At 51.1% G+C, this 137,234-nt stretch overlaps 14 protein-coding genes across 23 annotated transcripts in view; 3 read left to right on the top strand and 11 right to left on the bottom strand.

The window, feature by feature from the left end:
* The window catches only part of CNGB1 (cyclic nucleotide gated channel subunit beta 1), a 34,075-nt gene extending 25,443 nt beyond the window's left edge, over positions 1-8,632 (bottom strand). The window contains exons 1-11 of the mRNA XM_053449823.1: positions 8,446-8,632; positions 7,899-8,011; positions 7,700-7,739; positions 2,372-2,414; positions 1,630-1,747; positions 1,448-1,472; positions 1,092-1,134; positions 784-907; positions 657-693; positions 283-412; positions 1-56 (exon numbers count right to left, since the gene is read on the bottom strand). The exon at positions 1-56 is cut by the window's left edge and continues 38 nt beyond it. Coding sequence (XP_053305798.1) covers positions 1-56; positions 283-412; positions 657-693; positions 784-907; positions 1,092-1,134; positions 1,448-1,472; positions 1,630-1,747; positions 2,372-2,414; positions 7,700-7,739; positions 7,899-8,003 — 721 coding nt within the window. The 5' untranslated portion in view covers positions 8,004-8,011; positions 8,446-8,632. The remainder of the gene's footprint in view (positions 57-282; positions 413-656; positions 694-783; positions 908-1,091; positions 1,135-1,447; positions 1,473-1,629; positions 1,748-2,371; positions 2,415-7,699; positions 7,740-7,898; positions 8,012-8,445) is intronic.
* A 5,549-nt stretch (positions 8,633-14,181) lies between these two features.
* Positions 14,182-16,383, bottom strand: ZNF319 (zinc finger protein 319). Its single transcript, XM_053448434.1, has one exon. The coding sequence runs from the start codon at positions 16,047-16,049 to the stop codon at positions 14,361-14,363; it is 1,689 nt and encodes a 562-aa protein (XP_053304409.1). The 5' UTR covers positions 16,050-16,383; the 3' UTR covers positions 14,182-14,360.
* Positions 16,384-22,411: 6,028 nt separating this feature from the next.
* On the top strand, positions 22,412-26,098 carry USB1 (U6 snRNA biogenesis phosphodiesterase 1). Its single transcript, XM_053448453.1, has 6 exons — positions 22,412-22,697; positions 22,853-23,036; positions 24,798-24,851; positions 25,250-25,355; positions 25,529-25,612; positions 25,749-26,098. The coding sequence occupies exons 1-6, from the start codon at positions 22,583-22,585 to the stop codon at positions 25,851-25,853; spliced, it is 648 nt and encodes a 215-aa protein (XP_053304428.1). The 5' UTR covers positions 22,412-22,582; the 3' UTR covers positions 25,854-26,098.
* A 241-nt stretch (positions 26,099-26,339) lies between these two features.
* Positions 26,340-31,309, bottom strand: SETD6 (SET domain containing 6, protein lysine methyltransferase). 2 transcript variants are annotated; one of them, XM_053448435.1, is made up of 8 exons: positions 31,041-31,309; positions 30,468-30,612; positions 29,370-29,511; positions 28,993-29,187; positions 28,378-28,501; positions 27,920-28,100; positions 27,058-27,200; positions 26,340-26,778 (listed from the first exon to the last, which is right to left on the bottom strand). In XM_053448435.1, exons 1-8 carry the CDS (start codon positions 31,230-31,232, stop codon positions 26,464-26,466), a joined length of 1,437 nt encoding a protein of 478 aa, XP_053304410.1. In that variant the 5' UTR covers positions 31,233-31,309; the 3' UTR covers positions 26,340-26,463. The 2 variants fall into 2 exon arrangements, with proteins under 2 accessions (XP_053304410.1, XP_053304411.1); XM_053448436.1 differs by lacking the exon at positions 31,041-31,309 and having other exon boundaries at positions 29,370-29,506; positions 30,468-30,601.
* A 2,259-nt stretch (positions 31,310-33,568) lies between these two features.
* On the bottom strand, positions 33,569-49,822 carry NDRG4 (NDRG family member 4). 5 transcript variants are annotated; one of them, XM_053448440.1, is made up of 17 exons: positions 49,653-49,822; positions 47,190-47,281; positions 45,486-45,530; positions 42,552-42,657; positions 42,354-42,474; positions 42,219-42,281; positions 42,065-42,125; positions 41,706-41,792; positions 41,237-41,293; positions 40,274-40,377; positions 40,130-40,186; positions 39,940-39,991; positions 39,595-39,642; positions 37,222-37,257; positions 36,755-36,806; positions 35,186-35,224; positions 33,569-34,464 (listed from the first exon to the last, which is right to left on the bottom strand). In XM_053448440.1, the coding sequence occupies exons 2-17, from the start codon at positions 47,247-47,249 to the stop codon at positions 34,310-34,312; spliced, it is 1,143 nt and encodes a 380-aa protein (XP_053304415.1). In that variant the 5' UTR covers positions 47,250-47,281; positions 49,653-49,822; the 3' UTR covers positions 33,569-34,309. The 5 variants fall into 5 exon arrangements, with proteins under 5 accessions (XP_053304415.1, XP_053304413.1, XP_053304414.1 ...); XM_053448438.1 differs by lacking the exon at positions 49,653-49,822 and adding an exon at positions 49,031-49,261; XM_053448439.1 differs by lacking the exons at positions 35,186-35,224; positions 49,653-49,822 and adding an exon at positions 49,031-49,260.
* Positions 49,823-51,985: 2,163 nt separating this feature from the next.
* Positions 51,986-54,163, bottom strand: GINS3 (GINS complex subunit 3). Its single transcript, XM_053448454.1, has 3 exons — positions 53,941-54,163; positions 52,832-53,065; positions 51,986-52,389 (listed from the first exon to the last, which is right to left on the bottom strand). The coding sequence occupies exons 1-3, from the start codon at positions 54,106-54,108 to the stop codon at positions 52,159-52,161; spliced, it is 633 nt and encodes a 210-aa protein (XP_053304429.1). The 5' UTR covers positions 54,109-54,163; the 3' UTR covers positions 51,986-52,158.
* Positions 54,164-55,998: 1,835 nt separating this feature from the next.
* On the bottom strand, positions 55,999-63,810 carry CCDC113 (coiled-coil domain containing 113). Of its 2 annotated transcripts, none has more exons than XM_053448448.1 (9): positions 63,459-63,810; positions 59,387-59,513; positions 59,108-59,272; positions 58,867-59,025; positions 57,567-57,647; positions 57,269-57,421; positions 56,750-56,857; positions 56,286-56,441; positions 55,999-56,126 (listed from the first exon to the last, which is right to left on the bottom strand). In XM_053448448.1, the coding sequence occupies exons 1-9, from the start codon at positions 63,572-63,574 to the stop codon at positions 56,037-56,039; spliced, it is 1,155 nt and encodes a 384-aa protein (XP_053304423.1). In that variant the 5' UTR covers positions 63,575-63,810; the 3' UTR covers positions 55,999-56,036. The 2 variants fall into 2 exon arrangements, with proteins under 2 accessions (XP_053304423.1, XP_053304422.1); XM_053448447.1 differs by having other exon boundaries at positions 57,269-57,424; positions 63,459-63,809.
* Positions 63,811-63,986: 176 nt separating this feature from the next.
* Positions 63,987-69,859, top strand: CSNK2A2 (casein kinase 2 alpha 2). Its single transcript, XM_053448450.1, has 12 exons — positions 63,987-64,239; positions 65,139-65,250; positions 65,600-65,701; positions 65,804-65,854; positions 66,058-66,117; positions 66,218-66,301; positions 66,391-66,501; positions 66,580-66,681; positions 67,617-67,717; positions 67,800-67,948; positions 68,041-68,130; positions 68,367-69,859. Exons 1-11 carry the CDS (start codon positions 64,136-64,138, stop codon positions 68,112-68,114), a joined length of 1,050 nt encoding a protein of 349 aa, XP_053304425.1. The 5' UTR covers positions 63,987-64,135; the 3' UTR covers positions 68,115-68,130; positions 68,367-69,859.
* Positions 69,860-70,985: 1,126 nt separating this feature from the next.
* On the bottom strand, positions 70,986-84,052 carry MMP15 (matrix metallopeptidase 15). 2 transcript variants are annotated; one of them, XM_053448432.1, is made up of 10 exons: positions 83,799-84,052; positions 83,107-83,255; positions 82,354-82,476; positions 81,977-82,281; positions 81,658-81,819; positions 81,192-81,412; positions 80,891-81,029; positions 73,182-73,332; positions 72,311-72,426; positions 70,986-72,083 (listed from the first exon to the last, which is right to left on the bottom strand). In XM_053448432.1, the coding sequence occupies exons 1-10, from the start codon at positions 83,925-83,927 to the stop codon at positions 71,686-71,688; spliced, it is 1,893 nt and encodes a 630-aa protein (XP_053304407.1). In that variant the 5' UTR covers positions 83,928-84,052; the 3' UTR covers positions 70,986-71,685. The 2 variants fall into 2 exon arrangements, with proteins under 2 accessions (XP_053304407.1, XP_053304408.1); XM_053448433.1 differs by lacking the exon at positions 83,799-84,052 and having other exon boundaries at positions 83,034-83,158.
* Positions 84,053-85,996: 1,944 nt separating this feature from the next.
* On the bottom strand, positions 85,997-104,447 carry CNOT1 (CCR4-NOT transcription complex subunit 1). Of its 2 annotated transcripts, none has more exons than XM_053448415.1 (49): positions 104,272-104,447; positions 100,914-101,170; positions 100,557-100,664; positions 100,364-100,462; positions 100,052-100,120; positions 99,919-99,973; positions 99,602-99,805; positions 99,226-99,394; positions 98,957-99,083; positions 98,764-98,874; positions 98,427-98,597; positions 98,218-98,349; positions 97,869-98,105; positions 97,464-97,583; positions 97,245-97,367; positions 96,836-96,987; positions 96,419-96,569; positions 96,034-96,232; positions 95,765-95,893; positions 95,430-95,554; positions 95,032-95,318; positions 94,864-94,942; positions 94,550-94,777; positions 94,306-94,446; positions 93,875-94,054; positions 93,675-93,791; positions 93,371-93,481; positions 93,220-93,297; positions 92,781-93,033; positions 92,550-92,680; positions 92,100-92,396; positions 91,637-91,777; positions 91,276-91,380; positions 90,932-91,051; positions 90,644-90,838; positions 90,413-90,552; positions 90,138-90,246; positions 89,865-90,034; positions 89,311-89,542; positions 88,899-89,147; positions 88,652-88,815; positions 88,420-88,537; positions 88,247-88,348; positions 87,999-88,172; positions 87,501-87,650; positions 87,235-87,415; positions 87,024-87,156; positions 86,788-86,922; positions 85,997-86,680 (listed from the first exon to the last, which is right to left on the bottom strand). In XM_053448415.1, the coding sequence occupies exons 2-49, from the start codon at positions 101,013-101,015 to the stop codon at positions 86,602-86,604; spliced, it is 7,182 nt and encodes a 2,393-aa protein (XP_053304390.1). In that variant the 5' UTR covers positions 101,016-101,170; positions 104,272-104,447; the 3' UTR covers positions 85,997-86,601. The 2 variants fall into 2 exon arrangements, with proteins under 2 accessions (XP_053304390.1, XP_053304391.1); XM_053448416.1 differs by having other exon boundaries at positions 90,644-90,835.
* Positions 104,448-106,735: 2,288 nt separating this feature from the next.
* SLC38A7 (solute carrier family 38 member 7) lies at positions 106,736-113,348 on the bottom strand. Of its 2 annotated transcripts, XM_053448443.1 has the most exons (11): positions 113,327-113,348; positions 112,343-112,625; positions 111,970-112,168; positions 111,474-111,615; positions 111,167-111,265; positions 110,506-110,563; positions 110,274-110,388; positions 109,008-109,155; positions 108,545-108,744; positions 108,305-108,359; positions 106,736-107,723 (listed from the first exon to the last, which is right to left on the bottom strand). In XM_053448443.1, exons 2-11 carry the CDS (start codon positions 112,580-112,582, stop codon positions 107,621-107,623), a joined length of 1,359 nt encoding a protein of 452 aa, XP_053304418.1. In that variant the 5' UTR covers positions 112,583-112,625; positions 113,327-113,348; the 3' UTR covers positions 106,736-107,620. The 2 variants fall into 2 exon arrangements, with proteins under 2 accessions (XP_053304418.1, XP_053304420.1); XM_053448445.1 differs by lacking the exon at positions 113,327-113,348 and having other exon boundaries at positions 112,343-112,676.
* A 579-nt stretch (positions 113,349-113,927) lies between these two features.
* On the bottom strand, positions 113,928-120,683 carry GOT2 (glutamic-oxaloacetic transaminase 2). Its single transcript, XM_053448446.1, has 10 exons — positions 120,523-120,683; positions 118,071-118,227; positions 117,323-117,451; positions 116,948-117,007; positions 116,466-116,627; positions 115,811-115,915; positions 115,325-115,475; positions 114,976-115,141; positions 114,703-114,853; positions 113,928-114,569 (listed from the first exon to the last, which is right to left on the bottom strand). The coding sequence occupies exons 1-10, from the start codon at positions 120,600-120,602 to the stop codon at positions 114,447-114,449; spliced, it is 1,284 nt and encodes a 427-aa protein (XP_053304421.1). The 5' UTR covers positions 120,603-120,683; the 3' UTR covers positions 113,928-114,446.
* A 2,555-nt stretch (positions 120,684-123,238) lies between these two features.
* On the bottom strand, positions 123,239-133,830 carry CALB2 (calbindin 2). The gene is made up of 12 exons (XM_053448451.1): positions 133,697-133,830; positions 131,667-131,743; positions 131,044-131,133; positions 130,882-130,962; positions 130,610-130,666; positions 130,413-130,490; positions 130,075-130,130; positions 127,221-127,260; positions 126,779-126,832; positions 124,204-124,275; positions 123,351-123,686; positions 123,239-123,300 (listed from the first exon to the last, which is right to left on the bottom strand). Exons 1-11 carry the CDS (start codon positions 133,785-133,787, stop codon positions 123,564-123,566), a joined length of 819 nt encoding a protein of 272 aa, XP_053304426.1. The 5' UTR covers positions 133,788-133,830; the 3' UTR covers positions 123,239-123,300; positions 123,351-123,563.
* Positions 133,831-136,497: 2,667 nt separating this feature from the next.
* Positions 136,498-137,234, top strand: part of CMTR2 (cap methyltransferase 2) — a 3,213-nt gene continuing 2,476 nt past the window's right edge. The window contains exons 1-2 of the mRNA XM_053448427.1: positions 136,498-136,512; positions 137,131-137,234. The exon at positions 137,131-137,234 is cut by the window's right edge and continues 2,476 nt beyond it. Coding sequence (XP_053304402.1) covers positions 137,187-137,234 — 48 coding nt within the window. The 5' untranslated portion in view covers positions 136,498-136,512; positions 137,131-137,186. The remainder of the gene's footprint in view (positions 136,513-137,130) is intronic.

Below are 137,234 nucleotides of genomic sequence, written 5' to 3'. Positions count from 1 at the left end.
GAGGTACCACCTTCCCAATGCCCTGCATGAGCCAGTTCAGAACCCCTGCTCCGGACCTGGAGAGACACCGACACAACATTATTTTACATGATAACTGACCTCCTCAGGGTGTCCTCAGTGGGATGGGTGCAATGCTGCACCACGCATGGTCCGAACCCTAACACACGCACACACACACCATGTAGCACATATAACAACATCCTTATTCACGGTTCAGACCTCCAGAACCTGGGGTATGAAAGCCAAGCACTGAAAACACCTCTGCTAGGACTAGACTCATACCCTTTGTCCGAAGCCATTGCCTGGGGTTCTGAAGTGGGCGCTGGATGAACCTCAATGATGGCTGGCGCAGACACAATCACCGGGGTCGGAGAAGGACTTGGGGGTGGAGAGGATGGTACAACAGCTGCTTCTAACAAGGAAAACAATAACTAAACACATCTAGGATTACAAATGATTTTCAAATAGCAGACCCCTCAGCCCATCCTGAGACACTACCCTTACTTGCTATATAAAAGCTGTCCGCACTCTCTTTTGCAACCCTATCTGCTCATGTCTCTCAGTAATGAGACTCTGCGTCGCCGTCTGCTCCTGCCTCCCCCTCCTAAATTTGTCTGACCCATCTTGCTCTCCTTTTTAAAAAAAAAAAAACTAACCTTCACTTTTTGAGGGTTTCTCCTCTATGTGAGCTTTCTGGTGGAACAAGCATATCTTGCATTAGCCATAATTTGTAAATCAGCATATTTTCAGTTACAGGTTTTACCATTCTGTCTAATCACTCACCTGCTCAACACTCACTGAACTAGCCCCAGACCCCCCACTGACACTCGTCCTATGGATCAAAGCTGGCTGAGGAACCACCTTCTCCAAGCCTTGGGACAGCCAGGAAAGGACTCCTACTGAAGAGCTGTCACATGGGAAAGAGATATCGTGAAAACACTCCATCGCATTGTGTCACTGATACATGTCCAGACACCCTTTAGAAACAATGTAATATCCCTACAAAGACTAAGAAAATGAAAGTTACATAGGACTGTACACAAATGATTCCTTCCTTTCTGCAGGTGCACATGTAAATGAGGTGAACTTACACTTCAGTCTGCTCTGTAGGTCCATTCTCGGTTCTTTTTTCCACTAAAAAATAAATACACAGTGATATACAGAATTATCATGTCAGACAAAGACTGGGGGAACAGCTATTGGCACAAAATCTACTGTACAGCTATAGCCATCATACACAGTCCTTACTCTTCATACTGACTCGAAACCAATGCATTTATATGACCTCACACAAATAAAATAGAAAACACAAATTACACACACACACACACATAGATATATATACACACACACATATATATATATACACACACATATATATATATATATACATACATGTGACATGAGAAGGGTAGCTACCACTTCTAAGAAGAAACCGCATCCTTACCTGTCTCATTGCCTGCCGTTTGCTTCTGGAAGATAAAAACACACACCCATTAGACATAAACAGCCAATAATGCCAGTGAATGGCAGGAGGCATACGGCTCTTAATGCCAGCTCTCACCAGTCTTGCACCAGCCTCACAGAACAGGGATGACACCCCTCCAAGGAGAAGCAGAGTCTAAGTACCTGTTGTTCCACTGCTTCGGTGCTCTCTTTGCTTGCACGGGTCAGTGTGGGGCTCTCCACAGGCTGAGGGACAACTCTACCCAAACCCTGAGCCAGCCAGCCGAGTACTCCTCCAGGACTGCATTCAAAAACAAATCCATAGACAAAGAGAGAAATAATAAATGTAGACTTTGTCCGCACAGGAAGACCCAACAGCCTCTGATAAACTTTAGCCTAAACCGTGTCTGGAACACATATCTAGAAAATGTTTGTTCTTGGCATGTATCTTCAGACAACATTTATGCCGGATCGGCTACAAAATACCAAAGGACAACATGAGATTATGGCTTTAAGGAACTATCGGAAAAACAACTCTGCAGATTCTCTCCCTCCTCTGCTCCCAAAGTGCGGAAGGTTTGGGTTATGAGGTAAAGGGACTAGATGACACCACAGCCATCATAATGTCCATCTACACAATAAAGATAACATTTAAAGTCATGGCCGTTTCATTTCTATTAACGTATTAGAGGAGCTGCCATGGGGGCTGACTATGGACTAACCTACATACCTGAACATGAGCATCTTGTGAGTGAACCAATTCTAGGTTTAGAAACCCCCAAGAAAACAGCAAGGTTTAAATGGGATACAACTAGATTATGGCCTGGCAGAGGTAGCCCAGCTGCTAAACATTACTGCCATTTTACATTGCCGTCCATAAATGTGACCACTCCGTGCCATAAAAATTATGAAAGCTACTATATACCTTTTCTCGGCCTCCAGCGGGGGCTCCTGTTGTTTTAATTCAACTGTAAAGAAAGAGGAAGCCAGATTCTGCTTAGTTTTTTTTGGGTTTTTTTGTTACAGAATCCTTGTATTAATACATTATTCAGCATGTCAACAGTATCCCGTTATAAAGCACTAACCAATATCCCGTGTAAAGCACTAACCATCAGGCACTAACCAATATCCCGTGTAAAGCACTAACCAATATCCCGTGTAAAGCACTAACCATCAGGCACTAACCAATATCCCGTGTAAAGCACTAACCATCAGGCACTAACCAATATCCCGTGTAAAGCACTAACCAATATCCCGTGTAAAGCACTAACCATCAGGCACTAACCAATATCCCGTGTAAAGCACTAACCATCAGGCACTAACCAATATCCCGTGTAAAGCACTAACCATCAGGCACTAACCAATATCCCGTGTAAAGCACTAACCATCAGGCACTAACCAATATCCCGTGTAAAGCACTAACCAATATCCCGTGTAAAGCACTAACCATCAGGCACTAACCAATATCCCGTGTAAAGCACTAACCATCAGGCACTAACCAATATCCCGTGTAAAGCACTAACCATCAGGCACTAACCAATATCCCGTGTAAAGCACTAACCAATATCCCGTGTAAAGCACTAACCATCAGGCACTAACCAATATCCCGTGTAAAGCACTAACCATCAGGCACTAACCAATATCCCGTGTAAAGCACTAACCAATATCCCGTGTAAAGCACTAACCATCAGGCACTAACCAATATCCCGTGTAAAGCACTAACCATCAGACACTAACCAATATCCCGTGTAAAGCACTAACCAATATCCCGTGTAAAGCACTAACCATCAGGCACTAACCAATATCCCGTGTAAAGCACTAACCATCAGGCACTAACCAATATCCCGTGTAAAGCACTAACCATCAGGCACTAACCAATATCCCGTGTAAAGCACTAACCATCAGGCACTAACCAATATCCCGTGTAAAGCACTAACCAATATCCCGTGTAAAGCACTAACCATCAGGCACTAACCAATATCCCGTGTAAAGCACTAACCATCAGGCACTAACCAATATCCCGTGTAAAGCACTAACCAATATCCCGTGTAAAGCACTAACCATCAGGCACTAACCAATATCCCGTGTAAAGCACTAACCATCAGGCACTAACCAATATCCCGTGTAAAGCACTAACCATCAGGCACTAACCAATATCCCGTGTAAAGCACTAACCATCAGGCACTAACCAATATCCCGTGTAAAGCACTAACCAATATCCCGTGTAAAGCACTAACCATCAGGCACTAACCAATATCCCGTGTAAAGCACTAACCATCAGGCACTAACCAATATCCCGTGTAAAGCACTAACCATCAGGCACTAACCAATATCCCGTGTAAAGCACTAACCAATATCCCGTGTAAAGCACTAACCATCAGGCACTAACCAATATCCCGTGTAAAGCACTAACCATCAGGCACTAACCAATATCCCGTGTAAAGCACTAACCAATATCCCGTGTAAAGCACTAACCATCAGGCACTAACCAATATCCCGTGTAAAGCACTAACCATCAGACACTAACCAATATCCCGTGTAAAGCACTAACCAATATCCCGTGTAAAGCACTAACCATCAGGCACTAACCAATATCCCGTGTAAAGCACTAACCATCAGGCACTAACCAATATCCCGTGTAAAGCACTAACCATCAGGCACTAACCAATATCCCGTGTAAAGCACTAACCATCAGGCACTAACCAATATCCCGTGTAAAGCACTAACCAATATCCCGTGTAAAGCACTAACCATCAGGCACTAACCAATATCCCGTGTAAAGCACTAACCATCAGGCACTAACCAATATCCCGTGTAAAGCACTAACCAATATCCCGTGTAAAGCACTAACCATCAGGCACTAACCAATATCCCGTGTAAAGCACTAACCATCAGGCACTAACCAATATCCCGTGTAAAGCACTAACCATCAGGCACTAACCAATATCCCGTGTAAAGCACTAACCATCAGGCACTAACCAATATCCCGTGTAAAGCACTAACCATCAGGCACTAACCAATATCCCGTGTAAAGCACTAACCAATATCCCGTGTAAAGCACTAACCATCAGGCACTAACCAATATCCCGTGTAAAGCACTAACCATCAGGCACTAACCAATATCCCGTGTAAAGCACTAACCATCAGGCACTAACCAATATCCCGTGTAAAGCACTAACCAATATCCCGTGTAAAGCACTAACCAATATCCCGTGTAAAGCACTAACCATCAGGCACTAACCAATATCCCGTGTAAAGCACTAACCATCAGGCACTAACCAATATCCCGTGTAAAGCACTAACCATCAGACACTAACCAATATCCCGTGTAAAGCACTAACCAATATCCCGTGTAAAGCACTAACCATCAGGCACTAACCAATATCCCGTGTAAAGCACTAACCAATATCCCGTGTAAAGCACTAACCAATATCCCGTGTAAAGCACTAACCATCAGACACTAACCAATATCCCGTGTAAAGCACTAACCAATATCCCGTGTAAAGCACTAACCATCAGGCACTAACCAATATCCCGTGTAAAGCACTAACCATCAGGCACTAACCAATATCCCGTGTAAAGCACTAACCATCAGACACTAACCAATATCCCGTGTAAAGCACTAACCAATATCCCGTGTAAAGCACTAACCATCAGGCACTAACCAATATCCCGTGTAAAGCACTAACCAATATCCCGTGTAAAGCACTAACCAATATCCCGTGTAAAGCACTAACCAATATCCCGTGTAAAGCACTAACCAATATCCCGTATAAAGCACTAACCAATATCCCGTGTAAAGCACTAACCATCAGACACTAACCAATATCCCGTGTAAAGCACTAACCAATATCCCGTGTAAAGCACTAACCATCAGGCACTAACCAATATCCCGTGTAAAGCACTAACCATCAGGCACTAACCAATATCCCGTGTAAAGCACTAACCATCAGGCACTAACCAATATCCCGTGTAAAGCACTAACCATCAGGCACTAACCAATATCCCGTGTAAAGCACTAACCATCAGGCACTAACCAATATCCCGTGTAAAGCACTAACCATCAGGCACTAACCAATATCCCGTGTAAAGCACTAACCAACAGGCACTAACCAATATCCCGTGTAAAGCACTAACCATCAGGCACTAACCAATATCCCGTGTAAGGCACTAACCATCAGGCACTAACCAATATCCCGTGTAAAGCACTAACCAATATCCCGTGTAAAGCACTAACCATCAGGCACTAACCAATATCCCGTGTAAAGCACTAACCAATATCCCGTGTAAAGCACTAACCATCAGGCACTAACCAATATCCCGTGTAAAGCACTAACCAATATCCCGTGTAAAGCACTAACCAATATCCCGTGTAAAGCACTAACCATCAGGCACTAACCAATATCCCGTGTAAAGCACTAACCATCAGGCACTAACCAATATCCCGTGTAAAGCACTAACCAATATCCCGTGTAAAGCACTAACCATCAGGCACTAACCAATATCCCGTATAAAGCACTAACCAATATCCCGTGTAAAGCACTAACCATCAGACACTAACCAATATCCCGTGTAAAGCACTAACCAATATCCCGTGTAAAGCACTAACCATCAGGCACTAACCAATATCCCGTGTAAAGCACTAACCATCAGGCACTAACCAATATCCCGTGTAAAGCACTAACCAATATCCCGTGTAAAGCACTAACCATCAGGCACTAACCAATATCCCGTGTAAGGCACTAACCATCAGGCACTAACCAATATCCCGTGTAAAGCACTAACCAATATCCCGTGTAAAGCACTAACCATCAGGCACTAACCAATATCCCGTGTAAAGCACTAACCATCAGGCACTAACCAATATCCCGTGTAAAGCACTAACCATCAGGCACTAACCAATATCCCGTGTAAGGCACTAACCATCAGGCACTAACCAATATCCCGTGTAAAGCACTAACCAATATCCCGTGTAAAGCACTAACCATCAGGCACTAACCAATATCCCGTGTAAAGCACTAACCATCAGGCACTAACCAATATCCCGTGTAAAGCACTAACCATCAGGCACTAACCAATATCCCGTGTAAGGCACTAACCATCAGGCACTAACCAATATCCCGTGTAAAGCACTAACCATCAGACACTAACCAATATCCCGTGTAAAGCACTAACCAATATCCCGTGTAAAGCACTAACCAATATCCCGTGTAAAGCACTAACCATCAGGCACTAACCAATATCCCGTGTAAAGCACTAACCAATATCCCGTATAAAGCACTAACCATCAGACACTAACCAATATCCCGTGTAAAGCACTAACCAATATCCCGTGTAAAGCACTAACCATCAGGCACTAACCAATATCCCGTGTAAAGCACTAACCAATATCCCGTATAAAGCACTAACCAATATCCCGTGTAAAGCACTAACCATCAGGCACTAACCAATATCCCGTGTAAGGCACTAACCATCAGGCACTAACCAATATCCCGTGTAAAGCACTAACCAATATCCCGTGTAAAGCACTAACCATCAGGCACTAACCAATATCCCGTGTAAAGCACTAACCAATATCCCGTGTAAAGCACTAACCATCAGGCACTAACCAATATCCCGTGTAAAGCACTAACCATCAGGCACTAACCAATATCCCGTGTAAAGCACTAACCAATATCCCGTGTAAAGCACTAACCAATATCCCGTGTAAAGCACTAACCATCAGGCACTAACCAATATCCCGTGTAAAGCACTAACCATCAGACACTAACCAATATCCCGTGTAAAGCACTAACCAATATCCCGTGTAAAGCACTAACCATCAGGCACTAACCAATATCCCGTGTAAAGCACTAACCATCAGGCACTAACCAATATCCCGTGTAAAGCACTAACCATCAGGCACTAACCAATATCCCGTGTAAAGCACTAACCAATATCCCGTGTAAAGCACTAACCATCAGGCACTAACCAATATCCCGTGTAAAGCACTAACCATCAGACACTAACCAATATCCCGTGTAAAGCACTAACCATCAGGCACTAACCAATATCCCGTGTAAAGCACTAACCATCAGGCACTAACCAATATCCCGTGTAAAGCACTAACCATCAGGCACTAACCAATATCCCGTGTAAAGCACTAACCAATATCCCGTGTAAAGCACTAACCATCAGGCACTAACCAATATCCCGTGTAAAGCACTAACCATCAGGCACTAACCAAAAAGGCATAAAAGTGCCATTTACTTACCTGGGGGGTTGCTGGTTTCTTTCACCATAGCCTCCACATTCTGAAATAGAAGCAGAATTATTCGCACATAGATAAGACAGTCACCATGTGCCTTACATTTTGGAGAATAAAACAAAAAGCAAATGGAGAAAACAAAAATGAGCCGTAGGGCTTCATGCGCACACGTACGTTGCACCCCTGCCCCAGGAAGTCCTCTCACCTGGACGCATTTTGCTGGTTCACTGCCCCCCTCCTGAGGGTCTGCAGCAGTTCTCGTCGGTGTTTCTGGGGGATGCGGGATGACTTTTTCAATCCAACCAAACATTGCAAGTCCTGCAGGAAAAGCAAATCATGTCCTGAAGTCAGAGAAGCCACGAGTGCTTAAAAAGGGCAACGACAGAGAATGGGTGCTTCCTCACATACTTTTTACATTTACAGAACATATAAATGGAACCTGTAGCACTATGACTCCTTGTCTTCTCCTTGGGATGTTGCCCAGGCTCCTACCGAGAATCAAGGCGTAAGCTAAGGTCTGTGCCTCGGTGCTGAAAGGATAAAGAACCACCATACAGAGGCACCTATCACCAATGTAACATACACCTCTACAGGGAACACTGCCAACCATTTACAGCACATGGGGACTCCTGAGCCTGCCGCTTACACTGAGTGACCAGATGTATGTGAAATGTCCTAGAGCAGACCCAGGAAACTCCTCTTTTTACTGCTGACATCTCTTCATCATGTTACGGCATATACATTGTCTTTACCTGCCACGCGTTTTAGGTGAGTATCTTCTCCACGGATGCAGGAGTCACTCAGGCACCCAGGCGAGGCAAGCAGGAGGACATGCGTCCTTGGACTTAATCTCCCTTGTGCAGAGTCAGCCGATTATAGCCTGATCTCGTTAAGTGACACACGAGTTAACTGGATTTCATGCTTACAGCCGTTCATAAACCCACGCTGGACAGCACTATGCAGGAGCTGGATATGTGTTACTATGATGCAATGGAGAGTTAAACACTTCCACTCTATCATATCATATGTGCATCATCAAGGGCTAATTCCTGTATGCCTGGCCCTGCATAATGCATTGGTAAAACACGCCTCACTGATTGCACTATACATTACACAGGGCCGGCTCAATGTCTTATCTATACATTATACAGGGAAAACACAGCCCACCCTGCAGGAAAAGCTCCCCTGGGTCAGTTCTTTCCCCAAGGAGGGGAAAGGTTTGCTACAAACTCCCCCTGGACCGACAGACATCAGCGTGATTCACATCTGCATGACTTTCACCCTAAGAGAGGTGCAAATTCTGTCATACCTTCCCAAAGTGACTTCCGCTTCATAATAATAAGCCCTGAGAAAATAGGCAGAAAGAAAACAAGTTTTATGGGTAAATTATATCTTGTATTTTCCTATTAATGCAAACAATTATTAACGCAGCCTGGATGGGCTTCACAAAGGGAGTAAAAAGGAAAGCTCTCGTGCATTTTGTTTCGGATAAAATACAAACTTTTTTGTAAACACTTACCATCCGGGAAACAGTAAACCTCTAGTGCGTTAAGCAGTGCAAAAACATATGACTTTGTAATTCTTAAAGGTATTCCGACGCGTTTCATTCTGCTTCTGTAACACAGGTCACTGCACGCGGTTACGTGCCCACAGCGGCTACGGCCGTTCTCAAGCATTGGAAGCTCGTTTGAGCAGGGCCTTCCTCACCTGTTGTCTCTGTAAGTCAATTTGTTATGTTACACACTACTTGTTATGTCCTGTCCACCCATTGTACAGCGCTACGGAATTTGATGGCGCTATATAAAAACAATAAATAATAATAATGTGTCCCTCGCAGCTCACTGCCTGGGAGTAACAGTCTCCAAAAATGCCAGCGACACACTGTCCAGACAGACACAAGGAGAGCAAGAGGTAAGCAAGACTGACGCAGGATCCCCGTCAACGAGACAACATCCTAACCGGCAACCCATCGATGCACGCAATATGCATATAGCAGAACTTCTCTTACCCAATTGTGAAGGCTTATTAACTCAGGAGGGCATTTAATCTGGCGTGGCCATCACTCAGACAAGGACCAGGGCTCGCTCGGTTCACATGGCCCACAAGTTGGCTGGATGACGCAAGCATTATAGCACCCATTACTACCCATTCTCCACAGAATGGGAATGGTCAGTACAGGGCATAAGCTGAGTGATGAACACTTAAGAACGAGCACGCCATATACCAGAGCTGAGAGGCTGGCAGAACAGGCTGCGGTTACACCATCGTTCTTTCCTTCAACATATGCTAAAAAAAAAAAAAGCTTACGACTTTGTGTCGGTTTGCGATATGCATCCCTCGGGTGATTAGTAAACCCTAATCGTCCTAAGCCCATTGAACGCTGCCTGAGCCTCACAAAGTATTTATTTGTACATCCTGGATAGATCAGCAACGCCACACATCACACGAGCTCTGGAATATCACCTTCTTTCCAACCTAAACACAACCATCTCGCACACACACACAATACGGTAACCTACCCATCTCAGGAGGTTACAGACATGGCAAGGCACGTCACACAGCCAAGGGGCATGGTGGGGCCGCTATTCACAGGTATACCTGAGAAAGAATGGACCAGCTTCACCAAAGCAGACAACAACTGGTCTAAAACTGGTTACTGATGGACAACAAAACATTTCCGAGTTTGAAAAAGTGGTCTTATTACCATGGCAACACATGGAATGGATGGCTTCTCAATGGACAATTCCATTGCATAGGACCACTCTTCAAACATGGCACAATTAGAGAAAAATATTATCTGCCGCCTCTATGGAAGAGAGCCCGGCCTGTGTCAGTAAGAGGAGGCCAACGTTATACCAACGTTATACCGGTGTATAGACTGACATGGACTTCATAGATGTAAAACACTTTGGTTGGGTGTATTCAACATAACAAAATCAGAGAAATGTCTGAATTAGGTTGCACACCGAACGTTCTATATCAGGCTCACTTGTTTCAATAATAATAATTATAATAATAATAATAATAATAATAATAATAATAATAATGTCTGAATTAGGTTGCACACCGAACGTTCTATATCAGGGTCATTTGTTTCAATAATAATAATAATAATAATAATAATGTCTGTATTAGGTTGCACAGAACATTCTATATCAGGGTCATTTGTTTCAATAATAATAATAATAATAATAATGCCTGTATTAGGTTGCACAGAACATTCTATATCAGGCTCACTTGTTTCAATAATAATAATAATAATAATAATGTCTGTATTAGGTTGCACAGAACATTCTATATCAGGCTCACTTGTTTCAATAATAATAATAATAATAATAATAATAATAATAATAATAATAATGTCTGTATTAGGTTGCACACCGAACGTTCTATATCAGGCTCACTTGTTTCAATAATAATAATAATAATAATAATAATAATGTCTGTATTAGGTTGCACACCGAACGTTCTATATCAGGGTCATTTGTTTCAATAATAATAATAATAATAATAATGTCTGAATTAGGTTGCACAGAACATTCTATATCAGGCTCACTTGTTTCAATAATAATAATAATAATAATAATAATGTCTGAATTAGGTTGCACACCGAACGTTCTATATCAGGCTCACTTGTTTCAATAATAATAATAATAATAATAATAATGTCTGTATTAGGTTGCACACCGAACGTTCTATATCAGGGTCATTTGTTTCAATAATAATAATAATAATAATAATGTCTGAATTAGGTTGCACACCGAACGTTCTATATCAGGCTCACTTGTTTCAATAATAATAATAATAATAATAATAATGTCTGTATTAGGTTGCACACCGAACGTTCTATATCAGGGTCATTTGTTTCAATAATAATAATAATAATAATAATGCCTGTATTAGGTTGCACAGAACATTCTATATCAGGGTCATTTGTTTCAATAATAATAATAATAATAATAATGTCTGTATTAGGTTGCACAGAACATTCTATATCAGGGTCATTTGTTTCAATAATAATAATAATAATAATAATAATGTCTGTATTAGGTTGCACAGAACGTTCTATATCAGGGTCATTTGTTTCAATAATAATAATAATAATAATAATGTCTGTATTAGGTTGCACACCGAACGTTCTATATCAGGCTCACTTGTTTCAATAATAATAATAATAATAATAATAATAATAATGTCTGTATTAGGTTGCACAGAACATTCTATATCAGGCTCACTTGTTTCAATAATAATAATAATAATAATAATAATAATAATAATGTCTGTATTAGGTTGCACAGAACATTCTATATCAGGCTCACTTGTTTCAATAATAATAATAATAATAATAATAATGTCTGTATTAGGTTGCACAGAACATTCTATATCAGGCTCACTTGTTTCAATAATAATAATAATAATAATAATAATAATAATGTCTGTATTAGGTTGCACAGAACATTCTATATCAGGCTAATTTATTTCAGTAATAATAATAATAATTATTGTAATTAGTTTGTATTAGGGTGCATGGAGCCCTGTATATAAGGCACATTTGTTTCCTTTATTAGTAATTATTATTAATGTTATCGCTATTGTTATACCTTGAGAGAAAATGTGACCGGGCAATGCCAGGAACTGGGTGAGGGTCCTTACTGCAACTTGCCACAACGTAAATGGGCATAGCTGCTCTCAGGGTGACTCTCCCCGGGTGCCCCTTCCTCTCCTCACACAGATACGCTTCTCTTTCAACGGTGACTCCTCAGTCCTCCTCCCCATGGGCCCTCTCAGGTAATGCCCCAGCCAACTATCACCAAGAAAATGGGGTCGCCTGTGGCCTCGGGTACCTACCCAGAGCTCTCTAGTGCCCTCCAGCCCTCGCAGGTACCTTCCAAGACCCCGCTCCGTCCCCCGTGGTGGTTCCTCCGGGGCCGGACGTTCTGGCGGGAAAACATATTACCTCAGATTGTCCTGCAGCCGGGCGTCACATGCACGCGCACACTATGCTCTCCAATGGCCAAGCTGCGTCCGCAGTGCGGCATGTGAGAACACGCCTAACCTCCGACCGTAACGCAACGCACTCACAGCAGTGCGGAGCGGTACGTGTATAGTAACGATTTTCTATACATAATATATACCGTATATATATATATATAATAGTATTCCACCTCACACTTCACATGTACGTGAATGACCAAGGGGGGCCTTCGTCTCCGCACACACATACCCCGATACCCCCGGGTGCCCCTTCCTCTCCGCACACAGATACCCCGGGTGCCCCTTCCTCTCCTCACACAGATACCCTCCGGGTGTCCCTTCCTCTCCACACATATAACCCAGGGGCCCCTTCCTCTCCTCACACAGATACCCCCGGGTGCCCCTACCTCTCCTCACACAGATACCCTCCGGGTGTCCCTTCCTTTCCACACATATAACCCAGGGGCCCCTTCCTCTCCGCACACAGATATCCCGGGTGCCCCTTCCTCTCCTCGCACAAAGACCCCCGGGTGCCCCTTCCTCTCATCACACAAAGACCCCCGAGTGCACCTTCCTCTCCTGACACACATATACCCCCGGGTGTCCCTTCCTATCCTCACATAGATACCCCCGGCTGCCCCTTCCTCTCCTCACATAGATACCCCCGTCTGCCCCTTCCTCTCCTCACATAGATACCCCCGGCTGCCCCTTCCTCTCCTGACACACAGATACCCCGGGTGCCCCTTCCTCTCCTCACATAGATACCCCCGGCTGCTCCTTCCTCTCCTCACATAGATACCCCCGTCTGCCCCTTCCTCTCCTCACATAGATACCCCCGGCTGCCCCTTCCTCTCCTGAGACACAGATATCCCCGGGTGCCCCTTTCTCTCCTCACATAGATACCCCCGGCTGCCCCTTCCTCTCCTCACGTAGATACCCCCGGCTGCCCTTTTCTCTTCACACATATAACCCAGGGGCCCCTTCCTCTCCTCATACAGACTGCCAAGGGGATCCTTCTTCTCCAGAGTCGGGCAGTAGGTGTTTGTCTGTACTCATAAAGACATAGCCTAAAACACAGGGGTTTGTTTCTGTGTTCACACAGAGATAGCCTAAAACACAGAGTGGGGCAGGGGTTTGTCTCTGTGTTCATACAGACATAGCCTAAAACACTAAATGTGGGGCAGAGAAAGTGTGTGTGTGTGTGTGTGTGTGTGTGTGTGTGTGTGTGTAAATATGTGCCAATGCATATGTCAGTTACCAAGGGGGGCCGATGGGGTCACTTGGCTTTACCCAACACCCCCCCCCCCCCGCCAAGCTTCAGCCCTCCCCATTTGTTTTCTGCTCATTCATAAATACATCTTGTGAAGATCAGACTTATGGACACACGCTGGATACGTATGTCTCAAAGGACAAAAAGAAATCTACAGACAGCCCCTGAAGCCGTCTCTTTTGCAGGTTAACGTGTGCGGTATCTTAAACCTCTCTCACTTATTTGGCACTCAGTAAATGGCGGCTGTTAAAAACTGTTTTCTTTTTTATTTAAAAAAAAAACCCTTTAAAGCGATAAACACAAGGACAGGCAGACATGGGGTAACAGTGCAGGGTGTTTGTACATGTCATGTGCCGACAAGGTGCATTTAGCATTAAACAGGACAGGGTGTAGAGGGTTGGTCCCTTTGACGGTAACGGTCTGTTAGGACAGACAGGAGGCCACCTGGTAGCCTCCGTCGGCAGTGTGCTGAGCGCTGTGTTCCTGCAGCAGGCCCAGCTCGTGGAACCGCTCGCCGCACCACAAGCACTTGTACTGCTGCTCCCGGTTGTGAACACTTTGGTGTTTGTTTAGATGCTCTCGCTGTTTGAAGCTTTTGTCACACGATGGGCACTTATAGGGCTTTTCGCCCGTGTGTACCCGCCGGTGCCTTTGCATGTCCGAGGCGTATTTGAAGCGTTTTTCACAGTCTGAACACTTGAGCGGTTTCTCCCTGGCTGGATCGCAGCGGTGCTGTACAAACTCTGAGGAAGAGAAAAAGCGGTGCTCGCATGCAGTGCATCGCAGAGGTTTCTCCGTGCAGTGGGACGCCTGGTGCTTCTGCAGGGCTGAGGACCGCTTATAAGCCTTGTGACAAACCCCGCACTGGAAAGGCCGCTCTGAGCTGCTCTGCCCACACTTGTGCCGCAGAAGCTCCTGCGACTGGCTGAAGCCGCGCTGGCAAGCGTTGCATTTGAAGATGCTCTCGGCCCCGTGCTGGTGGAAGAGGAGCTGCGTCGGCTGGCCCAGACCTTTCTCGCACACGGTACATTTGGCTGGATCGTCTGCTTTGTGCGTGCGTCGGTGCCTCATAAGCGCGTATTGCTGCTTGAAGCTCATTTGACACAGGTCACAGTGGAAAGGCCGCTCTTCGCTGTGGGTGCGCTCGTGCTGCCTCAGGTCTGACGGCCGGCGAAAGGTTTTCTGGCAGGCGCTGCACTGGAAGGGTCTCTCTCCAGCAGGAGTACAGGGGTGCTGCATGAGCTGTGCCGACTCCTTGAAACGCAGCAGACAGGTCTGGCACTGGAACAGCTGCTCGCCGGCGTGGGCATACATATGGCGCAGCAAGTGCGAGCGGTGCTTAAAGCTCTTCTCGCAAACAGTGCACTTGTAGGGCCGCTCTGAGCTGTGAGTGCGCTTATGGTGCACGAGGTGCGAAGACTGGCTGAAGCTTTTGTCGCAAAGGGTGCATCTATAGGGCTTCTCTCCTGTGTGGACGCGCTCGTGCCGAGACAGCTCGGAGAGGTGCTTGAATGGCTTCTGGCAGAGGGTGCAGCTGAACGGTTTGTCGTGGGAGTCCTGGCTAAGTACGGAAACGCTGGGGACTGGAGGCCGCTCTGCCTCAGAAGCCTTGTATGTTTTCTCACAGATGGAGCATTTGAGGGAGCTGCCGTTATGGACATTGTGGTGCTGGGCAAGCGAGGTAAGTAGCGAGAAGCCCATTTTACAGACACCGCACACAAATGGCTTTTGCTCAACCTGTGTGCATTGGTGCTCAAGGAGATCGGTGGCTTGATGAAAGATCTTCAGACACTGCGTGCACTGAAACGAGCGGTCCTGGCTCGCCGGGGCCACACACTGATGGTCCTGTGGATTTGCCAGATGGGATAGGTCATGTCCGCACAGCCCGCACTTGTGTATAGGCTCACTGGATGGTATTGGAGGGTGCGGAACCCCAAGGTCTGCTTGAAGCAGGATGCCATAGACAGCACAACCTAATGTGTTCTCAGTAGAGCCTGTAGTGGTGACGGGGTGCTCGCCAAGTGTGATGGCCCCAGGATGCTGTGCTGGTTGTTGCTGGTTGGGCTGGAGCGAGGCAGAGGGGGCCTGGGCTTGGGGCCAGCCCTCCGACATACTGAGAACACAGGGGGTCTCAGGGTGTCAGAGGCAACACAGAAAATGGGACTTAAGGAAAGAGTCAAGACAGCAGAACCATCCTATACAGCTACGAGCCGCTCGGCATGGATGGAGCGCAGAGAACCCTGTAAAAGAACACACAGTGTGAACACGCAGCGTGTGCTGCAGCGAGACAGCATCTATGAACCCTACGGTGTCCCCGACTGCCTGTCTGTCACCAGAGCTCTATCACACGGACACCACAAAATACTAAACAACGGGACCCGAAACCTCCCAGCCGCATGCACCGTATTACCAGCACAAAACACAGCAGGTAATCCATACGAGAAGCACAGACCATTTGTTTACAAATCCACTGCACTGTGGCCCCCGCAGCCCACATCAGGAGCCAACATTCCCTCGGACCCACCAGCAGCCACGGGTTCGAGTCCCTCCACATGTCATATGGCTCTGCACCTGCCACCCTCCAGTCTTTACCCACAGACACCATGCATAGTGGATAGAAAGATACCTACATACCCGAGTGCTAAGTGTGAGGGACCCCTGCGTAGGAGCTGGAGAGCGCTGCTCTATTTGGAAATGAAGCAGCTCAGTGTGAAGGCATCTGGTGCAGGGGTAGTTGGGTGTAGTGGCATCAGTAGGTGCTGGGTGAGGAGGTACACCCCCATTATTTGTGTGGGATCTCTGCTACTTCTTATTGGGGAGCCTAGTGCTAGTTATGTGTGCGTTTAGGTGCAGTTTTATTTTTTGGAGAGGAAAACAGTCCTAGTTTGGAGACCTCTGTGCAATTTGGGGGCAGTCATTCTGAGAGCCCATAGCAATTGAGGGGTGTTATTTTAGGGACCACAGAAAAAGAGGGGGGTAGTTGGAAGGTTTTCTATTGGACATCAGTGCTAAATTATTTTGCTGTTTAGGGGTCCTAGTTAGAGGCCAGTGTGTCGGATTATCAGTGCCGTTTAGGTGTTGGGGGCCCGTATGCTGGATTATAAACACCGTTTAGGTGTTGGGGGGCCGTGTGCCGGATTATCAGTGCCGTTTAGGTGTTGGGGGGCCCGTGTGCCGGATTATTAGTGCCATTTAGGTGTTGGGGGCCCGTGTGCCGGATTATCAGAGCTGTTTAGGTGTTGGGGGGCCGTGTGCCGGATTATCAGAGCTGTTTAGGTGTTGGGGGGCCCGTGTGTCGGATTATCAGCGCCGTTTAGGTGTTGGGGGCCCGTGTGCTGGATTATCAGTGACATTTAGGTGTTGGGGGCCCGTGTGCAGGATTATCAGCACCGTTTGGGTGTTGGGGGGCCCTTGTGCCGGATTATCAGCGCCGTTTAAGTGTTGGGGGGCCGTGTGCCGGATTATCAGTGCCGTTTATGTGTTGGGGGGCCGTGAGCCGGATTATCAACGCTGTTTAGGTGTTGGGGGGCCATGTGCCGGATTATCAGTGCCGTTTAGGTGTTGGGGGCCGTGTGCCGGACTATCAGCGCCGTTTAGGTGTTGGGGGGCCGTGTGCCGGATTATCAGTGCCGTTTAGGTGTTGGGGGGCCGTGTGCCGGATTATCAGAGCCGTTTAGGTGTTGGGGGGCCATGTGCCGGATTATCAGTGCCGTTTAGGTGTTGGGGGGCCGAGTGCCGGATTATCAGCGCCGTTTAGGTGTTGGGGGACCGTGTGCCGGATTATCAGAGCCGTTTAGGTGTTGGGGGACCGTGTGCCGGATTATCAGCGCCATTTAGGTGTTGGGGGGCCGAGTGCCGTTTTATCAATGCCGTTTAGGTGTTGGGGGGCCGTGTGTCGGGTTATCAGTGCCGTTTAGGTGTTGGGGGGACGTGTGCCGGATTATCAGTGCCGTTTAGGTGTTGGGGGGCCGAGTGCCGGATTATCAGTGCCGTTTAGGTGTTGGGGGGCCGAGTGCCGGATTATCAGTGCCGTTTAGGTGTTGGGGGGCCGTGTGCCGGATTATCAGTGCCGTTTAGGTGTTGGGGGGCCGTGTGCCGGATTATCAGTGCCGTTTAGGTGTTGGGGGGCCGTGTGTCGGATTATCAGTGCCGTTTAGGTGTTGGGGGGCCGTGTGTCGGATTATCAGTGCCGTTTAGGTGTTGGGGGGCCGTGTGCCGGATTATCAGTGCCGTTTAGGTGTTGGGGGGCCGTGTGCCGGATTATCAGTGCCGTTTAGGTGTTGGGGGCCCGTGTGCCGGATTATCAGTGCCGTTTAGGTGTTGGGGGCCGTGTGCCGGATTATCAGCGCCGTTTAGGTGTTGGGGGGCCGTGTGTCGGATTATCAGTGCCGTTTAGGTGTTGGGGGGCCGTGTGCCGGATTATCAGTGCCGTTTAGGTGTTGGGGGGCCGTGTGCCGGATTATCAGTGCCGTTTAGGTGTTGGGGGGCCGAGTGCCGGATTATCAGTGCCGTTTAGGTGTTGGGGGGCCGTGTGCCGGATTATCAGCGCCGTTTAGGTGTTGGGGGGCCGTGTGCCGGATTATCAGTGCCGTTTAGGTGTTGGGGGGCCGTGTGCCGGATGATCAGTGCCGTTTAGGTGTTGGGGGGCCGTGTGCCGGATGATCAGTGCCGTTTAGGTGTTGGGGGCCCCGTGGGGTACGTGCACAGTACCCCGAGCCACACGCTGAAAGGATGCGCTGCACGGACGGCTGGATTCCCAGAGATATTCGAGCCGAACCATGTAGGCCATACTCGAAGCAATGGACTTTCCTGCTCCCTCCAGCCGCCTACCACACGCGAGTTCCCGCGCCACTACCCGTTACCTGTCTGGGAGCTGGACCGGTGGGGCCTGCAGAGTTGAAATGGGCACATCCGGACGGGCGACAAGAGGCGGGGCGAGAACCATAGACAACTGCCCCCTATCGGCCACCAGTGGGAGGAACGACAGCACCGCGACCGGGCACATGGAAGTGACAATCACTCGCATGTAACGTACGTTCCCCCCATAGTAACAAGCGTCCACGGGGTGATAGAGGTAAAACCACTGGGGTATTGGGGTACGGCCACTGAGTGTAGTTGACGGGACTGTGTCTGTGGGCTACGGCCACTGAGTGTGGTTGACGGGACTGTGTCCGTGGGCTACCGTCCCTGAGTGTGATTGACGGGACTGTGTCTGTGGGCTACCGTCCCTGAGTGTGGTTGACGGGACTGTGTCTTTTACGTACGGTCCATGCAGGATGTTCGGGTAAGGGGGGCGGAACTCTTCGAGCTGCTTGGTTTCCAGGAGGAAGAGATTGTGCGGACTCCGCTCTCTCCGCGTGAACAGTGGCTTTAGTAAGTTACAGCAGCTCTGACGATGAGGAGGAAGTGGCCGGATCTGCTTGCAGGTGAGCACCGGGCTGACATTGGGGCATATTTCTACGCAGTAACATTATCAACGGTTCCAGTATACACTGCCACCTGCCCCAGTGTACATTATCAGCCGCTCCTTCATAGGTGTGCAGTGCCACCTGCCCCATTGTACATTATCAGCCGCTCCTTCATAGGTGTGCAGTGCCACCTGCCCCAGCGTACATTATCACCCGCTCCTTCATAGGTGTGCGGTGCCACCTGCCCCAGCGTACATTATCAGCCGCTCCTTCATAGGTGTGCAGTGCCACCTGCCCCAGTGTACATTATCAGCCGCTCCTTCATAGGTGTGCAGTGCCACCTGCCCCAGTGTACATTATCACCCGCTCCTTCATAGGTGTGCAGTGCCACCTGCCCCAGCGTACATTATCACCCGCTCCTTCATAGGTGTGCAGTGCCACCTGCCCCAGTGTACATTATCACCCGCTCCTTCATAGGTGTGCAGTGCCACCTGCCCCAGTGTACATTATCAGCCGCTCCTTCATAGGTGTGCAGTGCCACCTGCCCCAGTGTACATTATCAGCCGCTCCTTCATAGGTGTGCAGTGCCACCTGCCCCAGTGTACATTATCAGCCGCTCCTTCATAGGTGTGCAGTGCCACCTGCCCCAGCGTACATTATCAGCCGCTCCTTCATAGGTGTGCAGTGCCACCTGGCCCAGTGTACATTATCAGCCGCTCCTTCATAGGTGTGCAGTGCCACCTGCCCCAGCGTACATTATCAGCCGCTCCTTCATAGGTGTGCAGTGCCACCTGCCCCAGTGTACATTATCAGCCGCTCCTTCATAGGTGTGCAGTGCCACCTGCCCCAGTGTACATTATCAGCCGCTCCTTCATAGGTGTGCAGTGCCACCTGCCCCAGTGTACATTATCAGCCGCTCCTTCATAGGTGTGCAGTGCCACCTGCCCCAGTGTACATTATCAGCCGCTCCTTCATAGGTGTGCAGTGCCACCTGCCCCAGTGTACATTATCAGCCGCTCCTTCATAGGTGTGCAGTGCCACCTGCCCCAGTGTACATTATCAGCCGCTCCTTCATAGGTGTGCAGTGCCACCTGCCCCAGTGTACATTATCAGCCGCTCCTTCATAGGCGTGCAGTGCCACCTGCCCCAGTGTACATTATCAGCCGCTCCTTCATAGGCGTGCAGTGCCACCTGCCCCAGTGTACATTATCAGCCGCTCCTTCATAGGTGTGCAGTGCCACCTGCCCCAGTGTACATTATCACCCGCTCCTTCATAGGTGTGCAGTGCCACCTGCCCCAGTGTACATTATCAGCCGCTCCTTCATAGGTGTGCAGTGCCACCTGCCCCAGTGTACATTATCACCCGCTCCTTCATAGGTGTGCAGTGCCACCTGCCCCAGCGTACATTATCACCCGCTCCTTCATAGGTGTGCAGTGCCACCTGCCCCAGTGTACATTATCAGCCGCTCCTTCATAGGTGTGCAGTGCCACCTGCCCCAGTGTACATTATCAGCCGCTCCTTCATAGGTGTGCAGTGCCACCTGCCCCAGTGTACATTATCAGCCGCTCCTTCATAGGTGTGCAGTGCCACCTGCCCCAGTGTACATTATCAGCCGCTCCTTCATAGGTGTGCAGTGCCACCTGCCCCAGTGTACATTATCAGCCGCTCCTTCATAGGTGTGCAGTGCCACCTGCCCCAGTGTACATTATCAGCCGCTCCTTCATAGGTGTGCAGTGCCACCTGCCCCAGTGTACATTATCAGCCGCTCCTTCATAGGTGTGCAGTGCCGCCTGCCCCAGTGTACATTATCAGCCGCTCCTTCATAGGTGTGCAGTGCCGCCTGCCCCAGTGTACATTATCAGCCGCTCCTTCATAGGTGTGCAGTGCCGCCTGCCCCAGCGTACATTATCAGCCGCTCCTTCATAGGTGTGCAGTGCCGCCTGCCCCAGTGTACATTATCACCCGCTCCTTCATAGGTGTGCAGTGCCACCTGCCCCAGTGTACATTATCAGCCGCTCCTTCATAGGTGTGCAGTGCCACCTGCCCCAGTGTACATTATCAGCCGCTCCTTCATAGGTGTGCAGTGCCACCTGCCCCAGTGTACATTATCAGCCGCTCCTTCATAGGTGTGCAGTGCCATCTGCCCCATTGTACATTATCAGCCGCTCCTTCATAGGCGTACAGTGCCACCTGCCCCAGTGTACATTATCAGCCGCTCCTTCATAGGCGTGCAGTGCCATCTGCCCCAGTGTACATTATCAGCCGCTCCTTCATAGGTGTGCAGTGCCACCTGCCCCAGTGTACATTATCACCCGCTCCTTCATAGGTGTGCAGTGCCATCTGCTCCATTGTACATTATCAGCCGCTCCTTCATAGGCGTACAGTGCCACCTGCCCCAGTGTACATTATCAGCCGCTCCTTCATAGGTGTGCAGTGCCACCTGCCCCAGTGTACATTATCAGCCGCTCCTTCATAGGTGTGCAGTGCCACCTGCCCCAGTGTACATTATCAGCCGCTCCTTCATAGGTGTGCAGTGCCATCTGCCCCATTGTACATTATCAGCCGCTCCTTCATAGGCGTACAGTGCCACCTGCCCCAGTGTACATTATCAGCCGCTCCTTCATAGGCGTGCAGTGCCATCTGCCCCAGTGTACATTATCAGCCGCTCCTTCATAGGTGTGCAGTGCCACCTGCCCCAGTGTACATTATCACCCGCTCCTTCATAGGTGTGCAGTGCCATCTGCCCCATTGTACATTATCAGCCGCTCCTTCATAGGCGTACAGTGCCACCTGCCCCAGTGTACATTATCAGCCGCTCCTTCATAGGTGTGCAGTGCCATCTGCCCCAGTGTACATTATCAGCCGCTCCTTCATAGGTGTGCAGTGCCACCTGCCCCAGTGTACATTATCAGCCGCTCCTTCATAGGTGTGCAGTGCCACCTGCCCCAGTGTACATTATCAGCCGCTCCTTCATAGGCGTACAGTGCCACCTGCCCCAGCATACATGTCACCTGTAATGTGTAACTCACGTTAAGTATACATTGTTCAGGGCCGGCCGCGTAGGAGAGGCTGTCTGGGTGTCATGCTGTTTGAGTTTCTCTGTTGGGAGGGCCAGTCTGGAGAGCGTGTTGGGATAGAAGTGATCATGGAGATGGGTATGTGACATCACGTGTGTAACGTGTCTCTGTCCCCCTAGAGTGGCCCCTCTTCTCCAAGTACCAGAAAGCGTATTATGCATGTTTCAAGACCCAGACGATGTAAGGAAATCCGATGATGTCACTCAACATGGCGGCCGAATCCGCAGTTTTAAACATGAACGGGGCAATTGGGCCACACATGTGTATGTTCCGTGTAAGTATCAGATGCACGTTACGGATTCCCGTGATGTCTGATTATCCAGCGTGCTTATGGAGCGTGTGAGAAACTGCTGCCGCGTGGTCTCAGCTAAGCGCCACGTATGGCAGCAGGTTGGGGTTCCAGGCCAGTTACCCGCGTTCTTCTTTCAGGTCAGCCACATGAGGAATTTCAAGACCTGCTTGAAAAAATGGGCTCACTGTTGGTAAAACACGGAGTTGCATTGACTACGATGAAAGAGTTTCACATCAGCCAATCACAGACCGTTGTATTACGACATCACTGGATCAATCCATTTGTGCAATCGCTCAGGGTCCGCCTGGGCTCCATGCACCGGTGAGTACCTTTTCTATATGGTGTGTTGGGCCGGTGCTGGACTGTATGCAGTGCTCGGTGCCTGTCCCGCATGGCATTTCTTTCTTATTGTCTGAGATTCGATGAGCACCTCGACAAGGGGGAGATGGCGCCAGTTTATGTACTGTGTTGGGGCAGATGATAGGGTGCGATATTATGCTGGCGCCTTGGCAAAGGGTGGAACGCTGAATTGTTCCATTGCTCTCTCCATACTTCTCTATGGAGATGGTCGATTCATGAGAGGAGCAGCCATCTATTTCCAGTTCCCCCGAGGGAAACACTCCCATCACACGCAGTAGCATTCTTGTGGTGATGGGGAATGCTCTGCTGGTACTTGGGGAGGGCCCGATGCTCGTGTGGTAGGGTCTGTCGAAGGGTCCATAGTGGTGGGGTACGGTACTTGGATAGTGTGTAAGGGTGGACCAGGGTGTGTGCAGTACTTAGTGGAGAGGGGGTCAGATGATGCATATAATTTGGTGGGGGTGTTATGGGGCAAAGTACTCAGTGAGTGGGGGGGGGTCAGATGGGTGCAGTGTTATGCGGGGATGGGTTGGTGATGCCAGGGCTTGGCGGGGGATTAGTTGGGTGCACAGTATTCAGTGAGTGGGGGGGCGGTCAGATGGGTGCAGTGTTATGCGGGGATGGGTTGATGATGCCAGGGCTTGGCGGGGGATTAGTTGGGTGCACAGTATTCAGTGAGTGGGGGGGGCGGTCAGATGGGTGCAGTGTTATGCAGGGATGGGTTGATGATGCCAGGGCTTGGCGGGGGATTAGTTGGGGGCACAGTACTCAGTGAGTGGGGGCGGTCAGATGGGTGCAGTGTTATGCGGGGATGGGTTGATGATGCCAGGGCTTGGCGGGGGATTAGTTGGGGGCACAGTACTCAGTGAGTGGGGGGGGTCAGATGGGTGCAGTGTTATGCGGGGATGGGTTGGTGATGCCAGGGCTTGGCGGGGGATTAGTTGGGGGCACAGTACTCAGTGAGTGGGGGGGGTCAGATGGGTGCAGTGTTATGCGGGGATGGGTTGGTGATGCCAGGGCTTGGCGGGGGATTAGTTGGGGGCACAGTATTCAGTGAGTGTGGGGGTCAGATGGGTGCAGTGTTATGCGGGGATGGGTTGGTGATGCCAGGGCTTGGCGGGGGATTAGTTGGGGGCACAGTATTCAGTGAGTGTGGGGGTCAGATGGGTGCAGTGTTATGCGGGGATGGGTTGGTGATGCCAGGGCTTGGCGGGGGATTAGTTGGGGGCACAGTATTCAGTGAGTGTGGGGGGGGGTCAGATGGGTGCAGTGTTATGCGGGGATGGGTTGGTGATGCCAGGGCTTGGCGGGGGATTAGTTGGGGGCACAGTACTCAGTGAGTGGGGGGGGTCAGATGGGTGCAGTGTTATGCGGGGATGGGTTGATGATGCCAGGGCTTGGCGGGGGATTAGTTGGGGGCACAGTATTCAGTGAGTGTGGGGGGGGGTCAGATGGGTGCAGTGTTATGCGGGGATGGGTTGGTGATGCCAGGGCTTGGCGGGGGATTAGTTGGGGGCACAGTATTCAGTGAGTGTGGGGGGGGTCAGATGGGTGCAGTGTTATGCGGGGATGGGCTGATGATGCCAGGGCTTGGCGTGTGGGGGGGGCAGTATTCAGTGAATTTGTGGGTGGGTGCGATACTCTGCAGGATGCTGGGGATTATTGACCGTAAGATTTCATGGCTGCTGTTCATTAATTCATTGTTTTTTTGGCGGCCTAAAGGTTTCTCTGCATCGCTGACAGGATACAGGTTTATACCAACAAGGAAAGAACCCGGTGAGTGGTGAGAAGCTATCACATTCCTGTGTGTTGTGTCCAAGGGGGCTGCTTTAGGGCCACACTGTCAAGGAATTTAGCTGTATATTCTGTTAATTGCCGGCTCTGGGTCATCGCTGTGCAGTGCGTATGAGACAGATTTGGGATAATGTGTGGGAATTATCGCTCCCCATGTGAGTTGCTTTCCTAAAGCAGGAGTTCGTATCTCAACTGTACATTATACAGGGCCGGCTGCCTGATTGGACTATACAGAGCTGGCGTATCTACCACGTGGTTATCTCTCTAGCAGCCGCCTGTATTCTAGGCAGAGCCTAAACACTGAACTGAGCCATGTTATCCGTGGTTTCGCTCATTCAGGCGGCAGCCGTGTGCGTGACCTCTTTCATCTCTCTGCCTAGAACGTTTGTGGGCTTAGAAGTCTCCGTGGGAAGTGACCATCTGCTGGAGGTTGTGTCGGAGGTGGACCAGTCCTTGAAGGAGTTTAATCTGGAGACTTTCTACCAGGTGATTGTTTCTCGCATCATGTAACATGACCGTTCCTTCGTTTTCAGTACTAGGTTTATGAAATGCAGAGTCCGCGCTCTGTTGTTTTAATCCCTGTGGCTACCACCGTTGCAGTTATAATTCACCATGCCGTTCAGACGTTGCTTTAACATGTTCCGGGGCTGTGTCTGTAGGACCCTTCCTTCCATGTGAGTCTGGCCTGGTGTGTGGGAGATGCTGCCGGGAAGATAGAAGGACCCTGCCTGGAGGAGCTGCAGGTAGGATTCTTACACTAGCCCTCCAGTCTTAAACGTCTCTGGAATGAAGCCTGCTGGGGTCCCCCTGTCATTCAGATTAATCTATCAACCCAGGGAAATGCCTGCTTTATTTACAACGTTCTTCTGATAACCGCAGAAAGCGCTGGACGCTCACGAAGACGCTGAGAGACTGACACGCTTCTACGCTGAAGAGATTCGATGCAAAGCTGGGAACAAAGTCTTCTGTATTCCTCTAAAATAAGACAGACGCTGGCGGAGAAGGTCTGAGCGGTGTGAAGGACAGTGAGGGGTTATGCAGCTAAAGCCAAAAATCCACACAATAGACCAAACTGTCGCAACTGATGCAACTTGCAGCAAAGCTAACAGACTGGCAGGTCCATTCCGTGCCGCTCTATGACCGTACGGACTCTAGCCGGCAGGAAGTATGTCTAATGTTGTCTGTAAGTTTATCCCCTAACCTTTCTAATAAAACTCACTGAAACGATGGCCCGTGGTGCAGACGTCTTACTATCATCAGTGCTCCTAGTTTAGGAAATCCTCCTCATACTAGACATTTGTTAAACATTTCCATGTCCGCTTTGCGTTCCGGTTTTGTGGGAAGATTTAAGTCATTGATTTAGCTATAGATTAATCGGGGGGCTGTATAAACCCCGCTGTAACAGGAACAGCTCTCCTGCTAACTCCCCATACTCTGTCCCCGAGAGAAATCAGGTATTCCACGCTGCGATTTTGGCTATATTGGTGTTTATTTAAAACGGATCTCATTTCATGTTATAAACTACACGGAAAGGCGCGTTCCTCCGCTCCACAGCTTCGGGCCCCAGGTACACGTAGCACGGATGGAACAGTTCCTAGCAGGCTGTATGCTCCAGGATCTGCTGTAAGATGACTTTCTGGCCGTATCGAACCTGCAGAGCGTGCTTCTCCCTGGAGCTCAGCTTGGAATATGCCGCAGCATCTGTTATCGCGGAGTGGTCTGTACCCAGGTCCGTCGCGTACGTTTCGAGGGTGAGCGTTGCACTGATATGCAGTAACTTGCGCCAGCATACTGGCAGTCTAGATAGCATCTGTATTGTCATTGTCTGCTCTTCCTCCTCCTCATCATCTTCCTCCCAGCCCTCGTTCTCCTTGAACTCCTCAAACTCCTCGGCAGTCATACAGAGCACCTGGTCGGGGAGAGAGCACAGCATGGAGTCACACACCTTACTAGACAGGCAGCGAAGACATGACTGAAGGTGGACACAAATGGCTGTGTCTGTTCCAAACTCGACCGGTGGAAGATAACAGCTGGCCTGACTGTCCTGTCTTAGGCCGGGTCACCTGCTCAGAGTTTAACCGCCGCCAGTAAGACAGGACCTCGCTGCCAGTATAGGTTGGGGGCCGAATACGTTCTGTCCACTCCCAGGTCGCACTGTAACGGGGCAACTATGTTTTTTTCGCGTCACCTTCAGACACATTTGCAGTTCCTCCTCAGTCATGACCTCCTTGGATCCAAAGACGAAGGCCCTGTCTTCTCCCACCATTTCTATGAGGCGCAGGAATTCCCAGCGCTCGTTCACGCGGCATCGCTCCGCTTCTGAGCCTGCAACTGGAACACAGCACAAAATGCTAGCTGCTCCGGAATAAGACTACGCATCTTGTATGCGTGGTTGGTACGGGTGTCTGAGCATGAAAACAAATGCAGAATGTGTGTAGGTTCAGCCGGGAGTTGAGTACGCTGTGAGGACTTTACCAAACGAATAAATAAAAAGCACGCGTGAGGGAGAAGCTGCAGCATTACAGCAACCCGCTTCCGCAAGGTCTGATTCCTGCCAGCTGCTAATCAAGTCAGCCGGTGCGCTTTCCACATATGGGGGTCTCCCCTGAACCGTGACCCTGGAATCAACTGGCGGCAAGCATATCGTGTACGGAGCTCCTGCATCTTCACCGAAAATAGCTTGGGGGCTGAAGGGGCAAATAGGGAATGCTGCAGATCCCCTCTGTGCATTTGCAAAAGGGACACGATGGAACTTTAAAAAAGGTATCTTTGGCCTTTTTTTTTTTTTTAGGGTATATTAACGCCTGTCACTGCGGCAGCCGATAAAGCGTTCACCTGCTCAGTCAGCTGCTGTGGTGGCAATAAACCCCCTTTATATATACACATTACGGGAAGGTTAGCACAGAGCTGCAGACAGCGTATCCTGCACGCCTAGCAGCAGCTTCGTTTGGTGTTTAACTCAGATGCTGGAGTCATGTGGAAGACGTATTGTGAGTGCGGGTGTGGGATAGGGTAGATGTGAGTGTGGGATAGGCCACGCTTCCACTAACCTTGCAGGGCAGCCTCCCGGAGGGTCTTCATCTGAATATCGGCAGTCTCATTGCTGTTCTGTGGATGTTCCTCTGAGAAGCCGTACATGTGCAAGAGCTGCCAGTTTGCCATCTGCCCGTACGTGTTGAAGAGCTCCTGCCCGGCCTGGACCGGGCGCGTGGTGGTCATGCGGAGGCATTCCTGCGGGTACAGAGCACGGTCAGTGGGGGTATAGGGTACAATCAGACTGCCCCAGGCAGCTTACTGTCAGTCATGAGATATTTTGGGGGACTTTCACGGGTCAAACACCCTTTTAACGGTGGGCGGCAAGAGAAAGAATCCGAATTCTGCCAATTCCAAGCAAAGTCATGCAAAAAAAAACAAGTCTCCAAGGAGGCAAAATCACCCGACTTCCCAAACGATCAGTAAATCAGAAGCTGCGACCCCTTGGCGCGTCACACCGTACGCCAGAACTCACCGGCGTGAACTCTAACTGCGCGTTGTGCTGCGCCACGTGATTTAATAGGTCGGCCACAGGAACCATCATGGGCGGATGGACGTCGTTCTCAGAGTCCTCGTCCCCTTCCAGCGGCTCCTGGAAACTAAACAAATCCTCGTGTTATCGGAAGTCGACGGAGCCCACCAGCAGATAAAAAGCATCGTACTTCCAGTGGGCAGCAGATTATTTATACAGCTGAAATACACCCCCTCAGCCATATCACTATTACAAAAATAACAGGGCACCGCGCATCTACCCGAATACTGCCCACGGGGCTTCTTCCTGCGCTGGCAGAGCTCGTTTACGATAATGTGATTAATATCGTAAAAACGATTCATTGCTTTTATCTCATTTGACCCCAGAAAAACGGCGCCCCGCTGCACGGTCGTGGTTACCCCACTGGGGTATTTTAGCAAAATAGCACCCCTGAAGCAGTAAAGTGATTGAGTGACGGGAGCCCTACCCCGACTGTCCACGGTGGGGCTGCTGGTAGAAAGAGTTACCCCGTGGTGGTAACCGTGCAGGATCGTCTCACCGTCTCACACATGGTGTTGGTAGTAACGTATTTAACCTCTGACCTCTGCGACCTCTCACCTGTAAGCCATTACGAATGCCACCAGCCTCTTGTACAGATCCAGCGAGTGCTTCTCCGCGCAGAACGTCTCTGGGTGTCTCCTGATAAAAGGAAGGACGACGGAGTCGTATTCACGTTCGATGTTGCGCAGGTCTTTCTCCACAGCTTCCGCCACCCCGGTGCCCTGCAGGAGCTGCCTCCTCTCGTCCTCTGACCTGGAACATGCGCGGACCATCCCGGGGGTTACATTTACACAGAGACACATATGAGAAGGTGGCGCAGGCAACGGATACTCGATCGCCACATTCTACTAGCAAATAAAACTAAACGTCCTCGAGGCATTAACATGGCAGGCGTCACGGGCCACTAAGCGGAAGAAAGGCCGCAGGTCGCTCACCAGAACATCGGCAGATCCGGAGGGTTCAGTTCAGGCCACAGGCCAAAGTAAGGAGCCCATGGCGAGGTGCTGTCTGTCGCTTCATACATGAGTGCGAGGAGAAGGGGCACCCAGCCAGAGGTGCTGTCCAGGACCGTCTGTTCTGGGAAGCGGGAGAACAGTTAGGAACAGCCGATGCCCCCGATACGTACAGAGAGAGGCACCAGGAACAACGCTTCCGGTACGTGACGGGCAGAGAAACTTCCGGAGAGCAGGCTGCAGGAAGCAACGCGCGACTAACTCGCTATAACATGTTACCCGTAGCCTGGATTCAGCAACTTACCGCAAACTAACCCTACAACACGGTCACTCGGGTCCCTGGTAGCGCGCCGTAGACATGTCACCGTCCCTCGTGTCACCCAGTCACTCGGGTCCCTGGTAGCGCGCCGTAGACATGTCACCGTCCCTCGTGTCACCCAGTCACTCGGGTCCCTGGTAGCGCGCCGTAGACATGTCACCGTCCCTCGTGTCACCCAGTCACTCGGGTCCCTGGTAGCGCGCCATAGACATGTCACCGTCCCTCGTGTCACCCAGTCACTCGGGTCCCTGGTAGCGCGCCATAGACATGTCACCGTCCCTCGGGTCCCTGGTAGCGCGCCATAGACATGTCACCGTCCCTCGGGTCCCTGGTAACGCGCCGTAGACATGTCACCGTCCCTCGTGTCACCCAGTCACTCGGGTCCCTGGTAGCGGGCCGTAGACATGTCACCGTCCCTCGGGTCCCTGGTAACGCGCCGTAGACATGTCACCGTCCCTCGTGTCACCCAGTCACTCGAGTCCCTGGTAACGCGCCGTAGACATGTCACCGTCCCTCGGGTCCCTGGTAACGCGCCGTAGACATGTCACCGTCCCTCGTGTCACCCAGTCACTCGGGTCCCTGGTAACGCGCCGTAGACATGTCACCGTCTCTTCTGTCACCCAGTCACTCGGGTCCCTGGTAACGTGCCGTAGACATGTCGCCGTCCCTCGTGTCACCCAGTCACTCGGGTCCCTGGTAGCGTGCCGTAGACACGTGTCACTGTCCCTCGTGTTAACCATGCTTGGGACGTGGCAGTTTACCTCTTTCCAGTAGTTTGCAAATCCTCGCTGTGTTTTGGGATAGAAGAGCAGATCTGGGAAGACGGAACAAAACCTCCCCGGCAGGTAGATCGTCCTCTGCCAGCATGCCATACTGCGACACGGTGCCATACGTGCTGATATATACCTAGGGGCACAAAGCAAACATACATCCTGTACCGGGGCCATGTGTACCCACACAGATACACAGTGACCCCCTGTACCGATGCCTTGTATACCCGCACAGATACCCAGGGACCCTCACAGACACGCAGGGACACCCTGTACCTGCACCAATGCCCCATATACCCTCACAGATAACCCGTAACACCTCGGACCAGTACCGATGCCCCATGTAGCCTCAGATACCCAGGGGCACCCTGTCCCCTCACAGGTACCCCATGTCCCCTCACAGGTACCCCATGTCCCCTCACAGATACTCGGAGCCACTCTGTACCGATGCCCCATGTGCCCTCAGGGGCACCCTATACCCTCACAGATACCAGGGGCACCCTGTACATGCGCCGATACAGTCACCCCCAAGCATTTTCTCCAAGGGCCGGGCGTGATGCTCACCTTGTGGTTCAGATCCACCCCCATTTTCTTGCACCAGTCCAGGAATCCCGAAACAGCACAGGCCCCCCCGGTCTCCTCCGCTCCCCCGCCGGCCTGGATCAGGGGAGGAAGCCTGGGCGGACAGGGCGCTCGTTGGGAATTACCGGGTGCCCCTGAGTCCCCCATCTTCCGTTTCTTGTTCTCCGGACCCATCTCACCAACTCTTTGCAAATCTCTATGCAACCCACGTGTTCCTCCGCGTCCTGAGTCTGATTACTTCCGGGACGGTACGTAGCCCCGCCCCCTAAAGGAGCCGCAGCCGTCCTCGGCAGGCGAGACTGCAGCTGCCTCTAAGGAGGGCAACATCTGGAGGCGCAAAAGGCCCCAATATAAAGAGCACCCCCCACCCCCCGCATGTTAGGTGGCCACTAACGGGCACTTTTGTTTTGTGGGTGTGGTTAGATGTGTGGCTAGGGAGGGGTTATATGTGTATGGGCGGGGCTTTAGGGCTGTAGAACCCTGCGATCCCCTCATACCCAGCAAACATTCTGACCTCCTAGAAAAGAGGGGCATCAGAGGAAGAGAGAGGGGGGGAATCAAGGGAGGAGAGAGGGGGGAAATCAAGGGAGGAGAGAAGGGGCATCAGGGGAGGAAAGAGGGGGGCCAGGGGAAGAGAGGGGGGGGGAAATCAAGGGAGGAGAGAAGGGGCATCAGGGGAGACATGTCAATATTATGTATTCCGTGTTTATGGGAACACGTGCTGTAATAATATTATATATTCCGTGTGTATGGGAAGATGTGCTGTAATATTATTATATATTCCGTGTTATGGGAACACGTGCTGTGATAATATTATATATTCCCTGTTTATAGGAACACGTGCTGTAATAATATTATATACTCCGTGTGTATGGGAAGACGTGCTGTAATATTATTATATATTCCGTGTTATGGGAACACGTGCTGTAATAATATGATATATTCCGTGTGTATGGGAACACGTGCTGTAATATTATTATATATTCCGTGTTATGGGAACACGTGCTGTAATAATATTATATACTCCGTGTGTATGGGAAGACGTGCTGTAATATTATTATATATTCCGTGTTTTTGGGAACACGTGCTGTAATAATATTATATATTCCGTGTTATGGGAACACGTGCTGTAATAATATTATATATTCCGTGTTATGGGAACACGTGCTGTAATAATATTATATATTCCGTGTTATGGGAACACGTGCTGTAATAATATTATATATTCTGTGTGTATGGGAACACGTGCTGTAATAATATTATATATTCCGTGTGTATGGGAACACGTGCTGTAATAATATTATATATTCCGTGTGTATGGGAACACGTGCTGTAATAATATTATATATTCCGTGTGTATGGGAACACGTGCTGTAATAATATTATATATTCCGTGTTTTTGGGAACACGTGCTGTAATAATATGATATATTCCGTGTTATGGGAACACGTGCTGTAATAATATTATATATTCCGTGTGTATGGGAACATGTGCTGTAATAATATTATATATTCCGTGTTTTTGGGAACACGTGCTGTAATAATATGATATATTCCGTGGTTATGGGAACACGTGCTGTAATAATATTATATATTGTGTGTGTATGGGAACACGTGCGTAATATTATTATATATTCCGTGTTTATGGGAACACGTGCTGTAATAATATTATATATTCAGTGGTTGTGGGAACACGTGCCGTAATAATGATATATTCCGTGTGTATGGGAACACGTGCTTTAATAATATGTATTCCGTGTTTATGGGAACACGTGCTGTAATAATATTATATATTCTGTGTGTATAGGAACACGTGCCGTAATAATATGATATATTCCGTGTGTATGGGAACACGTGCTGTAATAATATTATATATTCCGTGTTATGGGAACACGTGCTGTAATAATATTATATATTCAGTGGTTATGGGAACACGTGCCGTAATAATATGATATATTCCGTGTGTATGGGAACACGTGCTGTAATAATATGTATTCCGTGTTTATGGGAACACGTGCTGTAATAATATTATATATTCAGTGGTTATGGGAACACGTGCTGTAATAATATTATATATTCCGTGTGTATGGGAACACGTGCTGTAATAATATGTATTCCGTGTTTTTGGGAACACGTGCTGTAATAATATTATATATTCCGTGTGTATGGGAACACGTGCTGTAATAATATTATATATTCAGTGGTTATGGGAACACGTGCTGTAATAATATTATATATTCCGTGTGTATGGGAACACGTGCTGTAATAATATGTATTCCGTGTTTTTGGGAACACGTGCTGTAATATATTATATATTCCATGTTGATTGGAACACGTGTCGTAACAGTATTCTTTATTCCGTGTTTAGCTCTATAGATTTGCAATGTATAAAGTAACGGGTGGCGTTGGCTGTCATGGCGGGTCAGTAACATGCGCCGGCTCATCCGGTCTCCTGCAAATACCCCCAGAGCCTGCACAGCGCATTCAGTAACGAGTCTGAAGCCAAACCAGCAGATCCGAGACGTTTATTTTTCTCTTATCTCTTCACGGGATATTGTAATGATGGCTTTTACTGCAACTAGAAGCATCAACCACCACAATGTACACACCAAAGAGTATTCCTATAGATTATATATGATTACAGAGTCACTGCATACAGAGACAGGAGAAAGATTAACCAGGAACCATTCAATTCCACCAAAAAAAACCAAAACGTACAGAGTACACGGAGTGGGGTCACAGAGATGGGCGACGGAAGATCTCTCTATGTATCACGTGTGGGTATTAATACAAATAAATCCGCAAGGAGCTGGAGCGGAGACACTGAGCCGGAGCGGAGGCAGACAGGACACGGACGATGACTCTCACATGGTCTCATCTCCAGTAACCCCTTCCCTGCCTGCTTCACCTACACTATACAAATCCTATTGTTTAACCCCCACGTAATCAAACAGCGTACGCTCTTGTCTGCAGAGCTGACGCTCTGCCAGGGTTTACTGGTCTTGGTCATACTCGTGTTATTACGCAACCCCCTCGACTAACATGGGGGGGGTGCCCTTACATCCAATCTGGGGAACGAACCCTAAAACACTGAACCACAGCCATTCTCATTACAGGATCCCCAGAAACGCCAGACGCTGTTTAAAGGGGGTGCAGTGAGTTGGAAACAGGAAGCAAAAGCGGGGAGAGAGGGAATGAGAGATGACGGGGTAAGAAGAGCAGAGGTGGCTTCAGGGTCCCAGCGCCAAGTGCTCAGCAGGACACCTCCATGGTGTGGTTCATCTGCCCGATGCCCTCGCTGCTTTCTGACTGGGTGCAGGGCCGGGGACGGCTTCCATCCACAGAACTGGCGCTGGTGAGAGATGCCGTGCGGGAACGGGCAAGACGAGTCATACTGGCCGACGGCACTGATGGCAGAGAGGGACAGAAAGTCAAACTCAAAGCTACGTGGCACTTAGCAAAAACATCCAAACCCAGTCCAGGTCCTCCATCCCGACGGCAAACAGGGGCGGCGTGTCACCCGCAGGAAACGCCGTCCACCCGGGACAGAGACATCAGCATGCACCGGGGAAGATGTGGAGCTGGGCGCCCTGCTGCTGCTGCTCCAGCCTGGCGACCATTAAACTATGGTAATCTTCCCACGTGTTACATGCCATGGAAGCCAACTATCCCCTGACCTTTCTCTGTGGGGTAGATGCTGCCAGCCGTTCTTTACCCCCTGTGGTAACCCGCGTCACAGAGTGCCTGCGTTGCCATGCTCTTGGGACGATGCTCTGGGTAACGCTTTAGAAATTCTCTCCCCAACACTTTGCAGTTAATGTACATTTTGGCCAATTTTGGATGGCTGGAGCTGCACAAAGTAGCGTAGGCCCTGCCACCCTTTGTCACCCTTTGTGCCTGAATCATGGGGGGCATTCTTCCTGTTCCCTTGCATATACATATTTTTTTTTCTATAGCGCCATTATATTCCGTAGCGCTGTACAAGAGGTAGATGGGGCAATACGCAGAGGTGGTTGCAGCACACCCTGCGTTTGTGGGTGAAACACAAGGACGGGGTGACATGCACATTTCTGGGGCCACAGAGAGCATAACACAAACGGCAGAGCAGGTGATGGGGCACGTGGGTACCTGCGCTGGCACTCTGCCTCCGATCCTTCAGGGAAGCAACTGGGAGAGAGAGAGAGGGGGACGGGAGACAGAGACAAGGGGAGAGATGGCTGAGAACGAGATAACACATAACGAAGAGAGACAGAGATCTACAGCATCATCGCAGAACCAGGGAGACAACTACAGACCCCCAGAGAATCAGCACCGAGCCTGCGCGAGACCGTCAGGGCCAGAAAACACGAGCAGAGAGAAGACGATGGCAAAGGTGAGGGTAACAGGGGCAATGGACAAAGGTGAGGGTAACAGGGGTGATGGACAGAGGTGAGGGTAACAGGGGTGATGGACAGAGGTGAAGGTAACAGGGGCAATGGACAGAGGTGAGGGTAACAGGGGAAATGGACAAAGGTGAGGGTAACAGGGGAAATGGACAAAGGTGAGGGTAACAGGGGAAATGGACAAAGGTGAGGGTAACAGGGGAAATGGACAGAGGTGAGGGTAACGGGGGCAATGGACAAAGGTGAGGGTAACAGGGGAAATGGACAAAGGTGAGGGTAACAGGGGAAATGGACAAAGGTGAGGGTAACAAGGGTAATGGACAGAGACGCGAGGGCACAGGAACAGAGACGCGGGGGGCACAGGAACAGAGACGCGGGGGCACAGGAACAGAGACGCGGGGGCACAGGAACAGAGACGCGGGGGCACAGGAACAGAGACGCGGGGGCACAGGAACAGAGACGCGGGGGCACAGGAACAGAGACGCGAGGGCACAGGAACAGAGACGCGGGGGCACAGGAGCAGAGACGCGGGGGCACAGGAACAGAGACGCGGGGGCACAGGAACAGAGACGCGGGGGCACAGGAACAGAGACGCGGGGGCACAGGAACAGAGACGCGGGGGCACAGGAACAGAGACGCGGGGGCACAGGAACAGAGACGCGGGGGCACAGGAACAGAGAGGCGAGGGCACAGGAACAGAGACGCGGGGGCACAGGAACAGAGACGCGGGGGGCACAGGAACAGAGACGCGGGGGCACAGGAACAGAGACGCGGGGGGCACAGGAACAGAGAGGCGGGGGCACAGGAACAGAGACGCGGGGGCACAGGAGCAGAGACGCGGGGGCACAGGAGCAGAGACGCGGGGGCACAGGAGCAGAGACGCGGGGGCACAGGAGCAGAGACGCGGGGGCACAGGAACAGAGACGCGGGGGCACAGGAACAGAGACGCGGGGGCACAGGAACAGAGACGCGGGGGGCACAGGAACAGAGACGCGGGGGCACAGGAACAGAGACGCGGGGGCACAGGAACAGAGACGCGGGGGCACAGGAACAGAGACGCGAGGGCACAGGAACAGAGACGCGGGGGCACAGGAACAGAGAGGCGGGGGCACAGGAACAGAGACGCGGGGGCACAGGAACAGAGACGCGGGGGCACAGGAACAGAGACGCGGGGGCACAGGAACAGAGACGCGGGGGCACAGGAACAGAGACGCGGGGGCACAGGAACAGAGACGCGGGGGCACAGGAGCAGGGAGGGATGAGAGACAGACGTTCACACAAGCAGTCTATCCAGCCCACTCTCGCAGGCACTTACTGTATCCCATGCCTTGCAGGAAATACTTAAAGGCTTCCGTGAGCTTCCCGGGCTGGAAAATAAAAGACAATTTCACGGCTCACGGGATGTAACGATAATAAAATAATCGCAGCAATCAGAAGCCTCCCAGCCGCTTCACGCATCTTATTACCCTCCATCCGGCAAAGACACGCGAACACGGGATGCTGTGCGGGAGTCGGGCGCTTCACGTGGCCGGTGAATGCCTGCGTGGGCCTGGTGGAGTTTTAACCCTAATTACCCCACTCGCCTAACACACCGAGACTGAGACAGGGGCGCGGTGCCGCAAATAAACCCACAGACACAATGAGAGGCAGAGGGTGTAACTTGCCCTTTTCAGCCACCGGTACTAGAACCATGGCCAGCTTCACATTCTCAGAACACAAGCGCATGACTCTATGACCCCGCGCTGGCTGTGTCAGAATGCACACGCTAAAGAGATGGGTTACCTGTGTGACCTGGGGAAGCCCACCGGAGTCGGCCATCTGCAAAGGAGAAAGAGAAGCACATTAGAGAAGGATACAGGGGGAGACATAGAGAAAAACGCAGGAGGAGGATGATGAAGGCTGGGCTTAGAGTAAAGTGGGAGAGGATGATGAAGGCTGGGCTTAGAGTAAAGTGGGAGAGGATGATGAAGGCTGGGCTTAGAGTAAAGTGGGAGAGGATGATGAAGGCTGGGCTTAGAGTAAAGTGGAGGAGGATGATGAAGGCTGGGTTTAGAGTAAAGAGGAGGAGGATGATGAAGGCTGGGCTTAGAGTAAAGTGGGAGAGGATGATGAAGGCTGGGCTTAGAGTAAAGTGGAGGAGGATGATGAAGGCTGGGCTTAGAGTAAAGTGGGAGAGGATGATGAAGGCTGGGCTTAGAGTAAAGTGGGAGAGGATGATGAAGGCTGGGCTTAGAGTAAAGTGGGAGAGGATGATGAAGGCTGGGCTTAGAGTAAAGAGGAGGAGGATGATGAAGGCTGGGCTTAGAGTAAAGAGGGAGAGGATGATGAAGGCTGGGCTTAGAGTAAAGTGGAGGAGGATGATGAAGGCTGGGTTTAGAGTAAAGAGGAGGAGGATGATGAAGGCTGGGCTTAGAGTAAAGTGGGAGAGGATGATGAAGGCTGGGCTTAGAGTAAAGTGGGAGAGGATGATGAAGGCTGGGCTTAGAGTAAAGTGGGAGAGGATGATGAAGGCTAGGCTTAGAGTAAAGTGGGAGAGGATGATGAAGGCTGGGCTTAGAGTAAAGTGGAGGAGGATGATGAAGGCTGGGCTTAGAGTAAAGTGGGAGAGGATGATGAAGGCTAGGCTTAGAGTAAAGTGGGAGAGGATGATGAAGGCTGGGCTTAGAGTAAAGTGGAGGAGGATGATGAAGGCTGGGCTTAGAGTAAAGTGGGAGAGGATGATGAAGACTGGGCTTAGAGTAAAGTGGGAGAGGATGATGAAGGCTGGGCTTAGAGTTTAGTGGAGGAGGATGATGAAGGCTGGGCTTAGAGTAAAGTGGGAGAGTATGAAGGTTAGGCTTCGAGTAAAGTGGGAGAGGATGATGAAGGCTGGGCTTAGAGTAAAGTGGGAGAGGATGATGAAGGCTGGGCTTAGAGTAAAGTGGGAGAGGATGATGAAGACTGGGCTTAGAGTAAAGTGGGAGAGGATGATGAAGGCTGGGCTTAGAGTAAAGAGGAGGAGGATGATGAAGGCTAGGCTTAGAGTAAAGTGGGAGAGGATGATGAAGGCTGGGCTTAGAGTAAAGTGGAGGAGGATGATGAAGGCTGGGCTTAGAGTAAAGTGGGAGAGGATGATGAAGGCTGGGCTTAGAGTAAAGTGGGAGAGGATGATGAAGGCTGGGCTTAGAGTAAAGTGGAGGAGGATGATGAAGGCTGGGCTTAGAGTAAAGTGGGAGAGGATGATGAAGGCTGGGCTTAGAGTAAAGTGGGAGAGGATGATGAAGACTGGGCTTAGAGTAAAGTGGGAGAGGATGATGAAGGCTGGGCTTAGAGTAAAGTGGGAGAGGATGATGAAGGCTGGGCTTAGAGTAAAGTGGAGGAGGATGATGAAGGCTGGGCTTAGAGTAAAGTGGGAGAGGATGATGAAGGCTGGGCTTAGAGTAAAGTGGGAGAGGATGATGAAGGCTAGGCTTAGAGTAAAGTGGGAGAGGATGATGAAGGCTGGGCTTAGAGTAAAGTGGAGGAGGATGATGAAGGCTGGGCTTAGAGTAAAGTGGGAGAGGATGATGAAGACTGGGCTTAGAGTAAAGTGGGAGAGGATGATGAAGGCTGGGCTTAGAGTTTAGTGGAGGAGGATGATGAAGGCTGGGCTTAGAGTAAAGTGGGAGAGTATGAAGGTTAGGCTTCGAGTAAAGTGGGAGAGGATGATGAAGGCTGGGCTTCGAGTAAAGTGGGAGAGGATGATGAAGGCTGGGCTTCGAGTAAAGTGGGAGAGGATGATGAAGGCTGGGCTTAGAGTAAAGTGGGAGAGGATGATGAAGGCTGGGTTTAGAGTAAAGAGGAGGAGGATGATGAAGGCTGGGCTTAGAGTAAAGTGGGAGAGGATGATGAAGGCTGGGCTTAGAGTAAAGTGGGAGAGGATGATGAAGGCTGGGCTTAGAGTAAAGTGGAGGAGGATGATGAAGGCTGGGTTTAGAGTAAAGTGGGAGAGGATGATGAAGGCTGGGTTTAGAGTAAAGTGGGAGAGGATGATGAAGGCTGGGTTTAGAGTAAAGAGGAGGAGGATGATGAAGGCTGGGCTTAGAGTAAAGCCAGGGCTGAGGGGAGAGCCATGAGGTGGAGGAGAGCTATAGACTGGCAGAGAAGCGGAAACATTCACAGAGAGGCTTCAGATACCTTCAAGAACGTTGTGTTTGTTGGATCCAGTTTGGAGTTACATTCGACCTGAAAGACACACAGGATGAGTGCTGCCCACGTGAGTGGAATCAGTGACAATACTCAGTATGTCTCCCACACTCGTTACACACCCCAGTACTAGTCCTATCCCAGCATCGTTATTTCCTACTCCCCCCGCTAGACACCAAGGGCAGAGGACCAGAAAAATGGGAATCAAAGCATTGTTCTGCCGCCCTGTGCTGTGCTGAACGTCCCAAGCTTGGACCTCAGCGCATAGACCACCGAATCCAGTGTGTGGAAGGAGAGGGCAGCTGGAGGGAGACCGTTACTGCGAGTGCCACTCACCACACCGTCTTCAGCCGGGGAATTATCTCCAACGACCAGCATCACCGGAGCCCTAAGAAACACACAGGTCTCAGCGATGGTGCAGGAGAAATGGGTGTACTTTGTGCTGTACAATGCGGAGAGGCGTGGGGAGACGGGGCATGATACATCACAGACTGACAGAGAGACAGATGCATGCGCAGGCACTCACCTCAGTGTTTTGGCGTTTGGTACAGTGCCGGGGCGGTTCATCTCGAGATCTCTGCGACTGAAGGAGACACAGAGAATGTAACGTATCGCTGGCAGCAGGTCAGATGGGAGGTCACTAGGCAGACTGGGGAACCTGCGCAATTACCTGATGTACATGTTCCACAGGAGCTGTAGATTGTTGTGATTCACACAGCTGGCAATCTGCTGGCGGTAATTCTGGACGAGCTCTGTGTTATTCATCAGCTCCTCCTGAGAGTTTGCGAAAAAATACACCCACGTGATAAAACTGCCCCGACACCCTGGGGCTACACCCTCCCGATACCCTGGGACTACACTCTACTGATACCCTGGGGCTACACCCTCCCGATACCCTGGGACTACACACAACTAACACCCCCTGGTGCTACACCCTCCCGATACCCTGGGACTACACTCTACTGACACCCCGGGCTACACCCTACTGACACGCCCTGGGGCTACACCCTCCCAATACCCTGGGACTACACCCTACCGACACCCTGGGGCTACACCCTACTGACACGCCCTGGGGCTACACCCTCCCAATACCCTGGGACTACACCCTACCGACACCCTGGGGCTACACCCTATTGATACCATGTTATTCTGCTGAATTATTATCTCAAATCTACAAAGTATTGAAATATTGTCCACATTCAGCTATGTGATCTTCAAGCCACATAAACAATTTCACCACGTCGCAGCTCAAAACAGACCACGTCTCATCCACACACAGACCACGTCTCATCCACACACAGACCACGTCTCATCCACACACACAGACCACGTCTCATCCACACACACAGACCACGTCTCATCCACACACAGACCACGTTTCATCCACACACAGACCACGTCTCATCCACACACAGACCACGTCGCAGCCACACACAGACCACGTTTCATCCACACACACACAGACCACGTCTCATCCACACGCACACAGACCACGTCTCATCCACACACAGACCACGTTTCATCCACACGCACACAGACCACGTCTCATCCACACACAGACCACGTCTCATCCACACACAGACCACGTCGCAGCCACACACAGACCACGTCCAAGACGATTGTCATTTTGTACCTGGCTGAAGAGATGGGACAATATGGTGTCTGGCAGGGAGCTGGTGAGTCCAGAGAGCTGAATACAAAGAATAACATTTAAAAAGGACATCAACCCCAGACCCCTTTACCCCTCCCACTGCCCCACCCCAGACTCCTTTACCCCTCCCACTGCCTTACACATCACTCATTTACCCATCCCACTGGCCCACCCCAGACTCATTTACCCCTCCCACTGCCCCATCCTACACTCATTTAGCCCTCCTACTGCCCCACCCCAGATTCCTTTACCCCTCCCACTGCCTTACGCATCACTCATTTACCCCTCCCACTAGCCCACCCCACTCATTTACCCCTCCCACACTCATTTACCCATCCCACTGCCCCACCCCAGGCTCATTTACCCCTCCCACTGCCCCACCCCAGGCTAATTTACCCCTCATTAAGACTCTGCCCCAAACACCCCCCTGGACCCGCACATGCCCCAATACCTTAGAGGCTGCCCAGTCGATCCAGCCCTTCCCATTGGGATCAATATTGATGAGAACCAGACCTTCGACCGACTCCGGGAATATCAGCTGCGGACGGAGAGCCACAGGTCAGAGTGCTGCGTAAAGCAGACACGGCCCGCAAACCGGCCCCAGCCGCTCAACCGCACAGTGGCAACCGGCATTCGCGTGGACAGTGGCCACCGGCAGCCATGACGTGGCGGGAAGAGGCCAGGTTGTTCACGAGACCGGGGCGCTCGTGGATCTAAACTGGCACGCGCTCGCACATTCATTACCGCTAACTGATCTGCACTGATGGTATACCTCCGCGCAGCCGCACACCCTCACCGCCGGACACTTACAGCAAACTTGGCCAGAACATACGCTCCCGCTCCAACACCGATGCCGATGATGCTCTGAAACCTGCAAAACACACGCGTGTCAGGCTCTGCGGTACTCCCCAATCCCCACCACCGCAGGTGCACGGCACTGTACATGCGCAGGGACGTGTCTCACCCGAAATGCTGCATCACGCTGGGTAACATGGCTGCCAGCTGCTCCATCGTTGGGTACTGGTACCTAGGAGAGAGGCTGTCAGGAGCGGCCGCGATAAAACTGCCCAAAGTGTGCTCAGCACAGTACTCTACTTACCCCTGCGGGAACTGGGAGGCCCCCATCTGCTGCCCCGGGGCATCCACGTGGCACACCACAAAATGCTTGGTTATTTCCTGCATGTCTTCATAGTTGAAGAATGTGTTGAAGCAAAGTTTATCTGCAAGAAGAGATCAGTGAGCCGGGGCCGGGCGGGAAACTGACCCAAACTGCCCCGGCGCGTCACCCTGTACTTACGATTCAGCCCCACGTCGTGGTACGTGAGTATCGCAGGGCGATTCCCCTTTGGGGTTCCACGGATGACGACATGTAACATCCCGTACGAGGTCTCAATGTCATGTTCCTACCGCAAACGGGACACGCAGTCAGTGCACAGAGAACACGGGACACGCGTGTGCGTTCACACGCCCAACATACAGAGCCGCCCCGGGGAGAAAAAAGTGTATCTGCCGCAATTATTTTACACCTTTCCATAAATATCGGCCTGTTGACTGTTTTTACCCCGGCTGCAGTTTTTACCCCATAATATAATCTTTTCAGGCAGCTGCAAAGCTCTCGCTCTGCTATCTGAGCCCCGATCTACCCCCTGCCAGGGCAATAAATACGCAGGTTCAAGAAACCATTAATAAATGTGGTGCTTCATGCCGGGGGGGGGCGCATGCCGGGGTGCCACATGCCGGAGGGGCCGCATGCCGGGGTGCGGAGGGCCATGAGCCGCATTGCCCCGCTTTCATTAGCTCAGCGGGGTCCAGTTGTGCCGGGGGTAGGAGGTGAGCGCACATACCCCACACCTGCACGGCCCTTGGGGCATCTGTGTCTCGCAGATTCCAGGGCCCCCGACTGGTCTCATCACACCCTGAGCACTGGCTGCCACCCCTTGCCTGTGTCCTTCTCAAGGTTACAGCCACATACAGGGTCACTGGAACCAGCAGAGCATCGCACCCCCCTCCCCTCGCTGCCAGGCTGCAGAGCATCTCGCTAATCCCTCCTCTAATAAAATGCAGAGCATCCGATCCCTCACGGACTCCGGTACTGCAGAGCATCAGCTCAAAGCTCCGGACACAAGCCTTCCTCCTTTACACTAAAACAAATCCCCCCTTTCTAACCCACGAGCGCAGAGCGTTGCACCTATTGGGATTGCGTCCTAATGCTGCTCTGCATTAACACTTTCCGCTCCATTCTAGCAGAGACGCGCAGAGACTAGGCGCAGACCGGTCATGTCTCATGGTTGGAATGGTCTTGGTTGATCTGTAGAGCATTGCCTTACGTCGCAGGTACAGGTAGTTTGCAGAGCGTCGCTTTATCTTATAGAGAGGAGTTCTCTGCAGAGCGTCGCTTTATCTTATAGAGAGGGGTTCTCTGCAGAGCGTCGCTTTATCTTATAGAGAGGGGTTCTCTGCAGAGCATCGCTTTATCTTATAGAGAGGGGTTCTCTGCAGAGCATCGCTTAATCCTACAGATACTCTGCAGAGCATCATTTTATGACATGCGCGTCCTCCCCGCATCTGCCTGGAGCTGCGACGTTCCCGGTGACCTTGGGCTGCTGGCGACGCTCCCAACGTGAGCCCCGCAGACAGGCGCAGACAGGCGCAGCGCGGCAGCTCCGGGGGAGGAAAGGGATTTTCACCTTCAGCGACACCTAGCAGCGCAGCCACGGGGCAAATCACACCTTCTTCTTACATAGATGGCACGCGTGATCAGCACACGCTACACGCCAGGACGTTACTCACCCCATCCCAGCGCTCCGGCATCCTGACCACAGAACAGTCGCTGAATCAGAGTGTTGTGCTGGACGGCAGGGAGAGCGATGGAGAGATGCAGGCGGAGGGACGCAGGCAGAGGCACATGCAGCTGTGCGGGCAGCAAGACCACCCTCCTCCACCCCTCCCTCCTTTTACTGCAGAGACTGCAATGCCGTGATAGGCTGAGCAGCCATGTACCCGCCCCCTGCTCCTACCCTATCACACAAATCAATACAGCCAGAATATAGAGTGCGCACCGCCACGGCAACGACACATGCCCCCAGATCAATACACGCATGCATAGTCTGCACAGTAACCTACCCCCACAGCCCAATCCTGATAACTGCCCCATGCAGCCCAATCCTTAATCCTGATAATTACCCAATGGGGCCAAATCCTCAATCCTGATAAATACCCCACAGCCCAATCCCCAATCTCCCTCTTCTCCTAAGATTGTAAAATCGCAAGAGCCTCTTCTCTTTTGCATCAGTTTGTTATTGTATGGGTTATTGTGTGGGTTATTGTGTGGGTTATTGTGTGGGTTATTGTGCGGGTTATTGTACGGGTTATTGTATGGGTTATTGTGCGGGTTATTGTGCGGGTTATTGTATAGGTTATTGTACGGGTTATTGTGTGGGTTATTGTGTGGGTTATTGTACGGGTTATTGTGTGGGTTATTGTGTGGGTTATTGTACGGGTTATTGTACGGGTTATTGTACGGGTTATTGTACGGGTTATTGTACGGGTTATTGTATGTTATTGTACGGGTTATTGTGTGGGTTATTGTGTGGGTTATTGTACGTGTTATTGTATGGGTTATTGTGTGGGTTATTGTGTGGGTTATTGTCTGTGTTATTGTACGGGTTATTGTACGGGTTATTGTACGGGTTATTGTATAGGTTATTGTACGGGTTATTGTATGTGTTATTGTATGGGTTATTGTGTGGGTTATTGTATAGGTTATTGTACGGGTTATTGTATGTGTTATTGTATGGGTTATTGTGTGGGTTATTGTACGGGTTATTGTATGTGTTATTGTATGGGTTATTGTGTGGGTTATTGTATGTGTTATTGTATGGGTTATTGTGTGGGTTATTGTACGGGTTATTGTATGGGTTATTGTACGGGTTATTGTACGGGTTATTGTACGGGTTATTGTATAGGTTATTGTACGGGTTATTGTATGTGTTATTGTATGGGTTATTGTGTGGGTTATTGTATAGGTTATTGTACGGGTTATTGTATGTGTTATTGTATGGGTTATTGTACGGGTTATTGTATAGGTTATTGTACGGGTTATTGTGTGGGTTATTGTGTGGGTTATTGTATGTGTTTATAAATTGTTCTACTGACTGTAACAGCGCTGCAGAATCTGCCGGCGTTTTATAAATAAATGTAAAGTAGCGTAACTACCCCCACAGCCCATTACCTTCCAGTCGGTGTCAGTGGCAGATAGAAAAGTATCCGCAGATTCCTGAAACACAGACACAAACCTCATGTAACCACCGACGGGCTGAACAAACCGCACCGCGTGCCGGGACCCGATGACCTTGCATGTAACTGTCCTCTAATAAACAGATAAATGCCAGGGAGCAGTCACACACGCCAGGGAGCAGTCACACACGCCAGTGAGCAGTCACACACGCCAGGGAGAGAGCAGTCACACACCGGGCAGCAGTCACACATGCCAGGGAGCAATCACACGGACCAGGCAGCAGTCAAATTCCAAAGTCATACACACCAGGGAGCAGTCACCCTCCACAGTAACACACACCTGGGAACAGTCACGCTCCACATTAACAAAGGCCAGGGAGCAGTCACACTCCATGGTCACACACACATGCCAGAGAGCAGTCACACACACACAGTCATACATATACACAAGGGGGCAGTCACACTCCACAGTCACACACATCCAGCAGAGGGCAGTCACACTTCACAGTCACACGCATACACCAGGGGCAGTCACACGCATACACCAGGGGCAGTCAAACTCCACAGTGACACACATATACCAGGGGACAGTCACACTTCACAGTGACACACATACATCAGGGGACAGTCACGCTCCACAGTGACACACATATACCAGGGGACAGTCACACTTCACAGTGACACACATACATCAGGGGACAGTCACGCTCCACAGTGACACACATACATCAGGGGACAGTCACACTTCACAGTGACACACATACATCAGGGGACAGTCACACTCCACAGTGACACACATACACCAGGGGACAGTCACACTCCACAGTGACACACATACACCAGGGGACAGTCACACTTCACAGTGACACACATACATCAGGGGACAGTCACACTCCACAGTGACACACATACATCAGGGGACAGTCACACTCCACAGTGACACACATACATCAGGGGACAGTCACACTTCACAGTGACACACCACACATACATCAGGGGACAGTCACACTCCACAGTGACACACATATACCAGGGGACAGTCACACTTCACAGTGACACACATACATCAGGGGACAGTCACACTTCACAGTGACACACCACACATACATCAGGGGACAGTCACACTCCACAGTGACACACATACATCAGGGGACAGTCACACTCCACAGTGACACACATACATCAGGGGACAGTCACACTTCACAGTGACACACATATATCAGGGGACAGTCACACTCCACAGTGACACACATACACCAGGGGACAGTCACACTTCACAGTGACACACATACATCAGGGGACAGTCACACTCCACAGTGACACACCACACATACATCAGGGGACAGTCACACTTCACAGTGACACACCACACATACATCAGGGGACAGTCACACTCCACAGTGACACACATACATCAGGGGACAGTCACACTCCACAGTGACACACATACATCAGGGGACAGTCACACTCCACAGTGACACACATACATCAGGGGACAGTCACACTCCACAGTGACACACATACATCAGGGGACAGTCACACTCCACAGTCACACACTGTAATATCTATTAGTAATGCATAGAGAAGCCTGAAGAACTACCGTTTCAACTCTCTACAATAAGGTCTTCATCAGGCACTATCACGAAAAAGCAGGCGTGTTAAACCAGACCAGCTGAAACTACCTGTAGCACGTACTCACCATCTCAGTATCCTGTCCTCTTAAAAGAGGCTTCTCCTCGGGAAATCGAAGTTCACTCATTCCGGATAAACTGACCTCAGGCAGCAGCAGACCTGTACAAAGAACAGCAATAAGGTATAGATCCCCATAAAACTGCGCACAGTCACACCATCACAGAAAGGCTAAGAAGTGGAGAATGCGGCTGGATTCCTGGCTGAGGAGGAGTAGAGGACAAGGTTGGATTATTATCTGAGAAGCAGTGAACGGTGAGGTTGGGTTCCTGTCTGAGCAAGAGTGGAGGAAGAGGTTGGGTTCCTGTGTGAGAAGGAGTAGTGGCTGAGGTTGGATTCCTCTCTGAGGAGGAGTGGAGGATGAGGTTCTGTCTGAGTTAGAGTGAAGCGTGAGTTTTGGTTCCTATCTGAAGAGAAGTGGAAGATGGGTTTGGGTTCCTGTCTGAGGAAGAGTGGAGAAAGAGGTTGGGTTCTTGTGTGGAGCAGAAGGAGTAGAGGCTGAGGTTGGATTTCTCTTTGAGGTGCACAGGAGGATGAGTGGAGGATGAGCTTGGGTTCCTGTGTAAGGAGGAGTAGAGGATGAGGTTGGGTTCATATCTAAGTAGTGTGGAGGATGAGGAGAATTGCACCCTGCAAACCAACATAGCACGAGCCCCAAACGTCCCACCAGCAGGAAAACACCCTGCAAACCAACATAGCACAAACACCATCAGGAAGATACCCTAGAGACCAACAAGAGCACCGACCCTCAAACCAGGAGAATGCCCTCCCTGCAAGCCAACATAGCATGAGCACCAACCGTCCCACCAGGAGGATGGCACCCTGCAAGCCAACATAGCCCGAGCCCCAACCATCCCACCAGCAGGAAGACCCTGCAAGCCAACATAGCCCGAGCCCCAACCATCCCACCAGCAGGAAGACACCCTGCAAACCAGGAGAATGGCACCCTGCATGCCAACGTAGCACAAGCACCAACCATCTCATCAGCAGGAAGACATCCTGCAAACCAATGTAGCGTGAACACCAACCATCAAACCAGGAGAATGGCACCCCGCAAGCCAACATAGCATGAACACCAACCGTCCCACCAGCAGGATGACCCTGCAAGCCAATGTAGCACGAGTACTGACCATCCCACCAGCAGGAAGACCCTGCAAGCCAACGTAGCACGAACACCGACCATCCCATCAGCAGGAAGACCCTGCAAGTCAACATTGCACGAGCCCCAACTGTCCCACCAACAAGAAGGTACCCTAGAAACCAAAGCAGCACAAGCACCGACCGTCAAATCAGAAGGATGGCCCCCTGCAAGCCAATGTAGCATGAGCACTGACCATCCCACCAGCAGGATGACACCCTAGAAACCAACGTAGCAGAGCACAGACCGTCACACCAAAAAGATGCCCCCCTGCGAGCCAACGTAACACAAGCACAGATCGTCCCACCAGCAGGATGATCCAGCAAGCCAACATAGCACGAGTACTGACCATCCCACCAGGAGGATGACACTGCAAACCAACGTAGCCAACGTTAACCAAACTCTCGCCCGCTGCTTAAAGGAAAATGAGTCTCCTTACAAAGCAACGACGACAAACAACCCCAGCCATGTCATGCCAGAAAGATCAAGGACTTGCACCATGAGGTGAAATGGCCAATACGAGGAGGTGCCTGGGGCTGATCGGAGAGCGAGGCATGGGGCTGATTTCTCATCCGAGACGCGTTTATCGGGAATCTATCATCATCCGTCACTGATCTTGCATGCGAGGTCACTTATCACGGTAACGGCACGGAGGCACGGACACTGCCCCGGTAAACACGCACACAAGGTGACCCATTCACACAGCCCGTTACCTGCCCAAAGTTCTAGCTTATGGCCCAGGAGCTTCATTATCTCTGCAGCCCCGTGCAGAGATACGGCTAGGAGCTGTCCAGCGGAGGCAGCAGGACGGGAAGAGGTGCGGGGCAGTTCTATAGAAATACCCAGGGGCAATAAGAGCAGGGCACAGAGGGTACAGATGGCAAGAGCTGGGGCAGGAAAAGGGGGCATACAGAAAGGATGATCAGAGAGATCTCTCCAGCAGATCTGTACCAGGCACTAAGACAGAAGGGAGTGACAGGGAATGGAGGAGGGAGAACAGACAGAGGGAAGAGAGCCAGGGAGAGCAGCCAACACTAGATGACAGCTCAATGCAGATGTGTCAGGGAGAGAGGGCTCTGCCCCAGCCACTGCAGCCCTGTCCACGGGGGTCCTGGGGGCCACAGCTGGATGCCTGGAACGATGCTGCACACAGCCCTGCCAAATCAGCCCCATTAACACGTTCCGTGCCACAGCTGGCCGAATGCAGCAGGGGGGCACACCCCAGATGTGGCACGGACAAAACACTGAGCTGCCATATTTAAAGCCCCCGCCCATCCTGCGCAGCTGGCACGGCACCCCCCCCCCGGCCTCAGGGGCCCCTCCAGCCGTACTCACACTCAGCTCCCCCTCAGATCCCCGAACCGGAGCTGGCAATCCACGTGGTGAGATGTGTCTATTCTCCGACTGTCACGGGTGGGCAGGGGAGGGGTCAGTTGTACTGCGTGGGGTGGGATGATCCCGTGAGATGCCCCCAGCCCGGTGCTCGTGTGCGGAGCTAGAAACACATAGCGCCTGCGTGAGTCCTCGGCGCTGCGTCAGTGGGGAGGAGATTTATCAAGGTGGAGCGATATCACCCACAGCTCAGACACCGCTACGGCGGCAGTGAGAACGCAAGCTCTGCAGCCAAGACTCCCCAGTGCGTGGGTACCACTAGCTAGCTGCTGAGATGGAACCCTCATACCCTCTGTGCTGTTTGGAGTGCAAGCTCTGCTGCCAAGCATCCCCAGTACGTGGGTACCTTTAGCTGGCTGCTGAGATGGCACCCATCATACCCACTGTGCTACTTGGAGTGCAAGCTCTGCAGCCAAGGGCAGTTGAAGCAGCAGATTGACACATGTACTGAGCGGGGACCAACCACCGGTAGTGGTTGTTTGTTTATGCATCTTTATTATTATTATTATATTTTATGTATTACACACCAACAACTTACACAGCGCTGTATAATTTATTTGGAAGTAAACACACAGCGACACGCACAGCAAGACGCGCACACACGCACAGCAAGACGCGCACACACGCACAGCAAGACGCGCACACACGCACAGCAAGACACGCACACACAGGTGTTGAGATCCCGTCCATGATCTGCCATCTTGCCTTATCCTTATTTATACAAAATCCCCGGAAGGAGCGGTGGGCTCCTAAGCTTACAATCCGTCAGAATGTTTGTAAAGAGGTATAACGGGCATGTCCAAACCTCCTCTTTTAGTCTGTCCAGCCTCCTAAAAGCTCAGAATGTTTGCTGGGTATGAGGGTATCACAGGGTGCTACAGCCCTAAAAGCCCCGATAATGTATAGATAAAATCAACGCTTCTTACGAAGTCACCAAAGAGTCCAGTTAAAGGCCCACTACTCACTAACAGTCGCATGGAGCAGGATGTGATAGGAATTGCCCCAAATACTGTGACTGGCACTGTGTGGAGAGGCATTGGGGCAGCCAGAGCCAAGGAATGGGGTAAAAGCTCCCCTAACATCATGGAATTAGACAATGGAGGGGGTTCGGGGCAGATGGCGCTTGAGGTACGCTCGCTTGACACCCATAATGGTGCGGCAGGGGGTAGGAGCAGGGGTTCATGGGCCACACAACTCACCCAAGTCCTGCAGACGGAGGTCACTATACCCCCAGCCGCCCGGCCCCGTGATCCGTCTCCTGCCGCAGCACTGGGGACCCACCAGCCTCACGCACAGCCTGGCCCAGGGAATCTGGCTTCCAGCGCGTTGGATTACTGATAAGGGCCCCTCCGGGCTGCGGCCACAATAACTCTGTCCGGATTACTAAAAGGTGCTTCGCGGCTCAGAGGAAAACTATGTGACAGCAGAGTGATGAGAGATAACAAAGCGTGCGCGATGGCAACCAGAGCGGCTGGGACTGAAAACATGTTATACCCCCACGCGTTTCACAGCAGCCATTAAACATTCCCTGCAAACAGCCAATCAGCAGGCCAGCTCATACCCTACATCAATTTTAAACAGACCCCAAAAGTCAGGAAGTGCACCTTATTTAAAGCCCCTCATAGACAAAGCACACACCCTTCCATGCTGCAGCGGCTGTATACTGCCGGCTCGGTACAGGCGATGGTACCAACAACCGGGATCAAAGTCAACTCTATCAGTTACTGTAATATTAGACGCAAGCGCAGGGGCCACCGCACATTTAAATAACGTACAGGGGAATAAAGCAGCTAGCGTCTTTAGACATGGGGCTGGACGACGCCATCGTCACTGAAGACATGCATGTTACATGGCCTCTGAGCTCCATGCACTGAAGCGCAGCGTTGACCCCTCACCCAGTGCAGACCCCGTAATGCCACGATGCTGCCGGCCTTACAGCTCACTCGCCCCCTCAGAACATCATAAAGGATGAATCAGCTCCTCACCGGCAGCATCCATTACTGCAGCCGTGTAACAGCCGGTGCTGCCGGAGGAATTGAAGTCACACACAAACATTCAGGGACTTGCTCTTCTAGCAGCTGCTTTAATAAAGGTTCAGGGGGGTTACCATCGCACGAGGTGGGACAGGGGACTAAACCTGTGTACAGCGCTGTACTTATTACCCCAGGGGCTGCTGCTAAACATGTCATTCGCATGGAGACAGAGCCTAAGAACACGTTCTCCACATTTCAAGGACATGCCGAGACTGCTGTAGAGAGACGCCATCACCACAAAGCTTGAGTTAGACCTTTTAATGAATGAAAGCCGCGCAGGAGGCGGACAGCCCCCAGCCCACGTGCCTCTTACTCCTTCTCCGTGTCCGCAGGAAGAGACACCGGTCTCGAACCGGTCCGAGAAATACTGTCCAGCACCGTCCCACCCACGATGGCACGTAGATGACAGGCGCTCTTCAGGTATCAGTCTCGTTAAACTTTCTCTTGCGGTAGCTCTGCACCAGACTGGACGCGGTGATCTGCGAGGCTGTCCCCCTCTCCCAACTTTGAAAAGCATTTAGCCCTTTCTGGCCAGCTCGAAACAGCCCACGTTCCAATTCATCCAGCCGTGACACCAGCCCAGACGTGTCCTCGTTGTAGGCATTTTGCGATGAGTCCATAATGCGTCGGAAGCGGCCGACAAAGGTCTAAGAGACAGCGGAATACAGGACATGGGCAGAGGGAAGATAACGAGTGTAAACGGCTCATATTCTCTCTCGGTCACAGCAAGGGTGCCACATTCTGCCACTTCCTCTACCTATAGCTTCATTCATACACATGCGTGTGTTATTTCAGTGCCATCATACATTATATATTAATACATACATACATACATATACACATATATATATATATATATATATATATATATATACAGGGCAGTCAAAGTTTCAGTGACGCTATGGGCCAGGTCTAATGAAAATCCCCTCCAGCACGAGGCCTGCACCCAACGCAGAGTTACTGAGCGACACCACAGTTAAAGCAGGTAGCCACATTAATAAAACCAATTAACCAGGGGTCCAGTCAGCTCTCGGCCGCTGGGAGGACAGATACAGGCACGGGAAGGGGGTGTATTACTAACGCCATTACCTGCAATATCGTCTTTGCTATCTCCGTGTTCTCTGGGCTGTCAAAGTTAAGGAGCTGAGAGCCAAAGCCATAGTAATAGGGCCCCATCTTGTGAAGGTCCACCACATTGGCATCAGCTCTGAAGACGGTGCGCCAGCCCTCTCGGTAAATCTTCGGGAGCTCCACGGACAGGATGCGCCGCTTGTTATCGTAGAGACCTTTGGCCAACCAAAGAGGCAGCTCCATCCTAATGCCCTGAGAAAGAGGGTTAAAAACGCTTAAAACGGGGCAAACCCAACATAATCACCCTCTACAAGAAGAGGGATCCGTTCCACGACATAACGCGTGAACATGGCGGAGCAGCTACCCCGTCTCACACTCTGGCACCATTCATAACCCACCATCTTTCCAATACATTAACAAACGAGTGAAACGCAACCCGCTAGCACAAGCACTAAAGTTCTGTGGGGCCCCTTCTAAGCCTCTCATGGGCCCCTGCTAAGCCCCTCATTGGTCTCTCCTCTCAGGGGCCGCTGGTAAGCCTCTCATTGGTCTCTCCCCTCAGGGGCCCCTGCTAAGCCTCTCATCAGTCTCACTTCCCAGGGGCCCCTGCTAAGCCTCTCATTGGTCTCTCCCCTCAGGGGCTCCTGTTAAGCCTCTCATTTGTCTCTCCTCTCAGGGGCCCCTGCTAAGCCTCTCATTGGTCTCTCCTCTCAGGGGCCGCTGGTAAGCCTCTCATTGGTCTCTGCCCTCAGGGGCCCCTGCTAAGCCTCTCATTGGCCTCACCTCCCAGGGGCCCCTGCTAAGCCTCTCATTGGTCTCAACTCTCATGGGCCGCTGCTAAGCCTCTCATTGGTCTCTCCCCTCAGGGGACCCTGTTAAGCCTCTTATTGGTCTCACCTCTCAGGGGCCCCTGCTAAGCCTATCAGTCTCTCCTCTCAGGGGCCCCTGCTAAGCCTCTCATTGGTCTCAACTCTCATGGGCCGCTGCTAAGCCTCTCATCGGTCTCTCCCCTCAGGGGCCCCTGTTAAGCCTCTCATTGGTCTCACCTCTCAGGGGCCCCTGCTAAGCCTATCAGTCTCTCCTCTCAGGGACCCTGCTAACCCCAGGGGTCTGTCTGGCCTGGTTACCGCAGGGATGCTGTCGCTCTCTCCCCCCTTCTCCAGAAAGCCCAGACGGGGGAGGCCGCTCTCTATGCGGCAGGGCAGCTTCTCTTGAGACATGAGCACATCCTCCAGAGACAGGAAATTGTCCTCTCGGCCCAGGCCAGCCTCCACCGCCTGGTACGGCTCCCACATGCCTGTAAACCGACCGACAGTCCGCCAGCCGCTCACCCCAACCAATATGGCCGCTCTTCAGATGCAAAGCGAAACTCCCGCCTTCCGTAGGACACACCCACTGGCGCGTTCCAAGCCTCGCTCTCAGCGTGTACACTTTCTGACTCGTTTACCGTTTCTGTTACCATGGCCACGGTGGAGAAGATTTCCATAGTAACTGCATCAGCATCCGCTGTCTGAGTGGCTGGAAACCCTTCCTCATGGGTCTGTTTGTTGCTGCCTGTCAGCGTGGCACAGGGTACCCTGTACAGGCAGGAGCTGGTGGTGGTGCGGTTTGGTGTATTACATGGCACAGGGTACCCTGTACAGGCAGCAGCTGGTGGGGGTGCGGTATGGTGTATTACTAGGCACAGGGTACTCTGTACAGACAGCAGCTGGTGGGGGGTGCGGTATGGTGTATTACTAGGCACAGGGTACTCTGTACAGGCAGCAGCTGGTGGTGGTGCGGTTTGGTGTATTACATGGCACAGGGTACCCTGTACAGGCAGCAGCTGGTGGGGGTGCGGTATGGTGTATTACTAGGCACAGGGTACTCTGTACAGACAGCAGCTGGTGGGGGGTGCGGTATGGTGTATTACTAGGCACAGGGTACTCTGTACAGGCAGCAGCTGGTGGGGGTGCGGTATGGTGTATTACTAGGCACAGGGTACTCTGTACAGGCAGCAGCTGGTGGGGGTGCGGTTTGGTGTATTACATGGCACAGGGTACCCTGTACAGGCAGCAGCTGGTGGGGGTGCGGTATGGTGTATTACTAGGCACAGGGTACTCTGTACAGGCAGCAGCTGGTGGGGGTGCGGTATGGTGTATTACTAGGCACAGGGTACTCTGTACAGGCAGCAGCTGGTGGGGGTGCGGTATGGTGTATTACTAGGCACAGGGTACTCTGTACAGGCAGCAGCTGGTGGGGGTGCGGTATGGTGTATTACTAGGCACAGGGTACTCTGTACAGGCAGCAGCTGGTGGGGGTGCGGTTTGGTGTATTACTAGGCACAGGGTACCCTGTACAGGCAGCAGCTGGTGGGGGTGCGGTATGGTGTATTACTAGGCACAGGGTACTCTGTACAGGCAGCAGCTGGTGGGGGTGCGGTATGGTGTATTACTAGGCACAGGGTACTCTGTACAGGCAGCAGCTGGTGGGGGTGCGGTATGGTGTATTACTAGGCACAGGGTACTCTGTACAGGCAGCAGCTGGTGGGGGTGCGGTATGGTGTATTACTAGGCACAGGGTACTCTGTACAGGCAGCAGCTGGTGGGGGTGCGGTTTGGTGTATTACATGGCACAGGGTACCCTGTACAGGCAGCAGCTGGTGGGGGTGCGGTATGGTGTATTACTAGGCACAGGGTACTCTGTACAGACAGCAGCTGGTGGGGGTGCGGTATGGTGTATTACTAGGCACAGGGTACTCTGTACAGGCAGCAGCTGGTGGGGGTGCGGTATGGTGTATTACTAGGCACAGGGTACTCTGTACAGGCAGCAGCTGGTGGGGGTGCGGTATGGTGTATTACATGGCACAGGGTACCCTGTACAGACAGCAGCTGGTGGGGGTGCGGTTTGGTGTATTACTAGGCACAGGGTACTCTGTACAGGCAGCAGCTGGTGGGGGTGCGGTATGGTGTATTACTAGGCACAGGGTACTCTGTACAGGCAGCAGCTGGTGGGGGTGCGGTATGGTGTATTACTAGGCACAGGGTACTCTGTACAGGCAGCTGGTGGTGGTGTGGGATAGTGTATTACAAAGCACAGGGGAAACCGTTTAGACAGTAAAAGTAAAACAGGGTGTCTGTGTAAAACGAGAAGGTGCACTGTCTGTATCATACTGCGCGAGCAGGGAGTAACACACACAGCACACATTGTATATAATGATCTTTTATTAACATAACTGTGGCATTCAGTGGCCGGCGGCTGGCTGGGTGTAGCACTGTATGTTACCGGCTCCCTTCAGCTGCTCCCACGCCCTGCCACGTGTATTCAAGGAAAGCTGTAAAGAAGAGAGCATGTGGGAGATCTTCAAACTGTGACCTGACGAATCCGGGTGACTGGCAGCAACCAGAACCCGACGACCCCCAGTGACTGAAGCTAACTAGAACCCAACGCCTGGACTAACTGACTGAACCAGATCGGCACCCTGTGTGGTTACCTGGGCTATCTCTGCTTTCCTCTCCCAAACGCGAATGGTTTTTTGCAGCTGATCTTGCTCCATTTTCTCCTGGACATACTGCAGCACATCTGGGACCCGGTAGTCACTTAGTTGTCTCCTCAGCTTCTTGTTTACATTCTCTGCTTTCTGTCGCTCCTTCCAAGAAAACGCAAGATCACACGGAACGCAACATTATGGCGGGAAGCCGTGAGGTTACCAGATACTGGTTAGTGGCAGGTCTTTTCTCTGGCAGTCCAGACTCACAATCTTCTGCACCTGCTCACACGATCCTTTCCTCCTTGCACAATCGTCCTCGCACTATCCTCCTCAAACACTCTTTCCCTCCCTGCTGTATCACCCTCTTCACCTTATACTTCACTCTTCCTAACAGTAACGTTCCTCTCCCTCTCACCGCTATCATTTTCTCCTCCCTCGCACCACCCTCCAATAAAGACTCCAGATACCTGCTCGACCAGGTGCGTCTCGCACTCGATCCTCCGCAGCATCTCGCTCCTTGTGGAAATCTCCTTGTCGAGATGGCAGGACTCCATAGTCGAGTTCTGAAGCTTTTTCTGATATTCCGAAAGGAAAGAATTGTAATGCACAGTGGAGCCTTTTGGACGCGGACATTAAGTGGATGGGAATTACTCAACACTGTTTCCGGATACATAATGACCAATCCACCACTCTTCCCCATGAGTCCTTTACTCACGTGATCACCACCCACGACGCTGGATGATAACGCTGCAGTTACTAATGGCCTCCTGGTGGCTAGTTCGATGACAGTGGGCAATGGGAACACCAAATGATTCTGGTGAAATGTTTGAAATGTGGCCTTATGGTCCTTAGCAATCCACGGAATGGTGAGGACATTGGAAAGGCAAGTGTTGCCTACCGTTAGCTCAACGTGTTCTTAATATGCAAACACGGCCACTGGCCATCCCAAACGTCAACCCTTTGGAATACCCACACAAGTCTCTTACCTTGTAGGAGTTGAAGACCTGAAGCGTGTCTCCGGTGGTGAGTTTCAGATGTAGCAGATCTTGGTTCCGTTCATCAATCCTCTCCAAGAACTGTGCATTTTCTATCTTCAGTTGCTGAAAATCCACCTCGTGCAATACTTCCCCCATCTCCTCCTTCTGGGAAGCAGAGCCCTGATTACTCTTTCACCTGCCCTGCATATGTGGGGTCTAGAAAATGCCCTCCTGATAGACCTCCCTATCAGGGTTCAGGCTGTCATCTCGCACTCATGGGATGGTAACCGTACTATTAGACAGATACCTGTTTGAGCTGCATCTGTAGCTTCTTCTTGTGGACTTTCAGGGATGCGTTCTTCAGACGCAGCTTGTCTATCAGACTGTCCTGTGAAGTGAGAAGGACACATTTACAAGTGGGACCCAGAAACAAGGGTCGTATGTGCGCCCCGGACATGTACAGCACGGCGACGGACGCGTATGTGCACCCAAGACGTATACAGCACGGCGACGGACGCGTATGTGCACCCAAGACGTATACAGCACGGCGACGGACGCGTATGTGCACCCAAGACGTATACAGCACGGCGACGGACGCGTATGTGCACCCAAGACATATACAGCACGGCGACGGACGCGTATGTGCACCCAAGACATATACAGCACGGCGACGGACGCGTATGTGCACCCAAGACATATACAGCACGGCGTCGGACGCGTATGTGCACCCAAGACATATACAGCACGGCGACGGATGCGTATGTGCACCCAAGACATATACAGCACGGCGACGGACGCGTATGTGCACCCAAGACGTATACAGCACGGCGACGGACGCGTATGTGCACCCAAGACGTATACAGCACGGCGACGGACGCGTATGTGCACCCAAGACGTATACAGCACGTCGACGGACACGTATGTGCACCCAAGACGTATACAGCACGGCGACGGACGCGTATGTGCACCCAAGACGTATACAGCACGGCGACGGACGCGTATGTGCACCCAAGACATATACAGCACGGCGTCGGACGCGTATGTGCACCCAAGACGTATACAGCACGGCGACGGACGCGTATGTGCACCCAAGACGTATACAGCACGGCGACGGACGTGTATGTCCACCCAAGACGTATACAGCACAGCGACGGAAGCGTATGTCCACCCAAGACGTATACAGCACGGCGACGGACGCGTATGTGCACCCAAGACGTATACAGCACGGCGACGGGCGCGTATGTGCACCCAAGACGTATACAGCACGGCGACGGATGCGTATGTGCACCCAAGACATATACAGCACGGCGACGGATGTGTATGTGCATCCAAGACATATACAGCACGGCGACGGACGCGTATGTGCACCCAAGACATATACAGCACGGCGACGGACGCGTATGTGCACCCAAGACATATACAGCACGGCGACGGACGCGTATGTGCACCCAAGACATATACAGCACGGCGACAAAGGCATATGCGAGCCCTGGACATATACAGCACGGCGAAGGAAGCTTATGTGCACCCCGTTATATAAAGCACATATGGGGTGCACATATTCCTTTCCACAGCCTTGCGTAGAACATGTAGATGTATTGACTCACTCTGGCACGGGTTTTCTCTTCCAGGTAGCGAAGGATCTTGTCAGGGGCCACACTTGTGCCCGTCTTCCTACTCACAGCGGCCCTGCCGATATCTCGCTCAAACTCGTACGTGGCTTTTTTAATCTCTGCTCTGCGAATTTCAGCTTCCTCCATTGTGGCCTGTATACAGAGAGACGACAGAGCGGAGTGAGCCACGCTGCGCGCTCCGACGCCGGGGAGAGCCTCGGAGCTCAATCATTACCTGTAAACTCTGCACCAGCCTGTCCGCGTTCTCCTTATCCTTCCGCGCTTCCTCCTTTGACTCCTCCAGCTCTCTCTGCACCAGCTCACACTTCTGCTCCACGCTCAGACTGAATAACCGCTCGGAGATTGTGCTCCGGGACTTGGACCTGCGCCGACTGCGCATCTACGGAGAGAGAGGCCCCGGCGATCGGCGCATGTTACATACCGCTAATACAGTCACTAATAACTCATCCACTTTAGGCTATCCCGACCAAGGTCACCGGCAGAGGGCTAGTACCTGGCTGAAGTCCAGGCTGGGGGGTCCAGCTTCAGTGATGGGGGCAGGCGTGAGGTCCGCTGCATCCAGCCTCTTACAGAACTTCTCAAACACTTCAGTCTCGGCCTTGAGCGTGGACACTGCATTGCTGAGAAACGGGACGCGGTCACAAAGACAGCTCCTACCCCAAATGAGTGCGCAGCAATGCAAGGGGGGCAATAACTGGCTGTATTGGGGGTCTCCTTGGTATTATGGAGAAGCAGCTGGCTGTATTGGGGTCTCCTTGGTATTATGGGGAAGCAGCCGGCTGTATTGGGGTCTCCTTGGTATTATGGGGAAGCAGCTGGCTGTATTGGGGGTCTCCTTGGTATTATGGGGAAGCAGCTGGCTGTATTGGGGGTCTCCTTGGTATTATGGAGAAGCAGCCGGCTGTATTGGGGGTCTTCTTGGTATTATGGGGAAGCAGCTGGCTGTATTGGGGGTCTCCTTGGTATTATGGGGAAGCAGCCGGCTGTATTGGGGGTCTCCTTGGTATTATGGGGAAGCAGCTGGCTGTATTGGGGGTCTCTGGTATGGGGAAGCAGCTGGCTGTATTGGGGGTCTCCTTGGTATTATGGAGAAGCAGCTGGTTGTATTGGGGGTCTCCTTGGTATTATGGAGAAGCAGCCGGCTGTATTGGGGGTCTTCTTGGTATTATGGGGAAGCAGCTGGCTGTATTGGGGGTCTCCTTGGTATTATAGGGAAGCAGCTGGCTGTATTGGGGGTCTCCTTGGTATTATGGGGAAGCAGCTGACTGTATTGGGGTCTCCTTGGTATTATGGAGAAGCAGCTGGCTGTATTGGGGGTCTCCTTGGTATTATGGAGAAGCAGCTGGCTGTATTGGGGGTCTCCTTGGTATTATGGGGAAGCAGCTGGCTGTATTGGGGGTCTCCTTGGTATTATGGAGAAGCAGCTGGTTGTATTGGGGGTCTCTGGTATTATGGGGAAGCAGCCGGCTGTATTGGGGGTCTCCTTGGTATTATGGGGAAGCAGCCGGCTGTATTGGGGGTCTCCTTGGTATTATGGAGAAGCAGCTGGCTGTATTGGGGGTCTCCTTGGTATTATGGGGAAGCAGCTGGCTGTATTGGGGTCTCCTTGGTATTATGGGGAAGCAGCCGGCTGTATTGGGGTCTCCTTGGTATTATGGGGAAGCAGCTGGCTGTATTGGGGGTCTCCTTGGTATTATGGGGAAGCAGCTGGCTGTATTGGGGGTCTCCTTGGTATTATGGAGAAGCAGCCGGCTGTATTGGGGGTCTTCTTGGTATTATGGGGAAGCAGCTGGCTGTATTGGGGGTCTCCTTGGTATTATGGGGAAGCAGCCGGCTGTATTGGGGGTCTCCTTGGTATTATGGGGAAGCAGCTGGCTGTATTGGGGGTCTCTGGTATGGGGAAGCAGCTGGCTGTATTGGGGGTCTCCTTGGTATTATGGAGAAGCAGCTGGTTGTATTGGGGGTCTCCTTGGTATTATGGAGAAGCAGCTGGCTGTATTGGGGGTCTCCTTGGTATTATGGGGAAGCAGCTGGCTGTATTGGGGGTCTCCTTGGTATTATGGGGAAGCAGCCGGCTGTATTGGGGGTCTCCTTGGTATTATGGGGAAGCAGCTGGCTGTATTGGGGGTCTCCTTGGCATTATGGGGAAGCAGCTGGTTGTATTGGGGGTCTCCTTGGTATTATGGGGAAGCAGCTGGTTGTATTGGGGGTCTCCTTGGTATTATGGGGAAGCAGCCGGCTGTATTGGGGGTCTCCTTGGTATTATGGGGAAGCAGCTGGCTGTATTGGGGTCTCCTTGGTATTATGGGGAAGCAGCTGGTTGTTTGGGGGGTCTCCTTGGTATTATGGGGAAGCAGCCGGCTGTATTGGGGGTCTCCTTGGTATTATGGGGAAGCAGCTGGCTGTATTGGGGGTCTCTGGTATGGGGAAGCAGCTGGCTGTATTGGGGGTCTCCTTGGTATTATGGAGAAGCAGCTGGTTGTATTGGGGGTCTCCTTGGTATTATGGAGAAGCAGCCGGCTGTATTGGGGGTCTTCTTGGTATTATGGGGAAGCAGCTGGCTGTATTGGGGGTCTCCTTGGTATTATAGGGAAGCAGCTGGCTGTATTGGGGGTCTCCTTGGTATTATGGGGAAGCAGCTGACTGTATTGGGGTCTCCTTGGTATTATGGAGAAGCAGCTGGCTGTATTGGGGGTCTCCTTGGTATTATGGAGAAGCAGCTGGCTGTATTGGGGGTCTCCTTGGTATTATGGGGAAGCAGCTGGCTGTATTGGGGGTCTCCTTGGTATTATGGAGAAGCAGCTGGTTGTATTGGGGGTCTCTGGTATTATGGGGAAGCAGCCGGCTGTATTGGGGGTCTCCTTGGTATTATGGGGAAGCAGCCGGCTGTATTGGGGGTCTCCTTGGTATTATGGAGAAGCAGCTGGCTGTATTGGGGGTCTCCTTGGTATTATGGGGAAGCAGCTGGCTGTATTGGGGTCTCCTTGGTATTATGGGGAAGCAGCCGGCTGTATTGGGGTCTCCTTGGTATTATGGGGAAGCAGCTGGCTGTATTGGGGGTCTCCTTGGTATTATGGGGAAGCAGCTGGCTGTATTGGGGGTCTCCTTGGTATTATGGAGAAGCAGCCGGCTGTATTGGGGGTCTTCTTGGTATTATGGGGAAGCAGCTGGCTGTATTGGGGGTCTCCTTGGTATTATGGGGAAGCAGCCGGCTGTATTGGGGGTCTCCTTGGTATTATGGGGAAGCAGCTGGCTGTATTGGGGGTCTCTGGTATGGGGAAGCAGCTGGCTGTATTGGGGGTCTCCTTGGTATTATGGAGAAGCAGCTGGTTGTATTGGGGGTCTCCTTGGTATTATGGAGAAGCAGCTGGCTGTATTGGGGGTCTCCTTGGTATTATGGGGAAGCAGCTGGCTGTATTGGGGGTCTCCTTGGTATTATGGGGAAGCAGCCGGCTGTATTGGGGGTCTCCTTGGTATTATGGGGAAGCAGCTGGCTGTATTGGGGGTCTCCTTGGCATTATGGGGAAGCAGCTGGTTGTATTGGGGGTCTCCTTGGTATTATGGGGAAGCAGCTGGTTGTATTGGGGGTCTCCTTGGTATTATGGGGAAGCAGCCGGCTGTATTGGGGGTCTCCTTGGTATTATGGGGAAGCAGCTGGCTGTATTGGGGTCTCCTTGGTATTATGGGGAAGCAGCTGGTTGTTTGGGGGGTCTCCTTGGTATTATGGGGAAGCAGCTGGCTGTATTGGGGGTCTCCTTGGTATTATGGGGAAGCAGCTGGCTGTATTGGGGGTCTCCTTGGTATTATGGGGAAGCAGCTGGTTGTATTGGGGGTCTCCTTGGTATTATGGAGAAGCAGCTGGCTGTATTGGGGGTCTCCTTGGTATTATGGGGAAGCAGCTGGCTGTATTGGGGGTCTCCTTGGTATTATGGGGAAGCAGCCGGCTGTATTGGGGGTCTCCTTGGTATTATGGGGAAGCAGCTGGCTGTATTGGGGGTCTCCTTGGCATTATGGGGAAGCAGCTGGTTGTATTGGGGGTCTCCTTGGTATTATGGGGAAGCAGCTGGTTGTATTGGGGGTCTCCTTGGTATTATGGGGAAGCAGCCGGCTGTATTGGGGGTCTCCTTGGTATTATGGGGAAGCAGCTGGCTGTATTGGGGTCTCCTTGGTATTATGGGGAAGCAGCTGGTTGTTTGGGGGGTCTCCTTGGTATTATGGGGAAGCAGCTGGCTGTATTGGGGGTCTCCTTGGTATTATGGGGAAGCAGCTGGCTGTATTGGGGGTCTCCTTGGTATTATGGGGAAGCAGCTGGCTGTATTGGGGGTCTCCTTGGTTCTATGGGGAAGCAGCTGGCTGTATTGGGGGTCTCCTTGGTATTATGGAGAAGCAGCCGGCTGTATTGGGGGTCTTCTTGGTATTTTGGGGAAGCAGCTGGCTGTATTGGGGGTCTCCTTGGTATAATGGGGAAGCAGCCGGCTGTGTTGGGGGTCTCCTTGGTATTATGGGGAAGCAGCTGGCTGTATTGGGGGTCTCTCTGGTACTATGGGACATGCGGGGGTTCTTACCTGGTGTCCCGAATTAGGGCCCGCAGCTGCTCGGGGCTCAGCTCGGTGAGGGGGTGGAAGGGGTCCTCCCCGGCCTGGGACTCGGTCCGGACACTCTCTGCGTCGGTATCCGCCATAGTTGCTATAGAAACAGTAAAACTTCCCCTACCAGGCGATGAAGAGCGCACGTGACAGCCTTGCTATAGTTGCTATGGAGACTGAGCGCTCCTCCCTTATAGCGTCTGGTAACCCTTTCACCACTGATGGCCTCTATAGTGAGGTAATCCAGGGGAAGCCACCTCTCCCATCATCCTCAGCCAGCCGTAGCCCGAGGCAGCTTCTCCAGCTGTGGTTACCCTGTTCCATTATCCTCAGCCAGTCTGGGAAGCTTGAATACATTTGTGGTCATTGTAAATCCCCATTATCCTCAGCCAGCATGCCCAAGCTATTTACCCTCTGTTACAGTGAGTCGGTGGTGCCGCCGCGTGCCCGGCTGCTGCTGTTCCCCTCCCAGCCGGTAGGGTGCGCTGTGGCCCGTACGCCAGCCTCCTGCGTGTGTCTCGCTGTCCCGGAAGCCGCTGACCCGGCCCGAGCTGGCTGTCCTGCGCACGGCTACCCTCCTATTCCAGCGCGCGGCCGCTCGCCGCCTGCACCTTCCGGGCCCCTTGGGCCCCAGCCGCTCACCTTCCGCCGGAGCCATGCCGGGTCCGCAGGCCGGGAGCAGAGCCCGAGTGTACGCCGACGTGAACACCCTGAGGAGCCGCGAGTACTGGGACTATGAGGCGCACGTCCCCGCCTGGGGGTAAACACCGAGGGTCAAAGACCTAGGGGCGGGGGCGAACGCCGAGGGGCGGGGGCAAATGACAAGGGGTAGAAAAGAGCCGAGTGTTCTGCGTAATAAATGGGGCAAAAGGAAATGCAAAATCTAACGCCCCTGCGGTGCCGGCGCCCAAACACTACGCCCCTGCGGTGCCAGCGCCCAAACACAACGCCCCTGCGGTGCCGGCGCCCAAACACAACGCCCCTGCGGTGCTGGCACCCAAACACAACGCCCCTGCGGTGCCGGCGCCTAAACGCAACGCCCCTGCGGTGCCGGCGCCCAGACACTACGCCCCTGCGGTGCCGGCGCCTAAACACAACGCCCCTGCGGTGCCGGCGCTTAAACTTAATGCCTGTCCCGCTTTGGTGCCGGCGCCTAAACATAATTCCCATCCCGCTGCGGTGCCGGCGCCTAAATGTAATGCCCGTCCTGCTGCGGACCCCATGCGGTGCCGGCTCTTAAACATAACATCCATCCCACGCCAGCGCTTACACGTAACGCCCCAGTAATGCCCGTGCCACTGTGGTGCCAGCGGGTGAACGCGAGGGGGACAGGGAGCGAGATGCGGCAACGTGTTCTGTAACCACTGGAGGGCGCTCCGTGGATCTTATTGGCTACAATGTAGCAGCTGCGGGATTTATTTTGTGCCATAACAAAGCGGTCACTATGGCTTTTAGTGGCCCACGTGGAGCCTGGCACAGTGCCACGTCCCGGAAAATAGGCCGGGGGGGCACAGTGCCACGACCCGGAAAACAGGCCGCTGGCCCACAGTGCCACGTCCCGGAAAACAGGCTGGGGGCCCACAGTGCCACGTCCCGGAAAACAGGCTGGGGGCTACAGTGCCACGGACGGGCCAGAAACTCTTGCCTTGTCACCCACAGGAATCAGGAGGATTATCAGCTGGTCAGAAAACTGGGCCGGGGGAAGTACAGCGAGGTCTTTGAAGCCATAAACATCACAAACAACGAGAGAGTCGTGGTCAAGATCCTCAAGGTATTGCATGAACAGCATGGACACACGTGCAGCGGTATACACAAGTGTGTCCGTGTTACACAGAATTGGGGGTATATACTGTGGGAAGCTCACGTGTTCCGTGTCACACGGAATCGGGGGTTGATACTGCTTGAAGCTCACGCGTTCCGTGTTACACGGAATCTGACGTGTGCGGTGTGGTTTTGTATGGCACCTTCACATTCTAGAGCGATGACGGTTTTTGTGTCTTTCTGACTCTAGTAAATAGTGATACGGCCGATGCGGAGGGTTTAAATGGCCTGTGGTGGGTCGGTTGCGGTTGTGGGTTGGTTGCGGTTCGGTTGTGACCCCCGTGTCTTCCTGTTCACAGCCCGTTAAAAAGAAGAAGATTAAGCGTGAGGTGAAGATTTTGGAAAACCTGCGCGGCGGCACCAATATCATCCGGCTGGTGGACACCATCAAGGATCCGGTGGTGAGTAATCTCCCCGCGGTGCGGGGTCGCACGGCGTGTATTCAGACTGATATCTTCTCTGTGGATGTTCTCCTAAGCTGTGCTTTTTCCTCCCCGCTGCAGTCGAAGACCCCAGCTCTTGTGTTTGAATACATCAATAACACCGACTTTAAGGTACGTGAGTGGAAGCCGCGGGGTTGTAACGCGTAATGTAGTGTGGGGACTTGGCGTTAGCGGGGCGCCCGTCTTACCTCCTCTTTTAAGGGTCTCCCCGGTGAGTTGCTTTCGGTCCCCAGAGTAGACGGGGGGCAGTTAGTCCCCCGTGAGCCGTCCGCCGGTGCCCTTTCTGATGCGGTTTTCTCTTCTCTCCCGAGCAGCAGTTGTATCAGGTCCTGACCGACTACGACATCCGCTATTACATGTACGAGCTGCTGAAGGTGAGTCCGCGGGACGCGCGTTCAGGTTTAACCCCAGTGGGTTCGAATGCCCCCTCCGGGGCAGGTTCCTCCACGCCCTGACGTGTTGTGTCTTTGGCAGGCCCTGGATTATTGCCACAGCCAAGGGGTCATGCACCGAGACGTGAAGCCACATAATGTGATGATTGACCACCAGCAGAAAAAGGTATTTACCCCTCTTCAGAACCCAGCTGCCCCTCTCCGTCCTCTGCAGACACCCTTTTCACAGCTTCCTCTGCCCCTTCCTTCTTCTAGCTCCGGTTGATAGACTGGGGCCTGGCGGAGTTTTACCACCCAGCCCAGGAATATAACGTCCGCGTGGCCTCCCGATACTTTAAGGGGCCCGAGCTGTTGGTCGATTACCAGGTCAGTGCGGGGCAGTTATATGGGCTGAATGGTGGCAAGGTGGGCACAGGGGGTAAACGGCTCGGCTTTTCTTGGCAGATGTACGATTACAGTCTGGATATGTGGAGCTTGGGCTGTATGCTGGCCAGCATGATCTTCAGGAAGGAGCCCTTCTTCCACGGCCAAGACAACTATGACCAGGTAACGAGGGGATGGGACTCTGATGCACAGGGGGGACTAGCCGGAGGGGATGGGACTCCGATGCACAGGGGGGGACTAGCCGGAGGGGATGGGACTCCGATGCACAGGGGGGGACTAGCCGGAGGGGATGGGACTCCGATGCACAGGGGGGGACTAGCCGGAGGGGATGGGACTCCGATGCACAGGGGGGGACTAGCCGGAGGGGATGGGACTCCGATGCACGGGGGGACTAGCTGGAGGGGATGGGACTCTGATGCACAGGGGGGACTAGCCGGAGGGGATGGGACTCCGATGCACAGGGGGGACTAGCCGGAGGGGATGGGACTCTGATGTACAGGGGGGGCTAGCCGGAGGGGATGGGACTCCGATGCACAGGGGGGGACTAGCCGGAGGGGATGGGACTCTGATGCACAGGGGGGACTAGCCGGAGGGGATGGGACTCCGATGCACAGGGGGGACTAGCCGGAGGGGATGGGACTCTGATGTACAGGGGGGGCTAGCCGGAGGGGATGGGACTCCGATGCACAGGGGGGGACTAGCCGGAGGGGATGGGACTCTGATTCACAGGGGGGGGCTAGCCGGAGGGGATGGGACTCTGATGCACAGGGGGGGGGGCTAGCCGGAGGGGATGGGACTCTGATGCACAGGGGTGGGCTACCCGGAGGGGATGGGACTCCGATGTACAGGGGGGGGCTAGCCGGAGGGGATGGGACTCTGATGCACAGGGGGGGGCTAGCCGGAGGGGATGGGACTCTGATGTACAGGGGGTAATAGCCTGCTCCAATGTACATGGGTCGGCTACCTGATTGGGCTCGGCCTCTGTGCATTGGAGGAGTAACCAGTCCCTATTGCATATGGCGGATTGCAGCATGAAAGGTACGGCGTGGGGGTTCCTGATATGGGAGTGGGCATTGATGCTTCGTGTTCATGCGCAGCTGGTCCGAATCGCCAAAGTGCTGGGCACAGATGAGCTGTATGGCTACCTAAAGAAATACCACATCGAGCTGGATCCTCACTTCAACGACATCCTGGGGCAGTAAGTAACGAAGCTGCCGCTCAGCGCGCTTTCTAAAGCCGGCGATGGGACTCGCTGAGCAGCCTTTGTGGGCTCTTTTCAGGCACTCCCGGAAGCGCTGGGAGAATTTCCTGCACAGCGAGAACCGGCACCTGGTGAGCGCCGAGGCCCTGGACATGCTGGATAAGTTACTGCGTTACGACCATCAGCAGCGGCTGACCGCGCGGGAAGCTATGGAGCACCCGTACTTCTGTGAGTCCTCTCTCCCCGAGCAGCTTCTCCCGGTGACTTCTGTCTTCTGTTTGCGGTTTCTTTGTACTCTGCGTCTCTTTTTCCCTCCGCAGATCCCATAGTAAAGGAGCAGCAGGCTCAGACAGACGGCACTGTGCTCCCGGGCAGCCTGTCAGCCGCTCGATGAGGACTGGGGATTGTGGGTAATGACAATGCCAAACGGGCCAGCGCCTTCTGCTGTGCCTTTATTCCCCCTCCTTTCATCAGAACACCTTACATTTCAAACCATTTACACGGGACCTCCTTGTCCTTGGTGGTCTTTATACAGGTCCTTGGTGGTCTTTATACAGGACCTCATTGTCCTGGGGGTAATTGCGTAGATTGAATAATCTGGTTACTGCCGCTCAGCCGTTGCCTCTCTCTCTCTCTCCCCCGTTAGGGCACCGCTGCTGGTCCCACCGCGTTTCCGTGAGCAGAATGGAATAACACACAGAAACCGGAGACAGCCGCAGGAAACATGGACAGCACGGGACCCGTCTTCTTCATTAGTCCCCGCAGCACCGGTGTCCACAATCCCAGAGGAGTGAGAGGCCAACGGCTCGTTCCAATGCTGGACTCAGACCTCCCACCCCTTCTGCACGCGTGAGGGTAGGAAGATTCGGAGTCTGCTAAATGCACCCTGGTTAACCCTTTGCCTTTTGGACAGAGCTTCCTCGTAGGGTTGATCAGGCGTCTCCTAGCAGGTCCTGCGCAGTGTCACAAGCGTAGCTCCTCGAGCCACGACGGTGGATTGCGTTATTTGGAGCCGTCACGCAGTAAAGATCTGAGAGATACGGTAGAGTCACCTCTGTAGAAGCAGCAATAGCCCCTTTACTCGTTACGGATATCCAGGGATGTTTTAGCTTCTAAGGCCTGCGAGTCTGAGCGCTCCTTTTCGGGGTAGGATTAGTGTTCCTCGAGGAGCGGGTCTTCAGGGCTTTTCCAAGCCGCGGGGAGGTCTACTTCTTCCTGTTTGTTAAAAAGTTACATGAGAGACCCCCTAGGACAGCCCGGTGCCAGGCAGACACTACATCTGCCACCTGCCATGTCCCCCCCGGCAGCAGCTCATGCCTCGGAAACGCGGCGTGACGGACAGCGCGACAGCTGCAGCGCCCCCCGTCCCCAGTAACACGTCTACTGCGGGTTGTAACGCTACCTCAGTGACCATGTGGCCACCTCGGCTACGCCGCCTAAAGGATCAGACATTGTGTCGCCCTCTTTATTCTATTGTGCAAACTCATGGGGTGACTGCCTGCTGCCCCCTCCTTCAGCTGCTGCCCCCCGGGTGGTGGAAGGGGCTGCCGAAGGCTTGGGGTGTTTTGATAAGAAGAGGTCTGAGGTCAGGAACTCCTAGTGTTAATCCGGGGGGTCTGAAGACTTTACCCCTGTGCGGGGGGCTGAGAAGTGCAGTTTTAGCGGCCCCTTTTTGTTTCTCAGGTGGGTGAGGGATTTGTGTCTCACCCCCAGGAGTGTCTGCTCCTTACGTTCTGGACGGACCCGCGTGGACACGAAGTGTTGGCTGAACGTTGTCCTCTTGGCTGTATGATCTCCACCGCGCAGGATCCGCTCTATAAATACCTCTGTTAAGCAGCGTGGACTCTTTTCGGTCTGTTTCCTGTGTGCGTGACACGTGTGCTTTTGTTTTGTGTGTTTGCGTGCAGCAGTCGCGTGGCTCTGTGTACATCCTTTTGCCAGGTCTGGTGGTCCGGAGCTCCCGGTCGGTGCGATGGGACTGGACGGAGCCGTCTGCTCCTCCCGGCGGCCCCCAGGAAGGCGTTATCGGTGTGACGGCGGCTTGGCGGGGAGTCTTGCGGCAGCAGCCAGTCTGACCATCGCACCCCGTGTCGTAAAATGAGGATCTGTTTAAATAAACGAGCTGCGCATTTATAGAAATGTGTTTATTTTTTAAGGAATGGGACCTAGGCAGCGACTCCCATGAGGCTCAGCCGGAATGATAGCGAGTGTCGCCGGAGCTGGTAGCCCCTAGCAGTGCATTGTGTATGTTGTATGTCTGTGGGATGGGTTGTGCTGCATGTGTCGGGGAGAGAAACGGGTGCGCGCCGGTGCTGCGTGTGTCGGGGGGGGGGGGGGGGGGGAGAGAAACGGGTGCGTGCCGGTGCTGCGTGTCGGGGAGAGAAACGGGTGCGTGTCGGTGCTGCGTGTGTCAGGGAGAGAAACGGGTGCGTGCCGGTGCTGCGTGTGTCGGTGCTCCCCTCCATTGAGTGCGGCATGGAGGGGAGTAGAAATAGAATCGGGCGGCTGTCTGGATAAGAATGATCCCCTTTGTCAGCGAGAGACCACCCTGTCCCTTTAAGGCGTTCCTACCAACCAACCTATATTCTGAGGGACAGTCTCTGCGTCTGATCAAATGGCAGAATGCACGGCTCGGCCAGGTTTCCGTATGTCGCTCTCATACGCAGTGGCGGCTTTTATTTTGGGGGTTGGGACGGCAGGCAGCGTGCAGGGTCCGCAATATTAAGTGTGTTTACAGGTTCCCCGGCTGCGTCTTTCCGAGTGAACCTTTGATTGGGTATTTAGTGGTCCCGCCGGAATCTCTCGCTGTCTGTCCGTCCTTCCTCTCGCTGTCAGTCTGTCCCCCCGGCCCCAGTGCTTTTCTTGGCCGCAGTCCTAGGGGTGACGCTTCCAGCTGTTTTCCGGAGCCTGTGAACCGTCTTCTCGCTTCCTGTCCGAGGGGGATAACATGCTCTGTGTCCTTGGCAGCAGAGCTTGCAGTCTGCCAGAGGGTCCCAATGCACCAGCTGTGGTTTGCTGGTTAAGAACCCAAAGCGGTGATTGGCTGACGCCGCCCCCCCCCCCTCGTGCACACGCAGCCGTTCCTTCGTTTGATTTGAGTCATCGGGCGGATGGGCTCTGGGAGGCGAATCTCATTAAGTAAAGTGCATCTCCATGTCAGGCCGGCGTCAGCATCTCTGCACAAAGAGAGGGGGCAGGATGAGCCAATTACCCCCACCCCCCCTCACCCGCAACCACGGGCCGAGTGACGCCAAGCAACACAGCATTAAAAAAACCAAAAACTTTAATAAACGAGGATTTTTAAACTGAAATCACACAGAAACCGTAAAACTCTTTAGCCCTTTGTGTTAGAATTTCAGACACAGACCCCGAGAACCAACAGGTATGGAAACTGCGTACGAGCAACTTCTCCGGCCCGGCCCCCGAGGCTGCGCAGGGTGAACAGAGGCTCAGAGCGAGCGGCCCCTCTTCCTCCCCGGGACAGGCGAGCCGGCGGTACGCGCAATAAAGGCTGTCATCTAACGTCATCGAGACTTTTCTCTCCAGTGCAAAACGAGTGGCATAAATATCTCACGGCCTCGCGGCTTGAGGAACAATCACTGGTAACGGGCAGCGGGCAGGCGGCCCCCGGCAGTCACGGCCCGGCGGGCTTTTCTAACGCATAATGTTTCTAGGAAATGTACCCTTAAAATCACAGTGTAAAACCAAAAGGAATCGGGCAATTGCTACACGCAGGTTAGCTGCACTTCCAGGTGGGGGGCACCCTAATTTATACCCCCCCCCGCAATACTCGGGGGGGGGTATAAACGTCTCCCTGACAGACATGAAGTCCCGTGCCCACCTCCAATGCAAAGGATGGAATGGAAAGAAGGAGAAGGACACAAACCCCTCCTGCCCCGACCTCCCCGCATCAGCACCACAAAAAAAAAGAACGATAAGCTGGAGACAGAGGGCGCCGCGCACGTTCAGACCCACTCCTGGAGGGAGCGCTTGCAGTATCGTAAGGCTTTAGACGGTCCTTTCCTGTGCAGCTGAATAATGACATAAATCAGTCCCAAAACACACACAAGTAGGAGAAGTGGCACCATAACCATGGCAACACTGACAGCCCACGTGTACTCACTGACGAGGACCGTCACGCCACCATCCCCGTCCTTGTCATGCTTGTCATCTGACTCCACGTCAGGGTTAAATGGTGGAAGGTCTGCATCCGGCCAGCGGGGGGCCGCGTCCGGCTCTTTCAACACGTCCTCCTTGCAGCCCATGAAGTCCTGCAGAATAGACTTGGGGTATCCCGGCTCCGTCTTCAGCCGCCGATTATCGTACTTCCAGTAGCTGGCGCCTTTATAGAAGTAGGTGTAGGCTGCAGGGAAAGAACAGGGTAAAAGATCAGGGCACTGTTCCCCGAAGGGTTAATGTGAGCTCCATGCCAGGCTCAGCGTAGTCTGGGGGGGAGCAGAAAGCCGCGGCCCCCTATCGTCCCGTTTCTATCTCCCCCTGTGCCTGTCTATACCCGGATGCCACCGAGACGCCAGCTGTATGGCACCCACCAGACTAATGTGATTACTGGCTCGTCCACAAGATACTCACACGCGTCGGCACTCAGGAAGGCGCCTTTTGGGGTGTCTGGAATCCCGGCCCAGACACTGATAGGTTTGGGGTAACCCTCATCTGCTGAACGGGTCTCTTCATTAAAACGCCAGTATCTGCAAAAGAGAAATACTATACCCGTGAGACCCCCAGTGTGCAGCCTTCCTGCACCCCCATAAGCTACCCTACAGATCCTCATCCCTTACCGGAGCGGCCCCCTATATACAGCCCCGGACACCCTACAGATCCTCATCCCTACCGGAGCGGCCCCCTATATACAGCCCCGGACACCCTACAGATCCTCATCCCTACCGGTCCGGCCCCTATATACAGCCCCGGACACCCTACAGATCCTCATCCCTACCAGCACGGCCCCCTATACACAGCCCCGGACACCCTACAGATCCTTATCCCTACCGGTCCGGCCCCTATATACAGCCCCGGACACCCTACAGATCCTCATCCCTACCAGCACAGCCCCCTATACACAGCACCGGATACCCTACAGATCCTCATCCCTACCGGTGCGGCCACCTATATACAGCCCCGCATACCCTATAGATCCTCATCCCTATCAGCACGGCCCCCGATACACCCCCGCCGCTGGTCACGCTATCTCCCTGAGCTTTTCCCATACAGAACCTTTCCTGTTTTCCCACTGAGTTTATCTAAACATCCGGCCGTATCTGCGTCTGTCGCCTGCGTGTGTCCTTCCTAATGTATACAATGTGCATCTACACCAACACGTTACATGCGATACCCCTACACGGAGCCCCCCACTCCGCTGAGCAGGGTGTCTCCAGCCACTAACGAGGCAGATCGTTCCCTCTCTAGGATCCCGAAATCTTTATGTAAGAAGATCGTGACTTACTTGTCTCCACGGAATAAGTAAGTGTGGCCCATGGGCTCCCACCAGATGGCCGCGTCGACTCGGTCGTAGGGAATCCCGTATCCGAAGCTGCCGAGGGGCTGAGGGTACCCGCTTTCCAGATTTGCCTCTCGAAACAGCCAGAACTTCTCTCCTGCCAAATAAACAGCACCAGGTAAGACCCCCCCCACGCCGAAAACACCGGGTGACAGCAGGAGATCTACCCACGCCGAAAACACCGGGCGACAGCGGGAGATCTACCCACACCGAAAACACCGGGCGACAGCGGGAGATCTACCCACGCTGAAAACACCGGGCGACAGCGGGAGATCTACCCACGCCGAAAACACCGGGTGACAGCGGGAGATCTACCCAGTCCGAAAACACCGGGTGACAGCGGGAGATCTACCCACGCCGAAAACACCGAGTGACAGCGGGAGATCTACCCACGCCGAAAACACCGGGCGACAGCGGGAGATCTACCCACTCCGAAAACACCGGGTGACAGCGGGAGATCTACCCACTCCGAAAACACCGGGTGACAGCGGGAGATCTACCCACACCGAAAACACCGGGTGACAGCGGGAGATCTACCCACGCCGAAAACACTGGGCGACAGCAGGAGATCTACCTACGCCGAAAACACCGGGTGACACAGGAGATCTACCCACGCCGAAAACACCGGGTGACAGCGGGAGATCTACCCACTCCGAAAACACCGGGTGACAGCGGGAGATCTACCCACTCCGAAAACACCGGGTGACAGCGGGAGATCTACCCACACCGAAAACACCGGGTGACAGCGGGAGATCTACCCACTCCGAAAACACCGGGTGACAGCGGGAGATCTACCCACTCCGAAAACACCGGGTGTAACAGACTTAACTCTGTCATTTATGTTATAATTTGTTGTATTCATATTCTCATAGTTTTTGCAAGTTTTAAATGTGGATAGGGTTTACACTGTCCATGTTGCAGGGGGAATGTGTTTGGGGTAGGACTGTTACTCAGAAGGAAATGGTCTTGGGATATACTGGTCATAACAGTCATACTGGTGATAACTGTAATACAAGAGAGCCAGCATATCAACAAGAGTTATCAGAGTCCATCCTCATATACAAGGTTGTTTAGCAAACCCCTGAAAAGGCATAAGGTCTGTAAATTTTTTCCTTTGTATTAGTAATATGCAAAAGATAGATCATTTAGGGATAAGTCATTAATGCATATTATTTGTATTTTGTTTAACTCTTACGGTGAATTTTTGGAGTTAAAGGAAAGTTTACAATAAAGCTTTTAAAAATCATCAGTAAAGTTTTGGCCATCATTCAGACGGGGTCTGCTACACCGGGTGACAGCGGGAGATCTACCCACACCGAAAACACCGGGTGACAGCGGGAGATCTACCCACACCGAAAACACCGGGTGACAGCGGGAGATCTACCCACTCCAAAAACACCGGGTGACACAGGAGATCTACCTACGCCGAAAACACCGGGTGACAGCGGGAGATCTACCCACTCCGAAAACACCGGGTGACACAGGAGATCTACCTACACCGAAAACACCGGGTGACAGCGGGAGATCTACCCACACCGAAAACACCGGGTGACAGCGGGAGATCTACCCACACCGAAAACACCGGGTGACAGCGGGAGATCTACCCACACCGAAAACACCGGGTGACAGCGGGAGATCTACCCACACCGAAAACACCGGGTGACAGCGGGAGATCTACCCACTCCGAAAACACCGGGTGACACAGGAGATCTACCTACGCCGAAAACACCGGGTGACAGCGGGAGATCTACCCACTCCGAAAACACCGGGTGACACAGGAGATCTACCTACACCGAAAACACCGGGTGACAGCGGGAGATCTACCCACACCGAAAACACCGGGTGACAGCGGGAGATCTACCCACACCGAAAACACCGGGTGACAGCGGGAGATCTACCCACACCGAAAACACCGGGTGACAGCGGGAGATCTACCCACACCGAAAACACCGGGTGACAGCGGGAGATCTACCCACTCCGAAAACACCGGGTGACACAGGAGATCTACCTACGCCGAAAACACCGGGTGACAGCGGGAGATCTACCCACTCCGAAAACACCGGGTGACACAGGAGATCTACCTACACCGAAAACACCGGGTGACAGCGGGAGATCTACCCACACCGAAAACACCGGGTGACAGCGGGAGATCTACCCACACCGAAAACACCGGGTGACAGCGGGAGATCTACCCACTCCGAAAACACCGGGTGACACAGGAGATCTACCTACGCCGAAAACACCGGGTGACAGCGGGAGATCTACCCACTCCGAAAACACCGGGTGACAGCGGGAGATCTACCCACACCGAAAACACCAGGTGACACAGGAGATCTACCCACTCCGAAAACACCGGGTGACACAGGAGATCTACCTACGCCGAAAACACCGGGTGACAGCAGGAGATCTACCCACGCCAAAAACACCGGGTGACTTAGGAGATCTACCCACGCCGAAAACACTGGGTGACACAGGAGATCTACCCACGCCGAAAACACCGGGTGACAGCGGGAGATCTACCCACACCGAAAACACCAGGTGACACAGGAGATCTACCCACACCGAAAACACCGGGTGACACAGGAGATCTACCCACGCCGAAAACACCGGGTAACACAGGAGATCTACCCACGCCGAAAACACCGGGTGACACAGGAGATCTACCCACTCCTAAAACACCAGGTGACACAGGAGATCTACCCACTCCGAAAACACCAGGCGACAGCAGGAGATCTACCCACGCCGAAAACACCGGGTGACACAGGAGATCTACCCACGCCGAAAACACCGGGCGGCAGCAGGAGATCTACCCACACCGAAAACACCGGGTGACACAGGAGATCTACCCACGCCAAAAACACCGGGTGACAGCAGGAGATCTACCCACGCCGAAAACACCGGGTGACAGCGGGAGATCTACCCAGTCCGAAAACACCGGGTGACAGCGGGAGATCTACCCACGCCGAAAACACCGAGTGACAGCGGGAGATCTACCCACGCCGAAAACACCGGGCGACAGCGGGAGATCTACCCACTCCGAAAACACCGGGTGACAGCGGGAGATCTACCCACTCCGAAAACACCGGGTGACAGCGGGAGATCTACCCACACCGAAAACACCGGGTGACAGCGGGAGATCTACCCACGCCGAAAACACTGGGCGACAGCAGGAGATCTACCTACGCCGAAAACACCGGGTGACACAGGAGATCTACCCACGCCGAAAACACCGGGTGACAGCGGGAGATCTACCCACTCCGAAAACACCGGGTGACAGCGGGAGATCTACCCACTCCGAAAACACCGGGTGACAGCGGGAGATCTACCCACACCGAAAACACCGGGTGACAGCGGGAGATCTACCCACTCCGAAAACACCGGGTGACAGCGGGAGATCTACCCACTCCGAAAACACCGGGTGTAACAGACTTAACTCTGTCATTTATGTTATAATTTGTTGTATTCATATTCTCATAGTTTTTGCAAGTTTTAAATGTGGATAGGGTTTACACTGTCCATGTTGCAGGGGGAATGTGTTTGGGGTAGGACTGTTACTCAGAAGGAAATGGTCTTGGGATATACTGGTCATAACAGTCATACTGGTGATAACTGTAATACAAGAGAGCCAGCATATCAACAAGAGTTATCAGAGTCCATCCTCATATACAAGGTTGTTTAGCAAACCCCTGAAAAGGCATAAGGTCTGTAAATTTTTTCCTTTGTATTAGTAATATGCAAAAGATAGATCATTTAGGGATAAGTCATTAATGCATATTATTTGTATTTTGTTTAACTCTTACGGTGAATTTTTGGAGTTAAAGGAAAGTTTACAATAAAGCTTTTAAAAATCATCAGTAAAGTTTTGGCCATCATTCAGACGGGGTCTGCTACACCGGGTGACAGCGGGAGATCTACCCACACCGAAAACACCGGGTGACAGCGGGAGATCTACCCACACCGAAAACACCGGGTGACAGCGGGAGATCTACCCACTCCAAAAACACCGGGTGACACAGGAGATCTACCTACGCCGAAAACACCGGGTGACAGCGGGAGATCTACCCACTCCGAAAACACCGGGTGACACAGGAGATCTACCTACACCGAAAACACCGGGTGACAGCGGGAGATCTACCCACACCGAAAACACCGGGTGACAGCGGGAGATCTACCCACACCGAAAACACCGGGTGACAGCGGGAGATCTACCCACACCGAAAACACCGGGTGACAGCGGGAGATCTACCCACACCGAAAACACCGGGTGACAGCGGGAGATCTACCCACTCCGAAAACACCGGGTGACACAGGAGATCTACCTACGCCGAAAACACCGGGTGACAGCGGGAGATCTACCCACTCCGAAAACACCGGGTGACACAGGAGATCTACCTACACCGAAAACACCGGGTGACAGCGGGAGATCTACCCACACCGAAAACACCGGGTGACAGCGGGAGATCTACCCACACCGAAAACACCGGGTGACAGCGGGAGATCTACCCACACCGAAAACACCGGGTGACAGCGGGAGATCTACCCACACCGAAAACACCGGGTGACAGCGGGAGATCTACCCACTCCGAAAACACCGGGTGACACAGGAGATCTACCTACGCCGAAAACACCGGGTGACAGCGGGAGATCTACCCACTCCGAAAACACCGGGTGACACAGGAGATCTACCTACACCGAAAACACCGGGTGACAGCGGGAGATCTACCCACACCGAAAACACCGGGTGACAGCGGGAGATCTACCCACACCGAAAACACCGGGTGACAGCGGGAGATCTACCCACTCCGAAAACACCGGGTGACACAGGAGATCTACCTACGCCGAAAACACCGGGTGACAGCGGGAGATCTACCCACTCCGAAAACACCGGGTGACAGCGGGAGATCTACCCACACCGAAAACACCAGGTGACACAGGAGATCTACCCACTCCGAAAACACCGGGTGACACAGGAGATCTACCTACGCCGAAAACACCGGGTGACAGCAGGAGATCTACCCACGCCAAAAACACCGGGTGACTTAGGAGATCTACCCACGCCGAAAACACTGGGTGACACAGGAGATCTACCCACGCCGAAAACACCGGGTGACAGCGGGAGATCTACCCACACCGAAAACACCAGGTGACACAGGAGATCTACCCACACCGAAAACACCGGGTGACACAGGAGATCTACCCACGCCGAAAACACCGGGTAACACAGGAGATCTACCCACGCCGAAAACACCGGGTGACACAGGAGATCTACCCACTCCTAAAACACCAGGTGACACAGGAGATCTACCCACTCCGAAAACACCAGGCGACAGCAGGAGATCTACCCACGCCGAAAACACCGGGTGACACAGGAGATCTACCCACGCCGAAAACACCGGGCGGCAGCAGGAGATCTACCCACACCGAAAACACCGGGTGACACAGGAGATCTACCCACGCCAAAAACACCGGGTGACAGCAGGAGATCTACCCACGCCGAAAACACCGGGTGACAGCGGGAGATCTACCCACACCGAAAACACCAGGTGACACAGGAGATCTACCCACTCCGAAAACACCGGGTGACACAGGAGATCTACCTACGCCGAAAACACCGGGTGACAGCAGGAGATCTACCCACACCGAAAACACCGGGTGACACAGGAGATCTACCCACGCCGAAAACACCGGGTAACACAGGAGATCTACCCACGCCGAAAACACCGGGTGACACAGGAGATCTACCCACTCCTAAAACACCAGGTGACACAGGAGATCTACCCACTCCGAAAACACCAGGCGACAGCAGGAGATCTACCCACGCCGAAAACACCGGGTGACACAGGAGATCTACCCACGCCGAAAACACTGGGCGGCAGCAGGAGATCTACCCACACCGAAAACACCGGGTGACACAGGAGATCTACCCACGCCAAAAACACCGGGTGACAGCAGGAGATCTACCCACGCCGAAAACACCGGGTGACACAGGAGATCTACCCACGCCAAAAACACCGGGCGACAGCAGGAGATCTACCCACGGCAAAACACCGGGCGACAGCAGGAGATCTACCCACGGCAAAACACCGGGCGACAGCAGGAGATCTACCCACGCCGAAAACACCGAGTGACACAGGTGTCATGATTAACTCATATAATGTAGTGGATGTTTGGAAGGGTAACCCAGCAGAGGTGGTTAGTTTCTTTGTTTAAGCACTCAATGAGTTAGTCTGAGGTTGATTTAATGTGTTTCTTTGTGAATGCCCTCTGTATCTGTTCTGGCTAGAGGTGTCATCTTCCCAAAGGACCCCTGTGGTGATTCATGGCCTAACAGATAAGGACCCTGAGTTATAGGAATTCCATTCCTATCTTAAGTGGAGGGGTTTCCATCACCTTTACCTCACCATAACTTATTGGCACATCAAAGAAGGGACCCAATTCTTGGGGATGGTGTCATATAATCAGTCATGTGGTCAGAGGGGCGTTTGCTTGCAAAAGTCTGATTTAGGGACAATGCAGCGACCTCAAAGCAGAACTCCATGATATACTCTGATCGGAACAACATCATAAGAACCATCTGGACTTAAGGAGTTCCCACAGGCCTGCTTATTGGAGAAACTCGTGAGTGAGGGTCCTGTGTATTGGAGAAACTCGTGAGTGTGGCTCCTGCGTATTGGAGAAACTCGTGAGTGAGGGTCCTGTGTATTGGAGAAACTCGTGAGTGAGGGTCCTGCGTATTGGAGAAACTCGTGAGTGAGGGTCCTGCGTATTGGAGAAACTCGTGAGTGAGGCTCCTGCGTATTGGAGAAACTCGTGAGTGAGGCTCCTGCGTATTGGAGAAACTCGTGAGTGAGGGGCTGTGTTTAAGTCCCATTGTTTTTAAGAAATGTTTGCTGTTTTATTTTTATTTTGTATGTTTTGTTTTTTGTAATTCTGTGTAATCTTTGTTTTTTTTGTTATTAAAATATTCATAATCTAAGTCTGTCTTTGGGCTCTAGTATCGATATCCACGAACCCTAAGAGAGGATAACACGTTACCATATTGTTATTGAGTTCTACAGGAGATATCTATATATATATGTTGTTGGCCCGGGGGGGGGGGGGTTATATATATATATATATATGTTGTTTGCCGGTATCCGGTATCAAAATCGTGAGTGGTGGCAGACTACCTGGGGGGATACAGGCAGGATTTGGGGGTTAATTTGGTATAGCTGATGCCCTGTTAAGGGGTCTAGTTAGTAAATCCAGAGGCCTGGTGATATTAACCCCTTCATGCCCATGCCCTCCACACAGTCACGGCTTGGCAAGTAGTCCTGACCGTGACAACAGGAGATCTACCCACGCCGAAAACACCGGGTGACACGGGAGATCTACCCACGCCGAAAACACCGGGTGACACAGGAGATCTACCCACGCCGAAAACACCGGGTGACAGCAGGAGATCTACCCACGCCGAAAACACCGGGTGACACAGGAGATCTACCCACGCCAAAAACACCGGGCGACAGCAGGAGATCTACCCACGGCAAAACACCGGGTGACATCCTTCAACTAACACCGAGAACTCAGGCTACTGTGTCTACAGGAACGGGCAACACCGTGTGACGTTAACACACAACACAACTGAGCATGCGCAGGAGAATGCGACCTCTGACCTTTGAAGAAGACGAACTTCCCATCGTGCCTCTCGTAAGCGGCTGTTATATTTGCTGGAAGACCCCGCCAGAAGTGGCCAATCGGCATTGGGTAGTTGTCGAGAACTCGGTTATGGCGGACCCTCCAAAACCAGCCTCCCTAACAAGGAAAGCACATATAATCAGGAAACCGCCTCATGTATTATTGAAAAATACTCACCTAGAAGCCCACCACACGTGGACCCTCCGCTGCTCTTAGAACGCTCAGGAACAGAGGGCAGAACATTCTGGATTCCTGATCTGAAACAAAACATATTCCCACCTTGAACACAAACATCTCTCCTCGCAGCACGCTGACTGCATCAAAGTTGCCTTCGCAGATGTTTGGCCCGTACTGATCGGGCCTGGATGGGCTGCGGGGTGGGGGGGCTGCCCCGGGCTGCTCCGGCTTGCCCCTAGGAGGTGGTCTTGGGGGCCTCTTGTCAGGATTCTCAGTGGGTGGGATGATAGATGGGGTGAGGGGAACCTGATCCTCAGGAAGTCCTGCGGGACAAAAACGAGATAAAAGAGAGTGGAGGGAGAGAGAGCAGACAGGACCCAGAGCGACATGAGTGACGTCTACGAGACGTTGGTCAGGAAGCCCTCGACGTGGAGAAGGATCTCGCGGACAGCACGGGGAACCTGAGAGTGAGTGCGAGTGAGACCTGGCAGGCAGTGGTCGCGGTCTAGAAGCGGGGAGGACTCAGCGAGACAGCGGATGGGATCTGGCAGAGAATTGGCATTCTTACCATAAAGTTGCTGTATCCCACGCCTATCATCATCAGGCAGCTGGAATTCTTCCGTGTCCATCCACTGGTAGAAAGGAGCCATGATGGCCGTTGGGTTGTTGGAATGCTCTAATCCCAGCGAGTGGCCCAGCTCGTGAACAGCCACCAGGAACAGGTGGTTCCCTGTCACACAGATAAGAGTTAGACGCCAACCTGCGCGGCTCTGCGCGGAACATACAGGAACGCTTCCCAAGGCGTGTCAGTACCATGTCAACGAGCGCTAAAGCACGCTAACTGCAAAGCACCGTACACTGCCGCCCGCCACACGCCAACATCTCACCTGAGAGATCCGCGTTGTCAACAGTCCACGGCTCGTCCGAGTCGAAATGAGCGTCTCCCCCCATGCCTGGTCCTGGAAAATAGGCATGTGCCAGGAAACCACCAGGGCCGTCAAAGGGGGAGCTATCCTCATGGAAACCGGAGGCAAAGAGGATGAGGATGTCCGCGGCGGTCTGGCGCGGTAGCCCGGGTTCGTACGGCACTTCCTGAAAGGTCAGCGGGGTCACGCCAGCCCACACCGCGAAGGCCCTGCGGATGGCTTGGAAGGAACTGTCGGCTCCCACCTTATGAGAGTAGTTCTTGATGCTGCGGGGAGAGAGCAGGCCGTCGGTGTCACGTCAAAGAGCGTCAACGAGAACCAGGGGGTCCGTTACCAACCTAAACGTGAGCTTCTTGTGGCTCCACTTGCGTCCTGTGTGCGCGTAACGCTTCATTCGCATATTTGATTTGCCACGAGTCCCAAACTGATCCGGAACACCGCAGCGAGGCCGCTGCATCCACCTGAGAACAAGCAGCGAGAAGTCCGGGAGATGGTTATGCAGTGGCGGTTGCTGATGGGTAATGGCGTCTCTTGCCATCCATTCTAGAGACACCACACATGGCAGCCAAAGGTAAGGGGGTAAGTGGAACGCAGGAGGTGCACGGAAACAAATACCCGCTGTAAAGGAGCGGGTAACAGCGCAGGCATGATGCACAGGTCCCATTCACACTGGGGCATCAACAAATGCCGGGGTGGCAAGTTCTGCATTACAGGGGTAACAGGGGGTGGGGCAGGTTCTGCATTACTGGGGTAACAGAGAGTGGGGCAGATTCTGCAGTGCTGGGGTAACAAAGGGTAGGCCAGGTTCTGCATTACTGGGGTAACAGAGGGTGGGGCAGGTTCTGCATTACAGGGGGTGGGGCAGGTTCTGCATTACAGGGGTGACAGGGGGTGGGGTAGGTTCTGCATTACTGGGGTGACAGGGGGTGTGGTGATGCAGAGAAGATGAAAGAGTTGCCCAGGTCGTCTGCACGAGTTGATTTGCCACCATGGTGCCAGCGCTGCCCGCTGCCTTTACCTTCCCCTTAGTAACATTTGGTGTGATCAACCGGTTCAGAAGACCTGGCACTCTGGCTGGCCGAGGACATTACTCTTTGGTGGTTTGGTCGAGTTCCCCGGTCACCGGGATCCCGTAGAACGCCTGCATCTCGGAGACGGCCGAGGCCAGGATCTGCGCAGAGCGGAGGGTGGACATCTGCCGGCTGCCCTGAGGAAGGTACCCATAGAGCCGCAACCAGGCCTGCAAAACACCGAGAGGAGCCACCGGCCGGCAGCAAACCCAAATCAGCCGGAGCCTTCCACTTACTTTCAATGAATTCACAGAACAGGCCGAGTTCACGCAATGTCCCTGAGAGGCAAAGGGGTCGATGGCCAAGCACTAGATTTATGAACATTAACCCACGGAGCTGCGCTCTGTTGGGGGCCGTGTCAGAGCCAGTCAGCCCCCTACCCTGCTGTGGCACCGGGGCAGGCTGCGTACTGGGATTATGTTCAATCAACTCCTACTACCCCTGCCTGTTACTGCCTCTGGTCCCCACCTTCTATTACCCCCTGTCAGTCACTGCCTCTGGTCCCCACCTTCTATTACCCCCTGTCAGTCACTGCCTCTGGTCCCCACCCTTTATTACCTCTGCATGTCACCGCCTGCCGGTCCTCACTCTCTATTGCCCCTGGTCCCCACCCTTTAATACCTCTTCCTGTCACTGCCTCTGGTCCCCACCCTTTATTACCCTTGCCTGTCACTGCCTTCGGTCCCCACCCTCTATTGCCCCCGGTTACGCACCTCCGCTTTAGAGTCCCCTTCTGTGGTTGCGAGGTGTGCGGGACAGTAAAGCAGCAGGAGGAGGAGGCCCCAGGTCAGTAGGGGGGCTCCGGTTCGGATTGAGGGCCCCCCGCACACACCAGCTGCCATGGCAGGGGCTCAGACTGTCCCCTTTCTGTTTTCCCTTCGTCTCGTCCCGAGCCCGGACAAAGTGAGACACTCCCTGCTCGCCCCCCCACAGTCCCCGACCTCTTACAGCGCATGCGGCCAGGCACTGTCTACAAAGCGCTGCTGCATGCAAGCCCTTAACTAGCCGCGTGGACCCTGCAGACCCCCGTCTCCCTGCGGCCACCGTCATCCTGCCACCGGCCTCCCCTGGGTAGTGGGTACTCTTAATACTGCCCTCAACCAGGGCACCACTGTGTGACTTCTTAATACTGCCCCCCTGCTAGCACCTCCTAACACCCTCTGCCAGGGAACTGCTGTGTGTAACCTTTTACTTCTGACCCCAGAAGCCACCGCCTAACACAACAAGTCTCCGAGGCACCACAATGGTGTAACTTTTTAACCTTGCCCCCCACACATGAACACAATGGTTTAATCCCACTGCCGCCCCCTACACACCACGGCACCATTACCTAAAGACATCACTATGGTATAAGTTCTCAACGCTGCCCACTGCTTCACACATGCCACCATTTGTGAAATACCCTAGCCTTCCCAGATGCCACGATCCGCGCCCCGCCCACAGTATGGTAACGCCCCACACCACACTGACACAGGGTTCTAATAGAGCACGATCCTTTGGCCACCACAGCCAGCGCAGCATAAGGGACCCAATTGAAAGGCGCTCTGTGCAGCGCGCGCCATCATCTCTCTGCACTGGAGACGCAGCAGCCGGGGCGCCGTTCCATGTAGGAAGCGCAGGATACATCCCTCGTACGGTACCGCTCGGCTGAGGGGGACGCCGGTTCTTACGTATAAGCCGCATACGCAACCGCGGAGCGGTGCAGCAGCTTCAAACGTTCCTCCTTCTTCGGGGAAACAAGGACGCCAGTCAGTGGAGGCTCCTCCATAGGAGCACATACGCACGTGAACCACCAAAAAAAAATTTGTCCGAATTCATCAAAAACCCATTTTAATCTAAATTAGGTTAAAATGTTTTTTTTGATTATTTTTTTTTCCTTTTGGGGTTCACGTGCCATGAAGCCTCCTGTCCCCGGATGGAGCCTGCCTGTGTCTCTGCCTATAGCACATGCGATAGAGACCCCATCCGATTCGTTCTTTTGATCCGGATGAATCGGTTCAGTAGACTGAACGATTCATTTGTAGCAATTCGGTCTGTGAATCATGCAGTTGTAACCTGATCCTAGAGTGAGTCATCTGCAGAGCACTCAGGCAGACTCTGGGATGAGGTTACAGCTCATTCATTCACAGTGGAACGCTGACGCAGAGTCAGAGTCGTTCAATGATTCCAATCATTCAGAGAATATCACTGACAACATACTTTTATAAATACATTAATTTTCACTGCCCCCAGGATTTACATTCCCGTTTGCACCCCCCCTTACCTCTAACTGCACCTTAAGTTAACTTTATTAAATTAACCCTCAGTCCTCAGCATCAAATGAACCCTAAAGACCCCATCAACCATAACAGCCCCTAAAATTAACCCTAAAGACCCCATCAACCATAACAGTCCCAAAACTAACCTGAAAAACCCCATCAACCATAACGGCCCCTAAATTAATTGCATGTACTACAGCTAAATTACCTAATAAATTGGTATGGTTGACAGGGTCTTTGGGGGCAGTGATGGTCTTTAGGGTTAATTTAGGGAAATGTATTTTTACCTGTACATTACGTCGTAAATGTACATTTCATTATCAAAATGTATATATTGTGAACCCCCATTGCAATTATTTTCACCAGCCGCCGCTGACAATTATAGACCCGTAAAAATCACACCGTGTTATCAGTGTACAGCCAGTACCCACTCCAGAGGATGGAGGCAGAACAGCCGCCGCAGCACCACCAGCGCCCGAGAGTTCTGCTTCACACAAAAAGCACTTTCTCCCGCCGTCCGCTTCAGACTGCCCACCTTGGGCTGTTTAGAGGAACCACAACTGCACCAGCACTGCCTCTCCGATGCCCCGGGAGACCAGGCCAAAGCCTACACGTAGATCCAGGCAGCCGCGCACACACAAGGAGATGGGCCGTTTGCTGCACGTGATGACTTTAATGTGTAACTACAGAATTTATACATACAAGAGGGACAACCGAAAACCTACAAAATACAACACAGGACCGGTACATTTACAAAACATCCAAAACCTCTTACAAAACGGCCTGGATTGGTCCAGATCTTTGTGTACAAACCCAACAGAACCGGCGGGGAAGCCGCTGCCAACGTACAGACGGCACCCGCGCCATTTACAAGTCCAAAAAAAAAAAAAAATAGCGTTTGCTTCGAGTCAAACGTGTCCCCAGCGGCCCCGGCCCTCTGCGAAAGCTCTGAAAAGACCAGCCCAGACTGTTGTTTTTTTTTTGAATTGCATCAATATTTACAAGAAAGAAAAAAATATATATATATTCACAAAATCCTCTTTTTGGCCACACTTTGGGAGAACGGGGGAAATAATAAAACAAACAAAAGTAACCTGCCAAACCTTAGAACACCCCCCCAAACCAAACCAAAGACATGCCGGCTGCTGGATTCCCAGCAGGAAAACAGTGCTGTGAGCTGCCGGGGCGGAAAAATAATCAAACTGTACAGTGCGAGGGATTCTTCACATTGCAGACACTTCTTCAGCATCTTCGCGGCTCAGCTGGCACCCGTTCCTTCCATGACTTGCTGGGCCTGCTTCTGTCCCATGCAGCACTGGGCAACCGACTGGAACAACCTGGGTATCAAGAGCAACGAAATCAGAGGCAACGCGGACAGGGAGACAACAATGGTGCTCTAGACGAGTCGGCGACGGACACGCAGCAGGCGTCACACTGTACTCACTTCTCAATTTCCGGGGCACAATGAACAAACTCATGGTTCCAGAACTTAAAAGCAGGGTTCTTGATCAGCTCGATGAAGGTTATGAGAAGCCCCCACGGGTGAGGCCTGTTCACAATCAATCGCTCCAAGAGAACCCTAAAGACAAAATATATATATCAATTGTAGCCATGGAAACTGCCCCTCCCCCAAACTACGGCTAATCGGTTAAGGAGGCCAGGTGGCTTCGAGGCACGCACCTGGTGATCTGCTCCTGAATGGCCTCGGTGTTGGCCTCGGCAAACAGGTACAGCATGGTGCAGCTGAAGTAGTGCGTGTGGCTGTTGGGGTAGCGCAGCTGGTTGGCAATGGCGTTCAGGAAGAGGTAGCGACCTGCAGGAGAAGCACGGATATAGCAAACGCGCAGCACCGGACCATTTTACCCCGGACGGGCCAAAGCCGCAGCCTCACCTTCTGTGTCCAGATCCACAGCCAGGTTCTGGAAGATGTCCATGTGAGCAGAGTGCGTGATGGTGCTCATGGAAGGAGTGCTGCCTTTGTTGTGGATATGAGCAATAGCCTGAGTGCCGACATACAGGACCAACGCATTTATCAGCTGGATGTTGTAGCGATTGCCAGGCTCGTTGGATACCTGAAAGCACACGAGGTTACACACACCTGGCGGCTGAGCAGCGGATGCTGCCCCCCTCCGGTGCCGCGCTCAGGGAAATACCCACCTGCAAGTTACTACGGAGCTCAGACAGAAAGGTGACAGGCGAGCGGGTTTTCAAGTAAGAATCCAGATCCTTTTTGAACTGGGGAGGCATAACTCCCGTGAAGTTGGTGAGGATTCGTGGAGCGATGTTAATCTCACTCAGCATGTCCACCTGTAAAGGAGAGCAGCAGACGCCGCTGGGCTGTTAATGGGGGACTAAACGTAGAACGATGGCATTTTAAGTTCACGTTGGTTGCAGCAGTAGGTGCATGCAGCCGAGTCTTCGAGAGACACACACGCATACACACCCGCAGTGTCCCCAGCTTCCCATGTAAGCTGCGCATGGTCTCTGCAGCGTCCATTTAAAAGAAAGCACGGGCTGTTTTGTTGCACCACAGCGTAACCACCGTCTAATGTTAAAACACTGGTTTAAAAATGGTGCTGCAATAAAAGCTCTATGAACAACCCTCTATGACAGGCTCTCGGATAATCCAAATGCTCCTGTCCTCCCCGGCAGTACCTTGAGGTTGGGCGTGAAGGGGTCTGGAAGTCTCATGTTGCGTGGGAAGGCACTCAGGATCAGATTCCTCAGCTGGATACAGTTCGGTGGGATAACATCGCAGAAGCCATAGTGATAATCGCACAGGAACTCCGGGAAGTCGTGGAGCAGCACGAGCAGCACACGCAGAGTGCCCTGTGATAGACAGACGTGTAAGCGGCCTTCAGAGATGACAGTCCTCGCTGCCAAGCGCTAAGCCAGACACTCACCTTATACAGAATTTGCATAGGTTTGGTGAGCTCCACGTTCCTCAGGAATGGAGCCAGGTATTTGAAGAGATCGATCAGTAGCTGCGCATACATGGGCCAGCCCTATGGAGACATTAAAGATTAGATCACAGCCCGGGGGGTGCCAACAGCTGGCTTCGGTCTGGTCACCTCACCTTTTGTTGCGGCGTGTGAGCCAACATCCGAGCGATGAATATGCGATGGGAGATGAGCTCCAGCCACGCGTAGACAAACCCTGCTGCTTTGGTCGGTCGGAGTATATGGAAGGTGTTGCTGGAAGAGAACGACAAGACTTCAGGAACAAGGCGGCAAGCTCGTATCTAACGGGGCTTTAGAGTTTTCTGAAGAACGGACAAGATGCCAAGGTCTACTACAAAGGGCACATACCAGAAAGCGGTCAGAGTCTGAAAGTTGATGGTTTCCAGGACGTGCTCAGGAGCATTCAATTCCAACAGCAGCATGATAAAGATTCTGTGGTACGGCAACTGCTGAAACTCACTCTGCCTCACCTCATGGTCCTGGAGGAGAACTCCCACAACAATACCGAGCACCTGGCGGAGAGGAGGACAGCCATCAGGCGACGGGGCAAGACGGAGGACGCCCTCACAAAGCCACGTCACCGGCAGCCACTCACCTTGTTCAGAAGGTTTATTTTAGTGACCGTATTGGCAGCTTCTCCAGAATGTTTTACCAGCAGAGCAATGAGACGCACGAAGGCATCCAGGTTATGGTAGCACTTGGCACGGATCATGGTGGGATTGGCTGCCGGGTTATGCTGCTGTTCTGCTTGGGCGCGGTAACTGATCTCCACACACATCTCGGTGCACAAGCGGAAGAAGCGGGTGATGAGATCGTCAGTCTTCAGGATTCCTTGCTGATGCATCTGAGCAGAAGGGAAGCAAATCTGTACATCCAACAACCACAACAAAGAAAACACGCTGGTATACACCAAGTGTTCCGTGTCACTTTTTTTGGTTATAGGGACAGCACGAAGCTTTGCAGGGATGACTCTCCTAGGAAAGTCCTAGAGGTGCTCTGATAGTTACCTGTCCAACAAATGCAGAGAAAGCCTTGGTGCTGTCCCTGCCAGCGGCTGCAGAATGGTACAGGTTCACCCATTCTCTCAGAAGGTATTCTGCCTTCTCCCGCAGACCGGGTGGGTCGTCGTACTCCGAAGCTTGTGAGATTCCAGAATGCATCATGAAGTTTGGACCTCCCTGGGCCCGTTCGATCATAGCTTCAAAGTTGGATCGCACAACATCCATTAGCTGGGGGAGGCTGTAAGTAAATACACAATTGACAGTTCGAGGATCCATGACTCTTACCGGATCTACCATTAACTTTGGAGAGTGAAACTCCACTGAAGGGCACCCTGTACTGCGCTACCACACCACGCCGACATCAAAGTGCAGCTGGCATAATGGAAGCAAGAGAATTGCTATGGCACCACAGCGTAACCCTAGCCTGAGTCAAGGAAAGGGTTTAAAAATGGTGCATTTATTAAAGACACCCAGATCTGTACGAGAACAAGACCTCGCTGTACAGGGACACGAGACAAAGACCAGCAAAGCCAAAAAAGACAGCGGCAGGGCCAACTCACCCTTCAGGCGCATTGCCTCTGGAGTGCGCGTTAATACGCATCAGAGTCTCGATGGTGTGGAAGAACTCGGCCTCGGTGACATGGCCCACGCTGCGCTCATCCACCAGCAGGATCTTAACCAGCTGCATGGCGAAGGCTACAGCCATATAATTCAGTCCGTTCTCCATTGACTGGATACAGCAAGGCAAAGATCATGAGTAAGTTATCACATACAAGAAGCATTTGAGGAGACAAAGCGTATATGCCTCGTGCCCCAGCGGAACACGACATTACCTGAGCCAGGTGGACGTCATACTGCTGCATGTTCACCAGGTGATTTCGAATCAGCAGCTCAACGGCTTCCACATTATACTTATACTCATCTCGGCACTCCATTAAACATCTGCAAGGTACAGCAAGCATTAGGAAAGGTTCAAGCCTTCCAGCAAGTCGTCGTTACCAACGCAAAGCAACGTGTGGCCGATGTCGCGTACAAAAACTAGCCTTGGCCACGCCAATATTACATGCAATAAACTAGGCGTTCGTACAATAAGACGTCACCTACACACCTGGTAATTTGTTTGTTGCACCAGGGAGAGCCATAAGCACGGCCATCCTGCAGAGCTTTAAGAACCAAGAGGTGGCATTCCCGGTACCGAAGCAGGTCTGCGTCAGCACCACTAGTAGCATCCAGCAGCCCTTCCACAGCCTGGAGACGGAGAGACAGAAATACCGTTAACACGGAAGATCAGCAACATACACAACCTAACGACAACGCAACCGATGTGGCCTCTTCTCACCTTTTGCAGGAGTCCAAGGGCAGCAATGGCATCTCTGGAGTTGCGGGCGAGTGCTACAGCCTCGAGCAAACTGCGCAGAGCCTGCGACTGAGGATTCATGGCGAGAGTGGGCGGAATTGTATGCAGCTGCTGCTCCAGTTCAGTTATACACTTGTCATAGATCTGGGCCACGTCATCAGTAGCCCAGGCCTGCTGCTAAGAGATTGAGAAGAGGAAAGACTCATACCAGATCCTACTGTAGCCTCATCTATTTAGCAGACAGATCCCCAACGACACACGCACACATACCTTCATTGGCTGTGCCAGAAATCCGGTGGGCTGTGTTAAATCATTGGTGGGAAGGAATCCAGGAACATTGCGTGCAAATTCCTCATAAACAGCCAGCTGTTTAGGGTCCACGCCACCAACCTGTGAAACACCAAAGTTCACAATTAAATCACAGCAGCATTCGCTCTACTAAAGATCGTGCAACCGGGACAATGGTCTGCAGGACTGATGCAGCGCATGCGTATCAACAAATAGAACAAAAGTCCATTTCCATATAATGCAATTACTGAGCCCTCAGGCATTGTGCTTTTGGGGTAAAGGCAATAGACAGAAAACTTGACTGCAAAGTAGATACACAATCTCACCTTCAGTCGGATCTGCTCCGGCATGCGCTCGGCCTGGTAAGTTAGAACCACGGGATCGCAGTAACGCCGTCCTTCCTGTCTAGCATGCTTCCTCAGCTCAAACTCCTGCAAACATTCAGCGCAAGCATTAACCTCAAGACTCACTTTCCGCCTCGCAAGGAGTAAGTCTGAATACTTTTAAAAGCACATTTGAAGCTAGTGACCAGAACAATGGACGCAGTCCAGAGCAATAGCCACTCGAAAGAAGAGGCATTAGTGTGAGAGTCATCTGATCCCAGGCACTTTACCCAACAGCCCATAAACAGCCCAATGTTTTACACAGAGAAAAGAAACTCAGGAGGGGAGCGCGCGGGAAACATACCGTGGCGAGTCTTTTGTCCATTTCGGGGCCAGCCTTCTCCACGGCGGTTTTCTGTATGAAGCAGCAGGCCAGTTCACAGTTGTCTTGAGCAAGTTGTGCTGCCGCCTGCTCCATCATCTCCCGCTGCTGAGGGGAAGCCGCCTGAAGAAAAGATGATAAGCGGTAAGTTTATGCCAAGTGCAGAGACGGCCAGCTCGCTAATATGCTCAGGCATCAGACCTACTGTACATTAACTCTGTAATCAACATCTAGCAAATGCAGTTCACATGCAGGGACTCCTCATACTAAAGCATCAGGTACTTCCGCAGAGCAGTCTTCACAGAGCCAAAGGTCACCATTACCACCACCTGAACTCCAGGTACATTAGATCTGTTTAAGTCTTAACACTACGTGCTGCAGCATAACTGCCCCGACTTTACAACGCAGCCCTTACTGCAATTCCAGGAGGAGGCTGGTACTTTACCCGCATGGCTGTGGCAAAGCTGTTCTTCAGATTGGTGGCTATGCTCATCAGCAAGGGTTCCCTGCAGGTTATCATGGCCATGCCAGCAGTCAGGTTGCGCATCATGTGGTGAGCAGCCACTCGCATACGAGATTCCTCGGAGTCCAGAGCAAAGTCCTTGCGTACGATCTGTTCACAAGTAGTCATGGCAATTTTGATGGAACGATCTACCACAGGATGCACCAACTCCTGCACAGCTCTCTCAATAGCTTGGCGCACACACTGCTTCAGCTGAGGATGGGCTTGAAACAGAGGAATCTGGGAGGAGAGAGAAAGAGCACGATGCATTAGAAATAGCAGCTGGAATCACGAGACAAGACCATGCTTACCAGAAGAAGTGCTATGAACATCATAAAGCAATCAAGGACACAGGAAGCTTATAGCGAGCCCCCGGAGGAACATGGTACTCACTGTGGGGTTGAGGGTAATGTGAGGAGCAAGTCCTGCAAGCGAGTAGACGTGTATGTCATGGTAGCTGTATTGAGGCTGCGGAGGAACGCTTGAAGTGCATGTTGTACTAGGAGGGGGAGCAGTCGCTGTGGCTGAACAGGAGAAAAAAAAAAATGTTGAAATATTTCACGCGTGATGAGCTACACGGGTAACGGGTGTCACACTGGGTGACTTTAGTAGAGGGCAATTCACCTGTGAAAACCGCATCAGACTCCTGCTTCTCTACAGATGCCCATAGCCGGCCTGCTGTACGGATAGCGTACTCGTTGGCACCCGTGACAGGCGGGGGCTCCTCTGCTTGCTTTAGGTCTTTCTTGGGGGCAGAGAGCTGCTCATCCAGGCTCTTCAGGCGGTCCTTGTCCTTCAGGAGACTTCCAGGCTTCAAATCATTGATGTCCAAAGCCAGATTTTTACACAAAACCTCAATCTCAAATTTAAGATTCAGCTGCAAAGCACGATCAAAAACAGACCGGTTACACAGCGCGACGCAAAGAATAAGAAACCCCTTCAACATTCGGATTAGTCTAGCTGGCACGGTGCACAAAGCCGCTACATAAATACAAACAGCCTCGGATGCCAAGAGGGAGTCCTGAGACACGATGCTATAGATATAGGGAGAAGTCGAACTCACCTTCAGGTCATGCTCCTGGTGAAGCTCAGCCAATACATTCATTATAGCCATAGTCCAAGGGTTGGGAGGACGAAAAACCTGCGTGAAATAAATCTTCAGGTCGTGCATTCTCGATGGTTAGACTTTATAGCGAGACTAGCCAGATACTTACCACACTCCTGACACTGGACTCCAACACTTTGGCCACAAAAGGCACAACATACAGTAGCTCCTGCTGGCCTTTCACATACGCTTCCAGCAGCAAGGACTTCACATCCAAGTCCTGAGGAATAAGGCGATCAGTGACTAGATGCGCACAAGAAACACGCATGCTGCATGCCCGCCCTCAGCCTACATTAATGATTAACTCCATGGATTATCTACACGATTTGGCCACAACTTGTAAAACCTGGACGTGCAGCTTTTTTGCATAACCACTTGAGAAATTACAACAGAGGATATAGTTATTCACATACTGTGTGCAAGATGGGCTTGTTCTTTGCCAAAGTGATCATTCCCAGCCAGTGACCCAGGTTCTTCAGCAAAGAGCGGTCAGAGAAATTGGCAGCAGCTTTGTCTGAAGTCAACAGGACCTGAAGAGAAAAAGGTCAAGGAACCCTTAGGAAATCATAGCAACACAGACACGCACGGGACCTCCAAGAATGCAGCATATTACCTTTATGTTCCGGTAAGTCTCTGCCAGTACCATCTTATTAAAGTCCAGGTTTTTCAGGGCGTCCATGAAGTTGGAATACAGGCTGTGGAAATTAAGCTCAATGCTCACCCTCTTCATAACCAGATACTGAGAAACCCATGGCATGAACTCGTCTTTCACGGTCTCTTTCAACTCTTCCACCTGGAGGACACATTAACATTAAGCAAACATTCAGTGAAGCGGCACTTCACATTAAAGGGGAGAAAGCTGCTTCACCTATGCATTGAGCAAGCCAACTGAGCAAGTCATTTTGGGGGTTTAGCAGATGCCATATGCCCAGAACAGCACGCCAAGAGACATGGTGGGGAGATTGATATGCAATCTGCAGCAACTGCTGCGAGAAGAAACTGCTCATTCAAACTGGTAAATGGTGGACATAGAAAGAGACAAACCTTTTGTGTCATGTTTGACTGGGACAAGTTATTAAATATAAAGGCTATCTTCTCCTGGACGTTTTCGGGAGGCTCCACGGTTCTCTCTGCCTGGTCTGTGGCCACCAGCAGGGTGTCGATGTTTGTAGTATTGATCGAGGGCTGCAATCAAGCATATTATATTGTTAACTGCACAAAAACAGATGCCAGGGCAGCAACTCTTACAAAGCACGAGATTACCAGCGTCCGAGGACTGGCGACTTACCGGAACGTCCTTCTTGAAGCTGACGCCTGTGGGTCTGGTTATGGTGATAGTTTTTGCAGTAGCAGTGCTGGCGGAGGTAGTTACAGCATTCGTAGTGACGGGGCCAGGGAGCGGAGCTTTTGCAGGAGCTTGGGCTTGTGCCTGGGACAGTGCAATACTTCCTGGAGTGGTGATGGAACCCTGCATCTTCACCGGTGGATCCCTGGACTGCTGCCCATACTCTATGTACTGATGGGAGAAACACACACGCTGAACAGAATGCAGGCAACACGCCACTAGCTATAAATACGGTGCCAAGTCAGACGGCCGCTCACCTCCTGCAGGTGATGGGGGAATTGCATAAAGTGACTGATAGAAGCCAAGTGCTGACAGTACTGCGGATAATCCTTTAACCTAAAAGTAGAGCCAAAACAGTTTGAAACGTTCAACGAAACGTAGATGTTCTATATATATATAAAAAAGTGAAACTACTACAAACTTACCTATTTTTAAACCTATCTAGGGCAGCAATGCCAAAGAAATACATTTTGGATCCATAAGGTTTGCGCAGGGCTTCCAGGACATAGCGCAAGGCCAGCCCGAGAGCCATGTAAGTGACCAGTCCCTTCTCAATGATGCCCCCAAACAGACATGCAGTTATGTGCAGTTCTTTGTCTGGATACTGAGGGAAGAAGCGGTATTCCTCAAACAGGTTCCTCAGCATGCAGTTAAATACTTCCCGCTCACGCTTTATGGAGGAGTCTTTAAACCTCTGTAACATTTCCAAAACCTGAAAAGAAGATGGTACGATATCAGGACCCCATCGTTCTGGCAGACATTAGAACACGTAGAAAGGGTGAGCTCCGTCAAAACAAACAGCCTTTCAAAATTACGCACGTACCTCGTCCACAGACATAGTGGGATGGGGAGGCTGGTTGTAAATCCGCTGGAAGTAGCTGTTTGCTTCATCGTCAATTTCTTTACTGAAGTGCTGATTAGCCTCTGGCCAAACCTGAGACAAGTCGGCTACAAGAATGTCACAGTGTTAGGGGACCAGAGTATTAGGTGCAATACACCCCACAAACAGTAATAATGGCTGCCTCGCTTCAAATGAGACGCTTCCAATTACCCCCACACGACACAAACCCAGCTCAGACTGCGCAATGCAGGCAAGGAATAGACAGATTGCAAAAAGGCTTCCGTGGCTACTTAAACAGAGGAAGGGATGTCTCTTACTTTGCTGGAATGTAGGCTGGTTCAGTCCAGATGTGCTCAGTTTTCTTTGGCCAAACGGATCACTATTCACAGGTGGAAGGCCAAGGCCTCCAGAACCCATTCCTGTCAAGCTGCCAGTTCCAAGTCCACCTGCACAAGAGAGCAGCCAACATTACAGTGAACGGCAGGAACACATTCAAGATCCATAAGTATTGCTACAGAAGATTGGCCCAGCCATACACCTGGTCAAGCTACAGGTGAAACGCGCTGCACCAAAAACAAAGCGCTACCTGGAAGTTGAGAAGACAGGCCCCCGAGGCCACTGAACGCAGTGGGCTGACTTGGAGTGGTAAGCGGGGGAAATGCCTTTGCTGGTGACTGAGGGGCACTGAAAGCAGAGCCCAGGTTGGGAGGGAAGGCAGGCATGCTCTGTGTATGAGGAGCTGAGCCCCCAATACTGAGTGAGGCCATAGCAGCAAGAGGGTCAATCTAGAAGGAGAAAAGAAAAAAACAAACATTAACTGGTTGTGCCAACCGATTTCAATAAATAGTTAAACAGTCTGAGCAAGCAACACAAATATTCCTAAAGTCTGCTGCAACTAATGTAAGATGAATGAAACAAGAGGTTACTCTAATCACCCAGCATTGACATAGGTGCTAGCAAGCGAGAGATACCTGTACAGGGGATATCGCGTCCAAACTGCTTGTGCTGGGAGGACGACCTTTTGGCATCACACCCGGTGGTGGCTGACGTGCTTTGGTCACCACATTACTGCAATTGGCAACCATTGTCAGGATGGTCTCTGACAGTTCCTGTGAAACACTCCTGCGAAAACGATTCAAACCATCTATTTAACACAAAAACGTACGATTCGTACGCAAAACACTGAAAACCCGGAGTTCAGCCATACGCACACGTAACAGCGCAAGGCACCGGAGTCACTTCTACATACACCCCGCTGTTCTCAGAAATAGTCCGCTGCTACAGCAAAACATTGTTTCAGAGCAAAAGCCAAAGCATTCTGCCAGGAACACAGGCAAACCTGACGGTAACATGCTTAGCCGTCATAACAGACGAGGCAGACTACTTACCCCGCGCAGGCCTGGAGACATGCCAGCATGGTAGCCAGGGTCTCTGGAGGGAGCTGGGCGCTCTTAGGCTGATCTTTTTCTGGTGCTAGGCCTCCCAGTATGGAAGGACATCTTCTTTTCAAAAAGGTCATGCAAGCTTGTATAAAGGGTTCCTAGAGGATGCAGGATAAGGTATTACTTTAAACATGGAAAGCGGAGAAAACATTTTTATTATTACTCCCTCAGAGACACGGAACACAAAAACAAGTCAATATGGCAATTAGTAAATGTGATTAAAACATCTTAGTGAGGTTCTCTTAAAGGGTTAACATGTCAAGCCTCAACAAAAACAGCAGCGCTAAGGGGATTCAACCAAGGAACCACAACATGGCAGACTTCAGACCCATGAGAAACCGGGATTCGGTCTTACCCCATGCTCTCGTATTTTATCCGTGAGCCATTTGTCAAGTTTGAGGTACTCGCGTCGAGAGGCCAGCGCAGCAAGGTCAATAACGAATGCAAACGGCGTAGCATTTAGCAGCATTGACAATGCCTACGGACAGGAAAGGACAGCATGCGGTTACAAGTGGGACACATGATTCACAACATGTTATAATCCGTTTACTTTGATGCGTGCAGCAAAAGTCACCTTTAAATCCTGCGCCACATCCAGTATACGCGAGAGCCGGGCCTGGTCGTACTGTTCTCCACGCATGTACCATTCTGCCATGGCATGCATGATAAGCTGGCGGATGGAAGGAGACTGGCCCTGATACAAGAGTACACAAAAGGGTAAGTTACACCAAGAGCACGATGGAAGCCATCATTTAGTCTCATCACGCCCCACAAGCAGGAATTCATACGATGGCGGCAAATATTTCACCAGGGTACGCACGTAACGTTAAGGGCTTCACGAGAAACAACTAGAACTTGCTATGGAAAGCCGTCTAGCAAACTGAAGACATTTACACTAGAGGCCACACTACCAGACACCGTTTCAAGCACCGGTAAAGCCAGCTATTAACAGTAAATTGCGTGAAATAATGCCACTCACCTGGCCATGCCACGCATAGTGCAAAATGATGGCAGAATTGGGGTGGTTGCCCAGGAATATCGGCATGAGTGTTGAGATGAGCTCATGACGCAGGGTATGCCAGGAGGTGTTGATCTGTAGCAAGGCCAGAACCAGCATGTCCGGGCAATGCTTGATGGGATAGCTGAAGAGCTGTTTTACTTGTTCATACTGTCCCACCTCTGCCAGCCGAAGAAGGGACTCTATCAAATCTAAACTCTTCCTACAAACACAGGAGACGTAAATCAGTCACTGCTTTGAAGTTTCAAAGCTCCAGAAGCCCTCAATGACAGAAAAGGCCCATCGTCCCTGAGCAATGCCACATTAATACTTGCCATGTCGCAATCTCCCGGTTGTCATCTTCTGGAGGAGCCTTGAGGATATCAGTTGCCACAGTGTGGCAGGAGTAGTCAGCAAAGCAGAAGATATCCGGATTCATTAGGGAATGCTGAATGAAGGACAGCTGCAAGGAACAGCAGCATTAATACACATGCCATTCACCGCATGGACTTTAATGTTCATATATAGAGATTTACTTACCTGGCCCTCAGCATGTTTCCAGGGTCTGTAGATGAGATCAACAGGGAATGACTCCATGCAAAGGCCTCTCTGGATACCAAACACCACTGTCTGAAGACCTTTGCTATCACGGATTTGAAACCCTGGGTGATCAAGCTCATACGTGACCTCTTTAAAGTTCAAGGTGGGATTCTGTAAGAAAGCATAAATCAGTAAGACATCAGTACCAACAGAAACACTGGGGCATTTGCATGTAACAAGCATGAAACAGACAGGTAAACATTCAAACCGAGCATGGCTCTAGAGATTAGAGATTCTGATTGACTAGCAAAACATACACATACGCTCACATACTTACAAGTTCCTTAACCACATCTATGAGCACTTCAACGTTCCACGTGTGAGCCTGCGCTCCATCAGATTTATCTTTGCCATCGCTCCAGATGCTGCTGCCAGGGGAAGAAATAGACTACAAAACAGAAGCAACAGGTTACAATATACCCCCACCGACCCAGCACCAACCATTCTCTAAGTTAAAGACAAGTCTTCACCTGCAACGCAATACCATCAGTCAGACCCGAGTGTGTCCGAGCCATCATCCCAAGCACTCGTGCAATCTGTACAGCCGTAACTTCTCTAACGCCAAACTGAACGATGATGTTGCGGCATTCTTCCAAACTGAAATACAAAAAGGTTCAATAGTAACCAATGCATTGCAGATACCAGCCGTACCTCAACCGAGATAACCGTGCTTGGTGGCAAAGACGGCCACAATTTCAGAAGGCAATTCCTCAGGCACAAGCTTCTGCTTGGTACAAACCTGGAACAGAAGCCATATCCAACTTCCTGCATGAAGTCTGCTAGAGAGCTGTCCATCATGGTTTTGGAAATTCCGCCAGAGTCAGATAAAATACGGTCCATCAGGACGTCCCGTTTTTCAGGGTAAAGAAGTGGTGCAAGCACCACCGGACAGCGCTCCTGGGGAAAATCTAACAAAGGCAACACTTACTTTGCAGCGTATGATAGCAGCATACAACATATGGCACCACTTGAAGCGGGTACACGGCACCTTAAATCACGTCACCAGCTTTAGAAATAATGAGTGCTAGTCACATGCGTAAATGCTTATCTAGATTAAAAACGTCGAGCTTGCTCCCGTAACGCAAACACATCAACCACTCAAGACTGCAAGATACCTCTGCGTAGGGTCTTCAGAAATGCAACAATTTGCTCCTGTCCAACCCCGAAGGCTCCCTTCTGGCCAAAAAGGAGATTGGAGAGGAGGAGGTGCAGGACCTCTATGGCAATATCTTGGAAGCCACCTTCTTGGCTGCCGGACACGTCCACGTCAACGTAGGAACGCAGAAGGTCAGGGAGCTTCTGCTTCACAAACTGGGCAGCTTAGAAAGAGAAGTCAGGGATTAGAAGCAGTGACATTTCAGTGCAGGTCACCAGAACCAATGTTTATACGTGTATTACAAAATATAAAGGATAACCAAGGAACTAAACATACCAAATCCACGCAGGTCACAGCTGGAAGAGTTGAGAAGAGCAAGGCCGAAGATAACCTGCACGAGAGGTCATGTGTAATGAGAGAAAAGTACTGGCACAGCGGGGGGGGGGTTAATATCGGGTTCCATACACACCTCTTGAACCTTGCTGAGCTTCAAAACTTTACTGAGCTGGGCAAAAAGGTGGGAAGAAGGTTTGAGGCTCTAAAACAAATACAATAAAAGATCAGTAAGGCAAGTAGTCAAATCCATTCCTGCTCAATGAACAAAACTGAAGGCACTTCTGTAATCACACAGAACAGGCCACACTGCGCCCCAGAAGATCTGCGAGCTGACAGAGTGGGAACATTCCAGATCTCATCAGCACAAGCTACCGGCATCAGGGTAACCAGCGCATACGAGCAAGGGCAGCGCTTCCAATACGCAGAACAGGCTGGGGTTACTAACCTTCTGGTAGTGCAGAGGATTGTCTATTGCGTAGCACAGAGTAGAGATGAAGTTTGGTTTGGTTATCAGTGATAAGCACTCCTGAATCAGAAATTGTGTCTGTGGGGGAAACATAAGCAACTTTTCAAACACCGGCCACAACAACCCACAGCTCACGTCTAAAAACACCCGCAACTGCCAAGGCACCGCTTACCTGATGAAAGTCTTTCCCACTACTTTTACCATCGCCACTGAAATCCACGTGTGAAAATAGACAGCGTAACAAGTGCCTGTCTGCTTCAGGGCCGTGCCGATTCACAATCTTGGGACGGAGAAAAAAAAAAAAAAAAAAAAAAAAAAAGGTTGCTTTTCAATCACACCGATATGCGTTCACTATGCTCCTCAAACCGCAACAAATGCATGAAGCCAGCAGGCTCGTGTGTATTCAGCCATCCGCGCGCGTCTCTATTATACCTCGGGGAGGCAAACCCCGGATAAGATTTTCCCATTATTAACGGCCGTTAACGAGGGGCATAAAATCCCAGCCAGCGCTTGACGAGTTCCCACTTACATGTTGTATTTCCAGTTGGCTAGCTCGGTAGTTTTTCTTGGTTAAATTGTCCACAAGGTAGCTTATTTGAGACAAGGCCAGCGAGAGCGAGTCAAGATTCATTGCTGGTCAGGGCGGAAGCAGGCGGCCGAGCCCGGCGCAAAATCACCATTATTCCCCTTTAGTCACTTCAGAGACAGGTTAATTTCTTTAAATTAGCCTACCACTGAACTAGGAATGGTCTCCTCAGTCTGACTGGATGTCCTGAAACATGGCACCTAGAAGCAGAACAGACCTGATTTATACAAATTATAATATTTAACATTAAAAATGAACAAACTCGCAGTCCGCCCCAGCAGCTTACAGCCGCAGGAAGGTTTCACAGAGGACAGATCCGCCGCACTCCGCTCATCCAGAATCTGCGAGGATCGTGCGGGTGGGCTATTTCAACACTGGGGGAGTTAAGGCAAGGGAAGGTTAGAGCAAAGAGGGGCGCGCCCGACAAATAATGTCGGAGGGGCTTGAGTCGGTGAGTGGCATCGGGCAAATAGTGTGGGGGGGCTTGAAGAGGGCAGCCGTGAGAATACTAGAGAGAGGGGCGCTTGGGCACATGCGAATACTAGGGGGGGCGCACTTGGAGCAGGGAGGGCGCCGTGCGAATAGTACGGGGGGGTTAGGAGCAGCGGGGGCGCCGTGCAAATAGTACAGGGGGTTAGGAGCAGCGGGGGCGCCGTGCAAATAGTACAGGGGGTTAGGAGCAGCGGGGGCGCCGTGCAAATAGTACGGGGGGTTAGGAGCAGCGGGGGCGCCGTGCAAATAGTACAGGGGGTTAGGAGCAGCGGGGGCGCCGTGCGAATAGTACAGGGGGTTAGGAGCAGCGGGGGTGCCGTGCCTATAATACGGGGGGTTAGGAGCAGCGGGGGGCGCCGTGCCAATAGTACGGGGGGTTAGGAGCAGTGGGGGTGCCGTGCAAATAGTACGGGGGGGTTAGGAGTAGTGGGGGTGCCGTGCGAATAATACGGGGGGATTAGGAGCAGTGGGGGTGCCGTGCCAAAAGTACGGGGGGAATAAGGAGTAGTGGGGGGGCAGTGCGAATAATACAGGGGGGATTAGGAGCAGTGGGGGTGCCGTGCCAATAGTACAGGGGGGATTAGGAGCAGTGGGGGTGCCGTGCCAATAGTACAGGGGGGATTAGGAGCAGTGGGGGTGCCGTGCCAATAGTACAGGGGGGATTAGGAGCAGTGGGGGTGCCGTGCCAATAGTAGAGGGGGGTTAGGAGCAGTGGGGGTGCCAATAGTACGGGGGGGGTTAGGAGCAGTGGGGGTGCCGTGCCAATAGTACAGGAGGGTTAGGAGCAGTGGGGGTGTCGTGCCAATAGTACGGGGGGGTTAGGAGCGGTGGGGGTGCCGTGCCAATAGTACAGGGGGGTTAGGAGCAGTGGGGGTGCCGTGCCAATAGTACGGGGGGGTAGGAGCAGTGGGGGTGCCGTGCCAATAGCACGGGGGGGTTAGGAGCACTGGGGGTGCCGTGCCAATAGGACTGGGGGGTTAACACTGGGGGTGCCGTGCCAATAGTACGGGGGGGTAGGAGCAGTGGGGGTGCCGTGCCAATAGCACGGGGGGGGTTAGGAGCACTGGGGGTGCCGCGCCAATAGCACTGGGGGGTTAGGAGCAGTGGGGGTGCCGTGCCAATAGCACGGGGGGGTTAGGAGCACTGGGGGTGCCGTGCCAATAGTACAGGGGGGGTTAGGAGCAGTGGGGGGGGTTAGGAGCAGTGGGGGGGGTTAGGAGCAGTGGGGGGGGTTAGGAGCAGTGGGGGGGGTTAGGAGCAGTGGGGGGGGGTTAGGAGCAGTGGGGGTGCCATGCCAATAGTACGGGGGGTTAGGAGCAGTGGAGGTGCCAATAGTATGGGGGGGTTTACGAGCAGTGGGGGTGCCGTGCCAATAGTACGGGGGGGGGGTAGGAGCAGTGGGGGTGCCGTGCCAATAGTACGGGGGGGTTAGGAGCAGTGGGGGTGCCGTACCAATAGTACAGGGGGGTTAGGAGCAGTGGGGGTGCCGTGCCAATAGTACGGGGGGGGTTAGGAGCAGTGGGGGTGCCGTGCCAATAGTACGGGGGGTTAGGAGCAGTGGGGGTGCCGTGCCAATAGTACGGGGGGTTAGGAGCAGTGGGGGTGCCGTGCCAATAGCACAGGAGGGTTAGGAGCACTGGGGGTGCCGTGCCAATAGCACAGGGGGGGTTAGGAGCAGTGGGGGTGCCGTGCCAATAACAGGGGGGGTTAGGAGCAGTGGGGGTGCCGTGCCAATAGCACAGGGGGGTTAGGAGCACTGGGGGTGCCGTGCCAATAGCACGGGGGGGGAGGTAGGAGGACTGGGGGTGCCATGCCAATAGCACGGGGGGGGGTAGGAGCACTGGGGGTGCCGTGCCAATAGCACGGGGGGGGCTAGGAGCACTGGGGATGACGTGCCAATAGCACAGGGGGGGTTAGGAGCACTGGGGGTGCCACGCCAATAGCACGGGGGGGTTAGGAGCACTGGGGGTGCCGTGCCAATAGTACAGGGGGGTTAGGAGCAGTGGGGGTGCCGTGCCAACAGTACGGGGGGTAAGGAGCAGTGGGGGTGCCGTGCCAATAGTACGGGGGGTAAGGAGCAGTGGGGGTGCCGTGCCAATAGTACGGGGGGTTAAGGAGCAGTGGGGGTGCCGTGCCAATAGTACGGGGGGTTAGGAGCAATGGGGGTGCTGTGCCAATAGTACGGGGGGTTAGGAGCAATGGGGGTGCTGTGCCAATAGCACGGGGGGATTAGGAGCAGTGAGGGTGCCGTGCCTATAATACGGGGGGATTAGGAGCAGTGGGGGTGCCGTGCCTATAATACGGGGGGATTTGGAGCAGTGGGGGTGCCGTGCCTATAATACGGGGAGATTTGGAGCAGTGGGGGTGCCGTGCCTATGATAGGGGGGGATTAGGAGCAGTGGGGGTGCCGTGCCTATGATAGGGGGGGATTAGGAGCAGTGGGGGTGCCGTGCCTATAATACGGGGGGGGGGTTAGGAGCAGTGGGGGTGCCATGCGAATAGGAAGGGGGGGTTAGGAGTAGTGGGGGTGCCGTGCGAATAATACGGGGGTGGATAGGAGTAGTGGGGGTGCCGTGCGAATAATACGGAGGGGTTAGGAGTAGTGGGGGTGCCTTGCGAATAGAATGGGAGGTTAGGGCATAATTAACCGAACAGAGGTGCTGTGTCACGAGAAGTCACGGTTCCCAACGGTACAAGCAGCTAGGCCTCATACTCCGGGAGACACAGGAAGTTGTTTGGGGCGCTAGAAGTCAGGGGCCGTGACGTCATTGAGAGCAGGCCCAAACCTCGCCACAGCCGCTAACCTCACCTCAGGTGCCGTGGCGTCTACTCGCCTGCCCGCGTCTGGTAACCTCACGTCCACTCGCCGCCTGCGCTCTGTGCCTCTTACTTCCTATGCCGCTTTTTGGTGCTGTCCGTTTGTATCCTCACAAAATGGCGCAGCAGTGCGCTCGCTCCCGTCACGGGTTCCCCTGCCCGCTCTTCGTGCCCCACCTACCAGCCTCGCGCCTGCGCACTTCGCACTGACCAGCCAATAACACAAGGCCTCCGAGTACGGCGCCCGCCCACCACAGTTGACGGCACGTGCGCGTGCGCGTCGTCCTCCGCGAGGAGAAATTATGCCTGCCAATGAGAAGACGAAAACTTGGAAGCACGCGCCCTAGCCAAGGCTGGACGTGCTTACATCAGCCGCACTCCCCCCCCGCACAGCAGTCCGCCAATCACAAGGCGGAAACATTCTAATAAGAAGCTCCGACTACCTCCTTTGTTTCGCCTTATCGTTTGCTGTTGAGGGATAAACTAAAAGCAGATAGTTGTGGTGGGTAGGGGCTGAGTTCTCTGCTTTTACTGCACAACATTTATGTACATTGGCCCAGCTAAACCCCACTAGCAGATACACATGTGGCACTCTGGCTACATAAAATGGTACGGTCTGTTGCTGGGGGGATAAATTCAATTCGGCATTAGGTTACGTATGCCCTCGCGAGACGGCGCAGACTTAGTTGTTGGGCATTGGATGAACACTTAGCGCGTGATTTTCTCGTTGGCCAATGGGAACGCAAAGACAAGTTACCTCAGGCGCTGCCAAGCTAGAAAGTGCATTTTGTAAGGCGCTTGGAGCAGACGTGGAGTGAGGGCTTTGGAGGCGGTATCGCATTTTATAGTCGGCGGGTGAGTGCATAGGGGGCTCCCTTGCAAGTGTTAATCGTAGGATTAGTATAAAGGGGCCCCTAGCTTGTGTTACTTGTAGAGTTAGTGAATAGGGGCCCATGGCCAGTGTTACTCGTAGGCTTAGTGCATAGGGGGTCCCTGACCCGTTACCTGTAGTGTTTCTGCCCAGGGTTAGCAGGTGTCTCGGTGATAAATACACCCGTTTCATTTCACTTTTAGTCTTTGGACATTGAGTAGTAGACGGGAGGGACTGCTGCCTGGCTGAAGAGGTACTCTTTGGGGTTTTTCACTAAAGAGAGAGCTCACAAACGTGGGATTCTAGCTCCATGATCCTTGAACGGCCCAGTGGGTTTCTACTGCTGGAGGCCCTTGGCTGGCCCTGTATACTGTAATTGTAAGTAGATGAGTGCTGCCATCGCTGGACTTTTGTAATGAATAGTGAATGAGGGGATTGGACCACATAGCTCTCCCGGCCATGCGGGTTGTGGCCCCTACAGATACAAGAAAATGGTGATGTTGCGGTTACAGCGTATCATTTCTTTTTCCACAGATACAGTGTTGCGGCAGAAGTAGACACAGGTGTTTTGCACATTTTCTGAATCTCCAGGTGAAGACAGGTTTTATTGTTCAGGCACATCTGTCCGGGTTCTTGAAGGCGCTTGTTACCTGGCACAACTTGCTAGTAGGTGTTTTTTTCCACAAAAGTTTACTGAAATGCGTAAATAGTGTGGTTTAGTCCTGCTTTGTAATGTTGGTGTTGATAAAACATGGCTTATTATGTTACCTGTTGGAGATGAGGCCGGGGTACATCTCCCACCTCCAATCACAACCGACTACACACAGACACTTAATATTTTAAGAAAGTAAGATAAGTTTAACTTTAGTATTTTTATTGAAGAAACGGTTGTAAACAAAACGGGTTAACCAACAGAGCACCGGGTACCCTTTTTTGCCCCAAAACAGCATGTATGTCACCTTAGGTGCAGAAAGGGTCACTTTAATACTCACAACCACTCTTAAGATAAGATGGAACACAAAATGACTTGGTTTGTTAAATTCAGATATTGAAAATTAACTTTGGTTTTGTCAGTTTTACGCATGAGGCCAGAGGGACCGATCGGCACAGCTGGCCCACTCTTATTCTTTTTACGCTGTAATTAAACTGAATTTACTATTAACCCCTTAAGGACAATGAGCGGTCCCTAAACCCATTGAAAACAATGCATTTTGAGCCTGTACATGTACAGGCTTTGTCATTAAGGGGTTAAATAAAAACCAGACAGAAAAAGGAATATCCACAACAATCAGTGTCTACAGAATGAACATGTGCAGGAATACTAAATGCATACAATGGTGTGGCAGCTTACTTGAAGTCAGAGGAGCCATGTTTGTGTGTTTAAGCAAACGGCCCTGGAGTATAATAGGGTCACGTATGTGATGCTTATGGGGGCTCCCTAAGCTTATGAAGAGAACAAACTTGAAATAACAGAAGGCCACCCGATCCTTGATCTGTTTCATCGAAACCGCACAGTTAAAGAAATAAATGCTAAACTGAAAAACGTCTTTCGTTCATTATATGATTGTACGTAATACACTGAGGATGAAAATCAATGTAATGTTTATTATCTATGCCTCTCTGAGCTGCTCACACTACACCTATACATCCAGAAGCACACTGGCTCCATTTCTAAAAAAATAAATAAAACCATCACCATATGTAATTAACTATTAATAAAATGTGCAATATTGCAAGAGTCCCTTTATAAATGAAAAAAATGCAAGTTTCACCAACAATCTGTTCATTATAGTAAACATGTCTATATTTGGTTATAATCGGGCGGGTGGGTTGGTGCCGGTGTTATTTAGTAGCCTATTCCTAGCAATATACATAAAGGTCACATTGCGTGGCTGTAGCCAGTTACAAGACGAATGCATTTTTGCACGTGTTAGGAGTTCATTAAGCCCTGGAAAACGGAATGCAGTCTTTGTTTCACCTGGCAAACTATCTGTGCCCAGCGTATTTAGATTTGTCTTTACAACAGCAGCACCAAACATCCTTACTGTTTTTGGCCAAGTCCACTTGATTAGTAAGAATGCTTAGAAGAAAGACTTGTCAGAGAACCCAAATTCCAATCATGTAAAGCTGAGCAGCCTAATAAAAACCAAAAAAATACACCTTTACTGCACTATGGCAGATGACAGCCACATGCTTGATGGAGGTATAAGTTCCAGTTCAGCAGCAAAAACTGTATGTATGTTACCTTGCCGGATATTTGCCAATAAAATATGCATACAATCAAATCGCTTGCACGATGCTTGGATCCCTTTTATTTACTCCCAGTTGTTGGGAATGTGCCTTTACCCAGGAGGCCTCTGAAGAAGTGGTGGACTGTGGGATTTCCGCTTATTACTGATGAGGAAGGAGTATATTAGATAAGTTTGCAATATTCAATCGTTTTCTTGCAGTCCAGCTGCAGGTTTCAACGTCATCCCATTAGGTCCACGAAGATGGCCTTGGTAGTTGTTTGTCCAAAGATGAAAGCTCCAAGGGTGATCATGGCAACTCCATAACTGACCATTGCCCACCAGCTGCAATATCAAGACAGATGGTTAGGACAACACGCTTAGCATTCACTGCTTGTATACATGAACTGAGGATGATAGGGTTTGAAGCAAGGTTACAGTCTTTGAGAGTGCTTTATACGCATGGGTTAGATGTGGAAAAGCCTGCAGAATCTCTTTTTCAGTAAACTTAATCAGCACGTCTAACTTTCAGCCCTGGAGAAACACTATTCACACTGTAACGTGTGCGATATAATCTCTCGATTTAGTCAGATGCATCAGACAGTGACAATAAACGGCCGCATAACAAGAATTGCAATGTGAAAGCACACAATCATCGTGTATGAAACTGCAAGCGGTGGGTGTGTGTTCTTCTAAATAACTAACATAATCCATGAGCAGTTTCTTAAGAAATAATAGGTGCATTGCTTCCAGGAACCAGCCACTGTCCGTGCGATTCTTGCACAGTGCATCTGATCCTTACATGCAAAGCAGACTGGAATCCCTGTGACTTTGCGCACTCAGTAGGAGTGGAGAGACTCTGTATGCAGTGCCCGAGGAATCAACATGAACACATTCTATAAATGAAAAGGCAAAGTGGTTTTTACCTCCTGCTCTTTTGTTCCTGTATTTCAGACAGCTTCAAATGTATGAGACAAAGACCTGTGCAAGACAGATAGATATTTAGATAAAGTGTCTTCTCCATCACAGAATACTCCTGCTCCCCTGTGAGTTCTGTCAAGCATAGCAGCAGTAGTGACAGAATATGCTGTGTTCAATACTATAAGTCATACACAAGCATGTTTGGTTAGTACAAAACTCTCCATTTCTACGAGATGACATCTGACCTGGAAATATGAATATGAAGCATGCGGCAAGCCCTCCGATCAGTGATATAACTTTGCCAATGTCTGGAATGAAGAGCGCGAGGAGCAATGTGAGTAAAAACCAAATCACAGTCTGAAAGATCCGCCTGCGCTGTTCTCTGCCACTGTCTTCCCCGGGCTCTTGTGCAGTCATACGAAGCCAGAGACCCTCCATCACTGCCCTGCAAGAAAAAAAACATGGCAAGGGTAGTGCACGCCCAGCTAATAGTCAGCAGCGGAGGACACGCGAGTCTCAATAACGGCGCGTCTCCTTAACAAATATTAAATCATATTCTGGTTAAACTTTAGGGAACGTTAGCAGGGTCCCACCTCTAAATGTAACATATGTACATGCAGACTTGGTCATATTTTTACGTGTGTCATATATGATCTTATGCAATCTTTAGCTGAATCCCGTACTACAACGGGTACTAGGAACACTCACCGGCCACAGAAGTGCAGGATAGGATATGAGGTAAGCACACACAGAATAATGAAGGCTCGCGCTACAGCAACCGCAACATCATTTGATGGAAATGAGAGCAGAACATCCTGGTTCACATCAGAGCCAAAGAGCAGGAAGCCACAAACTCCTAAACAGACAGAAATGACCAGTAAGCAAGCATGCTGGCAAATAAAACCACAATAATCATGGCTGCAGAAGAAAAAGGACCAGCAAGAAGAGAATGTTAAAGTCTAAAGGCCAATAAAAGAAGATCTCAACCAGCAGTCTATGCAATCATGTGGAGGCACTAATTAAATAGGACAACAGAGGCAAGAATAATAGCGTTCAGTGTACACATGAAAAAAAAGTAATGCCCCAACCAAAAGAGCAAGAAGGGGAAATTACTATCACTGGTGCAAGGAGAAACGGTCCCAACAAAGAAGACAGACCAGCCAAGAGGTAAAGAACGGTAAAAGCGGTCCCACCACAAGTGGAGGGACTAAACAAGACATAACCATGAGAAGATAATATCCACCAGGCTGGGATCAGGAGGACCAAATAGACACCAGGCAATAGCCAATAATGTAAGATAGAGAGAATCAATTTGTGAAAAAACAAGAGGAAGCAGTCAAGAGAACAAGAGCAGGTTCTGATTGACAGAAAACAAGAGGTCCCTGTCACATGCAAAGTGAAAATAAACATGGTAAGAAGACAGCATACAAGAGGGCAAGAGAAAGACATAATCACTAAAAGTAAGAACATCCAAACAAGCAGGGCAAGACCACTGTAAGAAAACATGGTACAGCCAAGAATCACAGAAGAGAAGGTACCAACCGAGTGCAACATAAGAATGGCAAGAAAAAGGTGTCCCAGCAAAGAAAACAAACACCAAGGCACCAACCTAGAGGCCAAGAAGAAAAGGCTCCTGCCAAGAAGGCCAAAACAAGAAGAAAATACAAGAATGGGCTACCCAAAAATGCAGAACTAAAACGGGGCAATCAAAAGACCTCAAAAAGGGAGGACCACAGTGAAAAGCACAAAGGAAGTGACAAGCAAACAAGAAACAGTATAGAGAGAATGGCCATCTGGAGAAGGGACCCACTAGTAGGAACGTCTTTAATAGGTAACTTAATAGAGGATTAGGGAAACAGGGAACAATACCAATTCAACAAACCGAAGAAGTCTTCTCCCAGTTCCTTAATACATTAAAGTGCTGCATGAGAACCCCACACAGAGAAACACCATACATTTTGTGTCGATTCTTACCTGTACCAGTGTAAACACACAAAGCGATCAACATGGCCACCGTCACTATATAACCCCAGCGTCTGATGTCCTGCTGCTGCAAGCTGCCATACACGGGCACACTACTCACATGGCACTGCCAAGGACAGTTAAAAACACAGTTACCAGAGAAGAGAGTTACGAGAAAGATCAAAAAAGAAAGTACACAGAGGGCAAATAAAACGAGACAATGTAATAGTGAAGTGGAATTTACCTGAAATCCAAAGCAGATTGTGGGCACTGCATTGAACACAGCAAGCCAGGAGGATGGGCTGAAAAGGTACCAAAGGAAAGAAGTCAAAGGGGATTAAGCATAAGATGTAAAGATAAGCAATGCAGGATCACTGAAAGGCGATACAAAGTAAAGGACTGACAAGAAACTCTGGGCAAAAGATCGGAGCTTTCGGGCCACCCCCCATTCCTCTATTCGGGGGAAAGTGTGTGCCCAGAAGCTCCGCCATTTTGCAGAAGTTCATGGGAGGTCATGTCCACGGAAAAGCGGACAAAGAAAGAACAACAAGATACAAGGAAATCATGGATGAGAAAAGCAGAGCTGCACAGCACGTACACAGAAGCGGTCAGAGGGGAAGCTAGGAAGACATTCTGAGAGAGTGTGAGGGTGAATGACAAATTTTGTTTCCCTGAATAGGCATGAAGCTTACTTCGTTGTCCGAAATGGAATGGACCAAAAATGAAACAAAACCATTGTCCAAATGGTTTTTGATTCATTTGTACACGTGTAGTGGACAGTGAACACATAGAAAGAATAGCTGTGGCTTATGTGTACATCAGCATAGACATTACAGTTTCAAAAACTCATGCTACCTTGCTAGACAAAGCAAAGAACCTTAAAAGTAACGTGTAGATCTCAGTACCTGGTTGGGGCATCATTCGATGGACTCTCACTATTTGGCCAGATACAGCGGACAATGACTATAACGGTCACGTAACATGTGCCAAGAACACTGAGAAAACTGAAAGAGAAGCAATGAGACCCATTGGAGTACAGTGGTGTAAAAAGTCAAAGGAGGAGGTATACTGCTATAAAGAACACATGTAGAAATGGGTCCAGGACATCATTTAAGAAAGAACGGATGAGAAGACGTGTAATCATTAAAATGCCAAGTCAATGCGCGCATCAGCGTGAAATCCTTCCGAGACAGAATGCAGGGGTGTCCTCACCTGGCGTACTTCTGGACACTGATCTCTCGGGGAAGGGAAAGCGGCAGGATGAAGAGAAGACCGGTAACAGTGATGGTGAATTTTCTGTCTGCGAACCACGGCACACTGCTACCCGCCTCACTGTGCATCATGGCGCCAAGAACTGCTCCAGTGTACCGTCACAAGCATAGAGACCACAGGGAAAAAACAGAGAAACAGCCCACTCCATTAGGAAGTGATTACCTTAACGTTACAAGATGTGTCTTCACCAGACTCGTGTTTGATATGCTTAATAATATTTCCAATATTACACTATGCTCTGTTAAAAGTACAATGCATTGATGTAGTTGGCAAGCAGCGTATGTCTGCAGGACTACAATGTAAAATACAGCAGCTAAGCCCACAAAGACTCAGCGGCATGGCTCTGTTTATGGCAACGTCTGCACTTTCTCCAGAACTAGATAAATTAGCACTGTAACGGGAACAGCTACAAACACACCCTTACTGGATCACTTACGCTTGTCCAGCTGGTCCCCGATAATGATGAAGAAAGCGATGCAGGTGCCGAACGTGTACACGGCTATGAGAACCTCACAGAGCATGCCGGCGGTGCGTCCACAGACACCGCGCACCACTTCCTGGTACGTCCGCTCACTGCAAGCATCTGCACAGTATGCCAGGATCACCAGACCACTGATAACGAAGAGCAGGAGGACCTGCAAACAATGGTAGCCACAAATACGATCAGAGGCACGAACCAGGCTACCCAGCAGCAGAACACGGGAGGGTACGAAGAGTAGCTAAATCAGCAGAGCCTGTCCTCTGCTCACAAGTACAGGACAGTCAGCATATTCTTGAAAAAGCCACTCCTGCTTGCCCAGTTTACTCACCAGCTGTAGAGATATTCCAGCAGTTATGCCTCCGGCAGCACTGAACGCAGCAGGAAAGTTTAATAGCCCGGCACCCAGTGCTGCATTAACGACAATGAAGATAGCCCCAGCAGGCGATGTTCCCCCAGCCAGCCTCCGCGACTCTGGGCTTGTCCCAACGCTAGGGCTCTGCAAGAGTCTAGCCCTCTCTCCTGCATCCCACGAATAGTCGGCATTGATAGCAACATTTCCAAGGGACATTTTGCTTTTGCAGCCTCACAGCATCGGCTTGTGGTGTTCAATCCTGGAAGTAAAACGGACACGGGGTTAATAACACAAGAGAATATCTCAGAGTAATGGCACTGCACCAGATCTGCCTGGGCACTCAGGACTCTTTGCAGGGGTTAAGGTAAAGGTCATATCACACAGTCATGTTACCATGCACGGAGGCCTGTGGTGTCTCAACATCATGACTGAAGCAAAATTGGACAAGAGTCACTCACGGAGCATTTTAACTGCGTGGGTGCTTCTTCTGAGGCGCTTTGCCTGTTACTTGCCATTTTGGTAGGTACGAGAAAGAAGGACATAAGGATTTCGGCCTCTGCCCTTCTGGACATGCCCACGGTACAGAGTTGCCCTACGTTGTTTGTATTCACCATCTTTACTGTTTCCAGGTCCTATATATCTGACCACGGATATTATTAAGCTGAAACTCATGCACTTCCAGGCATTGTCTACCCTTAACCAAGAGTTCAGTCCCCAAATTCTATTTGCCCCAAACTAAGGGGTCCCTGGGCCTTTTTGTCTCTTAGCTACCCCACTCTGCATGCATACTAGATGTACGAGGCCCCGGACTCCCTTTCCCCCTCTGCCTGCGGCGATCTCTGATCCATAGTTACCTGTTCCTTATGTCAAGTCCCCCAAATCACTAGCTGCCCTCCTTCCGTCAGCGGGGATAGGGTTAAACGAACGTTTTCGGGTAACAATGAATCTGCTCCCTCTTACCTGATCAGCTGAGCGGCTTCCAATCCCAAAGCACGTGATACGCTGCACAGGCATGTGACCGCTGCGCGCTGCTCTCTGGGAGATGTAGTTCATTTCCTGATGACGCTTTCCGTGCAGGGGGCGGGGCACGTACCGCCGTTAAGGGAAAAGCTAGTAGATCGTTACCCATAATGCAGTGATGCAACTATGACATCTGCTGTAGGGGGCGCAGTAATTCAGTTGTAAATATGCAAAGGAGACTGTAGATAGTGGATAGACAGGGTATGGATACACTTTTTTTTTTGTTGCTCTCACAACCCTGTATGACAGACGTCTCTGCTTGTTACTACATCCTAATGAGCACAGGGTTATGTCTCCTTTCTCAACCATGTGTGCTAATACCCGAGCAAAAGGTGATTGAGGTGATCTCTCACTGTTTGCTCAGCCACACAAACTACAAATGGATTTCGCTACCATTCTCAAGCAGAGCCCTGTAAATTAAGAACGGTCAGACAGCCGGTGCAGATAAGAAAAGAATTAGCAAAATACACCAGGCCGTCAACAAGAAGCAGTAAAACCCAAGAATAATCAGAAGTGAATGGGGGGAAAAAGGAAGACCACATTCCTGTTCTCAGAGGAACTTTATTGAAAAACCAGTACATGTAATTGGTTGACATTCATATGGATGCACCCTCCCAATACCAGCATCAGAGATGGATGTGGAACTTGTCAAGTGGAAAGAAAGGACCACGGTGCAAACTAAAAGCTTAAATCAAGTGACTACTAAGCAAATTTGCTACCAGAGAGGCTTAAATCAAAGGCCCCAGGATAGGAAACACATCGGACATCCCATCATAACCTTTTTCTACAGACTTCCATTCAGCACTTGTACTACAGTTAATTTTGTATGCCATCTAGTACACATTGGGTTAAAGCCACCTTAACCAAGGCTCTAGTTCTTCCTCATCACAAGCCACTTCAAAGTAGTACCGCGTTCTTCTTGGAGGTGGCAAGGAGTTTACAAAGGCCGAAAATCATGGGAACTGTTTTAATGTAGTAATGGTTTGAGATGAAATGCGAAAGTGCTCCATATGTCAGTCTGGTTGCTGAGTGAGGGTCAATTAAAGACTTGCGCTCTCTCTCACTTTGTGACCTGGTGGATGGCATGAGCAAGATAGCCAACATTTCCAGATGTGACACCTGCTACAGAAATGCGTCCATCCTTAGTCATGTAGATAGAGAACTCTTTCATGAGACGTTCCACCTAAGAAAGAAGAGATTAGAGACGGAGATGATGGGTCAGAAAACAGAGTGATTAAGAAGAGGTATTTGGGTAGTTTATAAAAATAAGAGCGGTTTCCGTCATCTAGCAGAACAGCAGCTAATACGCATCTAACCTGCTCCGGACGTAGGCCAGTGAAGCAGAACATTCCGATCTGGTCGCTGATGTGCTGCCAGCTGTGGATGGATCCTTCCTTTTTTAGGTTAGACACAAGCTGCTCCCGCATGCTGATTATTCGGTTGGCCATTCCTTTCACCTCCTGGAGCCTACAGAGTTTCAAGACATAACACTCCACTTGTCAAAAAAAAAAACCCCACAGCATGTGCAAACACGGTCGATCGTGCACCGATACGTATGACAGGCTCCAATATCTACCATTTTTTATTACCATTCACTGCGCAGCTCAGGCTGGGTAAGAATGGAGGCTGCAATTCGGGCTCCATTAAGAGGTGGGTTGGAATACATCGGACGGATCAAAATCTTGAGCTGAGACTCCACTCTCTTAGCTTCATCAGGATCGCTGCACACCACAGTGAAAGCACCAACTCGTTCACCTAAATATGAAAACACCTGCTGAAACCGACAGAACTCGCATGAACAGAGAATTCACTAGAGCTTGTTTTTCAGGGTGGTGGTGGTGTTGTGTATTTAGGGGCCCATCTGTGTCAGCCTTTCCTAGGCACTGCTTATTTTATTGATTCCTTTAATCCTCTTCACTCTGCGCTCAAGTTTCTTACCATACAGCCCCATATTCTTGGCATAGGACTGAGACACCACCACATTCAGTCCCTCCTGGATAAAGTAACGAACAGCCCATGCATCTCTGTCTGTGTCTCCACTAGCAAATCCTTGATACGCCATATCAAAGAACGGGAAGAGTCGTCGACTCTATAAAATAAAAAAGGAAATATGGGAGCATGCTGAGACGATTTAGCAAGAAAAACATAAAAGCACCCGGCCACACAGATGAAATCTACACATGCTTTTCCAGAGACACAACCGAGAGCTGTGCAACAGGCCATGTATCACGTAAAAGACTAGGCTACAAAGACCAGACCTGACGCCCAGTGGACCTTCACATGGAAAGCCAGTACAGTTGGGTACTGCATACCTAGTTCAGAAAGACTCAGCTCCAGAAGGTCTAGCATACTCTTACGCATCTGACCACAGAAGAAACGGACGTGGTTCAGAGCAGATAAAGATTTTGCTGTCCTGACAAGTACCTTGACGACAGCTGCCAGTTCCTTCCACTGCTCCTGCCTCGGGTCCACGCCAGTGGGATTGTGAGCACAGGCATGAAAAAGGATGATGCTCTGTTCGGGAATTTTCTAGACACAAGAAAATTATAGATTCACCTTAGTTTGTTGCTGGAGTTTAAATGAGAGACTCTTTAGGCACCCAGCAATATCACTCATGGTTAACTCTGGACATCCTGAGCCCATCCAAACACCACATAGCATAACGTAACAGTAAGTCATCAAATACATTAGTTGGCACTGAAGGATGTTCCATCCCGTCGTCTTCAGCAGGGCCGAATCCCAGCCGACGTACAGGAGATCAGGCTGTCAATTAACAGTCTGGTCTCCCAACTTCTATTGTTTGGCCGAGAGCTCAGCTACTTAATGTGAGAGTGCTCAAAACGATCAGTTTTACTTTACGGATGATTTAAATGCCCCCAAAAAAGTTTAGGTATCCTCCTTCCGGTGAAATCATCATTGACACCACCAGGGATCCTTCTCAGAGGCGCAGAACACAAATTGCAGCAGAAGCAGTTTGTACAGCTATAAGACAGGGCACTGAAAGCGGAGCATGCAGATATCAGAGGGAGGGATGGGAAATTTGAGTAGAGAACACGTTTATGCATGGTAACCCTCTTACCGAGATGTCGTCCAACGCCCCGGCGAAGTCAAAGCCACATGTCTTGGGGTCATAATACCGATAACCCTTCAGTTCCAGGCCAGCATCACGGAATATTGGAGTGTGGTTGCCCCATGATGGTTTTGGAAGATATACATCACGACTGTGTTTGTAGAATCTTTGCTATTAAGATACATTAACAACAAAACAAAAATGTATTAGATACAAATAAAGGGCTGTTCCAGGGTTAGCAACAAGTATCAGTGCCTGCTGACACGCATCTCATGTGTGTTATCTGTGCAATATACGGCAGTCGCAGTATGAGCTAAGCGCACAGTAATGTCGATTTTACATCTTCACCATGTTCACAAACGGAAACTGGAGTTCTTATGAGTTTGTTCCCAAGACCCAAGTAACTTTTTCCAGTCTTTGGATCGGAATGACAATTATAAAGAAGCCCTATTGTGTGTTGGTGGCAGGTTGAAGTCTGAAGTTTAACTCACCAGGAAATTTGCTCCAACACGCAACGATCCAGTTCCAGAAATAGTCTGTACAGTGATATACTGCAACAACAAGGTGAAAACTGCTAAGTGTCCCATGCCCATTTCCACACAAACAAAATCTATTGCCAATGCTTATACAGCCCTAGGTTTAGCTTTCAGGACAAACTGTATAAAAAACAAAGGACACTCGATACCAGGGCTATCCAAAAGTCCTCCTCACTAACGGGCACGATAGCCTGGCTAGCATGAAAGGGAGATCCCAAAGACTAGCAATGCAGCTAAACACTAGTCAGGAGGCAACCTCGGGTGAGGGCTTCGTTAAGTTACTTTTTCACTGCAAACAAAAGAAAAATTTAATAACGTATAGGTTCTCACCCGTCCGTTCTGAACCACCTCACTGCCGTCACCCAATGCCAGCTGAGCCGATGCCTTGGTGAAGTCCGACAGGCCACCAATGGGCAGGTATTCCTTGTCCAGGTTTTTTGATGCCAGTATTTTCTCAGCCTGATAAATAGTAGGAAGGACACAGAAATACAAAATACAAGGAGGGTTAAACGTAGACGAACACCAAAAGGCGCACCTCTGGGAGCCAACACTCCATTTCATGGAGGTTTTCAGTGCAACGTTTGGCCCTTTAATTATAATGATCCGAGATATCCCTTGATGTCTACTAGGAGCACGTCTCTAAGGACAGAGAGACATGGCCGCACCGTTAGTGTTTTGGCTTTCTGCCACTCAACGGAGGAAGAAGACTTTACACTTCCTGTCAATGTCCTGGGTTTCAGTAGTACACAGGCTCACGTGTCAGACACGGGAGTATAAGCCATGCATACACCTCGTGCTAGGCCTTTCAGGGACGTCTCGTGTTTACATTTGGCTAACTGGACCGTTGTTGATTTTCACAATCCATTAACTCCTCCAGCAGCTGCATCAGAGTCATCCCATATCAAAAATATTATTAAGCCACGTTATCCATCAGATTAGAGAGACAAATATATTTTTTTTAATATACCTAGCCATCCTCTTTACTTTCTGACAACGGCATCCACCTTTTTTTGTGTGAAGATATCAGTTTTTGCAATCGTAAATTAAGTTAGCGAGTTACCGGGCTCTCTCAGATTACCTTGCGCACGCTGTTTAGCACATAGGGCTTTCCGTTGTCGTCCCGATAAGCCCCCACACCCAGATTCATCTTCTTAGGGTTAGCGTCTCTTTTGTATGCCTCAGTCACACCCAGGATGGGATCGGGGGGGCCCATTTCAACATGAGACCACCAGGAACTGGAAATAAAATCAAGTTTTAAACATGAACCAGAGGCTGTGCTACCAAGGCAAACAACACACAGAGAGCCACCAGTCTCCCGGTGATCTACTGTGTTAATGGGCACACCTGCACTGCCCAATGGATTAGACATAGATCACAAATGAAGGAGATTTTTAGTCCCAATACAAGGGAGACACTCCATCCTGCGCAGCTAGCAACTAGCGTGCAAAGTCCACAAGTTTTTGCCCTTTAGTGCGTTTACATGAGTTAGGGAGAATGCCAGTACCTCGATTTCCCCATCTCTGCTCCCTGTGCCAGGTTTCATGAGCATAACAGGGTCTGTGCCTAGGTCATTAGCAGCCAATACATTAGACCATTAATTGCTTAGCACTGGCAAGACCACCCAAAGCTGTTAGCTATGCATAGACCCCATCCACCCTCTGCTCGGAGAGGTGTACATATCGGAGAACAGGGAAAGCGGTTGGGTAGAGAAGGAGCACGGTGCGGACGAGGGACTGCCAGACACCGTCTGCTGCATTCAGCAGGGACAGTTATAAGGTCAGGGACACACAAGATCATCTATAAACAGAAACAGTCCTTACCCAGCTCCTGAAATAATCTCTCTGACCGCTTACCCAGGCACATGGGCAAGCTCAGTGTTTGATCATAGGGACCAAGGGCTTCACACAGTGGATTCTCTAGAACAATCCAAGCTCCAGGATATAACATCTTAAATTACTACCTGCCACAGGCAGCAGGAAAGTATCAGACCCCTTTCCCTCATCTACTAAAATGCTCCAAGTATTTGTAATTATGCCATGGCTCCCGCCTCTACCTCCTCCAGTATATTGTGTTAAGTTTTTGGCCGTCATGTCACTTAGCATGTCATACACAGGATGCTACGTGCTCAGGGGTGTAAGCGTCCTCTGTCGGAGGTCAAACATCTCTCCAGTAACATCTCCCGTAGTCCATCGGTTTTCCCTAGCTTTGTTAACACGCACCCAGGAAAACCAGACCTTTCTGAGCAAAGGCCAATGTCCTCAGATCCAAAAACATACTCGGCAAGGACTAAGCAACTCAAAGGAGAGGCCTGACATTGTTAACTAGTCCTGAAGGCAAACGTTCACCAGTTACTAAACCACACCGAGTAGAGGACTACTGGCTTTCCCCAGCTCCCAAAACACACTTATCAGGGACAGAAACCATGCCAAGAGGAGCCCCATCAGTATTGACCTGCTCTGAAGGCAAACACCAGTCAGGGACATCCCAACAGTTAGGAATAGGACATATGAGATGAGCACAGTTTGTCACAGGCCAACAGGCAGCTACGACAGATGAGTAAAGGTTCTGAATCCCAGAGCAATGTACAAAGAACAGCCCCAAGAGGGCACAATAGCAGGGTATGTGAAACAAGCAGAGCAAAACTTGCCTGGCCAGTGAAATGAATCCACTGTAGCGCAGATCTGGTCCAGGTTTTCCTGCTCACACAGAGTGGGTAACTCACATACCAGAGTCAGTGGAATCAAAGCCCACTCTTTCCAGCTCACAGCATTCTAACAAAACACTGCAGTGTAACACGCTTCCCTGTAACACGCTTCTACTCAGAGCAGGCCTCACGCATTTCACCCATTTGCTTACAGAGATCAGCACATTTCATAATTTAAAGGGATAGTATCATACATATCAGCTTTTAACCCCTTGGAAGGGTTTGTCAGAACCTTGACCTTGAAATGCCCTTTAAATACTGTAAAGTGTGGCTCGCTGTTGTCAGTTAAGGGTTAAGCCTAACATGTCATAGTAAGCTACTTTAAACATGGTATATCACATCAGCACCATCTGACGTGCACACACGATACAGCACCTGGGGATTTAACCTCAGAAGGCCAGACAATGGATTAAAAACATCACCTCGCCACTTTATGGATTTAGGGTATTTAAATCACTTTGATTGATCCCCCAGAGTAAAGAGTATGCAGAATACTAGGGTAGGCATTTAAATTAAAGAAATGAGTAATCAGTCCCACATGAGGCACACTCAGCAAATGCTAAAACCAGGCTAAATCCTCAGGCCACTTGGGCATTTTAATCAACCAGACCCTGGGTCTTCTAACCTTTGTGCAAGCAGATGGTGAATTCCCAAGGGCAGAATATATTATGCCTTGCAAGGGCCAGGGTTTCGCAGGATACGACCACTAAATGCCAGCCCACTCTGCTAGCATAACAGGCAATTGCCCATACAAATCCCAGTAAACTATCCATTAACAAACCAAGGGCCATCACTTATCAGGAAGCCCCCAGGCACTCACACTTACCTGGCCCTGGCCTGCAGGGCAGGCACACAAGGCTGGTGACGTGCCACAGAGGCAAGCAGCCTAACCTTCAGCAGAGCCATGTTAGCAGGAGAACAAGGCGAGCAGGACTGACAGAGGTTGTCTTTATACAGGGTGACACAGACACACACCCCCTGCTCGTCATGAAATCCAGCGCACACAGTGACACCTTCAGGCCTGGAGGCTCCCTGCACCCAACACCTTAGTTAATAAGTGCAGCTCTGGCCACTCTTCATACACTACTTCCTTAACCACATGATCAGAAGCTGCCGGCCAATGCGGAGGGCAACGATCGCTGAGCTTTAGTAACGGGGCAGGCGGCTGCCTCTGAAATCATATTCAGGGCGCAGAGCTGCTCATTCTTGTCTCTCATTATTATTCTCTTTTATTTACATAAGCAACCCTTCTTACATTACATATATAAAAAAATTATAAATAAGGCATTACTGCGACGGGATGCCCTGTACGCCGACTGGGTACTCCCGCCAACATGCGCTTCCTTCTGCCGAGAAACCAGCGGTTAGCCCTTTCCAGGTTGAGACTAGTGCTGGCGAGACAAATCGGGACAGTAATGTAATGGAGCCGTGGTGGAACTCTGGCTATCCGGAGCGTAGCTACACAGTGCTAATATTGTGCTGAAAAGGAGAATAAGTTATCATAGCAGCCCACCCCAATCATCATACAGAACTAATGTTGAGGTGGAAAACACAAACTGAGTTTATTTGGAACAGCACAGATATTTATTCATCCAAACATAAATGCCCACCGGACAAAGAGTCAATATTTCGGGGTGATACCGAGGGGGCGGCGTTAATCCCGGGTACCAATGGAGAGCTCAGGGTCCGAGGATATTATGTTCCAAAAAGCAACTTGATCCGTCGTCGGAAACGTCCCCGGGAATAATCCACCAGAGTTCCATAGCTGTGGCTGGGTAAACCCCGGTCCTAAAGATGGGTAATAAAACCAGGGTTCCCAAATGAGCTCCCTTTCCGTAACCACCTTTGAGTGTTGCCCACCACGAGCATATTGTAACCCCAAAAGAACGACATGGTGGGACAGCAGGTGTCCGTAGCGACGTAGTTCTAATTGTCGGCGGGCATCACCACCATGACAGCCAATCAAGATATTATCAAGATATTATTTATCTACATAATATCGATACAATCTGTGCAGCACAAACGACAACACAGAAAAATTATCATCAAAACATGTCAAAATAAATCATGACATAAAATATTGTGTATTACTGATCAGGTATGAATTACTTACAATAATAAAATAAACCCGTCTTAGTATCAAAGCAGTTCACTACCATTCCGCCCCAATAATTAGAGTGGGAACCAGAAGAATCCCGGTCTCTCACTGTACTAAGTCCGTACATCGCTTCTAAAAGCCGCTATCCACAGATTTTGGTTATAATTAGAACCAAATAGGCTAGTTCCACAAGTTTGTTTCCATTATACACCACTAAGTGGTGCTCCGGTCCAAGGAATGAGTTTAAGGAGGTTAGTGTGTAACCATCTGCTGCTTATCTTTGGCCAAAAGCATTGCATCTCTGGAAGACGAGACCCACGGATTATGAATGTGTTTGAGTTTTAGCAGTGTAGCGACCTGTGGGTGCATGCCACGTTCACTCCAGATACAAAGTTACTCATCAGATCCCTGAATATCTGGGGACGGTGCATGACATTCTCATCCACACGGGTGTCTGTGTGCGTGGATCTTCCCAGACTCATCATCTTTTCTTTCACGTGCACTCTCTCGACAGCATGCACATCGCTGGAAGTGTCGCCCAGTTGGCTTTGCGTGGTATATACACACGATTCCTCTAGACAGTCTAGTTTCATGTCTGTGTCTCTGATCCCTATTGTGTGGTTGATCCTACGTTTTGCAGTGACAGATGTGCTTCACTGTCCCCTTATGTTAAAGGAAAGGCTCACACAGTACGCAGGATGCCTCCACTTTATTTATTCTTTGGTAAACAGGTTAACAAACAAGCAAAACCCAGAAAAAAAGAACACAATTGAATCAGAAATCCCAGAAAGAGCAACAGGGGAGACCCCCCAACCTATAGCAGGGCCACAGGGATCTGAGGAGAGAGGAGAGGGAGGAGAGGCAGGCAGAGGAGCCAACAACCACAAGGGAAAACGGTGGGGTGCAGCTGGATTCCTGCAGAGAGAACCAAGCTTAACTTAATCTCAGTGAGCAAGAGCAATATGAGTGGGGCAAGAGCCATCTCACTGGGGCAAGATTGAGCTGAGTAAATCCAGAGCCACCTGACTAAGGCAAGAGTGAGCAGAGTGCTGGAGCAGAGGAAGCATTCTTCTCCATTCACACTCACTGCACACACCCCATTCCTTCCAGACTCTCTCCCCCATCTCCAGTATGTACAATTCTCTGCATCCAGTCCTCAACCTTTCACACAATTTATTACCCCCACACAGCATTCTCTCCCATAACACCCCCAACACAGCACTCCATCCCCTAACACCCAGAGCACAGCACTCTACCCCCTAACACCCGCAAAACAGCACTCCATCCCCTAACACCCAGAGCACAGCACTCTACCCCCTAACACCCGCAAAACAGCACTCCATCCCCTAACACCCAGAGCACAGCACTCTACCCCCTAACACCCGCAAAACAGCACTCTCTCCCCTGATATCCCCACACCGCACTTTCCCCCTAACACAGTACTCTCTCCCCCAATACAGCGCTCTAACACCGCCAACACAACACTCTATCCCCATACAGCACTCTCTCATCTAACACGCCCAACACAGCACTCTCTCATCTAACACGCCCAACACAGCAATCTTTATTTTCTGCCTGCTGTTATTTTTTTTATAACTTCTGAGTGCTCGGTGACCTGTTACCCCAGGGCATGCCTGAATTGCCCTCTCTCCCTCATACAACTCCTCTCCCTTGTAACACTCTCTTTCCGTCGGTCTCTTAGTGGTGGGGTGGGGTAAGATACAGGATGTCAGTGCAGTGCTCAGTGTGCAGGGTTGGGTGACCCTGGATTACTTGAGAGAGGAAGAGTCATTACAAAGTACAATTTCCAGCTCTTTGCGGTAAAGACGACCCCCGTCACACAGGGACATGATGCTCTGGCGATACCCGGTCAGGCTCTGTATGTTCACGTCCTGCAATTAAAAGGGTTTTTAGAGTCAGGGAAAGTTTCTTATTGGCAGGACCACATCTGCTGCTGCACATCTGCTGCTGCATCCAAACTGGCAATCTGATGCCCCGCAATCTGACGCTACTTCTGGCGGGGCTGCGCAAATCTGACTGGACAATCTGCTGGCGCGACGGGCAGGGCCCTACAATCTGCCGCCGCATCAACCAAAACCGCACTCTGTCCAACTAAATGGAGAGATAGCACTGTGTCTCAGTGTGCAATGCAGGCCTAAGCCTACCAGACCTGGACTCTTTAAGTCCTGACGAATGTCACTTGGGATAAGAGAGTAACCGCACACAAGAAGCAACGCCATTTATATCTGCGCCATTCTAATACACTATACAGAAGAAGAGGTATCCCTCAGTGCAACGTGTCATGGAGGTAGCATTTTGTTTCATTAGACATGATACTAAATAGAAACAGTTAATATGAGAGTGTTCCATTTAAAAACAAAATGTCATTCCTGGGGCTCTCCTCCTCACCTTCTTATTCTTTTCAAAGAAGTCTCTGAGTAACGCGTCCAGCTCGTTCTCATCAATGTAGCCGTTCCTGTCCTGGGACACAGAGATGTCATGTTACACATGCCTTTCATGTGCTATGTGCCCTGCATGTACTGCTGCCAAAAGTGATGTACTGTTCATGAACAAATCTTTCTTTTGAACTGATTCTTTTCAATGAACTGGATGAATCAGTTCAGTAGACTGAAAAACTCCTTTGTAACAGTTCAGTTTGTGAATCATTAACTGCACTGGTAATATGATCCTAGATTGAGTGATCTGCACAGTACACAGACTCAGAGATCACAGGTTACAGCTCATCAGTTCACTGACTCAAAGAATCGTCCAGAGCAGCTCTGAGTCATCAATTCACTGACTCAACGAATCGTTCAGAGCAGCTCTGAGTCATCAATTCACTGACTCAAAGAATCGTTCAGAGCAGCTCTGAGTCATCAGTTCACTGACTCAAAGAATCGTCCAGGGCAGCTCTGAGTCATCAATTCACTGACTCAAAGAATCGTCCAGAGCAGCTCTGAGTCATCAATTCACTGACTCAACGAATCGTTCAGAGCAGCTCTGAGTCATCAATTCACTGACTCAAAGAATCGTTCAGAGCAGCTCTGAGTCATCAGTTCACTGACTCAAAGAATCGTCCAGGGCAGCTCTGAGTCATCAATTCACTGACTCAAAGAATCGTTCAGAGCAGCTCTGAGTCATCAGTTCACTGACTCAAAGAATCGTTCAGAGCAGCTCTGAGTCATTAGTTCACTGACTCAAAGAACCGTTCAGAGCAGTTCTGAGTCACCAGTTCACTGAGCCGTTCAGAGCAGCTCTGAGTCACCAGTTCACTGACTCAAAGAACCGTTCAGAGCAGCTCTGAGTCATCAGTTCACTGATTCAGACTTCAGAGCATATTCAAGTCATCAGTATACAGTACACTGACACAATTATACTTTTATAACCAAATCCATGATTAATCTTCACTGCCCCAGGAGTTAGATTCCCTTAAGTTTGCACCCCTTTACCTCTAACTGCACCTTAAGTTAACCTTATTAAACTAATTAAATTAACTTCTCAGGCCTCTCCGCTAAATTAACCCTAAAAACCCCATTAACCTTAACTATCCCTAAATTAACCCCCACCTCCCCTAACTTTCAGCAGCCCAAATATGAATGTTATAGATAAGGTGATGTACTTTACTGTGAGTTGAGTTGCTGAGCAGTGTGGACACATATTACACTGCTGTACAATAGATTGGTGTGTAACACATATTACATGACTGTACAATACATTGGTGTGTAATGCCAATAAACAAATAATCCTGATTAGGCAGCCAGGAGAATTCATAGACTATAAGGAAATGAGCGGGGCCAATCGTCAGAGTGACTGGGAAGCAGTAACTGCTGTGAGTCACATTGAGTGAACCGATTCATTTCAATGAATCATTCGAAATGAATCGATTCACTTTACTGATCTGAACTTCCCATCACTAGGTGCCAGCAGCCAGTTTCTCTGTGCTCGTTTACTTTTTCCTGGTTCGGGTGTGCCTGCCCCTCCTGCATATAAGCTGCTCCGCCCAGGCACTCTTCTTGCTCAGTCTGGGGTCAGACTGCTACAGGTGCGCATCTTGCTCTCGTGTCTCTGTTACGCTGTCTAAGGGAAATACTGTGGTGGTGGTGCTTGTGCTTTGACTGTTCTGTATGGCTTAGTTAGCATGCTTTTGGTTGTGTTATTTCTTATCTCTTTGGTTTGCCATTTTCTTACCCTGCTTTTCCCTGCCACCTTTGCCTGGCTCAGCCTCCAGCTCCAGTGTTACCTAGGCTTGGCATGTCTATGGATCCTACAGGTATGTCTTTCCTAACCTACCCCTGATGAATATCTGTCTCGCATACTTCCACTGCCTTACTCTGGGTGTATTAAGCAGCCCAGTGCTACGAGGTGCTTTCTGTTGCGGTTATTCTATTCATCTTTGGTAGCCGTATGGTGTGCTTCATTTAAGAGGCTTCATACAAAGTATTGCGTACTGTCTGTACCTTTATTCACTAAATGGATAGCTGTTGGAGATGTGGTTCCAGGCTCTTTCTGTTCCTTATGGGTGGTAAACACTCATTATATAGTACACTAGCACGGCTTACACAACTATACAGTATACAAGGCCGCTTGCACACTTAACTTCACTTTGTACAGGCATAGACAAGTTGTAGCTGAAGCTCACTGGGGTTGGAATTTCATAATGTATGTCAAACTACAGCACAATGTTTTTTTTCCCCAATTGATTTCATTTTAGAGGTGGGTCCTGGCTGTCCGGGGCCCCTTGCTATTCTCTGGCTGTTTGTTATCCCTTTATGTACATGGCATGGGGGTTTATGGCTGCTTTGGTCTAAAATAAAGCCTTATATTAGTTCTCTAGTGCAGTGTTTTTTTTTTTTTTTTAGTTTAGCTTATGTAGTAGGCAGGTTGTGTGTGAGTAATGCCCTGGCGTTGTATGTGATTGGCAATGTGACAGCCGTTCAAAACAGGTCTTTCTTAAAGCCCAAAGGGGAGTTTCTGGCAACTTTACCTTATCATAGAAGCTGAAAATGGTGTTAAACTCTTCACAGCTCAGCTTCAACCCCTGCAGGTAACACAATCACTAATTAAACAGGTATATGATCAGCGTTCTAGGTCGCGCTAAGTGGGGACGCATGTCGCGTTCTAGGTCGCGCTAAGTGGGGACGCATGTCGCGTTCTAGGTCGCGCTAAGTGGGGACGCATGTCGCGTTCTAGGTCGCGCTAAGTGGGGACGCATGTCGCGTTCTAGGTCGCGCTAAGTGGGGACGCATGTCGCGTTCTAGGTCGCGCTAAGTGGGGACGCATGTCGCGTTCTAGGTCGCGCTAAGTGGGGACGCATGTCGCGTTCTAGGTCGCGCTAAGTGGGGACGCATGTGTCGGTGTCCGTTCACTCACTCATGTACTGTCACTCTATAACTAGCTGGGGTTTGGGAAGAAAAGATTTCACTCACCTGAAACTTCAGCAAGAAATTCTCCTGCACAGGAAGCAACCTGCGGCAGTGCACAGTAATGTTACTACAGAGTGAGAGGCAGCCCGCGGCAGTGCACAGTAATGTTACTACAGAGTGAGAGGCAGCCTGCGGCAGTGCGCAGTAATGTTACTACAGAGTGAGAGGCAGCCTGCGGCAGTGTGCAGTAATGTTACTACAGAGTGGGAGGCAGTGCGCAGTAATGTTACTACAGAGTGAGAGGCAGCCCGTGGCAGTGCACAGTAATGTTACTACAGAGTGAGAGGCAGTGCACAGTAATGTTACTACAGAGTGAGAGGCAGCCCGTGGCAGTGCACAGTAATGTTACTACAGAGTGGGAGGCAGCCCGTGGCAGTGCGCAGTAATGTTACTACAGAGTGAGAGGCAGCCCGCGGCAGTGCGCAGTAATGTTACTACAGAGTGAGAGGCAGCCCGTGGCAGTGTGCAGTAATGTTACTACAGAGTGAGAGGCAGCCCGTGGCAGTGTGCAGTAATGTTACTACAGAGTGAGAGGCAGCCTGCGGCAGTGTGCAGTAATGTTACTACAGAGTGAGAGGCAGCCTGCGGCAGTGCGCAGTAATGTTACTACAGAGTGGGAGGCAGCCTGCGGCAGTGCGCAGTAATGTTACTACAGAGTGAGAGGCAGCCCGTGGCAGTGCGCAGTAATGTTACTACAGAGTGAGAGGCAGCCCGTGGCAGTGTGCAGTAATGTTACTACAGAGTGAGAGGCAGCCTGCGGCAGTGTGCAGTAATGTTACTACAGAGTGAGAGGCAGCCCGTGGCAGTGTGCAGTAATGTTACTACAGAGTGAGAGGCAGCCCGTGGCAGTGCGCAGTAATGTTACTACAGAGTGAGAGGCAGCCTGCGGCAGTGCACAGTAATGTTACTACAGAGTGAGAGGCAGCCCGCGGCAGTGCACAGTAATGTTACTACAGAGTGGGAGGCAGCCTGCGGCAGTGCGCAGTAATGTTACTACAGAGTGAGAGGCAGCCTGCGGCAGTGCGCAGTAATGTTACTACAGAGTGAGAGGCAGCCCGCGGCAGTGTGCAGTAATGTTACTACAGAGTGAGAGGCAGCCCGTGGCAGTGTGCAGTAATGTTACTACAGAGTGAGAGGCAGCCTGCGGCAGTGCACAGTAATGTTACTACAGAGTGGGAGGCAGCCTGCGGCAGTGCGCAGTAATGTTACTACAGAGTGAGAGGCAGCCTGCGGCAGTGCGCAGTAATGTTACTACAGAGTGAGAGGCAGCCCGCGGCAGTGTGCAGTAATGTTACTACAGAGTGAGAGGCAGCCTGCGGCAGTGCGCAGTAATGTTACTACAGAGTGAGAGGCAGCCTGTGGCAGTGCACAGTAATGTTACTACAGAGTGAGAGGCAGCCCGTGGCAGTGTGCAGTAATGTTACTACAGAGTGGGAGGCAGTGCGCAGTAATGTTACTACAGAGTGAGAGGCAGCCCGTGGCAGTGCACAGTAATGTTACTACAGAGTGAGAGGCAGCCTGCGGCAGTGTGCAGTAATGTTACTACAGAGTGAGAGGCAGCCTGCGGCAGTGTGCAGTAATGTTACTACAGAGTGAGAGGCAGCCTGTGGCAGTGCGCAGTAATGTTACTACAGAGTGAGAGGCAGCCCGTGGCAGTGCACAGTAATGTTACTACAGAGTGAGAGGCAGCCCGCGGCAGTGTGCAGTAATGTTACTACAGAGTGAGAGGCAGCCTGTGGCAGTGCACAGTAATGTTACTACAGAGTGAGAGGCAGCCCGCGGCAGTGCGCAGTAATGTTACTACAGAGTGAGAGGCAGCCCGCGGCAGTGCGCAGTAATGTTACTACAGAGTGAGAGGCAGCCTGCGGCAGTGTGCAGTAATGTTACTACAGAGTGAGAGGCAGCCCGTGGCAGTGCACAGTAATGTTACTACAGAGTGAGAGGCAGTGCGCAGTAATGTTACTACAGAGTGAGAGGCAGCCCGTGGCAGTGCGCAGTAATGTTACTACAGAGTGAGAGGCAGCCTGCGGCAGTGCGCAGTAATGTTACTACAGAGTGAGAGGCAGCCTGCGGCAGTGCACAGTAATGTTACTACAGAGTGAGAGGCAGCCTGTGGCAGTGCGCAGTAATGTTACTACAGAGTGAGAGGCAGCCTGCGGCAGTGTGCAGTAATGTTACTACAGAGTGAGAGGCAGCCTGCGGCAGTGCGCAGTAATGTTACTACAGAGTGAGAGGCAGCCTGCGGCAGTGTGCAGTAATGTTACTACAGAGTGAGAGGCAGCCCGCGGCAGTGTGCAGTAATGTTACTACAGAGTGAGAGGCAGCCTGCGGCAGTGTGCAGTAATGTTACTACAGAGTGAGAGGCAGCCCGTGGCAGTGCACAGTAATGTTACTACAGAGTGAGAGGCAGCCCGCGGCAGTGTGCAGTAATGTTACTACAGAGTGAGAGGCAGCCCGTGGCAGTGCACAGTAATGTTACTACAGAGTGAGAGGCAGCCTGTGGCAGTGCGCAGTAATGTTACTACAGAGTGAGAGGCAGCCTGCGGCAGTGTGCAGTAATGTTACTACAGAGTGAGAGGCAGCCTGTGGCAGTGCGCAGTAATGTTACTACAGAGTGAGAGGCAGCCTGTGGCAGTGCGCAGTAATGTTACTACAGAGTGAGAGGCAGCCCGTGGCAGTGCACAGTAATGTTAACACTGAGTAAGGCAGCCTGCAGCAGTACAGTATCCACTGCAGAGTAGCAGGCATATACAGTATTGCAGTGACCGGTCTGCACTCACATGTCTTGATCACCACACATCAAGCCTCGCTGCAAACTGCAGCTTTTAGTGAATGCAGATACGCAGAGGATGTTTACCTGGACATCTCGGATAAACACAGCTTCCCGTCACCATTCAGGTCAAACATGCGAAGCTGTAAGATAAATTAAGTGTCAGCTCACTGGGTCAGTGGTTTATTGAGGTACTGAAAGTATTAAGTTTAGAACACATGGAAAGTGTGCGTGCAGATTAGTGTACTCGCTCATCCCCGATGTGTGCCTGCTGTTCACCCAGTGAACGGTTTCACATGTAGCATGGATTTTGTATTCACGATCATACATATTTACCAATCCCTGACGTCTGTCTGCTGTCTCTAGTGAACAGTTTCACTTGTAGTGTAATTTGTGTATTCACTATCACACTGTAGCACACTTACAATAGTCTGCGTGTACTCGTGAAGTTTCTTGTCCTCAAGTGGCCGATTCGCTTTTTTAAGCAGGTCTGACAGAAATCCCTGGTGGTACAAACAGAAAAGGCAAGTAGAAGCAGTAACCACTTTGTGCCCCAGGCTGGGTAGGATGTGCTTTGGGCCCCTGTGTGTATACACACATGCGCGCACGCACACACACTCACCTTGAGTTCATTGGCTTCTATGTAGCCACTTCGATCTGTGTCATATTTTCTCCAAGCCTGAAAGAGTGAAGTTAAGTGTTTAGTAGATGTTGCCTGGCGAGTTGTTATTTGGGCACTAATGTTAGTAATATGTGGCAAGTACCATGTAGGCAACCTTAGCATGGAATCAGCCCCTCTATTGATTCTGTGACCCTATGGATGGATGGTAGAAATCCCCTATACATTGGCGTGACCCTGCTGTGTATCTGCCCCCGGTGTGTATTGTCTCTGACCTCCATGAATTCACTGCTGGATCCAGCATTCTGTCTGAAGCAAAGCAGAAAGTTCTCCTCGGTGGGAAGTATCTGGGCCAGCTGGAAGACAGGATCTGGGATCAGGCGTGTCCTCATACATATGTACAGCACAACTCTATACATTGAGGAGCCCACACTCACCTCTGCCATCTCAATGCGCCCATCTGCGTTCTTGTCGTATTTCTGCATGAATTCTTTCATCTTCTCCCCAAAATTAACACTGGAACTCTCCTAAAATCCAGAGGAGACAGTCACAGGATGCGCTCCGTGCAAGTGGGGGGTCTCTCGGGGTCGGTTACATAGCAGCTGGTTGAGTATGAAGACTTCGGCTCTTGATTTGGGCTTCCCGTAGACCATCCCAGTTAAACTGTTTATCCCCAGCAAGAACCTCAGAGCAGCTTCTAATGTTTCTTGCGTGAGCCCCCTCTAGTATAAAATGGGGGTTCAATGTGGACTGAGTTCAAATGTATTGGTGTGTGTGTAGTGGCCTCAAGTCAGATCGGATGACTGCCACTTGGTGGATCTGCTGCAGGAAGTCTTGGTAACTTTGGTACCAGCAGGTGGCAGTGATGTTCCAGGTGTGGACCACTCATGGTACCCATGGTTTGGTTGTACGGAGAGTGAGTAGAAACCTGCCCTCTGTATTTACTCTGTTGCCATAATGAATTTCTAGTGGCTTTGTAGGGAGGTGGCTCTGGGTTTTAAATGACAAGTAACGGCAGATACATGGAGAGCAGCGAGGCTCCTGACCCCGTAGCACTTACCACTCCAGCTCCTCTCCGCGCTGCTTCAAGCTCTTGGAAAAAGTTCTCCAGCTCTTTACCCTCAATGTACCCATTTCCTGCGTGGAGAAATCAGACAGAACTTTGTCGCCTGTCCCGAAATACACAGCCGCGTTAAGACTATTGGGACAAGCCAGCCCACTAACACCGTACAGTCTCTAACAGTGCATACTAAACGGGCATGTTAAGCGACTCAATGGATTAGGGTGGATGGAGTGGGGGCTAATTGTTGGTGCAAATAAAACCTGCGCATGTTATCCAAGCCTGCGCTAGTGAGAAAGCACTCTGCTTCTAATCACGATGCTGCTGGCCCTCTAGTCTCACCATTAATATTCTGCAGACGGAGAACACAACTAAGCCTAGGGTTGCTTCTTTACCCCCCTGGTAGAGTACTTGTCACCTGCCCCTCCCTGAGTAAAGAATGAGATTCTGACAAGGAGACGGGTGCAGTGTTTTTAGTGGTGACATCATGCAGATGTCTAGAGGGGTAATACTGCTGTGTCGGGGCTCGGAGCGCCTGCCTCAATCAATTCATATTTACAGTCTAAACCGTAGCAAAGATGCGCATAACTGGCGGTCTCCACCGTGTATGTCTGTTATGCGGCAAGTGCTTGGCGTGTTTCCCCTGTGGTGCATGATATGCTTACATAACACTTTGTAGGTCATTTCGTTAGTCCTAGGCACCGGCCGCTTGGCCATGTTTCGGTGGTGGATCTGGCTGCGCGTGATTGAACGGACGAGACTTGTGAGTGTACAGTTCACCCGTGATTAGATCTCGCTTCCCTTTAACCTTTTTGACTGCTTGACCCAGTACAATGAGCCCTCAGCCCTAATCCTTAGTCTTGTTGCTGGCCGGCTGTGGCATTTGGGTGGAGGAGGCAGGTGTGCGGACTCTTCTCCTCTCCCTCACTTACTGCTTCCATTACGGCACCAGTCCTGGAAAAGGCGCTCTATGTACAGTCTGGAACCTGCTGCTATGTGTAGCGTGTTCAGATGAGCCCCCCAGCAGGGAAGACTTTAAGGGCTGTGGTCATCCTGAGATTTACCTACGACCAGCCAGCCCCCCCACTGGGCAGGAGTGTGTGGGGGGGGGCTAGCTAGCGTGGCAGCTGTGGTTTAATGTTAGAAGAATGGGGGAGAGTGTGGAAGATGCAGTTAAATGTTGATAAATGTAAAGTAATGCACTTGGAAGCTCCAGCATGTAATACAGTATTGAGGTCCCTGTGCTTCCAACATACAAACAGAGGGACTTGGTGGGAATTATTAAAGATAAACAGGCAGCGTTGACAAAGGGGTGGAAAAAGCAAGCAGGGTGTATAGCAAGGTGCATTAGTGACAAAAGGAGCAAGGTGCATCAGAGGCTTAGATGGAATGTAAAGTATTGGTAGTTTTACTTTACCAAGAGTAGTAGATGGATGGAGCAGTCTCCCAGCAGAAGTGGTGGAGGCTAACACAGTGAGGGAATTTAAACGGGTATGGGATAGAAATGAAGCTTTCCTCACTATGGGACCAGACTTAAAGAACAGTCGATGGTCGGATTGTCTTATAGCTTCGGCGGAAAATGTTTGTGGTATGCTGTGAGTTACATGTGGTATACGTGGTCCTGCAAAATGTACCCGTTATGATTTGGACTTAGTCTGCCGAGACCTCAATCTCCAGTCATCTCCATTTAATCTAACGATGGCTAACGGTGCAGAAGTAATGAGGTCTGATGCGCCGATTGGAGCGTAGAGGGTCTCGTAGCCATAGAATCCATCATACTGGTTACGCTGAAATATCTAAAGCAGACCAACAGAACGTAGCTGGATTTCGGGAGCAATTGCGGTAGCATCTGCTTTTACACCCGATCGACGGCTAAAAATTCCCCATAGTTTGCTTCCCCAAAGGTGTGCTGCTTGTGTTTGGGGGGGGTTTAGGAAGTGGCATGGGGGGAGATTGTTGAATGGGGTATTTGGGAAGTAGTGAGTTTTTGTCATGATGCAGTTAAATCGCAGGGCTGAGTGCCTTCTTACCGTCAGAGTCGTAGTGCTTCCATATATCCAGGAACTGCGAGGCGGTGAGCTCTGCCAGGTGCAGGTACAGCGGCTGCTGCTTGTGAGCCATCCTCTATTCCCAGCGAGAGCAGCGAGTGACTGAGCGGAGCGGCTTCTCTGCCAATGATGCCAGCTCTGGTTTACACGGGCCCCTTTTATATGTTCCGCACTACGTGCAGTGTAGGCATGTGACCCACAGAGGGCGACAGTGAACCGTGCTCGCTGGTTCTAGTCTGTAGCTCAAACTTCAAGGGGCTCTCTGATGCTGGGGGAGTAAACCCCCCCCCCATCTGTCAGGGGTGGGCAAGAACACAGCCCATACCCAGTGCTACATAATTACATTACTCACAATGGGCCCAATGTATAGCTCACTGGCGTGTAGACCGATCGTATGGGATGTTCGGGGGGTCTGCCTCCCACCCTTTCTCCAACACCTGCATTCAATGTGGTGTTGCAAATATGTGCATGCGCTGGAACCTGACAGTTTCTGAGGACTCTATCATACTGCAGAGAGGGTATCCTGTACCCTATACCAAAACCTATAGAATCAAAGAAACAATTCTCTCGGCACTAAATATCCATATGTACGAAACCCATTGAGCAGGGTGTATACATCTACTACTGTACTTAATCCACTGCCAACCGGTAATCAGGCACCTAAACACAGTGTGACCCGCGTGTCACGAAAATCCCAGCCCCCCCTCCCAGCCAGTCCTGTGACAGTCCATTAGCCATCTAGTGAAGAAAAATATCTTCCACTCCATGTATGCCGTCTGATGTATAATTAAGGCAGAAGTCTGTTAACGCTCTGCATGCTGTATCCTCGCGGTATCCAGATGGGGTTATTTAATAACTGCAACATTGACTGCCTCTGATATATCTCTGGGGAACGTTCACTAAACGGCATACTGCAAGTGGGTTTCTGTCCATGTTATACTACAACAGTATCTGCAACGGGTCATGGGGTTTATCTCCAGCACTGACCACCATAACGCAGGGTAAACAGGCAGGTGTATGGAGCAAGTGTCAGATCTGCCAGGAGTCTAATGTCTTTCTCCCTCTCGCCACCTGTGTCTCTCTCTCCCTCTCGCCACCTCTGTGTCTGTCTCTCCCTCTCGCCACCTCTGTCTCTCTCTCCCTCTCGCCCCTTCTGTCTGTCTCTCTCCCTCTCGCCCCTTCTGTCTGTCTCTCTCTCCCCCTCACCGCCTCTGCCTGTGTGTCTCTCTCCCTCTCGCCGCCTCTGCCTGGCTTGGGGAGAAAAGACCTGTTCAGACTCCCAGTCTTTCCAGAGCATTTTTACCCTGTAAACCGTTTCCCACTGCAGTCCCTCCAGAACCATCCCTAATACTTCAGGTTATGGTCTGACCCAGGATCTCTAAATGGGGCAGAACCAATTCCCTCTTCCTGTTACCAACGCTCCTCTCTGTACACCCTGCTTGCTTTATCCACCTTTTAAACGTTGCTGGCTAACCTTTAAGTCCATGGAAATTATCCCAAGTGCGTTATTCTACTTTCATCAACATTAAACTACTACTGCTGCTGCTGTGCTCCCCCCATTTTTATTTACTCGTTGAGTTTCCCCTAGAAATGGTTGCCCTGCTGCAGACCTTTATATCTGCAGAGACCTCACTGTTATCTTCTGTAATATCACCGATTAAAAAAAAAAAAAATGATAGTCGGGGCTCCAATACTGACCCGTGAGGAGCCCCACTAGTAACAAACCCTCTAATTTTACCCCATCGATGCCAACATAACTTGTAGCTATATTTGTAATTGCTACTCATGTTTCTCTACCACAAATGGGTCACCAGCAGTGGCGTTCTTCTGCAGTCTGCCGTGCCACCACCCGCTGCAAACGAATGCCCCTTTAAGCATGCAGGCGAGCTTCAGTAAGCGCACCGTCTCCTCAGCTGTTCTATAACCCAATAACGCAGTCGGCTAGCTCTCGTACTGTTTCTAAAGCTTTAGTTCATCTGCAGTGCCATGCAGGTAATACGGGTGTCATGTCAATGGTTGAACTCTCCATGGTGCTGAATCTGAATGGAGCTGAGGCCTTGTGGACCAGCATCCGGTGTAACACCCCTGGAGAGGGACCGGGTAGGAGGGTTGACCAGCAGCGCCTGGAGAGGGACCGGGTAGGAGGGGTGACCAGCAGTGCCTGGAGAGGGACCGGGTAGGAGGGGTGACCAGCAGCGCCTGGAGAGGGACCGGGTAGGAGGGGGGACCAGCAGCGCCTGGAGAGGAACCCGGTAGGAGGGGTGACCAGCAGCGCCTGGAGAGGGACCGGGTAGGAGGGGTGACCAGCAGCGCCTGGAGAGGGACCGGGTAGGAGGGGTGACCAGCAGCGCCTGGAGAGGGACCGGGTAGGAGGGATGACCAGCGGCACCTGGAGAGGAACCGGGTAGGAGGGGTGACCAGCAGCGCCTGGAGAGGGACTTGGTGGGGGCAGCAGTGCCTAGTGGTACAGTATGTAAGGGGGGGGGGATCGGCACTGCCCAGAGTGCCTGGAAAGACTATGTAGGGGAGGGGAGCGGGGGATCAGCACTGCCCAGAGTGCCTGGAGGGGCGGGGGAGGGCAGCACTGGCCGGAGGGGGGGGGAGAGACATAATTTAATCCTACTGCCCGCTTAATTCCGTTTTTTTCGCTGTCTAACAGGAGCCTTTATTCTAGAACTAATCCTCCGTTGCTTTAGCAGCAGCGTGTTAGCCTCCTAGACACGCCCCGTCACGTGACTTGGTGCGATTGTACTTCGTGACGACGCTCCGTGTTGCTTCCGGGTTTCCAGTGTGTCCAGGTAAAGAGGGCCGGTGGGGAAGAAATGACTGGAGGGGCGCAGAGGGGATGGGGGGGGGGGATGTGAGACGCAAAAATAATGGAATAGAAAGGAAAATGTCCCTTAACTAAAGCTCGACAGAGTAGCGCATTTGCAGCTAGAAAATTGCTTATTTGGCCAGTGGATGGGGTGCGCCTGGCAGTAGTGCCGGGGACCTTGCGTGACCACCCAGGGTATGCATTTTCTGGATGCCTTGGAGTGACTGCCGCAGACCTCCAGCCATTGTTTACATACCTGAAGCGTGTAGCTGGGGCATCAGGAAGCCACATGTTCCTTCTGTGGTCTGGTGGCACCTCTGACAGGGACCTCCAGTACTGGGTAGCAGCTTGACAGCCTGTGGTGCTTAGTCTCAGGACATCAGCTATCAGTATTTCCAAATACTGACAGTTCAGATCTGAATTTGACTGCACAGCATGCTTTCACCCCATCAGAGGTTACTGGTGCACCTCTTGGTACTGGCTTTGCTGTCCTACAGGCCTGTATGTGTGAAGGCAGCTGAGTTAGAGCAGTATTTACAGTATCTGCCCTTGTCACTTGACACAAATGTGCTATTAATATGTTCCTAATATCTCTTTATAGCAAGTTGTGCTGTCCTCAGGGAAAAGCACAGGCACAGCAGTGACCCCGACTCCACCATGCTCCAGGATGATATCCCAGCAGAGATCGAAACCCTGTTCAGCAAA

This window comes from Spea bombifrons, chromosome 10, assembly GCF_027358695.1.
Source record: "Spea bombifrons isolate aSpeBom1 chromosome 10, aSpeBom1.2.pri, whole genome shotgun sequence".
Taxonomy (NCBI): Eukaryota; Metazoa; Chordata; class Amphibia; order Anura; family Pelobatidae; genus Spea; species Spea bombifrons.
This window is presented reverse-complemented; position numbering and strand designations above follow the sequence as displayed.

Coding starts and splice junctions, on each gene's coding strand:
- SLC38A7 (XM_053448443.1), bottom strand. CDS start 112,582: ATGTCCCTTGGAAATGTTGCTATCAATGCCGACTATTCGTGGGATGCA. Junction 111,616..111,969: donor CGGGGACCAGCTGGACAAGC/GTAAGTGATCCA, acceptor ACACTGGAGCAG/TTCTTGGCGCCATGATGCAC. Junction 107,724..108,304: donor CAGGAACAAAAGAGCAGGAG/GTAAAAACCACT, acceptor TTGATATTGCAG/CTGGTGGGCAATGGTCAGTT.
- CNOT1 (XM_053448415.1), bottom strand. CDS start 101,015: ATGAATCTTGACTCGCTCTCGCTGGCCTTGTCTCAAATAAGCTACCTT. Junction 99,395..99,601: donor TCTGAAGACCCTACGCAGAG/GTATCTTGCAGT, acceptor TGCCTTTGTTAG/ATTTTCCCCAGGAGCGCTGT. Junction 93,298..93,370: donor AGTCCAGTGTCAGGAGTGTG/GTAAGTATCTGG, acceptor TATTTCACGCAG/GTTTTTCGTCCTCCCAACCC.
- MMP15 (XM_053448432.1), bottom strand. CDS start 83,927: ATGGCAGCTGGTGTGTGCGGGGGGCCCTCAATCCGAACCGGAGCCCCC. Junction 81,820..81,976: donor TGACAACGCGGATCTCTCAG/GTGAGATGTTGG, acceptor TCTGTGTGACAG/GGAACCACCTGTTCCTGGTG. Junction 72,084..72,310: donor CTTCCTGAGTGCCGACGCGT/GTGAGTATCTTG, acceptor CTTTCCCTGCAG/CCTACACCTACTTCTATAAA.
- GINS3 (XM_053448454.1), bottom strand. CDS start 54,108: ATGTGGGAGCCGTACCAGGCGGTGGAGGCTGGCCTGGGCCGAGAGGAC. Junction 53,066..53,940: donor AGAGCGACAGCATCCCTGCG/GTAACCAGGCCA, acceptor CCTCTTTCTCAG/GGCATTAGGATGGAGCTGCC. Junction 52,390..52,831: donor TAGCAAAGACGATATTGCAG/GTAATGGCGTTA, acceptor GCTGTCTCTTAG/ACCTTTGTCGGCCGCTTCCG.
- GOT2 (XM_053448446.1), bottom strand. CDS start 120,602: ATGGCTCTGCTGAAGGTTAGGCTGCTTGCCTCTGTGGCACGTCACCAG. Junction 117,452..118,070: donor TGCTAAACAGCGTGCGCAAG/GTAATCTGAGAG, acceptor ACTATTTATCAG/GCTGAGAAAATACTGGCATC. Junction 114,854..114,975: donor CCTGAGCTGCGCAGTGAATG/GTAATAAAAAAT, acceptor GAAACTCTGTAG/GCTCCAGGAGGTGAAAGGAA.
- NDRG4 (XM_053448438.1), bottom strand. CDS start 49,226: ATGCCCCCTTTTCCTGCCCCAGCTCTTGCCATCTGTACCCTCTGTGCC. Junction 47,282..49,030: donor TAAGCTAGAACTTTGGGCAG/GTAACGGGCTGT, acceptor TTCTTTGTACAG/GTCTGCTGCTGCCTGAGGTC. Junction 34,465..35,185: donor GAGGCAGAGTGCCAGCGCAG/GTACCCACGTGC, acceptor CTCTGCCATCAG/TGCCGTCGGCCAGTATGACT.
- SETD6 (XM_053448435.1), bottom strand. CDS start 31,232: ATGGGTCCGGAGAACAAGAAACGGAAGATGGGGGACTCAGGGGCACCC. Junction 29,512..30,467: donor TTGCAAACTACTGGAAAGAG/GTAAACTGCCAC, acceptor CCCGCTTCCCAG/AACAGACGGTCCTGGACAGC. Junction 27,201..27,919: donor CCGGGAGGCTGCCCTGCAAG/GTTAGTGGAAGC, acceptor GCTGTGTTCCAG/TTGCAGGCTCAGAAGCGGAG.
- CSNK2A2 (XM_053448450.1), top strand. CDS start 64,136: ATGCCGGGTCCGCAGGCCGGGAGCAGAGCCCGAGTGTACGCCGACGTG. Junction 64,240..65,138: donor GCGCACGTCCCCGCCTGGGG/GTAAACACCGAG, acceptor TGTCACCCACAG/GAATCAGGAGGATTATCAGC. Junction 66,118..66,217: donor ACATGTACGAGCTGCTGAAG/GTGAGTCCGCGG, acceptor TGTCTTTGGCAG/GCCCTGGATTATTGCCACAG.
- CCDC113 (XM_053448447.1), bottom strand. CDS start 63,574: ATGGCGGATACCGACGCAGAGAGTGTCCGGACCGAGTCCCAGGCCGGG. Junction 59,273..59,386: donor CCAGCCTGGACTTCAGCCAG/GTACTAGCCCTC, acceptor CTCTCTCCGTAG/ATGCGCAGTCGGCGCAGGTC. Junction 57,648..58,866: donor AAGAGAAAACCCGTGCCAGA/GTGAGTCAATAC, acceptor CTCACTTCACAG/GACAGTCTGATAGACAAGCT.
- CALB2 (XM_053448451.1), bottom strand. CDS start 133,787: ATGGCTCACAAGCAGCAGCCGCTGTACCTGCACCTGGCAGAGCTCACC. Junction 131,744..133,696: donor GAAGCACTACGACTCTGACG/GTAAGAAGGCAC, acceptor TTCTCCACGCAG/GAAATGGGTACATTGAGGGT. Junction 130,131..130,412: donor ACGAGTACACGCAGACTATT/GTAAGTGTGCTA, acceptor TTTATCTTACAG/CTTCGCATGTTTGACCTGAA.
- USB1 (XM_053448453.1), top strand. CDS start 22,583: ATGTTTCAAGACCCAGACGATGTAAGGAAATCCGATGATGTCACTCAA. Junction 22,698..22,852: donor CACACATGTGTATGTTCCGT/GTAAGTATCAGA, acceptor TTCTTCTTTCAG/GTCAGCCACATGAGGAATTT. Junction 25,613..25,748: donor CCTGCCTGGAGGAGCTGCAG/GTAGGATTCTTA, acceptor TGATAACCGCAG/AAAGCGCTGGACGCTCACGA.
- ZNF319 (XM_053448434.1), bottom strand. CDS start 16,049: ATGTCGGAGGGCTGGCCCCAAGCCCAGGCCCCCTCTGCCTCGCTCCAG.